Source organism: Ursus maritimus, unplaced genomic scaffold, assembly GCF_017311325.1.
Source record: "Ursus maritimus isolate PB19 unplaced genomic scaffold, ASM1731132v1 scaffold_17, whole genome shotgun sequence".
Lineage (NCBI taxonomy): Eukaryota > Metazoa > Chordata > Mammalia > Carnivora > Ursidae > Ursus > Ursus maritimus.
In genome coordinates this window covers 24,950,107-25,088,230 of record NW_024424119.1, presented here as the reverse complement: position 1 = coordinate 25,088,230, position 138,124 = coordinate 24,950,107, and the positions used below count along the sequence as shown (strand labels likewise).

At 46.6% G+C, this 138,124-nt stretch overlaps 9 protein-coding genes and 1 long non-coding RNA gene across 25 annotated transcripts in view; 5 read left to right on the top strand and 5 right to left on the bottom strand.

Annotated features, from left to right (window-relative positions):
• The window catches only part of TPM2 (tropomyosin 2), a 9,451-nt gene extending 2,986 nt beyond the window's left edge, over positions 1-6,465 (top strand). For 3 of the 7 annotated variants that reach the window (XM_040631577.1, XM_040631579.1, XM_008695185.2), the window contains 7 exons: positions 2,766-2,899; positions 2,997-3,114; positions 3,209-3,279; positions 3,744-3,819; positions 3,996-4,058; positions 4,221-4,290; positions 6,316-6,465. In XM_040631577.1, coding sequence (XP_040487511.1) covers positions 2,766-2,899; positions 2,997-3,114; positions 3,209-3,279; positions 3,744-3,819; positions 3,996-4,058; positions 4,221-4,290; positions 6,316-6,398 — 615 coding nt within the window. In that variant the 3' untranslated portion in view covers positions 6,399-6,465. Of the gene's footprint in view, positions 1-2,765; positions 2,900-2,996; positions 3,115-3,208; positions 3,280-3,418; positions 3,495-3,743; positions 3,820-3,995; positions 4,059-4,220; positions 4,291-5,276; positions 5,595-6,315 lie in introns of those variants that run through there. The other 4 variants (XM_040631578.1, XM_008695183.2, XM_008695186.2 and 1 more) reach the window with 3 other exon arrangements.
• Positions 727-2,759, bottom strand: LOC103667082. The gene is made up of 2 exons (XR_569673.2): positions 2,432-2,759; positions 727-1,181 (listed from the first exon to the last, which is right to left on the bottom strand). It is a non-coding gene; the product is annotated as an uncharacterized LOC103667082 (long non-coding RNA).
• Positions 6,466-7,432: 967 nt separating the features above from the next.
• Positions 7,433-15,087, bottom strand: CA9 (carbonic anhydrase 9). The gene is made up of 11 exons (XM_040631575.1): positions 12,784-15,087; positions 11,942-11,971; positions 11,498-11,668; positions 11,177-11,319; positions 11,006-11,098; positions 9,876-9,942; positions 8,820-8,977; positions 8,480-8,624; positions 8,293-8,319; positions 7,788-7,869; positions 7,433-7,645 (listed from the first exon to the last, which is right to left on the bottom strand). Exons 1-11 carry the CDS (start codon positions 13,166-13,168, stop codon positions 7,573-7,575), a joined length of 1,374 nt encoding a protein of 457 aa, XP_040487509.1. The 5' UTR covers positions 13,169-15,087; the 3' UTR covers positions 7,433-7,572.
• Positions 15,088-16,705: 1,618 nt separating this feature from the next.
• Positions 16,706-21,559, top strand: ARHGEF39 (Rho guanine nucleotide exchange factor 39). The gene is made up of 9 exons (XM_008695181.2): positions 16,706-18,283; positions 18,481-18,575; positions 18,847-18,967; positions 19,205-19,323; positions 19,942-20,012; positions 20,253-20,461; positions 20,550-20,708; positions 20,959-21,047; positions 21,223-21,559. The coding sequence occupies exons 1-9, from the start codon at positions 18,146-18,148 to the stop codon at positions 21,236-21,238; spliced, it is 1,017 nt and encodes a 338-aa protein (XP_008693403.1). The 5' UTR covers positions 16,706-18,145; the 3' UTR covers positions 21,239-21,559.
• A 314-nt stretch (positions 21,560-21,873) lies between these two features.
• On the bottom strand, positions 21,874-24,623 carry CCDC107 (coiled-coil domain containing 107). 2 transcript variants are annotated; one of them, XM_008695179.2, is made up of 6 exons: positions 24,442-24,623; positions 24,208-24,359; positions 22,587-22,647; positions 22,404-22,494; positions 22,197-22,309; positions 21,874-22,117 (listed from the first exon to the last, which is right to left on the bottom strand). In XM_008695179.2, exons 1-6 carry the CDS (start codon positions 24,545-24,547, stop codon positions 21,900-21,902), a joined length of 741 nt encoding a protein of 246 aa, XP_008693401.2. In that variant the 5' UTR covers positions 24,548-24,623; the 3' UTR covers positions 21,874-21,899. The 2 variants fall into 2 exon arrangements, with proteins under 2 accessions (XP_008693401.2, XP_040487510.1); XM_040631576.1 differs by having other exon boundaries at positions 22,587-22,650; positions 24,442-24,621.
• A 3,199-nt stretch (positions 24,624-27,822) lies between these two features.
• Positions 27,823-29,527, top strand: SIT1 (signaling threshold regulating transmembrane adaptor 1). The gene is made up of 5 exons (XM_008695178.2): positions 27,823-28,028; positions 28,143-28,278; positions 28,362-28,420; positions 28,538-28,599; positions 28,691-29,527. Exons 1-5 carry the CDS (start codon positions 27,989-27,991, stop codon positions 28,922-28,924), a joined length of 531 nt encoding a protein of 176 aa, XP_008693400.1. The 5' UTR covers positions 27,823-27,988; the 3' UTR covers positions 28,925-29,527.
• A 10,102-nt stretch (positions 29,528-39,629) lies between these two features.
• Positions 39,630-46,977, top strand: CD72 (CD72 molecule). 2 transcript variants are annotated; one of them, XM_040631574.1, is made up of 9 exons: positions 39,630-39,854; positions 39,944-40,042; positions 40,677-40,748; positions 41,343-41,432; positions 41,768-42,103; positions 44,610-44,758; positions 45,385-45,503; positions 46,210-46,356; positions 46,686-46,977. In XM_040631574.1, exons 1-8 carry the CDS (start codon positions 39,773-39,775, stop codon positions 46,349-46,351), a joined length of 1,089 nt encoding a protein of 362 aa, XP_040487508.1. In that variant the 5' UTR covers positions 39,630-39,772; the 3' UTR covers positions 46,352-46,356; positions 46,686-46,977. The 2 variants fall into 2 exon arrangements, with proteins under 2 accessions (XP_040487508.1, XP_040487507.1); XM_040631573.1 differs by having other exon boundaries at positions 39,631-39,854; positions 46,641-46,977.
• TESK1 (testis associated actin remodelling kinase 1) lies at positions 46,931-51,230 on the bottom strand. The gene is made up of 10 exons (XM_008695222.2): positions 50,997-51,230; positions 50,756-50,877; positions 50,578-50,626; positions 49,939-50,085; positions 49,523-49,605; positions 49,259-49,349; positions 48,935-49,018; positions 48,695-48,784; positions 48,444-48,558; positions 46,931-48,109 (listed from the first exon to the last, which is right to left on the bottom strand). The coding sequence occupies exons 1-10, from the start codon at positions 51,213-51,215 to the stop codon at positions 47,223-47,225; spliced, it is 1,887 nt and encodes a 628-aa protein (XP_008693444.2). The 5' UTR covers positions 51,216-51,230; the 3' UTR covers positions 46,931-47,222.
• Positions 51,231-52,794: 1,564 nt separating this feature from the next.
• Positions 52,795-72,188, top strand: FAM166B (family with sequence similarity 166 member B). 5 transcript variants are annotated; one of them, XM_008695174.2, is made up of 8 exons: positions 52,795-52,943; positions 54,786-54,863; positions 70,108-70,232; positions 70,620-70,843; positions 70,933-71,150; positions 71,351-71,402; positions 71,480-71,677; positions 71,937-72,188. In XM_008695174.2, the coding sequence occupies exons 2-8, from the start codon at positions 54,843-54,845 to the stop codon at positions 72,023-72,025; spliced, it is 927 nt and encodes a 308-aa protein (XP_008693396.2). In that variant the 5' UTR covers positions 52,795-52,943; positions 54,786-54,842; the 3' UTR covers positions 72,026-72,188. The 5 variants fall into 5 exon arrangements, with proteins under 5 accessions (XP_008693396.2, XP_040487504.1, XP_040487502.1 ...); XM_040631570.1 differs by lacking the exon at positions 52,795-52,943 and adding an exon at positions 59,439-59,457; XM_040631568.1 differs by lacking the exon at positions 52,795-52,943 and adding an exon at positions 67,936-68,084 and having other exon boundaries at positions 54,796-54,863; positions 69,904-70,232.
• On the bottom strand, positions 72,132-94,277 carry RUSC2 (RUN and SH3 domain containing 2). Of its 4 annotated transcripts, none has more exons than XM_040631567.1 (11): positions 94,169-94,277; positions 77,649-78,278; positions 77,215-77,400; positions 76,898-77,038; positions 75,727-75,803; positions 75,333-75,507; positions 75,137-75,242; positions 74,387-74,433; positions 73,126-73,933; positions 72,894-73,031; positions 72,132-72,814 (listed from the first exon to the last, which is right to left on the bottom strand). In XM_040631567.1, the coding sequence occupies exons 2-11, from the start codon at positions 77,668-77,670 to the stop codon at positions 72,613-72,615; spliced, it is 1,902 nt and encodes a 633-aa protein (XP_040487501.1). In that variant the 5' UTR covers positions 77,671-78,278; positions 94,169-94,277; the 3' UTR covers positions 72,132-72,612. The 4 variants fall into 4 exon arrangements, with proteins under 4 accessions (XP_040487501.1, XP_008693397.2, XP_008693398.2 ...); XM_008695175.2 differs by lacking the exon at positions 94,169-94,277 and adding an exon at positions 83,595-85,688; XM_008695176.2 differs by lacking the exons at positions 77,215-77,400; positions 94,169-94,277 and adding an exon at positions 83,595-85,688.
• Between the last annotated feature and the right edge of the window lie 43,847 nt (positions 94,278-138,124).

Below are 138,124 nucleotides of genomic sequence, written 5' to 3'. Positions count from 1 at the left end.
TCCTCTCAGAAACCCAGGCTAGGGCAAGGTTGCACAATTAACCTAAGCCAGTGGGTAAATCAAAACCACCCACCACTTCCTCCAGAAGACGCAGCCTTGTAACTCTATTTGGTTCCAAGCTCTTAGAATGTACAGTGATCAAGCAGTGAGTCATCGTGGGTGGGGGTCAAGAATTTACCATCTACCTCAGCTAATCCTCTAGCGGGAAGTGGAGAAGAGGCTGCAGCTCCATTCGTGGGGTGTGGGTGTAGGTACTATTGGGCAGGAGGAGGGAGAGGAATCCAGAGATGGGGCCTGACTTGAGTTACACCCCTGGGGGGCCATTAGAAATTCCCTGGCCTTGACCTCTGGCTCCAGCAGCCCTACTGTGCACCGGGGCCCAGCTCAGGTTCTAATGGCCCCTCATTTACCCTCATTAAGGTGTCAGCCTTGAGACCATGCCAGGCCACAGGGTGGAGGGACAGGGCCACAAATGCCAAGGCAGCCACCTCAGCAGGTCCTGTTCACTCTGAGATTTCTGCCCACCCCACATCCCCTAACCAGACTTCTCTGTCTTCTGCCATTCCCAGCCCCCACCTTGAGGTTGGAGAATAGCCATATGACTTTGGATGCGATACTTGTATCATTCTCTGCCTCAGTTTCCCCACTTGCCTTCCATCCAGAATTAAAATGAGCCTATGATTGGAGGTATGGGAGGATTGGCAAAAGTGCGTCTGAACATCGAGCTCCAAGATGACATTACTGTTTATTTTGACCATTATCCATGTTCCCCAACACCTCCCCCCCCAAGGTTGGTTTCTCTGACCTCCAGGCTTGGGTTTGGTTCTCCAGCAGCCCGGGCACTTGGGAGGGAACTGACCTGCAGCTGCTAGCAAAGACAGCCCTGGGCATCTGACGCTCTATAAATAACTAAGGCCCAGTGCAGCTGGAGGCAAGACTGGAAACCCAAGGAGCTGGGTGGGGGCTGGAGGGGAGGAGGGGTGGACAGGGACAGAGCTGGGGACGCAGGGCAGCAGTGCCAGGAGTCAATAGCAAACACTGCCTGGACTTACTGTATGACCTTGAACACAGCAGTTCACTTATACCATGCCTCGGTTTCTCCCTTCTCTCTTCACATTTATCCAGTGGGGACAGTAGTACCTGTCCTGTGGTTGGAGAGCAGCATCCGTAACTGGGAAGAGCTTGAGAAGCAGAAAATGGCAAATATCAGTCCTGTGATGAGGACCCCAGGACTTCCCAGACTCTTCAGAGTCATTTGTCACCCCACTATCACAAAGAGAGTTTTCCTTTTATAAAGTCTCATCTTTCTCTAGAACAGACCTCGAAGGTTCCACAGGGTCATTCTTCCTAACCCCAAGTGCTGTCCCCAGAATCCTTCCACACTGAGTCATCTGGCCCTCTGCCCATGATGGCCTTTGTCACTCTAGGTGGCCTCAAGCACCTGGAGGACAATCTTCGACTTTCTATATATGGTGCTGTTTCCCGCGCTGTGTGGTACTCCTCAGGACCCGCTATCTACCCCCTCTGCCCCCAGGGCTGCCACCCATCCCTTCCCTCTTTCACTTCTTCCCCTACGCTGGCCCTTCTCCTTTCCAGTCTCAAATCTCGAGGTCTTTGTCTCTGAGGGAGAGACAGGGGTAACCTAACATTTATGGAGTGCAGACGCTGCAAGCAATGGGCTCAAATGCTTTCTGCATTTTAGTTTACTGTTTCCCAAACTGGGCTTATCAGCAGAATCCCTTGGAAGCTAAAAAAAAAAAAAAAAATTAAAAGATTTCCAAGCTCCCGCCCTGGAGATCTCGTTTCAGTGGACCTGGCACAGAGCTAGAGAGCCTGTTTGGTTTTACAGGCCTCCCCCGTGGCCCTGTTGATTATTAGAAGCACTGCATTGCCTTAGAACAGCCTCCAGAGGAACTGCTTGTGTCAACTCAGATTTAAAATTTTAGGAGGAATCGGAGGCCTAGAGAGACTAGATAAGTTGCCCACGGTCACACAAGTGTTGAGTGGGTGAGCTGGAGCTCACAGACCACTGTCTGACTCAGAGCCGATGCTCTTAACACCAAACTGCACTGCTCTGATTTTCCTTTATTGGAGGCCCTTCTTGCCGTGCCCTCTCTTTTTGGTAAGGTATCATCATTTTCCACGGACTGTCCCCAAAACCTCCATGGTTTTGCCTCTACCGCAGATCAGGGGCTGAATATGTGTCACTCACACTGCCCTGCCACCACCTCGCCGCCTCCAGTGGCCCTCCTGGCCGAGGCCAGAAGCCCCTTGCTACAGCCACGGATATCTCCCATGGGCCTGGCTAGCCTCCTGAGCCCCTGGCTGGGAGTCTGACTGGCAGCCAGTGACATCACCGAGCTTGGCTCTGTGATTGGCTATTTTTAGCGGTGGTGCGGTCAGGTTGGCCTGGGTTTCCCCACCCCCTTACCTGGGCCAAGCTTTGCTGTGGAGGAGTCAGGGCTCCTCGGACCTGGTCTGAGCGTGGAGCGCTTGCGGTGGGTACAGAAAGACCTGCAGATAACCATCGGAAACTGTGCACGGTGCTAGAAGAGTCCCTGAGGCAGAGGAGTGGAGCTTGTTAAGGAATGCATGTTTGGGGCTGGAGTACAGAGTGTGGATAGAAGATGGTTGATTGAAGGAGGAAAAGTCTGGAAGCCAGAAAACAGATTCTTTCTGACAAGAATCTTACCATCCTCTGGAATCTCTCTGATCCTCATCCAAGGCAGACCACCCCCCTCTGACCTCTGGCCTTTGACCCACAGGCCGAGGCAGATGTGGCCTCCCTGAACCGCCGCATTCAGCTGGTAGAGGAGGAGCTGGACCGGGCGCAGGAGCGCCTGGCTACAGCCCTACAAAAGCTGGAGGAGGCTGAGAAGGCAGCGGACGAGAGTGAGAGGTGGGCAGGGGGCCTGCCAGGGGGCGGGCCGGGGAGGGGCTGGGAGCCTGTCTCTGCTGGGCCTGACCCCACTTCCACCGCGCTCCCTGCCCCCCAGAGGGATGAAGGTCATCGAAAACCGAGCCATGAAGGATGAGGAGAAGATGGAGCTGCAGGAGATGCAGCTGAAGGAGGCCAAGCACATCGCCGAGGATTCAGACCGCAAATATGAGGAGGTGACAGCCCTGCCCCGCTTCCTGCTCCCTCCTAAACCCCAGATGCCCCCAGCCACTCACCAGGGCTCTGCTTGTTCTGTCCCTTTCCCCCCAGGTGGCCAGGAAGCTGGTGATCCTGGAAGGAGAGCTGGAGCGCTCAGAAGAGAGAGCAGAGGTGGCTGAGAGGTAAGGGGACCCTGGGGCGGCAAGTGAAACTCGGCCTGTTCCAATGGCTCTGGGGCACTCTGGACCGAGGGAGGCTGTTTCCCGGGCTTGGGGCCATAGGGACAGGTCCTGTTCTCTGACCCCTAACTGCTGCCCCCAGCCGAGCCAGGCAGCTGGAGGAGGAACTCCGAACCATGGACCAGGCCCTCAAGTCCCTGATGGCCTCAGAGGAGGAGGTAGTGACCTCTCTGGACCTTTCTGGGCAATGGTGCCTTCTCTCAGCTCACCTTCCCCCCAGTCTCAGGCTGTTTTCTCACCTGCTGGGGGTCGGGAAGGGCCTGGGGCTTCCAAACTCTGCCTGCTGTCACTCTCACAACTTTGCTCTTCTCTTCTCTCCTCCACCCCTTCCTCACTGTGCCATCTCCACTGTCTCCCACACTGTGCCCTCACACCCCACCCCAACCCCTGCTACACACCCCCTGCAGTAAATGTGGGGACCTAGAGGAGGAGCTGAAAATTGTTACCAACAACTTGAAATCCCTGGAAGCCCAAGCGGACAAGGTAGAGGGGGGTAGAGGGGCAGTGAGGATGGGGTCCTGCAGGGGAGGGAGGCAATGGGCCCAGGCAGGGAGGGGCTGGGTGTTCCCTGGAGACAAGACCAGGAGTAGCCTGTGGGCTCAGTGGAGTGAAGGATTGGTGGAGGCGATCTCCTGATGGCATGTGTATGTCCCTAAAAGTATTCCACCAAAGAAGATAAATATGAAGAGGAGATCAAACTGCTGGAGGAGAAGCTAAAAGAGGTGAGAGTCCCTGTCCCCACTCTCCCCTGAGCCCCCCATCCCCGACAGAGATTGCCTGTGGCAGGGACTTTGGGATTAGGGATGGAAGAGGAGGTTGACTTAAGTGAGAGTATCTGGGAAGGCCTAATTTTTGTCATTCCCCCATCTTACCTTTACTCCCAGGCTGAGACCCGAGCAGAATTTGCCGAGAGGTCTGTGGCAAAGTTGGAGAAGACCATTGATGACCTGGAAGGTAAAGGGATACTCCCCTAACCCCCAGACCTTTTTAAGTGGGTCCCCGCTCCCCGTGACTGTTGGTCTGTCCCTTATTTTCCCGTCACATCTGTCCCAGATAAATTACTGTCGGACCATCTAGGATTCCACCAGCTCCCGGGTCTGTGCCCACCATTCAAGTAGTTGCGCCTGGTGCAGTGTGCCCACTCCAGCGCTTCTCACACTTGAGTGTGCATGAGAACACCGCCGAGAATTTTTAGATCACAGATTCCTGGGTCCTACTCCAAAGTGATTGCTGACTCAGGGCTGGAGAATCTGTATGTCTAACAAGCTCCCTGGTAGGGGCAACGCTGCTTGTCCTCAGACCACACTTTGAGTAGCACTGACCTAGACAATTCGTCTTCAAGTGCAACACAATAGTGCGTATATCACAAAGATCTTTTTATTAAATATAGAGAGATTGGGTCTAATATCTGTTTTCATGACATTAATGGAAAATACAATTTTAAGCTAGATTTGATGAAAACGAACATCCAGGTATTTGCTAATCTGTGGCTATTTCTCATTAGTAGCAAGAATGTCGTACCTAACCTGTATTTTGTTTTTATTCTACAATAACCCGTTCACTTTCCTAATCCCCACTTCTCGTGCTTCCAGCCTTCTCAGGCAAGCTTCAATTTTATCTCCAACTTTAGGACCTTAGTCCTTTCTGGCCCCAGCACCCTCCCCTTGAAGCAAGCACTCCTGTTCATTCAAAGCACTGTGCCCTGTGTCCCTGGGGGAGGTAGGAGGTCCAAGGGGAAGAACTAACTTGGGCTCCAAAGGAAAAAGAGACGAGTACAGAGAGGGGAGGAGGGAGCCCTCATGGCTGTCCAGCCTGTTCTCTGGCCTATTTCTGTCACTCCATCTTTGTCCACCTCTCTCTGATTCTTGTTCTCTCTTTCCATTACCCTCTCTCCCTCCTTTCCTCTTTCCCCCACCTGGCCCCTCCCCTGGACCCCCCAGACGAAGTCTATGCACAGAAGATGAAGTACAAGGCCATCAGCGAGGAACTGGACAACGCACTCAACGACATCACCTCCCTCTGAGCCCCATGCCAGTGTGGCGCCCTCAGCCCCTTCTCTCCTCTTTCCATTCTCTTCGGGGAGGGGGCAGGCAGGAGGAGCAAAATGGTCAGCATCGCAGAGCCAGGCCGGGCGCAGCCTTGGAGAGCCCCCCCACACCTGCTGCCCACCTTGGCACTTGCTTCATCCTTCTATCCACCCACTCCACCCTCCAGCCTCTACCTCTTTCTGCTGCTTAATAAACTCAACTTGGTCTCCATGCTGTTTTCCTGCCCTCCCGAGAGCACGTCCATCACCCCCACAGAGATCCTGGCTCTTACGGACACACCCAATCTTGTGACCCACTCCCCCGCACTGAGCTCACCCATAGAACACTGTGGCCCGTGCACCCCCTCCACATGGCACTGTCATTCTGTCACTGTCTCACTGCTGCATGTGGGCACGTATCACGCCATCAGTCACCGCGAGCCCTCCGCTGCCTCTGAGAGATGTGCTCTTGTGCCGACCCAGCCCAGTCACTGACCTCAGAGCACTACGCTGCAGTTCCAGGATAAAGGAGACTGGAAGGGAGACGGGTGGGGAGGTGCTGAGGAAGGGCAAGGGGTGAAAGGTCTGGGGTGACATTTGGGAAAACACTGGATGCCAACAACATGGGGCTTTCACTGCAGGTCTGTTTTCTGTCTCCAGTCTGTCTGTCTGGCCCTCCCTTTTCTGGCTCAGTCTTTGTCTCTCCTTCTGTTTCCAACTCTCTTAAGCCCTCTAAAGGAGGAGGTAAAGTAGTTTATGACTTAGGCCTTCCCATCCCACCCCCGTGGCCCCGAAGTCTTGAGTGAGGCCTCCGTGTCTGTCTTGGTCAGTCCGTCCATCTGCCCCTGGCACGGGATCCTCCGATTCCTTCATGATTATGTCTTCCTGTGCCTCCATCCCCCATCACCCCTCGTGTCTCCCCGCCCCTCCTCACGTGCTGCTTCCCCTCACAGAGACCTTGGCCAGTGCCAAGGAGGAGAACGTGGAGATCCACCAGACTCTCGACCAGACCCTGCTGGAACTCAACAACCTGTGAGGCCGGCTCTGGCCCAGCCGGGCCGCCGCCGCCACCCCAACGCAATAAAATGGATGTTACCGCCTCACAGGGCCCTTTAAATCTTTCTTTGGTGTTGGCAATGGTGGTGGTAGCTTTCCAAAGTAGAAAGGCTGAGAGGATGCCCCAGGGGAGTTGGGAGGGCCCCTGAGTGACCAATCTGCACAGTAGGACTTCCTTTTCGAAGGGAGCCAAGGGTTGGGGCACTGGGTTCACTGCAGAGGGTTGTGAACAGGCTGCGTGAAGCAGAGAGGCCCCGCTGGGCCGGGGGAACATCCGGGCCCTTACCACCCGCAGGGCAAAGGAGCTGCTGTCAGCGGCACTGTGCCACTCTAGCAGGCGGCCAGTCTGAAGGCAAAACTGCAAAGCTCCACAGATTTTACGTGAGCAGGGCGAAAGCCCAAAGCTTCACTACGATTTTAAGCCTAGAGGCTAAGCCTGCCCTCCCCCCAGACACATACACTGCTGTGTGTGCGCCCACGGCCATTCTATCTCAGTCACTTCTGCCCCCTTCCTGATAACATCTGTGCCAGGCAGTGATGCCCCCCACCAAAGATGTCCACACCCTAGTCCTGTGAAATGTTACCTTACGTGGGAAAAGGAACTTCGCAATTAAGCTAGGGATTTTGCAATGGGGAGATTATCCTAAGTGATCCAGGTAGGCCCAATGTAATCACAAAGGTTCTTATAAGAGGGAGGCAAGGTCAAAGGCAGTTTTAAGAGATACAACAATGGAAGCAAGAGGCTGGAGTGCTATGAGGAAGGGGCCACAAGCCAAGGAATGCTTGGCTTCTAGAACCTGAAAAAGGAAACCCCCTCCCCTCAAAGTGTCCAGAAGGAACCGTCCTTACTGACACCTTGACTTAAGCCCAGAAAATTCATTTTGGACTTTTGACCTCCAGAACTCAAAGAGGATAGATCTGCATTACCATTAAGTCTGTGGTGATTTGTTCAAGACAGCAATAGGAAATAAATACACCATCCTCCTGATTTGGGGAACAAAGCTGTCTTCCATATGTTTTATCAGAAACATTTATTTAAAAAAATACTTGGACCTTAAAAAGGAAGTGGTATAAAGGGTAGGACAGGACAGTCTCCAGCTCCCCCCAGATTCTTCGGGCTGGCTTCTCTGCACATTCTCCAAGTTCCGAGGCCTCTAGGCAACAGTCTCTGTGACCTCTGCTGGGTGGTAGCTAACATTCCCTTTGGTCCCACTTCCACTTCGGAGTCTACACAACACAAAAGCACATGAGAAAACTCCCCCTCCAGATGAGCCCATTGGCACGCACTGCATGAAACTGTTCTGGACTCCATCCAGGGAGGTGGGGCTGCGTCTGAGGGAGGGGGTGGCGGGAGGCGAGCAGGTATTACCTTTGCTGCCTTCTCATTTGCACAAGGAAGGCGACGCTGGTGACAGCAAAGAGGAGGCCAAAAACCAGCGCCAGGATGTCACCTGGAGGGAGAGGAGAGGCTGCCTCAGAGTGAAGAGGAGTCCGTAGGATTCCCTCAGCCCGCTTCAGTATATCCCACACCCTGCCCCCTGGCTCTCCAGCTGCCCTCTGTCAGAATCCAGAAGAGGCTAGCAAAGGGATGGGGGTGGATACACAAGAAGGAGTAAGATAAGCACCTCTTTTTCTACCTAAAAGCAAAGTAAAAGGTTGTTTGAGAAGGAGGATGTTAGGAGATTTCTGGAGCTCCATTCTAACCAACTTTTGCCCTGGGGACAACAGGGGAACCCCCTCCCCCTCGATCTGACACTCTATCTTATTGGGGTTGAACGTCTGTTCTGCAGAAAAGGAGAGGGGGTAGAGGTGGTCCTAGACCCTGAGGTTGAACGATGCCAAGGGGTCAGGAGCCAGAGAAGGGGCAGACTCACCAGCAGCAAGGCAGGAATGCAGGTGGACTGAAGAGAAAAAGGACACATTAGAACCAGGGGCTGTGACTACCAGTAACAGACACAGGCACAATGAAGACACATGCCAGGGTAAAGGACCTGGCGATGGCGGGGGGGTGGGGGGGGGTGGGGTGTGGACTCGGCAATCTGGGCCATCACAAAGCTGCACCTGGCTCAACAGTCCTGGGACTGCTCTCCACTTCAGCGGGGAAGGAGGCCTCGATCATTCGCCCATTCAAAGGCTGTGTCCCTCGGAAGTTCAGCTGTAGCCGCGAGTCATCAGGTCCCCACAGGGAGCCAAAGAGGGTGTGGAGCTAGGGAGGTCAGGAGACAGTGGGAGTGGGCTCAGGACAAGAAAATGAAAGGGTCACAGGCCTACTCACAGCCAGCACCTCAGGGCTTCACCCACTACGTCCCCCTCTTCCCCCATATGGCCGCTTCATCTCTTTATCCACTTTTACACCCCTTTCCCCCACATCCCCTACGTCACCACCATGCCCCAGCCCCACCTGCTTAGCACTCAGCCTCACTGTCTGGTTGAACACAGTCCAGATGACCCCCTGGGCACAGGGGGGTGTGGTTAGAGACCCCTCATAGCGGAAGTAGCGGCTGAGGTCAGAGGGCAGCAGTGCAGATACATCCAGTCCTGGGACCCAAGTCTCTGAGTCTGTGGAGAGGACCTGTGCTGGAATCCCACCTGGATCGACTCCCTCCAAAGCTCTGGGGTATAGGGATACAGGTTCACCTCCCAAATGCCAAGCTGGAGCAACTTCCTGAGACCACTTCTTCACTAAGCGTGTCCCTTCCCCTAACTCAGCACAAGACTAACTCAGAAGAAGGTAAAGGGCTGTGGGGCCTCACAGAGTGACAGAACTGCTCCCAAGGTCCTCCCTCTGAGTCTTCACCCTTACTTCTCGTACTGTGATACCGTGCTGGACTACAGATTTAAACCCGAAATGAATCAAAAGGGAAAATGAGCTGAATAACTTGTAAATAAATATAAACATTTGAAACCATAAAAAACAGATGCAAAAACTCAAAAAGCACAGTTCCCTCTAGTTGAGTAAAATGTAAGGTCCAGTAGTGAGGTTTAAAATGACTCAGAGTGGCTGAGAAGAGAAAGATTTCCAACAAAAGTACAAATTTAAAATGTTTGATGCTTATGACGGAGAAATAGACAGTTTTCAGAAAAATTTTAGCTCCCGGGACTCAACCTCTGAAGTTCCAAACACTATCATCTATCTATCTATCTATCTATCTGTCATCTATCTATATATTTTATTGGTCTTGTTTTGTGTCTTCTTTTGGTTTTTGTTTGATTTGGGGTTTTGTAGGGTTTGGGGTTTTTGGGGGGGGCTGGGGGGGGTTGTCTGTTTTGGTTTTTAGCCATAAAGCCTGTGGTCCTCTGCTCAGCTTTAAAATTATTGTCAAGATCATAGTCAGTCAGCTCACACGTTGGTTCTCTGCCTGTGGGAGGGAGCCCATCTCCATCCTCACACCTGAGGCTCCCCAAGGACAGTTTTCAACTAGGGTATTGAGGGTAGTGGCCAAACCAACAAACTGACCTTCCTCAGTGATTTCTTCCAAATGCGACAGCAACTGCTCATAGGCACTGTTTTCTTCCGGGCCCTCCTGGGAAATGACAGTACAAGACAGGTTTTTACAGGTGTCTAAGGCCATGGCTGGAGGCCTGAAGGTGAGGTGGGCTTCCCATACTCTTCCCCCATTTCTCAGCTCTGAGAATGCTGGGAGAACACAAAATCTTCTGTGTTACTACTCCATCGATCTACTTTTATTTTGCAAACAAACCTAACCTGCTCGGTGGGCTAGTTTTCAACGGTAAATTGGAGGAGGAGGAGGGTGGGCCACTTTACTAGGATAGGAGGCCCTCAGTGACCTGGGTCCTACTATCTTTTCCAGTCTCACTGATCCTATGTCCACATACGCACTCATGGGCTCCCCACAGAGAACCGTACCACCTTTGTATTCCCGTTTCCTCTACATTCGCCTTAATAATTCATGTGTTTGACTTTCGGAGCAAGGACATGCTGTCTCAGAGGCACCTCCCTGAACTTTGTGCTGTGAGGCTGGCGTTAAGGAGTCAGTTAGGCAGTGACTGAGCCTAGAAGGTATCTCACCATCCCTCCATTTTACTAGCCTCTTCGAATCACTGTGTATGTAGCCCTGATCGTTACAGGTCCAAAGAGGTCACTAAATATTTCTCTAGACTTTACTGCATTTCACAAAATGGAAATTCAAGGTTATAGGAGTATTCAAGAAATTACTCTTCCCGGTGACCCCTCCGTTGCACCTGCCATTCCCTGAGTGGGTCATATTTTTAGTCCACATACATTGTTGGCTCTGCATGGAATATCTTTCCCACTACTGAAGGCTTCGAGTTTGACCTCCTCTGTGAAGTTTTCTCTGACCACCTGTTTTGCTATGTCTGTGTCTTTTGTATGTCTTTCATGTCAGCCCCCCCCCGCCCCGCCCACGTGCTGTGGGCGGAGCCACGGTTTCAGAATTCTTTGTGTGGCTCAATGCCTGACCTACAGGGGGTGTTGAATGAATTAATAAGTGAATGAGGACTGCCAGGTGCCAGGGTGAGTGTGCTAGGATGGGGGTCTCTGGGGACAAGCTACACTGAGCCCCGGGGCGTGGGGAAGCAGGGAATAAGGGCTCCCAGGGCTGGTACCTGCAGAAAGGCGGCCAGCACGGCCAGCCCCCCTGGGCGCCCCAAGGCCTCCTCAACTTTGGCAAATGCAGTGCTGAGGTGAACCACATGGATCTGGAGAGAAACAAAGGGTAGAAGTGGGCAAGACCCCCGGCCCAGCGCCCCCCTTCGCCTCTCTCGCTGCGCGCTCACCTCGGCTGGGAAACGGTGGCCGTCAACCGTGTGCTCTGAGCCCAGGCGACCCGCCGCCCCCCAGTGCAGATGCAACTGCAGGGCGCGGTACTCCCGCCCGGGGCCCAGGGCCATCTCCAGCCCCGGAGGCAGAGTCAGCTGCACTGCGAGGGAAGAGGCAGGTGAACGGGCAGGGCCAACCTACCTGGGAGGGCCAGCCTAACTCCCAGGCACTGACCCTGCCGGCCCTCTTCTCTAGGCCGGGGCCCATCCCCAGATAGCCTCCGCCCCCTCCCCGAGGCTCTGCAGCCAGGCATTCCCCACCCCCCCGCCCCGCCTCACCCGTATGGCCATTGTTGCGCAGGCGCAGTTCTGGGAGTGGCGGGAGCTCAAAGCGCAGGAGTTCCAGGGGTTGCAGGGCGGGGCAAAATACGGCGCGCTCTGGGCGGATATCTACCGGCGATTGGAAGCGGCCTGCGCAGGCTGGGGACACCTGGGGCCAGGGCAGGTCGCCTGGAGTGAGAGAGTGTGGACAGGAAGTCTGGTGACAAGATCAGGAACAGTTAGGAAAGCGGGGTAGAAAAAGTGAGGGGTGGAGTGAGAAGGCATGGGGCGGGAAATAGAAATCAGGGATGTGGACGGAGAGACAGGAAGCGGGCTGTGTTGGGGACTGGCAGACATGGATACAGTGGGTGGGACGCCCAGGACCAGAGTTCGGGATGGCTGAGGGGTCAGATCAGCAGAGCAGGGTGCCCAGGTTGGGTGTGCAGGGGGTGGGTGTCTCACCTCCATAGCGCCAATGACCGTGGTCATCCCCTGCATCAAGGAGAAGGATGAAAAGTCGATCTTTAAGCCCAGTCCCTCCCCAGCGGCCAGAAAGAGGCGGGTCCTCCTCAACTAGTAGGGGTTCTCCAACTCTGATGCCTTACAGGGGCATAGCAGGGAACGGAAATACCTAACGTGGCCAGGTATAGAGCACAACAGATTGCAACCAAACATAACACCATAGCTTGGCAGATGAAAGATCCTGCCGGCCCCAGACATACCAGTCTGCAACCGCTGTCTTAGTCTGTAGAGTGGGTGAGAACCTCAGTCCCCAGGCCCAAATCAAGAGACCTTCCTTTTCTCCCTGTCTCCAACAACCTTCCCAAGGATCCTGGTTTCTGAGTCAAAATACCAGGTTCTCCTACTTGCTATTCCTTCTTCCTAGGTCTCAGTTTCTTCACCTGTAGAGTGAAGATGAGGTGATCTCTACAAGCCCTCTGGCTCTTCCTCTGCTATCCACCCCCCTGCCATCTTTCCTCTTCTCTTCCCTCATATTCTTATTTCTCTCCACCTATGCCTTCTCTCTTTTCACATTCCTCATCTCTTTCTCCTCCCCAACTCCCCCACCCCGCCCCCGCTTTTCTTTCTCATCTCTTCCTGCTCACCTCTCTCCATCTGTGCTTTTTTGTCTCCCCCTGAAAGGGGGAAGGGCCTAGTGGCATGAGATCCCGTGGGGATGGGAAAGGCTACTGTCCCAGGACAGGCTCCTTTCCTTCTCTGAATAATCCCTGCCTGGGCTGGGCTTTAATGCGGGGAGGACAAACCTCCTGGAGTCTAAATTTGGAGGGCTGATGACCACTTACCTTTGTTGTGCCTGTGGGCATTATTCTGGGAGCCCTGGGTGTCCCTGGGTGCCTCAACAGTAGGTAGATCCTCCAACTTCAGAGAGTCCTCTTTTCCTGGTTCAGTCTTCGTTCCAGGTGGGTCCTCCTCTCCGGGTGGGTCCTCCTGTCCGGGTGGGTCCTCCTGTCCGGGTGGGTCCTCTTCACTGGGTAGGTTTTCCTCGTCCAGTTGATCATCTTCCCCAGATGAATCCCCTCCCAACCCGGGCGTCCCCTGCATCCGGGACAGGCTCTGGGGACGGGCAGGCACCAGGAGCAGCAGGACTAGCAGCAGTTGCAGGGCAGGGCCCGGAGAAGGGGCTGGGATCGACAGAGGGAGCCAGGGACTGGGGCACAGGGGAGCCATGCGGCTAGCTGTGGGGTGTCCCAGACACGGTGTGTACGGGCTGTACGTGCATCGGAAACAGGAGCTGGGTGGGGGAGGAGCAAGCCTGGAGGGGAGCAGGCTGACTCACAGAGGGCCCTTTTGTAGAGATGGAGCCAAAGTCCCGTGGGTCTGCCTGGCCCTGTGCCCCTTTCCCGATACCAAAGCCTGGATGGGGGTGGTGTGAGGGGCAGGTATGTGCACAGGCAGGAGGTTATCGGGGTCATAGGCTCGGCCTGGAACCCAAGGCACCACCTGGCACTAGACAGGCTCTCTCTGGCACCGCCCAGCTGCTCACCAGCCAGCCTCAGCTAACACTGGCCTGCTTCCCAGGTCCAGGCAGAGAAGGGGAAAGACAGGGAGTTGGGGCCCCCACAGCCTCTGGCTGAGGGGGGAAGCAGCCCATGTATATATCCCTGGCCTAGCCAGGGAGCAGATAAAGGGGTAGGACAAGCTGCTGGGGAAGCCTGGGAGTGGGTAGACAGACAGGTGGGTGGGAGGCGAATCTCAGTATAAATGGAAAACTGAGTATATATAGGAGAGGGACTGTGATGGCTTTAAGCTAAATTTATTTTTCATCATATTACACCTCTGCTCAAAAACCTTCATTGGCTGCCCATCTTCTTCCTCTAGTTGACTTCTACGCCCTTCAAAATCTTACCCAAGAAACCTTTCCATTCGTTTTATCTCCTACTATTCTCCCTCATACTCCAGCCAAATTAAACTATTCATTTTTTCCCCAGACCTTCGACCACCTTTGTTCATCTAGTTCTCACTGCTGGGAATACCATTCACTCTTATTAACAAATATTTAGTTAGCATCTACTATGTCCAGCACTGGGCTACGGACTAAAGGTACAGAAATGAGTAAGACACAGTCCCTGTCCTAGGGGGCTGCTCACTGTCTAGTGAGTGAGGGCAAACACTATCACAATATTCAGTGGAGAGAGATTAATTCTGCCTCAGAAAGTAACACAGAAGTAAACAAAATCTGATCAGGACTTTGAAGAAGTAGCAATTCAGTTGCTAAAAACAATGGGGAGGATAGTATTTTGTGGAAAGGAAAGGCATCACGTATCTTGTGCAGGAGATTGACAGAATCTGACAGAATATGACAATTCTCATATTAGGTTGTGTTGAGGGCTGGTGTGGAACATGGATTTGAGGGGGGAGCAGGTGCAAGGAGATGAAGAGTGGAAGGACCCAAGAATGGACTTGGGGTTCCCAGTATGCCTATTCATTTGAGAAATATTTATTAAGCCTCCTCCAGTCCTCCAGGTACCATTCTAAGCCCTAGGGATGCAGCATTGAACTAGAGAACTGCGTCTACTGTTCTGTAGCTCACATTCTAGTAAGGTCCCTACGGCTCCGACAAACCAAAAGAGAGTAAGGCCATCTCAGGAAGTTCCTATCCGCGGCTAACATTCAGTAGATATGTACCATTATGGTTGTATGGATTAGAGAAATATATTGAAATATCTCTAATCCTGTCGAGAACTAGTCCCTAGCTTCAGGGCTCTCCTGCTACCTCACTCCTCCCTGGGGACTCTACTGATCTCTTCTCTAAAGAGGTAATGTCTGGCAAAGCAGAGGCCCAAGGACCCCACTTGAATGCCCCAGCCAGCTTCCACTGTCATGAATCAGTACTTGTGCACTCACTACCCTGTTAAATAGTTTTATTCTCTCTCCTGTCTCAATCCCTTCTATGGTTCAAGGCTCAGCTCGAAGGCCACCTCCTCCATTCTCTACCACAGGAAGATATTTTTGGTGCCTCTGAACCATCACAGTTCTTTGCCTGCCCTTGCTAATGACCTTGCCCACCATCCAATTTATATTATGGTGATTTATGACATTTTATCTGCTCTAATAGCCTTGAGTTCCATAAGGGCAGGGTCCAGTATTTGATTAAGTCTTTTATTCACCAACCATTACTGAGCATTTTTCTTTCTGCAGAGCACCTTGCCCAGGACTTGAGAAAAACCAAATCGACTAAGATGCCTTCTCTGCCCTCAAGGAGCTCATTGTCAATGACTTGTGTTTGTCAAACCACAACTGTTCCAAGAGCATGACGTCACATTTTTACAGCACCCCAAATTATCTGCCCTGTCAGATTAACTGTCATACTGTATACCAAAACTTGCACAGACTGAACAACTGCTGTCCTCCAAGGAGCCAGTCAGCCTAACAATCTAGGTTGCTATTTCTGGAGCCAAATTAAGAGCCATCCATGGAAATCTGATCCAATGCACCATGTGGAAGGTCAGCTTATTGTCTGGGTCAGCTGTGACGTCAGCACCTTGGTTAGACACTGACACATGGAGGGGACATGGAAGTTCCTGAATTGGATGGACCTGGACAAGACAGAACGTGGTAATGGCGAATCTAGTTGAGGTGGAAGAGGTCAAGGGAAGCACAGAAGACAGAAGCACCATGCTAACTGGAGCCTGGAGTCTGTGCATGTGGAGATCTTTCTCCAAGACCCATCCCAGCTTTCCTCCATTTTCCCTCTTTCCAAATGTTCTTCATATTTCCATCGTTTTCCTTTTTGGGTCTCTGTCAGGATTCCCTGGTACACTTCTCTGTAGCACTCTGTATGTCCACACGTCTCCCTGCCATCTCAGCTGCTTTTAGTCAGTATTTCAGAGTCTAGATCAATGTCGATGTGCAGGTCTCTCTGTTTCAGCCTTTTAATTTTTCCAACACCATTCTCCATGGTGCTATCTCTTTCTTAAGCACTTTGTTTCTGTGTGTGACTGTGTCTCTGGTCTGGGTCGGGAGTGTAGACTCTGACCCTGGATCATGCCTTTGCAGCTGGGAGACTGCCAAACTCTAAAACAGGTTTGAGCTCCCACAGTCTTATTCCGGGAGCTTTCCCAGGTTGGGACAAAATGTACTCGGGACCAACTGACTGGGGCGCCCCCTGCCTGATGATGCATGACCTCTCTGTGGTGCTTATGGCCAAGTCTTTGGTTGTTCGGGTCTGTGTCTTCAGACACTTAGGGCCATGTTTCTGCTCATCCCAGGGCTGCAGAAGAAACTCACAGTGATACTGATTACGGTGGGATTATCTGTCCCCTTCCACCCATGAACTCGTAGTGTGGACTGCCCCACATTCACTTGAGACAGTGTAACCAGTCCTCCACCTATATGGTATCACCCGTTTTCTTGCAACTCGAGTCCAAGGTACAGTCTGACTCAAACTTTCGCTTCCCGCCATCCAGCCCTTCAAGTTGTTTTTCCCTGATCTAAGTCCAGAATTTCTCCTTAGAATTCTTCGTGTCAGTGAGCTAGAGGGGACCTCAGAACCCTAACAGTACCGTGGTTCTTGTCTTGGGGTCCAAATTCCTAGGAGTCCGTAGTGGTAGGAATGCAGGGTCTGAAGGTTTCTTAACATTTTGGTCTTTAGTAGTTTTTTTTTTTTTTCCTAGTTAAAAAGTAATGCATGTGGGGCACCTGGGTGGCTCAGTCAGTTAAGCATCTGCTTTTGGCTCAGGTCATGATCCTAGGGTCCTGGGATCAAGCCCTGCATCGAGCTCCCCTGCTTCTCCCTCTTTCTCTGTCTGCTGCTCCCCCTACTTGTGCTCTCTCTCTCTGTCAAATAAATAAAATGTTTCAAAAAAATAAATAAAAATAAAAAGTAATGCATGCATGCTCAAGCAGAAAACTTGGGAAAAGGAGAAAAACATAAGGGAATTTAAAAAATCACCCTGTTTGTCCCATTCACCCCTTTAACCTCAGCAATCCAGTGCCTGGCACAGATTAGGTGCTTAAGAAAATATTTGTGGAGTGCATTAACTTCAATCCCATCACCCAGAGATAACAACCACAACTACCTCTTGATTGTTTATCCTTCCAGTCCTATCTGCTATACATAAATGGGATCATATTGTACAAACAGCTTTGTTAGCCTGCCGTTTTTGGTTGGGCAATATACTCTGTGTTTTTCCATATTGATAGGGTTTTTTTTGACATTTTTAATGCTTTCATATTATTCCTTCAAATAGCCGTACCGCAATTCTCCTAGTCAATTCTCTACCACTGTCCAATGGTAGAGGTGGCTTCCAGTTTTCTATTGTTACAAACAACATTGTACCACCCATTCTGATATATACATTTTTGTCCACATATCTGTTTCTTTAGGATGCATTCCTAAAAATGGAATTGCTAGGTCATAAGAGTAAGCACATTTTAAGACTTCTCATACATACTGGCAAAATGGCACTGCCAATTTACCCTCCAGGGCCATTGCCAATTTTTCGAAAGACCTAACAAAGTAAGGAAAATCTGGTCCATTTTATCTTTGACAAGGTAGCACAGACCAATGAACTCCAAGCTTTAGCCTTTGGCCAGAATCACAGCAATTCTGACTACCATGTTAGTTACCGACGGTTGCTGACCAGGAGCTAATGGGCTGTCAGGTTTTGGACCAGTATGAAAGGAGAAAACGAGTTAGTAACTTAAAACCTATAAACTTTTGTCCAAGGGCCCAAATATTTCAAACCTTGTGACCGGGAGGTTTCCTAGTAGTGAAAGCACTGGGGACGCCTGGGCCCCAGAATCTGGCACAGGCCCAGGACAGAATATGAGCCGTAATTCTTGCCCCTTCCTAATTTTACAGAGAGGACACTGAGGCCCCGCTGGTGTCTGCACTCCCAAATCTCCTGACTCAAGGTCCAGACTGCTGCCTCAGCTTAGCGCCACTTCAGAGGAGGGTCATCCACTGGCCCCACTCGACGCTGCCTGAGCGGGCTTCGCGCACTTACAGCGCCGCCCTGGCGGTAGGGCGAGGCCTTACCGGCACAGACTCGATGCGGCTCGGCGGGCCGCCGCGCATGCTCCGTCCTGCGTGCAGCCTCCCAGCGCCAGGGGGCGCACTCCTCTCCCGGCCCCGCCCCCGGAGCGGTTGGGATTTGAATCTCCGGCGGGCTGCGGCCGGAAGCATCGACTTCTCCGCGGGGAATGGAGAGGTCGGGCGCCATCGGAAGGTGCCCAGTGCAAGAACAGCGTGCCCGTTGGGAGCGGAAGCGCGCCCGCACTGCCCGGGAGCTGCTGGAGACTGAGCGGCGCTACCAGGAACAGCTGGGGCTGGTGGCCACGGTGCGGCCGCGCACGCCCTCCCGTATGGGGCGGGGACCCCAGGGTATGGGAGGGTCTCTGCGAGGTCGGTGACCCCGAGTATGGTCTTGGACTGTCCGCCTGCATGTAGGGAGCTCAAGCATTCTACAGTTTCTAGCAGCGGCTTGGCATTAGCCTCCTCTTCCTGCAGACTATATACCGCTAATCTTCTTCCGCAGTATTTCGTGGGGATTCTGAGAGCCAAGGGCACCCTGCGACCAGCAGAGCGCCAGACCCTGTTTGGGCCCTGGGAGCTCATTTACGGCGCCAGCCAGTGAGTAGAAGGGGCGTGGAGAAAGAGAAGAGGAGGGCCCTGGCCTCTGGCAGGCACGAAGCTTGGAGGGGAGGGGGGGGGGAAACCCAAGTTCATGTACGGAGTCAGCCAATTACCTCACCTGTGGTCTTGGCCCAGTGCCTTACCCTACCCCAGTTTCCATCTGTAAAATGGGGTAATACCACTACCTCCAGGGCAAGGTTATGGGAATTCAGTGAGGTGGTGCTTGAGTAGTTGTTGGACTGCTCTTTTACTGTCCTCACCCACGCAGAGAGCTGCTTCCCTACCTGGAAGGAGGGCACTGGGGACAGGGGCTGGAAAGCTTCTGCCCCCACCTGGAGCTCTACACCCAATTTGCTGCCAACGCAGAGAGGTCCCGGACCACCCTGCAGGTAACCTGAAGATAATCCCAAGTCATTCCCCTCTTGCCCCATACATTGCCTCTTCCTCTGGAGCTCCAAACTTCATTCCTACATTTATAGAGCCCTGTGGGGGTCCCCATCCTAAGTTCACTGTAGGGGTTCTCTCAGGAGGACACAGCTTACAGAGGGCTGGGGATGTGTACACAGATGAATACAATATAAGGAGTGGCTTCTCTCCCTGCTGCCAACCCTTTCCCCATCACCCAGGAGCAACTAAAGAAAAACAAACGTTTCCGGAGATTTGTGCGACTTCAGGAAGGCCGCCCTGAGTTTGGGAGCCTTCATCTTCAGGACCTGCTCCCTCTGCCTCTGCAGAGGCTCCAGCAGTGAGTAAACTCACCTGGACTCAGCCAACTTCTCTTTTCTGAGTCTCTACGATTGCTGCTCTCAGCTTTGTGGGGTTTATGGCTTCTGTCCCATTGCCTCTCTCCTGGAACAAACTGCTCCTAAAAACCTCTTGCAAAAGTTAAGTGTGAACCCACTGGAGCAGCTGAGGTCTGCAGCCTCAGGCCCTTAGCTAGGAATGTGGAACTCTGCGCTGAAGTGTGGGGGCCTCTAATAGAGCTAGTGACGAGCAAGATATCTGGAAGAGTTGTTGAGATGAGAGGTTTGCCTAGCTTAGATTTCTGTTCCTGGGGAGGTTAAGAGCATATAGTCAGGCTGTCTCTTGCATCCTCCTTGGATGGATTAAGTTTCATCTTGGGATCTAGACTCCCAAATTATGGTCAGTCTGCTCCTGACTTTTCAGGGTGGGATGGAAGAGGGCCATGTGGTGTGGGCCCAGGTTCTGAGTCCCAGATGAAAGAGGGGGATGCAGTCATCAGAAGCAGATCTTTCCTGGCCTTGCAACTGAAGTGTGTGTTGGGGGTGACCTGTATGTCAGGCAGAAGGAATTCTGCCCAGCTCTACTTCCCCCCCATGGACTTTCAGCTGTCTAATTCCAGGTATGAGAATCTTGTCATGGCTTTGGCTGAAAACACAGGTCCCCACAGCCCTGACCACCAGCAGCTCACACGTATGTTCTCGCTCCTCTGAAACACAGGCAGGAGACTGCCTCTCCTGTATCCCTTTCTGGTTCTGACCTCCAACAATGTCTGGTATGTCCCTGTCTTCCGTTGACATGTACACAACGTGCCTGTTGCCCTGCCTACTCTCCAAGAGGTCAGACCCTCACCCTAGTCCCCTCCAGAACAGCCTTTCCCCACCATCGGTCACCCAAAGCTGTACTGGGAGTGGGCGGGGGATGTTGTTGCAGGGGCTGCCCGGCTGATAAGTGAGACTGTCCAGAGAGTCCACAGCATTGGTCAGAAACAGAAGAATGACCAGCACCTCCAGCGAATTCAGGCTTTGCTCAGTGGCCGCCAGGCAAAGGGGCTTACCTCAGGTAGCCTGTACATTCTGCTTCTCCCTCCCCCTCCACCATCCCCAATCCTCAAACTGCCCTTTTTTGACCTTCCTTTTTCTGTATTGCCAGCACATACGCCCTATTTCCTTAGCCTCCCCTTCCTTCTCCTCCCATGGATCATGGTCCTGGAGCTGCACCGAATAACAGCCCCCCTTCTCCGATGTGCTCCTCATGGCCAAACCGCGACCACCACTGCATCTGCTGCAGAGTGGCACCTTTGCCTGCCGTGCCCTCTACCCCATGGCCCAGTGTCAACTCCAGAGGGTCTTTGGCCACTCAGGAGGCCCTTGTGGTGGACTGCTCAGCGTAAGTTATGGGCGGGAGCCCTAGTTAAGTAGGAGAGGCTCAAAATAGACCTCAAGTGCCTATGGACTATTTACCTCCTTGGCCTGGGCCCCTTTCAGAGGAACTAAGCCACCTGCACTGAGATAGTGGGGGCTTGGGGTTCATCCCTAGTTCTCACCTCAGCCCTGAATTACCTCCATGGAAACAGCAAGGCCTTCAGCTTTAGCCTGGACCTTTCTGAGCCATGCACTGAGAGGTGATTTCTCCCCAGCTGTCCTTTCCCCACGAGACGCTACTACTTATGTGCACAGACCAGGAGGAGCTGTTGCGCTGGCACCACAGTTTGACTTTGGCCATCAGGTAAGCTGTGCCTTCCCTCAGGGAGCGTGTGTGATGAGGCCCATGGGCTAGGAATGAGCAGTTCTAATCCTATCTCACGTCTTCTATCTGCTGGGCCACCCCACCCCCAACGCCATGGGTGATTTTGTCTGCATAGAGTGCTCATGCCAGTGCCTGAACTGTCTTCTCTCCATAGCAGCCAGCAGAACTAGAAGAATCTTAAAATTCCAGAACCCAGGATACTTGAGGGATAGGTCAAAGTCAGGAGTACAAAGAAACCTTCAGTACTAACTAAACAGAACAAAACACAGAGCCCTTCATGGTTTGAGGAGGGTTGTTTCGGGTTTGCATGGGACCAAGGCGTGCCCGCTCATCCGACCAGCCCTTAAGAATCAGGAAACCAAGTCTGACCCAACCGAAGCTCTGCTGAACCAGCCCCTCCAGCACAGAGGAGGGGATTCAGGACTGATAAGCTCCGGGCTGGCCATTTATCAGGACTGCAGCTTTGTAAACATGGATGTTTTTATGTTGTACGCAGTTTCTGTAATTTATTTTCCCACTGGATTTTAGTAAAGTGTCCCCACCCCCCCCCTTTTTGGAAAGGCCCTTCTGTCTCAGCTCTGCAATATGAGAAGGAGAGGTTTTTAAGCCCTGAAGGCAGGCAGGATGGTGGCCTCAGGAATATAAGGAAAAGAGCTGGAGCTCCCTCTATCTCTCAGCTCTCACACTGGAAGGTGGCCTCTTTTTATCCTAATAAGGGAAGGTTTTCAAGAAGGCCCAGTTGTTCTTGGGCACCTAGTAAGGGTGTGTGTAGGACCAGCTGGAATGGAAAAAGCACACAGGAGTATCCAGTCACAAGAACAGACTGTTTTACTAAACCTTCAGCTGCCATTTCTCCTTGCCGGTGGGGGCCGTGACTGCGGCCCTTCCCACAGCCTTGCTGCATCTTCTCCTTAGCCCCTGCTCCACTTCCCAGGGAGTGGCTAGGTTTCTTGTCTCTGTGCTCCAGTTTAAGGGCTCCTCCCAGGCCTGACTGTCACCAGCCTCCTCCTCCTCTATACATAAGTCCTCAGGAAAGGGTACGCTGGCCTCTGTGAGGGGAAAGATCAGGCATATTCCTATCTCAGACTGTCTCTACCTCCACCAGACTCTCACCACCCAACCCTTTACCTGGTTCTGGAACGTCCACACCCTTGTTTGGCTTGCTGTCTTGTAACAGCTGGTGGATGGTCTGAAGCTTCATATTCAGAAGCTCCTGCTGGGCTCCAGCCAGGGTAGTCACACTGTAGAAATATCCACTCAGAGGCCAGCCGATCTCTGTCCCCACCTCTTCCACCTATCACAAAGCTCCCCCGGCCACAGGGCCATTGCTCTTACCGCTCAAAAAGGGGGTCCAGTTGGGCCATCAGATTGTTCAGGTGTTGCTCTGTCTGGGCCAGCTGTTGTGTCAACTGGGCCAGCTGTTGCTCTGGGGGTAAGGGAGAAAAGGAGAGCAATGGTTATTTATACCTTCTGCTGTCCCCTAAACCCCTGCCGAACACAGACTTGTGCAAAACCCACCTGACTGCAGTGATTCCTTCTTGCCTGCCTCCTCTTGGAGAACTGTAGCCTCATCTTTCCCCTGCTATAGAAGAAAGACAGGGCTAGCCTGCAGCAACAAGCTTCTCCATACCTCCGTCTTAAAAGCCCGTGAGAGGAGGAGGAGAAGGATAATTTGAAGTCGAGAAAGCTATGGGGTTTTTACTTCAGAGAATCACAATCACATCTTGTCTAGCTCCTCACCCAGGACTGAAGCAACATGTCAGTATGCCCCTACACGTGGTGATTCAGTCTAATGACACACTCCCAGGAATGAACAGCTCTCTCCAGTTTGGTAAAGCTCTGGTTGTTAGTTTATATACAAAACCAAAAATTTTCCTTCATGTATCTTCTTTCCATGTTGCCTTCCAAAATCATGTCTTTTCAACATGATAGCCGCTCAGGAATTTGAAGACAATGGTCCTTGCCCATTTCCCTTCCCCATGTCTTTTTTTTTTTTTTAAAGATTTTATTTATTTATTTGACAGAGATAGAGACAGCCAGCAAGAGAGGGAACACAAGCAAGGGGAGTGGGAGAGGAAGAAGCAGGCTCCTAGCAGAGGAGCCTGATGTGGGGCTCGATCCTGTAATGCCGGGATCACGCCCTGAGCCGAAGGCAGACGCTTAACCGCTGTGCCACCCAGGCACCCCTCCCCATGTCTTTTCTGGTTTAATATTGCCAATTTTATTCATTTGGTGCTCATTCCACATGGTTTTCTCTGGTTGCTCTACTGGGCATGTAGTGTTCTTAAAAGTAGTCCCCTGAAGACAATAAAATCCTCCAGGAGTGTTCTGATTAGAAGATGAGGTGCAATACCTTGTTCCTAGCATTGACTGGGGAAGTGGGTTGTCACATGACACAACTGAACTTTATTGTTCAACTAAAAAACTGCTGCTAAGTACTGTTTCTTCCAGATAGTATTTGGGTCCACAAATAGAATTTATTACTGATTCTCTTTAGATTTCATTATTAAATTCAGTCCCTCATCCTCACCTGTCAAATCTATTTGGAATCATGATTAGCCACCCTTTTAATTTCATATCATCTCCACATTGGTTCAGCCCTCTACTTCCCAATGCAAATAAGTAATCAGGCCAGGTTTGAAGATAGAGCCGTGGGAGATATTACTTTCCATTTCAACCATTTCCATAAAATGTACTGTCAGTTCACATTTCAGGGTCTCCTTTCTAAGAACAGGAGACTGGTACCTTGAATGTTGTGGCTACAGCAATCAACACTTTGTGCCACGACTGGAATTTTACCAGGAGCCACACTTTTGTAGGATGGACACTTACTAGCTCGGTTCAAATCCCAGCCCTACCAGTTACTACCTGCTCTGCGTGGCTTTGACCAAATGACCTCATCTCTTCATTGGACTGCTGGGAGAATTAAATGTGGTGGTCACTATTTATTCACAATTTACCAAGCGCCCTTCACACCTGCTACTTCACCGGCTGCTCAAAATAATCCCCTAGTGTTGGAAAGTCAAGGAACTACAGTCCGGTTTACAGAATGACGGAAAGAAGTGTCTTGTTCATGGTACCATAGCGCCCCCATGGGAGATTCAGGCCCGGGGCATGCCCACCCCTGGTCGTCCCGCACCTGCAAACACTTGTACAGCACAAAAGCCACGACAGCCGCGGTGTACAGCGCCCCCAAAGGCAGAGCTCCCGCCCGGGCCCGCTCGCGCTGGTCCTTGGGCGGCGGCCGTCGCCGGGGTTCCGTGGCCTCAGGGCCGACCTGGGCGGGGTCCCCTGCGGAGGACGGCAGAGGCGGGTCAGTAGAGCTGGGACCCGTAGGCAGTCCTAGCCTCCCTCCAGCAGCCCTCGCTGATACCTGGGTGTACCCGGAGGTCGGGGCTGCGGCGGTCTCCGAGGACCCCGGGCAGTGCAGACACAAGTAGCAACCCCAGCAAACCCGCAAGACAGACCGAGCCCGCCATTTGCAGACCACAGAATGAACCGCCCGGCGGCGCCAGGGTTGGCCGGGAGCCCCAGGGCGCATGCGCATGCGGGGAAGTGCGTCGGTCCTGCTCCCGGACGCGCTAGGAGGTCACGCCCACCTAGTGTGTGGGCGGGACAGGCTTATTAGCATAGGACTTTGGACCAGCTTTCCTAAATGAATTCATATCTCATCTATTTAGGAATTCTATTGGCCAGAATGCTTCTAGAAGCCTACACTCTTATAAGATTATGCTGGAAAATTGATTTTATTTCTTATGCTAACAACCTATTCACCCTAATCAAAAAATGACTGCCCTGGCGAACCATAAAAGAATAGAGTATAGCGTGTTTCTCACGCAGTTCGTGCTGAAGGCCTGTTTCCTAGGCTACAGACGAGGGACTTGTTCCTTATTCGTGCCTAGGGGAAAGTCCCCGGACCTTTGGCAGAAAGTGCCACGTGCGCTTGCACGTTGACTTTCCCTGCTTTGCACAATAATGTCCGCCAAGAAGCCATCCCTTGTGCGCGGGGGAGCTGAGCGGCGTGTTGCAGGGGCGTCGTCCGTCAGCACTTCTAGTTACACAGGCAGTGCGTCTCTGCGCACCAACCACACGGGGCTCATTCTCAGCGCGGCTGCCTTTTACAGATGGGACAGGCCCTCCCCTTAGTCATTCAAGCACGGAACTGCTTTGGACCCTCGTAGAAATAGACTAATTCACCCGAACCATTCCCTTCTATGACCTAACAAACGTTACGAATCACGACGGTTTGTTTTTTGGTTTTCTTCGTGGGTTTTTTTGCAGTTCCTTTTTCCTACAATGGCCTCCTCTTCCCCACCCCCTCCAATCGGCAAATTCTTCTAATAGCCACCATTCATTGTGTAGCATGGCACACAGTAGACTGTGGACTGATTGCCTGGCCTAGAATCCTGCCTCCACTACTCGAAAGCTGACTTTGGGCAAGTTACTTAATTTCTATTTCCTCAGTTTCCACTCTGAGGAATGGAGATAATGATAACACATATATGTAACTCACAGAGTTGTTATAATGATTAAGTGGGATAATCCAAGTAAAGTGCTTAGAACCGTGCCTACCTACTAGTGATTTTAACCGGAGCAGCTGCTACGAGCCAGGCACTTGAAATTATAACTCTCCTTTGCACCTTCCCCTGCTATTTCCCTTCTGTACAGTTAACGTCTGCACACCCTTCAGACCTCAGGTGTGTTTCCTTCAAAAACCCCTAAACTTCTAATTTATTCATTAGTGCTGCTATTGTACTTTCTTTAAACCATCACCATATGTTAGTTGTATCTCAATAAAACTGGAAAAAGTCCATTTTGGTTCTCTAAAATCAGTTATTTAAAAATCAGTTAATCCATTAAAATTAATTATAAAAAGAAAATACTGCTAAACAGTAAATTGCAGGACAGCAGGGGCCATATTTCTTTATCATTTTATTCCTACAGCTTAGCACAGCACCTGGTGCTAGCAGGCAATGAATCCTTGTTGAATGAAATACAACCCAACAGGTAAATATAATTAAGCTTTTTTTTTTTTTAAAGATTTTATTTACTTATTTGAGAGAAAGAGAGAGCACAAGCGGTGGGGAGGGCAGAGAGAAGCAGACTCCCCACTCAGCGAGGAGCCTGACCTGGGGCTGGATCCCAGGACCCAGACGTCATGAGTTGAGCTGAAGGAGGCAGACATTTAACTGAGTGAGCCACGCAGGCACCCCTAATTAAGCTCATTCAAAGAATGAGGAAACAAAGGTTCAGGAAGGTTAACTAAGTTCACGGGAAAGGCAAGTAGAGATTCTAACACGTTTCTGTGTCCCTATCAGTTACCTCATATCAAACCCCACCCCGAGCCCTTCCTTTCACCGCCAGGACCTCAGGCAGACCTGGAGACTTTCCCTGTGTTTCATGCTGCCTTTTAATTGTCTGGGATACATAGGGTCATCTTCCTAATTAGATCAGGAGCACTTTGAGGAAAGAAGCCATTTCCCACTCGCATCTTTATCTCCAGAGCTTGGCACATAAGCGCTCAATTGGCACAGGTGACTCGAATGAGGTATATGTGTGCTACATAAATGAATGAACTACGGTGTATCTTCTTGTTCTTCCAGAAGTGGAGGGGGCAGGGCAGGCAGGAGAGAGCCACACTCACGGGAGTTACCGTAGTCTAGCTGACTATCTAGAGGCAGCCTGATTGCAGAGCAGTGTAGCCCAAACCTTGACCCTAAGCCAATTGGCACAGTGAACGTAAACAAGTGGTTCAGGCCAGGTATAATATGATAAATGGTCCTCAACTGATTGTTGCCTTTAGGGAATTTGGGCCTACTATTGCCAGACATATCACTGACCTCTGGTCTAAGAAACTTGAAATCCTTCTTCCACATCAAGAGCAGCCCCTGTGGTTTGGCTGTGTCTGGGCAGGGCAGGTACTCCACTCCCTGAAGTGAGCAAGTGCAAAGACATGGCTCAGTTTCCCAGGATATACTGGGGTAGAGGTTTCTTTAATTCAACTAACTTTTTTTTTTTAAAGATTTTATTTATTTATTTGACAGAGAGAGAGAGAGCCAGCGAGAGAGGGACCACAAGCAGGGGGAGTAGGAGAGGAAGAAGCAGGCTTCCAGTGGAGGAGCCTGACGTGGGGCTCGAATCCAGAATGCCAGGATCACGCCCTGAGCCAAAGGCAGACGCTTAACAACTGCGCCACCCAGGCGCCCCTAAATTCAACTAACTTTTGAGATTGACAGTCCTTAGGGACAGTTTGGATGAAGTGGGTCGGGGCGGGGGGTAGTGGGGAAACCTAAGTTTCCACTATCCCCTAAACTATTATACCAGGAATAATAAGAATGACAATGGTCATCTTATCCCCTACAGTCAGCCTCAGGGTGTAGTGGGATCGTAGGTACCAAGAAGGCTCCCTGTCTCATTCCTCTTTGTAGCATGCTCAGTGAGGAATACATTCTTTCTCGCGGGTCTCGGAGTTGGAGAGAAAAGGCGACACCCTGTGGCGGAAGGAGATCTCTGTCCTATGGCCTGGCTTCCTTGTCTTGTTGGTCCTGCCTCATGCTACTTTGTCTCTGGGAGTCTTCCCAGGCTCACCTGCGCAGTGGCACAGTAATCTCAGGCCTGCTTCTCTCTTCTCTGGCCAAAGAAGGTATAGGGCCACGAGGGGTGGGGGCGGAAGCTTGGGAGATGCTGGGTGGCGCAGGTGCAGGCACAGGGCGGTGTCTTTGTTCTTTCACTCATCCCTCCCCTCCCCCTTCCTCCCCGGAAACCAGTGACTCTGCCACCAGCAGTATTGGGGATGCTGAGCTGTGGGGGCCAGGCCCAGGGAGGGGTGAGAGTAGAGGGGCCTGCAGCAGCTATCAGGCCATAAACCAGGCTGACCCCTCAGCGCAGGGCTTGCAGACTCAGCTCCCAGGTCAGCAGTCATGAGCAGAGGTGACAACTGCACAGAACCGCTAGCGCCCGGTGAGCTGGGCGGGGCAGGGGCAGGGGGAGGGGTCACATGGCCCTGTGTCCCACCTGCTAGGACCTGGGGGGTTGGGCTGGGTAGTAACACCCTCCATCCCCCGGCATCCACAGGAATCCCCACCGTGACCCAGGCCTGGGGGTTGTGGGCCCTCTTAGGGGCTGCGATGCTGCTGCTTCTCATCTCACTGGCTGCGCACTTGTTCCGATGGACTAGTGGCCGGAGCGGGAGCCATCTGGGACAGGGACGGTGAGTAGGGGACAACGGAGATAAGTGATCAAGAGTTCCCCCTTAGGAAGAAGTCCCCTCATCCCCTAATCTCTGTCTTGCAGCTCTGGAGGATCTGTGGAAGAGGTCCCCCTATATGGGAACCTGCCTTATCTTCAGACTGGTAGGAAGCTGGCAGAGGGGAGGGGCAACGAGGCCACGCACGTCCTGGTTGGGTGGGATGAGGGATTGCAGGAGGAAGAACAAGAAGTGACCAGATTACTACTGTTCCCTATCTCAGGTCGGCTATCTCAAGAACCAGGGCCAGACCAGCAAGACCCAACTCCTAGAGGCCCCGGCACGGTGAGTCAGTTGTGGCTGAGGAAGAGGGGAGGGAAGGAAGTGGGGGTTTTTCCAAGGGTCCAGTGAACTTCTAACAGCCTTGAATCTCCAGGCTGCAGAGAAAGTGATGTGCTATACCAGCCTGCAGTTGCGGCCTTCTCAGGGCCATATCCCCAGCCCCGGAACCCCCATCAAGTACTCAGAGGTGGTGCTGGATTCTGAGCCAAAGCCCCAGGCCTCAGGCCCCGAGCCGGAGCTCTACGCCTCAGTGTGTGCCCAGACCCGCAGAGCGCGGGCTTCCTTCCCAGACCAGGCCTATGCCAACAGCCAGCCTGCACCCAGCTGAGAGGGAGGGGCTGGCAGAGTGGGACATGCATGCCCCAGCCTCCTCTGCTGCAGGGGTGACTGTTACCCTGCCCCGTCATGACTGTTTCCCAACCACCCCCCACAGACAGGTAGCCATTGTCCAGTCACAGGAGGTAATGTTTCCCAGACTTCCCATCTAAACTGTGAGGGAGACACCTCAGGGGAACAAGTAGGTCCCCAGTTTCTTGGGGATGGAGGAAACAGAGGCAGTGGCCCCCTCTCCATCACTCTCTTTCTCTCTTTTTCCTATCTATTTCTCGAAGGCCCCAAGCTCCCAAGTTTCTCACTTCCCCCTCCTTGTGGATTTTAACCAGATCCTCTCTGCTCTGGCTCCCTTAAAGTCTACTACTTCAGTGTCCCCTCAGATACAGGAAGTGGGCAGTGGTGGAGGGGGTAACAGCCTGAGGGGAGAAGGGTGGGTATACTCCTTGGGAGCCCGCAGTCTGGAGGGATCTTGGAACCTAGTGACCTGAGGAACCCAAACCTGACTTCTTATCTGAGAACCTTGGCTGGAGAATATCAGTCCACATCCTGCTGCCTCTGTTGTGTCCCCAAGTTTTCAAATAAAACTTCTCAGAAAGTGTTTAGCTTTTTATCTAGAGGGCTACAGACCTGCAACAGGCCCTACGTGGTAGGGGTGTGAGCTTTGCTCTCTGCACAGAGCACTTCTGGGGGTGTCGTGATGGAGAATAGTGACAAAGAGCATCTGTGGCATCAACACTGCCAGGGTGGGTGCTAGGGGTGGAGGCTGGAGCCCAGCTCAAGCTGTACTTGCTGCTGATAGAACATCGTCAGAATTTGCACTCAGAGCCACCCCACTCCCACCACCCGGAGCCTGCAAGCTTACCAGCCCCTGACCTACTCTTCCCATGGCCTCTACAAGTGCGCTGCCGCCATCCACAACCTCAAGGCTACCCACCTCCCCATAGGGTTTCTGTAGAGGCAAGTCTGGCTTAACAGACCTTTCTGAGGTTTCAGGGCCAGAAGACAGTGGCAGCCAGGCTTTTACTTCCAAATATCTCTCCTTCCCACTCACAGACCCAGAGAAAACCAGAGTAGGGAACCGTGCTCCTGAGCCCTACCTGGTGGTCCCAATAAGGCAGACCCCTCGGCACACACACAGAATAACCTAAATGCTAGATCTGCCTCCGTGGACCCCAACCTGGGCCTCCCCCAGCAGAGGCGCCGGTCGCGGTAAAGAACAGGCAGCTGAGGCTGTGTGGGAGGGAGGGTGGCTTTGGGGGCCGGCACCGGATGCGGGTAACCACTGGCAGCGGGATGTGGGGTTCTGAGGATTGCTAGTCTGAAGACCGCTCGATGTGCTCGCGGCCTGGGGGACGTGAGAGCCGGACTCTGTAAGAGAAGGGGTTTGGGGTCCCGCCAACCCACTGGGACGAGCCGGAAATTGCCGCCAAGACCTCAAACACCACCATCTCAGGCCTTAACACTCTGTCTTCTCAACCGCTCTCCGGATCTCCGGAGGTCTCCGGCTCAGGACCAAACCCGGNCTCCCTTACCTCCGCAATCTTCCCCGCCCCACGACTTTAGCCCTACGCTTCGCGGAGCTTGGACCCTGCGGTTCCCTCAACAGCGCCTCCCGGTTCCCAGAACGTAGCGAGCGACTCGCTCGGTCTGGAGCTGGCTACGATCTGAACGTTATTTTCCCTCTGGTCCCTGACGCCTGGATCTTTTACCTTCTCTCTGCCTTACAGCCTTTTAATTTTTCTGTCTTACTTGTCTGTCTCCGAGGTGGCAACTTCCTAGTTGATCCCTACGTCTTGGAAAAAAAATAAATCGGGGCAGCCAGATCTACCTCAGACACCTCCAGAGGACTCCCTTGCCTCATTTCTCTAGTTGGTCCACTCGTTTCCCAAACACCTTGCAGCTGTCTTCCCTTCTGAAGCTTCAGGGGTGCTTTCCCTAGTGACCTCCCTTCCCTGACTCGTGTAAGATTCCAGCCATAAGGAGTGCCCTGTTCCTGGCAAATTCCCAGGGGGCAGATCAGTGGGGGAAGCCAAGAGAGCCTTCTGGAGCCCCAGCTTTCCCCCTCTTCCTGAGAACTCAGCTGGGAGGATTGGGGATAAGCCCAAGACTGTAAGAGGAAGGGTCTTTGCGACGGTCAAATGTTCAATGATAGAAAGTTCTTAAGGAATTACTTGTAGGTGGGGAGGGGCCTAGTAAGCCATCCAGCCAAGACCCCTCCATCTTTGGCCTTGCTCTGTACTCTGTCAAGATGAGTCTAAACTTCCAAGCTGGTTTTGGCTGTAAGGAGGGAAATAGAGCTGGGACCTGGAGAGAGACCAAGTCTTAATGACTTCAGTTGAAACTTGGATCCAGACATGCCCAGGGCTAGATCTGCCTCCTGAACTTTTCGGTTATGTAAGCTAATGCATTCTCTTTTTTGCTTAAGTCATTCTAAGTTAGATTTTTCTATCTCTTGCAACCACCAGTTCTGACCAATTCTGTGGGGGGAAAGACCAGCACATCAGGTCCAGCAGAAGATGCTGAACCTCTGAGATCTTCCCTTATTGCTCAACTCCACCAGTCACCCTCTTCTGACTTACTTCAATGCACTATAATGCCATTTGACTCTAACATATTTATGCTTAGTGTGCGCCTCTTGCCAGGCTTTTAAAATTCTAGAATTCTACAGCTGGGAGGAGGCAGATCTGGCCCAAACTTATACCCACTGCAGGAGCCACCCTACCAGCCTCTTCTTAAACATTTCCAGGAATAGGGAACGCACTACCTTACCACGTGCTGGTTTCCAATCGTTTTTTTTTTTTGTTTTTGTTTTTGTTTTTTTTTTTGAGAGAACTGTGGGGTTTTTTTGGAGCCAAAATCTGCCTCCCTGTTACTTTTGTCATCAGTTATGCCTCCTGAGCTACAATCATATAATCACCCTTCTCCCTCCTGTACATGACAGCCCTGATGGATGGCCTAAGTCTTTTTTTTCCCCTCCTTCCCGGCAAAAGCTTTTTTGAGTTCCTTTTACAGACCTTATTCGCAGCCTACTCATCATTCTCACTGTTTTGCTTGAGCAGAGTCTCTCTGAAAGTGTGATGCTAAGAAGTGAAGATAGTACTAACAGAAAACTGTGGAGAGCCTGTCTCTTCGTTGGGCACCAAGTCTACGGGGCTTTGTTTGTAAGGAATACACTCGTTTAGCCTTCCTTAAGTGAGGGGGTGTTTATTGTTAGGACACTTGGGGCAGGGAGGAAGCCAAATGGAATGGGGACCGCAGAACAGTGGCTCTGATATGACTGGGCCTCTGCAGACTGTTGCTGGGTTTCGGGTCTCAAGTCACAGCCCTGCTGGGGACCTTGGTGACAGGAGTACGTGGGTCTTCCCACTCCTGCTCCTCCTGTCCCATGACTCTGACAGAGTTTCTGCTTCTTTTGTTTATTCCCATTTTCCCCTACTTTGTTAACTTGCTTCCTCATCCTTTACTGCACATTCTCTACTTCTGGTTTCTGCTTCCTCACAGCTGCTTGATATTTTCTCTGTCTCATGACCTCCAATGTTTAATTTTAGGAATAATGTGTGCACATGTTTAAAAAAATTAAATAGAACTGAAAGGTAGACACCAGTAGTTCTCCACCAGAAATGACTTTGCCCCCAGGAAACATTTGGCAATGTGCAGAGATGTGTGTGGTCGTCACAGCTGGGGAGCGCCCTGAGCGATTGATCTCTCGGGGGCAGAGGCCAGGGAGGCTGCTGACCGTCCTACAACACACAGGTCAGCCACTCACCATACAGAATTTCGGTCCCCAAAAGTTAAAAGTGCTGAGGTTGAGAAATACTAGTATGGTGGGAAAAAAGTAAAAGGCCATTCCCAGACCTCATTCCTACTTTCAGCTGTAGTTCCCGGAGGCACCTGCTATTAATGGCTTCTGTGTTTAAGTCTTCTGGCAAGGGGCGCCTGGGTGGCTCAGTCGTTAAGCGTCTGCCTTCGGCTCAGGGCCTGATCCCGCTATTCTGGGATTGAGCCCCACATCAGGCTCCTCTGCTGGGAGCCTGCTTCTTCCTCTCCCACTCCCCCTGCCTGTGTTCCCTCTCTCGCTGGCTGTCTCTATCTCTGTCAAATAAATAAATAAAATCTTAAAAAAAAAGTCTTCTGGTGAGTATCACTGTATCTGTCAATAATATTTAGACTACTTAGAGCAAGGGGAGTCTGGGTATATGGAAACCCTGGTGAAGCTCTCCCTTCCACAGCCCCTTTGACAACTCCCAGCTATAGAGGACGAAATTTAAATGGGCTCTGCTTAGTTCTGGCAGGGAGAATTTCCTGCAGACAAGTTTCTGGAGAACAGCCTGAGAGCCAAGAAAAAGGACCTTCAGGAAGGCAGCAAGTCCCAGAAAGAGGTGGCTTCCTAGGAACAATCAATGGCTTTGCCGAGTCTCTCCAGCTCTCTAAAAACTAACAGTGGATTGAATTTCTCAGCCTTTAAGGCCAGGAGAATGCGGACAAACCAGAGGGCGGAGAGACCTGGTGGAGGAAACAAATGGTCTCTAACTGAATGAGAGCCTGGGGGAGATACGCGTGAAGGTCAAACACAGAAGATTTCCCTGAACTAGAAAATGTGATATCAGAACTAAAAATTTCCATACATAAAGCAAAGGAGAGGATGGTTACTGCCAAATCCCCAAAAGAGGTCCAGAAAATTAAACAGATGAAATATCTCAAAACATGCAACAAAAATATGGAGATGCAAATTATGTGGTGAAGGATGGGAGACTGAAACAGACCCAGGGGATTTAGCCTGCAAAGTCTTTGAGTTCTGGGAGAAGAGGAACAGCAGAGGAGAGGTCATAATTAAATAATACATGGAATGTCCCTGAGCTGAAGAAAGATTTAGCCCTATACAGCTTAATATTCCTCTAAGGATAAGAACAATGTTACACACATTTCCAAGCAGAAAGAAAGTTCGTTCTTCTTATTTGCAGTTAAGTTAAACGACAGTAAAACTGAACGTGAGGTAATAGAAAAGGCCTGCGACCAGGACCTCGCGAAGGGGGAAAAAAGATGGTTGAAGATTTACAAAAATCATTCAGTATTTTATGTGAGAAATACTTTTAAGAAAAGGCTCTAATGAAGCAACAAATGAATCAGAACAGACTTCAAGATGGGGGAAGGTCAAGGGCGGAGGAAAGAAATCAGTGGGGGGCAACGAACCATGATCTATATATTTATATCTATATTCCTGTATATGTATAACATGTCACACATACGCTAAATACTCTTGAAACAGAAGGAACACGTCGTAAGGGAAATTCTAATAAGGACTAAATTATCTCAATAAAACTCTGGAATCAGGTAGTGAGGATAAGGGGAAGGTGAGTGTTCCAGGATCTGCGGGGGAAGGAGGAGGAGGAAAGGTAGTAAAAGTAATCTAAAGACCATATCTTATTGAGGTGGAGAGGAAGTAGAAGATAAGTAGAGTATGATGGAAATAGCTGTTCTGTTTTCACACACTAGGTCACGTGCATCTATTTTAGGGAACAGAGCAAGGGATGGTAACTATGAATAGAATGACAAACTCCAAATTAACAAGGAGAAAGTGGGATCAATAACCATTCATTCAGTCCAGCAAAGGTAAAGAAAAGGAGAGTTCACAACAGCGTTCGCACATTTAAAAACAAGATGGAAATAAATCAAATGTATCACTCGGTATAGTAAGTATGAGTGGACTGAATTCTTCCATTAAAAGACCCTAAGACTTTGTTAGAAATCAAATCCTGGTCAACGCTACTTAGAAGAAATATACTTAAAGCAAAGCGATCAAGAAAGATTCAAAATAAAGACGTGGGAAAGGGATACCACACAGATAAACAGAAAGCAGTGGTAATGCTGGTATCCAGTAAGGGGAATTAAAGTTACCGACTGGAAGCGGTGTGAGGATTGCCTGTGAGGGGGTAGGAGGGAACTTTTTGGGTGATGGGAATCTTCTGTACCTTGACTATGGTGGAGGTTGTGTGACTGAATACATTTGTCAAAACTCATAGGATTGTATGCTTAAAATTGATAAAACTTTTTGCATACAAATTACAATACAGTAAAACTGGTTTCAAAAAAGAACAAAATTATAGTAGTTACAAAATTTAAACACTGAATGAAAAAATAGTGATACTGGATACCCTCTCAATTACCCTGTATTATATGTCCCCAAAATGCTATGAAGATAGCAAGCTTTAAAAAAGAGAAAAAATAAAGGGGGTACTTATTTCAATAAATTATAAAAAGAGCAAGAAACCAAAATTAATCAGGAAATATCAAAAGCTGACATGAATGAAATGCAGAACAAACAAAAAGCATGAATTTTAAAAAGTTCTTTAAAAGGGCTAACAAAGAAAGCCTCTTATAAGCGCAAAGAAAGAGAAAAAAGCGCAAAAAATAGACAGGATTAGTTCTGAGAAAGAAAACATGACAGACAGAAGAAAAAATTGAAGAATCAATAAAAGGTGGGATGCCTGGGTGGCTCAGTTGGTTAGGCTTCTGCCTTCGGTTCAGGTCCTGATCTGGGATGAGTCCCGCATCCGGCTCCTTGCTTGGTGAGGGGACTGCTTCTCCCTCTACCTGCAGCTCCGCCTGCTTGTGCTCTTGCACTCTCGCTCGGACAAATAAATAAACAAAATCTTAAAAAAAAAAAAAAAGAATTATAAAAAGGTGTAACCTAAAATTCCTCATCGACTAACTTGAAAATTTAGAGGACATGGATACATTTCAGGAAAAATGTGAATGACCAAAACTGGCCCAAGAGAAAGAAGAAAGCTTGACTAGCTCAACCTACCTTAGAAAAAACTAGAAAAAGAAGGTGATTATAGACCTACTTTTGGAAAAGATTGCATTCAAAGGGCACCAGAGCTGAGTTTTATGTAGTCTTTTTTTTTTTTTTAATTCATTGAGAGAGGGGAGAGAAAGGGAGAGGAAGAGGGGGAGAGAGAGAGAGAGAGAGAGGGAAAAAAAGCGGGGGCGGGGCAGAAGGAGAAGGAGAAGCAGATTCCCCACTGAGCGTGGAGCCCAGAATGGGGGTCTGGGGCTCAATCCCAGGACCCTGAGATCATGACCTGAGCCAAAGTCAGATGCTTAATGGACTGGGCCACCCAGGCACCCAAGTTTTATTTATTCTTTTTTTTTTTTTTTAAGATTTTATTTATTCATTTGAAAGAGAGAGCGTGAATTGGGCGAGGGGCAGGGGGAGAAGCAGGCTCTCTGCTGAGGAGGAAGCCCGATGCGGGCCGATCCCAGGACTCCGGGATCATGACCTGAGCCAAAGGCTGATGCTTAACTGCCTGAGCCACCCAGGCACCCCTATGTATTCTTAAATAATGATAATTTCCATGACATTTAGTCTAGTTAAAACTATAGGAAAAGAAGAAAAGCTCCCATATTTAATATTTAGAGCTAGCATAATTTAATACAATTCCTAATAAAAATTCCAAGTAAAAATGAAAAAGAGGAAAATGCTGAACTATAACGAAGACTTTTTACTAAAACCTAACAGCAAATATTGTTCTCAATGGTGAAATACTAAAACTACTTCCAATAAAATAAACATTTAGACGGAGATGCCTGCTATTCCTCTCATTTAACATATCTTGGATGTTTTACCAAATGCAATAAGTCCTTAACCACATTTACATTTTTGTCAAGTAAAGGAACATACGCACAGGTTCTGGGGATTCAGGTGTGAACATTTTGCAGAGGCCCTTAATCTGCCTACCATGCTCTGTCTATATGGATTAGCGCCTCCTGGAGCCGGTGGATTAAAGTAATGAAGATGGTTATAACCTGACTTTCAGGGAGGAGACTTCCTTGACTTCTTGATGTGGCCTGGACTTCACCAAAGTTTACATAGATGAGCCCCTTTCCACACAGCAAACTCTCCCAATGCCCTCGTAGCTGGGCTCCCTCCTCTTGTTCACCTTTACAACCCAGAGCCCTGGAACACACAAAGCAGAGGCCAGGACTGAGCAAGGAGAGGGCTCCACTGTCTGTCCTGCAGGTGCTCCTGTGATATGATACCCGTGGAAAAGCTGAAATGCATAGCGCTGGCCGCTCAGCTCTGGAAAGCCCGCAGCCTCTCCTGACATGAGTTACAGGTGTCCTCCGTGATGTCCAGTCTTGGAAGGTAATGTGAAGGTCAATATTGTAAACATCACGTGGGACACACATGCGGCAGAAGGATCCTGCTCTCACAGCCCAGTCCAAAAAGAAGGCATTGGAAGGGAAAGCAGAGCATCATAAGGGGATGCGGAACCATCACCAAAGGAGCTAAGGAGGACAGAGATGCAGGCCAGGCCTTCGTCACGTACCCGCGCCATTGCGGAAATGCAGTCTAGCTCACTCCAGTTGCCTCTGGGTGCCCTTCTTCTGAAGCCTCTCCAAAGGCCCCTTCAGGCAGCATAGCCATTGATCCTTTTTTTGAGCACATACTAGAAACGTGGTTTGGCATTTTACCGGGCACCTGGGCCATGTTCACTTGTGTACTGGTTCTGAAAACTGGGCGTTATCTACAGTTTACTGAATTCCTGCAAATGTTCCTGCAACTGGTCTACATACGCACTGCCCCCCGACTCGAAGTACCCTGACTGCCCCCACCCACCCCTGCCCCCAGCTGCTCGATATACTCCCACTCAGTCTCACAGGTCCCAGAGGCCCCCAGGGAGTCACCAACTCCCACCATGGTCTGTTATCTGGAGGAAGCCCTGATGGGGGGCTGGGGGAGGGGACCGGGTTGTTGGAAACTTTAATTAAGCAAGGACGGTTAACAGCTGCTGGGTTACCTTAGGAAACAGTGACCCTGAAAAAAGAAATATTTCTATCACCTCTCCCCATGACCTTTTAAGACTTTTCTGCAAATGGCTCCTCCTTCCCTGCCATGGAAAAAAAGAACAGCCATCACAGGCACCCTTCAGCCCACAGAATCCTCTGAGCTCAATCCTTCCAGCAGGCCTTGACATAGAGCTCACCTCACACAGACACCCCAACAGACCACGAAGACCTGAGGATGCATGTTCACACGTGCACACTCACACACATGCATACACCTGCCTCTTCTCCGATGACAAATGTGCTTTCCTACCTCAGTGGGCACTTTCTCTGGGAGGGCTGGGTGGTGCTGTGGGGCCGAGCTCTCAGCAGACCCAAGGGCCCGTTCCAGCGCCCCTCCACACACCATTAGTCATACACTACAGCTGTTAGCATGCGGTGAGGACCTCTTTCCCCTTCCTTTTTCCTCCCCACAGGTGCAGCGTGTGAAGAGGTTCCGCGGGGGCAGATGCCACCCACTGCAAGGGGGTTTTTCCCACCCACATAGCCGGTCTTGTTTCAGCCTCTTTGCACCCGCAGAAGTAAGCCCTTTTGGGGTCATAGGTCGGTAAAAGAATGTTAGGGAGCACATCTGAACCACTGCTCAACAACCCTCCTTCCCCTGCCGGTTTCCCTCCCTTCCATCAGCCAGGCTTTCGCCACCCATGAGGGCCTCCCAGCCCCTGGTCTTCTCCCACAAACACCCCCTTTTTCCTCAGGGCTGGGTATAAAGGGACAATGTTGAGGGTTTTTAAGGTAAGAATTTTAGGAAAGTAAGAAAACAAAACAAAACAAAGCCAAGAAAATATCAAAACCTCAGGTCCAGAGTCTGTGCGCTCAGCACCTAGTCCTGCTCTGTTTCCTTGTCTTCCTTCTAAGAAGCCGCTGCCCTTCTTCATCGCCACCCAACTCCTTGGTTCATCTGCTCTCTGACCCCCCACAAGGGTGCATATAGGGTCATTGCTGCAGGCTTTTCCAAAGGTGCATAAGATTGGGGTTGTCCCTCATCCTCACCCCCAGCCCAGGCCTGTCCCCTAGCCCGTGCCTTCCGGACTCAGCTTGCTGGATCAGCTCAGATGTCGGGACACAGGTCGCCATGAGTCCAGCAGGGGGCGGGATGGGATGAGGAAGGGGCTGATTGGCCAAAGGTGTGATAGGGAGGGAACAAGGGTGGACGAGGCCAGGGCAAGGCTGGGAAGAGGGAATCTAGGGCAGTTCATAGAAGAGAAACAGTGTGGTCCCAGATCCTCTGCATCCTCCAAAGGGCCGCCACATACTCCGGAAGGGCTTTGGAGTGAGAACCTCCCTGCCCGTGAGATCCTCAGCAGCTCCGCAGGACGACAGCAGGAGGGGAGCTGGGTCTATCCTGAAAGCCTCCAAACTGATAGGGAAATGAGCTCCACTCTCTGGGAGCCCATACCTGCTGGGAACCCCAGGATGATGAGGAGCAAAGGCTCCACGCTAGGACCCCCCAGTATGATGGGGAGGATGGAGCCCCACTGTGGAGCAATGACTGGGGAGATCCTGTGGGCTCAGCTGGGCACAAAAGAGCTCTGACAACACATGGATAAGCCCGTGGACAGAGCAGCCAAGAGAAGAGCATAGGGCAAATCAGGGTAGATGAGCAGGGGGACACGCATTTAGAGCCCAGCCCTGCCAAAGTGCATCCGGGACGCATGAAGGGGGGGGGGCACAGGCAGGACGAAGGGACAGGCCTGAGTAGTGATCCGGTGACACCTCCAGGCTCTACCCCCATGTTCTGGACCTCAGTTTCCCATCCGCTGTCCCTCTGGCGGAGGCTCAGGGATGCAATCTGCTTCACTGAACCCATCTGTCTGACACTTGCTGACATCTTCCTCTTTTGTAACTGGAAGTCACAGGGCAAAGCACTAAGCTGTGCAGTCACAGAAGGGACACAGACCCCAAAAGTGTGAAGGGACAGAGGGGAGAGTGTCAAGGGAAGCTTGGGGCTGGTGGAAGAAGGTGGAGACGGGTGGGAGCAGAGGTGCTCAGGGCAATGGCTGAGGCCATCACCTACGCAGACCTGCGGTTCGTGAAGGCTCCCCTGAAGAAGAGCATCTCCAGCCGGTTAGGACAGGGTAAGGGTGCAAGAGGCATCTTCTTGATTTTGCAACCCCATGCTCCCTCATGACCCCACCCCCACTTCCACCTTTTCTCTCCCCTCCAGACCCAGAGACTGATGAGGATGAGGAACTCACCTACGAGAATGTACAAGTGCCCTCAGTCTCAGGTGGCTTGGCTTCTTCTGGAGTAGGGGACAAAGCAGGTACGGAGAGTCCAGAGGATGTATGTTTGACGGGGTGGGGTGTGCATGTGGTGTGTAGTGTGTGTGTGTTGAGCTGGGAGTCCACTGTACTCTTGAGCGTGGTGGGCGGATGGCACAATATCTCTGGGAAAGGAGGGGGTGCTCAGGAAAGAGAAGAATGAGCCCTGGATAAATGGGAGCCAGGCAAGAATAAAGCTCTCAGGGGCAAGGTGGAGGTCCCAATGGGCAGTGAGGAGAGATCAGGGCAGCCCCTGTGGGGAGATGAATTCAAATGGGAAATGGGGAGTCACGGGACAGAGAAAAGGGCAGGGGAGAGGATGAGAGCACTCCCGGGGAGAAGGTTTGGGGCAGGCAGATGTGGGGGGGGCGCGCTGAGTAAAACCTAAGGGGAGACCCAGGAGGGAGAGGAAGGGGTCCCGGGGGAGAGGATGTAGTAAGACCCAGGAGAGACGCAGGGTCCTGGGGGAGATGCGGGACTCCGGAGAGTGCTAACGGTGTCCCAGAGCATCTCAGGGTGTCGCAGAAGGCATCTCGGGCCAGGCTGGAGAGGGAGAGGGAGAGGGGGAGAGGGCGGAAAGAAGGGGAATTTCCCGGGGCTTCCTATCCCCTGACTGGAGTCGCCGCGGGTCCTCAGGGCTCCAGTCAGGGCAGCCAGCCGCGTCCTGGAGCTCCGTGACGTCACCCGCTGCCGGGAGGCTCCTCGCGGGTGAGTACGAGCCCTCCCCGCCGGCGCGCGCCCCCAGCGGCCCGGCAGGCGCTCGGGCTCGCGGGGCGGGGCCTCGGGCCGGGCGGCTTCTCCCACCTCGCGGACCCCGCCAGGCTGCGCGGGGTGGCCCCCCAAGCACGTGCTGTCGGGGTCCCAGCGGGGCTGGTGCTGGGCCCGGCTGTGTGCGGGTCCCGTACCCAGAGTGAGCCCGGCCTGAGCCGGCCGCCCGAGACCCTTCCCTGCCTCTTTGACCCCCATACCCATATGTATCATTCCCACAGGTTGACCCAGATCCTCCCTCCTCCCCGCTTACGGTGGTCCCCATTCACGTACCCCCGTCCTCTGTCTCCGGCTGAGATTTAGTTCCCACCCTACAAGGTAGCGCCCCTCAATCCTTACCAGTAATGATCCCAGCCCTTGTTCTGAAACATCTTCCTTCCACTACCCACGGAAATTCACTACCCGACAAAGCCCACCATGCCCGCACCACATCCTCTGAGGGGTGCTCTTTCCCATGAATATCCCCCACCCACCAGCCCCTCAGTCTGTAAACTTTCCTGGGGCTCTCTGCCTTCATCCCACTGTCTCCCTAAGGCCGTGCAGCCTGTACGCAGTACCTGTTTCTCGGCCTGCTCCTCACCTGCCTGCTGTTAGGGGTGGCCGCCATCTGCCTGGGAGTGCGCTGTGAGTATGGCTGTCCCCCATTTCCCATTTATCCCAAGCAAGTTTCTCCCCTACTCTCCCCAAACAGCTGCCCTTCCTCTGGGCAGGGCCAAAGACACTACCGCCACATCCTTAGCTTTTCGTCCAGTTTCCAGCCAGGTCTGTTTTAGAGTACCGTGTCTTCCTAAATTGTCCTTACCCAATCCAGTACCTCCTTAAGCTTTAGGCAGTCAGAGCTTATATTTCAGCCTGTTTTGCAAAAATTTGCAAGAACAGAAAAAGGACTGACGCTGAAGTCTCAGGGCACCAGGGCATGGCTGAAGATGTCCTCCAAATCTCTCATTATGGCCGAACAGATCTGCAAGTGTCTCAGCAGCTCCAGCAGACGAACAAGGTTCTGGAAGCCACTAACAGCAGCCTGAGACAGCAGCTCCACCTAAAGATAACCCAGCTGGGGAAGAGGGAAGAGGATCTGCAGGGGTCCAGGAGGGAACTAGCCCTGAGTCAGGAAGCACTACAGGAGGAACAGAGGGTTTGCCAGGCTACCCAAGAGCAGTTACAGGCCTGCCAGTCTGAGAGGGAGAAGACAAAGGAAGCCTTGCAAAGTGAGGAGGTGCAGAGGACGACCTTGGAGCAGAGGCTGAGCAGCATGCGGGACGCACTGAAGCCCATATTCACATGCCCCTTGGCAGGTACCTGGTCTGGGAGAGGAGAGATGGGAGGGTCTGCTGTGAGGGATGGATCAAAGTGAGGAGACACTCGTGGCAGCGGTCTGTCAGGGGGCCATTGAGTAGCTGAGGAAAGGGATAGCAAATGAGAGTGGCGGCCAACAGAGAGGAGGATCAGGCTGTATTCTGGATTTAGGGCGACTCACCCAGCTCTAAGGCAGACCCTGTAGGTGGAAGGAGAATGGCAGCCGGCAATGCAGACCACACTGTCCAAAGCACCAAGCTCAGGGCTCTGCCCTTGGTATCAGTGTCAAAGATCTGGGAACCCCGGAATTGGGATGTGGAATTGGTTGTTTGCACATTTTTCTAAAGAGAGGGTCTGTAGCTTTATTTCTCCCTACATCTGAGATTCCCCAAGGGTTAAGAGTTACTGATTGATGAGGCACAGTCTGGGGGTGGGGCAAGGTAGCTGAAGCTCTCAAGCGTGGGTGGCACTCACAATGAGGTGGGTGGGGGTGATGTGGGGTAGGGAGCTGGGGTGGAGAGTTCATCTATTTTGAAGGCAGGAGCTCAGGCAGTATGTGGGCATGAGGGAGGGGGCCACATAAAAGGGGAGAGGCTGTGCCAGAAGTAGGCTGAGGTTTGAGGCAGGGAGCCAAGCCCAAGGCGACTGGAATGTTCATGGACTGGTTACCTATGGTCCAGGTTAGGCTCCGTCTAGCTCAGGGGGCATTGGGATACTCCCCCAAGGCTTAAGTGGAGAGTTGATATGCAGACACCCCCAACCCTCCTGTCTTTAGCCTTCTCATTCTCTGTGACCCTCAGTCCCAGGCAGTGCTGCCACCCATTTCCTCAGCTGCACCCCAGACCTCAGCATCCTGAACTGCTCTTCTGCCGGAAGGCCAGTTTCAGACCTCCACTCTGACCACAGCTGCCTCCTCCAGGCTTTCCCCACGCTTCTTCTTCAACCTCATTGAGGCCTCCAACCCACTGTCTCCCGTTTCCTCCCTTTGCCTCGGCTGTCACTTCTCTCTGCCCATCTTGGCTTCTGGGGCCCATCACTTCAGCTGCTCGTTCCTTTGTTCTGTTGTCCTTCTGGTGCACCAGAGTGGCACTGTCTCGACTCTGGATGAACTGCCCCCTTTGCCCCTGCCTGCACCCAGGTGTGCCATATTGTGCCATCATTCTGCTTGGTGCCACCAAAACTCTAGTCTGAACCTCAGCCCGTTCGTCGGTGCTGCCTGGCAGCTGTGCATTTGGCTTGTTCTCCGTGATAGCTCCGTACCCCACCACCCTCTCTCTTGCTTTTAGCAGGTGCCGTACTCCCTCAGAAGAATTCCTTCCATTTTCCACCACTGAGTCTATATATCCATTCACATTTTTGCCCACCCCCATCTTTTGCATGGATCACTGCAACAGCTTGCTGCATTGTTGGTCCTAAACATCCCTCTCCCCTCCCGCCTCCCCATCCACTTGCCATGTGGCAGCCAGGGTAATCCTTTTAAAAAAAAATCTGATCATTCCAGTTAATTAATTACATCAAACGTTATGGACTACATACTATACGTCCAAGCACTTCGGATGGACAGTGAACAACAATCCTCTATGTAAAACCCTACATTGCTTACTCTTCCCTGTAATATGAAAATAAAAAATCCTTAGCCTGGCTTCCAAGGTCCCTGCCTACCTTTTTCAGCATACCACTTACCCTCTCACCCTCTTCCATTTGGCCACACTGACTTTGTATTCCTTTTAATTGCCACAGGACAGAGGGTAGCTGGGTGAGGACATGAGACAATGTAGACAGAAGAGAGGGAGCTGGGGAAGGAGGAAGGATCTTTGAGTGCCGCAGGTAGGACTCCTGGAACAAAGCAATGAGAGAGGTGGCTTGGGATCAGGAGCACAGACTGGGGTACACGCTGTGAAGGAAAGAGAGATATTTGTTGCTTAGAGGTAGTCAGGGACAGAGGAACAGAGAAGAGACAGATTTTGGGGTGGGAGGGAAATGGAGAGAGTTCACATCAAGTGTCTGACAATTTCAGCAGAACAGGAGCCAAGGGTATTACTTGTGGAAGAGTGGAGAGAGGGAAGAAGGTGGCTAGCAGCTTGGAGGGTGTGCGCAAGTTTTGAATATGCATCGAGGAATGCTTTAGGGAGCAACTGAGACGATTAAGAGGCCAATTGAACACTTATGGGGGGCCCAGGGAGGTCAGCCAAAGTGTAGGGGGGGAGACTGCAATCATTCAGAAATTGGGAATAGTACCACCACCCTATTAAAATAAGCCTCCCAGACTGTTAAGGAGTGATGTTGTGAGTACTAAGACTTTTACTAAATATACATTGGAATGGCATTACCAGGGGAGGCCGAAGACAGATCACAACGATGAAGGGCTAGAAATCAGTGAAGGTGCTGGGACTAGACCGAGGGGAACTGTTAACGACCGGACCCAGGAATCGTCACTTTTGTCCCAAATGGGGAGATCTCCCTCCTGGGTCTGGGCTGTCCTGTCACATTCTTTCTGGTTTATAGATAACTGCTGTCCTGTGGGCTGGATACTGAACGAGAGGAGCTGCTTTTACATCTCATATGTGGAGAGAACTTGGGAGGAGAGCCAAAACCACTGTAAATCTCTGTCCTCTGACCTGGCCACATTCAATGACATTTCTTATTCTTTTTCAGTAAGCATACCTTGTTTGCAGATTGTAGTGGGTACTGTAAGGTAGAGGGATATATGTTATCGAGTCAGGAACGGCAGTGCGTACAGGGCATGCGCTCCTTTTCCGTGCGGCTTCTCAGCACAGCACTCCAGGTGGCCCCTACCAACCGGCCAGAGTTGGCACGAGAGTTGAAGCTCATGAACCATCTTTATTTTTACGTTTCTCATCTCAGCTTTCTGGTCAACTCTCCAGGGCTGCTTAATAGCTTCTTTGACTCTTATGCCCTCTCAGGCAGAGAGGTCCCATATCTGGTGGGCTGGGTTGTTGGGACTGGGTCCATATGAACAGAGCAGCCCATGGAAACAATTCCCCTTCAAAGGCTGGCAGAAATTCTTAGCCAGCTGGGAGATGAACTGAAGGGTGAGCCGCATCTGCAAGGTGGCACTAGGAGGCCGCAGGGACAGGTCACCGATGGGCTGATGTCTTGTGCCAGACAGTCCTCTTGTCAAAGCTCCAAGACCTCCCTGTAGTGCTCATTTTCTTCCATCGGCCCACATCCCCTCCTCCCTACACTGCCCCCCCCCCCTCCATTGGAATATTTCTTATCATTCTCCACATACCTCTCGTCTCTCTGAATCTCCCCTCAGGTTACAAACCCCAACAGCGCGAGGAAGATGTTGACACAAATTAATCCACCTGGTTCATTTTGGGCTGTTTACGGCTTTGCTAAGAGGTGGCAGCAGGCTGATGGTAAAAGAGTCCTTGGGTAAGTCTGTGAGGACTTCTGGGCATATTCAACTTCGTAATTCCTTCATAAAGACATAGTAATGAGATTCCCCTCCAGCTCCCAAAGTTTTGGGAGGTCCTGCTCCCAAAATCCTTTTACAAGTCAGTATTGTAACTGCCTACTCGTCCATTTCCTTTCCTTAACTCTGTAGGATAGTCTTCTTCTCTGGCGCCTTCCCAGTACCTGGCAGTCCCAGGCACTTTTTTAAGTTACTAGGTTGGGACCAATGTCATCTTTCTCTCAGAGGGAGAAGCTGAGGCTTTAGCTAGGACTTTACCAGCTCATGAACCCTGGCATTCTAACTTCCCATCTCTTGACAAGGCTACCCAAACTGAGGTGGCACTTTCTCACTCAGGGCCTCTTGGGGCACTAGTTGCCTCAGGGAAGTAAGGGAGCAGTGGGATAACTTTGAAGATCAACTCCAGGGACCCTGAAACAGGGGAGTCATCTCCTATGTTCCCTATGGAATTTCCATCTTTAATATCTTGGGTGATTTTTCCCTCCCCTGGTCCTAAATCCTCTTTGAGTTAGAGTAGACATCTGTCCCTGAACCATACCTAAACATGGCCTTAGGCAAGCAGGGCAGGTTAGGACTTCATTGTGTTTAATGCAGGGCAAGGGGAGAGAATGAAGGGTGGGAGAGGAGGGGCAGAGCTTATCCCAGTTCTACCTCACCAATCTTTAGGTATTATGGTCAAAGCTCAAGATGTTACAAGGTACAAAGCAACTGGCCAAAAATACAGCAGGAGGACTGTACTAATCGCCTTCCCTGCATCTGTGAGATGGCAGCTTTCAAGAATCCAGATAGGGACCACTTTTTGCCCTGAGTTGGGTAAGCATGACACAGATCAACTGAGGCGTGGGAGTTGGGGAACAGGGAGGGAGAGGAACTCAGAGCAGGGGCTCAGAAGCCAGGGGTAAAACTTATTCCTGAGTGTGACGGTCACCTCTACAGCCTTCAGGGTCTCAGTCTGCTTATGTAAGGGGGGATCGGGCAGGAAAGGTCTGGAACTGAAGGGAGGCTGGTGATGTGGCCGTCCAGGGAGGTGGGATAAGCTGGATGAGGGTTCTTAGTAACAGTCAGCTGCAGAGCTCACTGGTGCTTTACTCTTATAGGTACTCATGCCAACAAGAGCCTGTACCCTTCCCCCCTAACTGCAGTCTGCAGGTCCTAAGATCATCTCCCTCCGGCGTCCCCTTACTCTGCCTGGGCAGTGCCCAGCCAACGGCTGATCCATGCCCAACACTTCTAGCCAGCCTGCTGCCTGCTTGAAATCCTGCCCCAGAAACTGGACTGTTCCAGGGAAACGGGTGAAGAAGTCGCTAGAAGAGATTTTGGCCTCCCCAAGAACTTCCCACAGTGGAATTGCAGGGGGGTGGAGGAGGGCGCATGGGCTGAGTGGATAGGGGCAGCCCGGAGCCAGCCAGGCAGTTTTATTGAAATTTTTTTAAATAATTTGCACGTGTTAGTCTCATGTGTCAGCAATGCTTTGTCTGGTTCAGTGATCGCCCACGGGAGAGCAAGCCCAGGGGCTAGATAGGAAATGTTCTGTCCCTTGAGTCCATGCTGAGGTTCCCCTACATGGGGAGAAGAGCCGGTCAGCCCATCTGGGGCTGGCACTGTCCAACATGTGTGCTCTGTCCTCACGGGGCATCCTGAAGGCCAAAGTTGGAGGCCAGAGACCACAGGCCCCACTGCTAAGAGCGCGCCCCGGGCAGCTGCAGGCCGGGTGTGGGAGGCTTGGCATGGTGCCCTCGGTGGCAGAGCAGACTGCCCGCCTCACAGTTCAGGTTGCGGTAGCGGGCAACAGCTGGTGTGGGGCGGGGGCACATCGATAGGAAGCCAAAGCTAAAAGGGCCAAGACAGCAGCCAGGGCAGGGCAGCCCCTCATCAGACTCCCGGGGAGCTGAAGGGGGTGGCGAGGGTTCTGTCCGCTCCAGGGCTGCTGCCCGGGGCAGGCTATGCTGGGCCCGGTTCCACGGCTCCCCAGCCCAGCCTTGTGGGGAGTTCACCACCACAGCTGGGGGGTTGTTGTTAAGAGCAGGTCCTGATCTAGGGGACCAGGGCTGGGAGGCCGAGGAACAAGTGCTGATGAAGTTGTCTGTGGCCACAGCCAGGGGCAGCTGGGGAGCCGGTCCTGGGGGTTCTGGCTCAGGGCTACTGCCCTCACACTCCATTCTTTCTTCAGCCGAGGGGCCCACACTGGGAGGGCCAGGACCTGGCAGTGCTGTCTCCATACGTCGGGGGAGCTCAGGGGATGATGGGAGCGAGCGGCAGCGACGGGCAGGTGTCCCAGGCTGGACCAGGGTCTCTGGAGTGGTCACCAAGGGCAACTGCATGGAGGGCAGTGGTGATGGTGGAACAAGGGGCAGGGGGGCGACCGGCTTGCTGGGTGTGTCCAACAGCTTGATCTTGCCTCCCCGGAGGTCTTCCCGGAGTGAGAAGGGGTTGACTCGAGTCAGATTGTCCCCCCAAGTCGGGGGGGATTCTGGTGATGGGGGCAGGAAGAGGTCTGACCGGCTTCGGGAAAGCCGGGGGTCTGGCCTAGGAAGTGTGGCAGAGGGACCCCCTCTTGAAACAGACCCTGTAGACAGAGAAGTCTGTGGTTACTGTTCTCAGCATTGATCATGGCTCCTTGAGGCCTCATTATTCACCAGGAGGCTGGTGGGACTAGAGCTCACAAAAGGGAGTCCGCTGGGTAGTTTGGACAGGGGGAGATGTCACCTCTAGCCCTCCTTTACCTCTTCTTTCCTTCTTCCCCTCCCTTGGCTCTAGAATTTGAAAATATCTTATTTGAGATGTCCTTTCACAACCCCCCCCCCCCACCTTACAATTAATAAATACACTTAGTCTTAATCCCCTGAGTTCTGAGGAAGAGGCAAAAGGAATTCAGTTGGGTCAAGGTCATGCTCACTTACTCTGATTGTGTGTCAGTGGAGCTCTGGTGAGGGGGGCTGGCTCAGGCAGCTGCTCCAGGATCCATTCCAGGTGCTGGGTGATTTCAGTGAAGGGAGCACGAGTGCTAGGTTCCATCTGATGGGTAGAGACAGGGACAGCTTCACTCAGTGCTCCAAAAGAGGGTCCCTATATTTTCCTCCCACCACTTGGAGCAGAAGGGCCTTGCCAGCTGATGGATGGGGGTGGTGGGCAGGGAGAGAGAGGCTCTTACATTGCAGCAGTGGATGGCCAGGAGCAGGAAGGGCAGTGGGCAGTCATCCCCTACCAGGGTCCGGAAAGCAGGCACATCCAGGCCAAAGTCCTGTGGGGACAGAGAGGAGGAGGCCTTCAAGTCAGTCTTCCTTGGGTTCTCCTTCTGACCCCCAATCAGACCTCAACCTCCAGGGAACCCTCCTTGGTTAGGAGCTCCAGTCTGGAGCTCCCCCTTTTCAAACCTGGAGGCATCATTCACCTCAGTTCGGGGTAGGTAATCTGGGTCCGCAGGTACTCGCGCAATGAGCTCACAGAGGACAATCCCAAAGGCAAAGACATCGGCCTGGTGGGAAGGAGAGAATGTCAGCGGGAGGAACCCACGGTTTTCACGTCAGAATTTTGTCAGAATTTGGGGGAAGTCTTGATAGTTTCATGCATTGGAGGGGTGCCTATGAGAGGTCAACGGGGAATTTGGGGGTCTCCTAAATATTCAGTATGGCTGTTAAAGAACTTGGAATGGGGCCTTATAAAGTATCTCAAGGGTCTCTGGAAGGCCTTGGAATCTAAAGGATCGATGTCTTACCTTCTCATCATACAGCTCACCCCGCAACACTTCTGGAGCCATCCAGTATGGGGAACCTACCACGGCCAATGGCTCCTTTCTTGCCCCTTCCCTGCAGGGGTAGGGGCAGAGTGATCAGAGACATCCCACTCAGATAACCCCCCTAAACAAAAGGGGATGAGGTCAGCCCCCTCCCCACTCCAAATGAAATGTCTCTGGGGGCTTCACTTAGATAGGACCTCCTAGAAAGTTTGGGGGGGGGGGGCACAGGGGCATTCACCTCACCTATACACAGGAATCTTTTCAGCCAGCCCGAAGTCACCCACAACAGCCGTGAATCCTCGGTCTTCCCGTCGGATGAGACAGTTCTGACATACATATAGCATCCCCACACACCCATCACCTTTTATTCTCTATCTCCCAATATATACCCCAATGCCCTGTCACTTCAGAGTAACCCCAACCCTCTCTGATCTCCCAGTTCTCCAATGCACCCCAATCTTTCAACATCATCTATCACTCCAAACATATCGTGGTACTCGGCCCCTCAGAGCTTCCCCTCCCCCCAGTCCCCATTCTCCAGGGCCTTGCTACTCCAACATCCTAATATGTCTACTATCCACATTCCAACATCTGTGGGCCGGTTACAATGTAATAGCCTCAAATCCCCTTTCATGCCTCCACCCACCTGGCCAGCCTACCTTGGATGTCAGGTCTCGGTGGAATACACCTTTGGCATGCAGGTACCGCAGGCCACGGGCAATGTCCAGAGCCAGGTGGAGCCTGACAGGCCAGGACAGGGGTTCCGGGGAGCTGAGCAGCTGTTCCAGGGTCCCCCCATTCATATACTGGGGCATAGGGGGGAGAAGGGGAATGAATGTCAAGGTTTCCGCCTGTACTCTAGGTCTCCCACTTATAAGCCAGGAGACACTCAGGAGGATCACAAAGGTCAGAAGGGTCAGTCTGTGCTCCTGGTTCCCCCACTCATATTCTAGGGCTGTCCTGTTCAAGGCATTGCAACTATTTAAATTACTAAGTTTAAACAAAATTAAACATTTAGTTCCGCAGTCACACTGGTCATATTTCTACTGCTCCCTAGCCACATGTAGCTATAGAACATTTTCATCACTGCAGAAAGTTCTATTGGACAGCATTGTGCAAAGAGAGAATGTGGCCAACTGAGGCATTTTATTTGTGGTTAGCCCAAAGGGAAGTTCAGGGAAGCGTCTCATGGGAGGAGGTCCTGCTGCCTCTCATTATTCCTCTGTAGATGCACTGGGCGCTGACTCCCTCTCCCCTTGGTGGTGGTGGGGGTCCCCTCCTTCCTGGCCCATCCTCACCTCTGTAAGAGCGTGCAGCTGCCCCTGGTGCACACACACCCCCATGAACCTGGAAGAGGATGGGGAAGATAGGAGGGTAGGCTGTAAGAGTCCAGGCCCCTCTATAGTTCCCACTTTTCCCGCGGGATCTTTCCTCTTCTCCCAGCAAGCTTCTCAGCAAGCGGCTGGGGCCGCTCACCTTAGGATGTTGGGGTGTCGGAGCCGGTTCATCAGCTGCACTTCCCGTAGCGTGTTTCCCCGGTTACTGGGGAGTCTGTTCATTTTCAGCACCATGACTTGCCCTGACTGTCGGTGCCTAACCTGGGGGCGGCATAGGTTCGCGAGTCCCGGTCAGATCCGCCAGGTCGCACGGGTCCCCCTAGTTCCAGCCTCGCGTCTAAGGCTCGGACCCGCCCCTCTGCCCTCTCTGCTGATCCTACCTTGTAGACCTCAGAGAAGAAGCCGGCCCCGATCTTCTCGGCGCAGTGGAAATCGTCCACGCGCGCCAGGCTGGACACGGCGCTGCGGAGAGCCCGGTAGGAGGAGGGGCGGCCCCGGCCCGGGCCTCCACCCGTGCCCCCCGGTCCCGGGGGCCCCTCCCCCGGCGCCTCTCCCGGCCCTGGCCCAGGGCCCCGCAGTGGGGGCCGTTCCCCGGCCATGGCCGGGCCCCCAGCCCGGGCCTGCCTCACATGGCAGGGTCGCCAGGGCCCGGGCAGGCCGCGCTTGCCATGGGCGTGCGCCCAGCCAGATCCGGGACGCCGGGGCTCCCGCTCCCGCCCTGGAGAATGGAAGATCCGCGGAAGATCTTGGGCCCGCCCCCGCCGCGCCGGCTTGCAGGGCCTGGGTAGACGCCGCTCCGCTTTGCTCTGCGCAAGGCCTGGGCCTGGGCCTGGGCCGGGCGGTGGCGGTGGCTCTCCTGGGCGCCGGCGGGCAGGCGGGCGGGCTCCCCGCAGGCGGAGGCGGGCTGGCTGGCGGGCGGGCGGCCGCTGCTCCGCTTAGCCGCTGGGGCTCGGGCTCCGCGGCCTGCCGGGGGCGGGGCTGAGCCGGGCCTCCGCTTAACTCCTTCCAGCCCGGCCCACGGGCAGCGGCCACGCCCCCTCAGGTACGCAACCCCCAACCGGTGGCCGCGACACTCTAGGCGAGTGGGTCTGGGACGTCGGGGCCAAATAAGTTCGGGCCCGAGCTGAGTAACTGAAGGGACTTATGGGCTGACTGTGCGTACGCGCAGCTCAAATGTCTTTTAGCTGCCCTGTGAGTCCTTTCTCTCCTCCCACCCTCAGGCCACTGTCTGAGGAGAGCCGGGCTCAGGAAGCCGCCGGATTCCTGGGCTCCGTGGGCCAGCAGGGCAGAAAAGTAGACCCTTCAGGGTCAGACACAATCGGAGGTAGCCCAGCAACCTGCCTACCTTCCCGGCCTCCGCTCTGGCTCAGCCTACCCATTTCCCAGGTCTCGACCCCTACACCTCTGGATTCCCTGACACCTTCTCCCCTCTCGGGAGGTTGTGATGCCTCAGGCCTGTATAGTGAGCCCGTGGCCAGCCCGTCCCAGGTGTGGCCCCACACCTCCTTACTCCATCCCGCCTCCCTCGAATAAAGTTCAAAGGAAAAGAGGAGTATCCGCCCGGTGACCACCCAGCCTGAACCTTCCTCTTACTCTTTCCTCCAAACTGCCCTATCTCTCTGCAGAAAAGCCTCCACCTGCCCGGAAGCCCCTCCTTCCGTGGGATCCCACCCCTCGGCAAAACCCCGCCCCTCCAGGAGCCCTTCCCTTCGGAGACCCCCCCCCACCCCTTCAGAGGAACCGTTCCTCAGTACGGTACTGCCGCCGTCGGTGTGTACCAGAACCCCTCAGTGCAACACCCCTCTGTCTGTTCCTCCCACACAATGAGACCCCCCCCCCAGAGTGACTCCGCCGGTCACTGTGACCCCTCCTCTCAACGTGACTCCTCCCCTCAGTGTGGCCCAGCCCTTATCAGTGTGACCCCTCTCAGAAGGTTCCGCCCTCCACCTCGTAGGAATCCAGAGTGCCCCCTCAGGCTGGAGGAGGAGCTGCAGCTGGCCTCTTTTAAGTCGGCGCTGGGCCCTGAATGCGCACGCACTGCGCACCCGCCTTACCCAACGCTTCCGGTTCTCCGCTGGCTCCTCCCCCCGGGCGTCGGTGAAATAGCCAATTATCGCCAGGGATGAGTGACGTCGCTCGATTCGACGGACGCCTCCGGGGCAAGCGTTTGCGGGCGGCAGTGAGCATCTCGCCACCTAGCGGCGGAATGGAGGGCGGCGGGAGTGGAAGCTGCAGGTCTCCGGAGGGAAACGCGTTGCGACAGTGCTTCAGGGAGGAAGGCTGAATTCTTTTCAAAAATTCTCGAGTACTGCATTTCTATTTTTGTGGTAAGATGGAAAGGAAATTTATACAAGCACAGTCTGCATCCATATGGGTGCTCGCCTTCTGACAAGTCCTGGCCTGTGTTTATGAGAGTTGGAGCTGAGTTCTATTTAGTTGTCCAGGGCTAATGAGTAGAGAAAAAGCGGTCTTAGATTTACAAACGGTGCCTTAGGGTGGAGAGAAGGCCGGAGAGAAGGCACGGGCACCGTGCAACAGAAGGTTTCGCACAGGTTTGGAGAGAGAATGGGAGAAATTCGCAGTCGTCCTAGAGCCAGGGGAGGCAGGCAAGTCTTGAGAACAACATATGCCTGGGCCTTATGCATCATATTCATTCTTCCAGAGTCAGTTTGGTCTCAGCAAAACAAACTCATTCATCACCTTAATGTTAGCATCCACTAATTAATTTGTAAGTTTGCTTTCCATAGTTGTATGAGATAAGCACTAGGAATTTATGCTTCATTTTGTTAAAATAATAGTACAATAGATAATTTAATCAAATATATCTGACCCTTTGAGAGTTACTATTGTTGGTGGTAGTAATTCCAAGCATAGGAACCAGGATCCTGTTGTAGAAAGATCACTGTGGTTGTCGTATGGAGGCAAGGAGATTGCCAATCCGTCAGTCAGGAGAGGGTGAGAGACTGAACTAGGATAGGGATAGTAGGGAAGGAGAGGAGGAAACATTCGACTAATATTGGAAAACTTGCTGATTGATTTAGTATCTAGAGTCAGTTCAATGGAGGGAAGGAGCATCAGCCAGGATAATTTTTTAATTTTTTTAAATTATTATTTTAATTATTTTTTTTTTTAAAAGATTTTCTTTGAGAGAGAGCACAAGTGGGGTAAGGAGCAGAGGGAGAAGCCGACTTAAGCAGGGGGAGGAGCCAAGAGAGGGAGAGGCAGACCTCCACTGAGCAGGGAGCCTGTGGTGGGGCTCCATCCTGAGGCTTGGGGATTATGACCTGAGTTGAAGGCAGATGCTTAACTGACTGAGCCACCCAGGCTCCCCAGGATTTTTTTTTTTTTTTTTAAGGATTTGAATTATTTGTTTGAGAGAGCAAGAGAGCACGAGTTGGGGGGCGTGCAGAGGGAGAAGGAGAAGCAGACTCTCTGCTGAGCAGGGAGCCTGATGTGGGGGCTCGATCCCAGGACCGGGAGATCATGACCTGAGCCTAAGGCAGATGCTTAACCGACTGAGCCACTCAGGTGCCCAGGCCAGGATCATTTTTAAATTTGAGCTTAGATGACTGGATGGTATCAGCTGAGATAAAGAAGCCAGGAGGAGGAAAGTTTGGGGGAAGACAGATGATTGCCATAAGAAAAGGGGTGATGATAAAGGAAACTATGAAGGTAGATGTCGCCATTCAAGTAGGGTGTATAGAGGGAGAAATGGGCTGACAAGAATCGGAACATCAACATTAAAAGGGTGGGGGGGCATCTGGGGGGCTCAGTCGGTTAAGTGTCTGTCTTCATCTCAGGTCATGATCCCGGGGTCCTGGGATGGAACCCCGTGTCAGGCTCCCTGCTCAGCGGGGAGTTTGTTTCTCCCTCTGCCCCTCTGCCTACTTGTGTGTTCACTCTTTCTCAAATAAATAAAATATAAAAGTAAATAAATAAATAAATGGGTGGGTGGATGAAGAGAATTCCATGAAGAAGACTGAGAAGAAACAAGGTGAAAAGATAGGAAGAGAATCTAGAGAGACTGGTGCCATGGAATCCAAGGAATGGGGAATTTAGGGAAAGTGGAATAATGAACAGCATTAAATAGTAGAGTGGGTCTGCTAAGATAAGTTTTCAGTATTCCTTAAGTTAGGCTATTAGAAGATCTTTTTGTTGTTGTTTTTCAGACTTTTATGATGGAAAAATGTCAAACATGAAAAGAAGAACAAGTAGAGAATAGAACAATGAACCCTTATTTATGTCGGGTAAGACCATTTGTGGAGACCCTTGTGCAAAATCACTTACCTGTGCCTCAGTTGTATTGTTGCCGTAAATGAGCTGGCTGAGGTGAAGGTACCTGCTTTCATGCACCTTCTATGCCAGTGATTCTCCAATGATCAATTCATGGTCAGTCTTGTTTCATATATACTCTATGCCCCTGCTGTCTCCCCCCACCTAATTATTTGGTGTATATTGCTAATACTATATCATTTCATCAACAAATATTTCAGTATGTCAACCTCTAAAAGATAAGGATTCTTCTTTATTTTTTTAAAAGGGGCGCCTGCGTGGCTCAGCTGTTAAGCGTCTGCCTTTGGCTCAGATCATGATACCAGGACCCTGAGATCGAGCCCTGCATCGAGCTCCCTGCTCAGCGGGAAGCCTGCTTCTCTCTCTCACACTCGCCTTGCTTGTGTTCCCTCTCTCGCTGTCTCTTTCTGTCAAATAAAATCTTTAAAAAAAAAAAGATTTTATTTATTTGCCAGAGAGAGAGACAGAGAGTGGAAGAGTATAGCAGGGGGAACAGCCGGCAGAGGGAGAAGCAGACTCCCTGCTGAGCAAGGAGCCCGATGCTGGACTTGATCCTAGAACCCTGAGATCATGATCTGAGCCAAAGGCAGACGCTTAACTGACTGAGCCACCCAGGCACCCCAGGAGTCTTCTTCTTCTTCTTTTTTTAAAGATTTTATTTATTTGACAGAAATGGAACACAAGCAGAGGGGAGGTGGAGAGGAAGAAGCAGGTCCTCGCCGAGCAGGGAGCCTGATGTGGGGCTCCCAGGACCTGGGATCCCAGGACCCTGTGATCATGACCTGAGCCAAAGGCAGACGCTTAACAGGCTGAGCCACCCCAGCTCCCCGCAGCCAGAAAATTCTTTATTGTTAGGGGGCTGTCCCTCGCCTCTACCCACTGCATGCCAGTAGCAGCTCTCCTAGTTGTGATACCAAAAATGTCTCTAGATATTGCCAGTTGTCCCCTGGGGGACAAAATTGTCCCTGAGAATCACTGCTCTGGTTTCATCAATGTAGGAGTTAGAAAATGATACTCATTCTTCTTTTTTTTTTTTTTAAGATTTTATTTATTTATTCGACAGAGAGAGAGACAGCCAGCGGGAGAGGGAACACAAGCAGGGGGAGTGGGAGAGGAAGAAGCAGGCCCACAGCGGAGGAGCCTGATGTGGGACTCGATCCCATAATGCCGGGATCACGCCCTGAGCCGAAGGCAGACGCTCAACCGCTGTGCCACCCAGGCGCCCCGGAGAGAGAGAATCTTAAGCAGGCTCCATGCTCAGTGCGGGGCCTCACACAGGGTTCAATCTCACAACCCTGAGATCATGACCTGAGCTGAAATCAAGAGTTGGATGCTTAACTGACTGAACCACCCAGGCACTCTGAGGATTTTTTAAAATAGTACCATTATGAACTCATAATTTAACACATGTATGATGTGTCTCAATTGTTAGCTGTTTTTATCATTTTTAAATTGTCCTGTTTTGGCCAGTGGGAATGAGTCCTTTTGACACAACCCTTAAGGTTTTTTGCTATTTGATTTGGTAAAATGTTCCAGGCTCATTTTGTGCACTCCTAGACTAGAGCTCGTATCAGCTATTTTTTCCAATGATTCATAGTTCCTTTTAGTTAGAAATGGTATTTAGAGACCACAGCCTGGCTACTAGGGATGTAAGATTACTTGGCCTTAGGAAGGGCAGTTTCATGAATATAGTTGATTACCTATTCTTCTCAAAACAGTCCTCTCTACCATCTCTTTATTATGAAAAATTTCAAACATGCAGAAAAGTTGAAGGAATGCATGGTGAATACCTGTATACCTTCATCTAGTCTCAACAATTGTTAACGTTTTGCTCTTTGTTCTGTGTCTCTCTCTCTAATGTGGTATACGATATATGAGCTGATAGAATATAATACATTTTTATTGTACCATTTGAAAGTAACTTGTAGGCATCATGGCACTTCATTAGCATTGTCTCCTAAGGCCATTTTCTGTGTAACCAAAATACCATCTCAAATTCCTTTCTTCATTTAATTTCTTGATTCTCCTCACATTTTATGGGCTCTTTCTTCTAGGTCTCTTTTGCTGATCTTCTACATCTTCCCGATCTCTAAACACTGACATACCCAGGGCTCCATCATTGGACCTCTGCTCTTCTTTCTACACACTTATGCGGCAGGTCATTTCATTAACTCCAAGGCTTTAAATACTGTTCATAGCTAATAACTCCCATTTTCTCTTCCACCTTTCCTCTGAACTCGGCTCCTATTTTCAGTTGCTTACTCATCAGCTCCAGTTGGATATCTTTTTTTTTTTTTTAAGATTTTATTTATTTGAGACAGAGAGAGAGTGTGCACAAGCTGGGGGAGGGGCAGAGGAAGAGGGATAAGCAGACTTCCCATGGAGTGGGGAGCCTGATGTGGAGCTCAATCCCAGGACCCTGAGATCATGACCTGAGCCAAAGTTAGACGCTCAACCAACTGAGCCACCCAGGTGCCCCATATCATCTTTTTTTTTTTTTTTTTAAGATTATTTATTTTAGAGAGAGAGTGCTCATGTGCTTGTGTTTGGGAGGGAAGGGGCAGAGAGAGAAAATCTCCAGCAGACTCTTCGCCGAGCATGGGAGCGGGACATGGGGCTCAATCCTATGACCCATGAGATGATGGCCTGGGCTGAAACCAAGAGTCGGACACTTAACAGACTGAGCCACCCAGGCGCCCCCTCTAGTTGGATATCTAACTGGCTTTTCAAAATCAGTGGGTACAAAGCAGAACTCTTGAATCTTGTACCTCTTTCCCAGCTTTTCTCTAAGGCTTTCCCATCTCAGTAAATCTAATCCATTAGGTGCTCAGGCAGGACAATTCAGAGTTATCCTTGACTTTTCTCTTTTTCTCTACCCTATATTCAGCATATCAACAAATTGCGTATGCTAAATGTTTGAAATCTATCCATATCTTGATCACTTCTGACATTTCCACTGCCTCTGACCCCATCTAAGCCACCTCTGCCTCTTGCCTGGATTTTTGCAGTAGTCTTCTTTTTGGTCTCTGTTTACGCCTCTGTCTCCCTACAGCCTCTTCTCTACCCAGCATCTAGAATACTCCTGCTTAAGGTGTAAGTCAGTTCATTTTCTCTCTCTGCTCAAAACCTCCATTATCTCATTCAGAATCAAATTCAAAATCTTTACTATCAGGATGCTTGGGTGACTCAGTTCGTTAAGCGTCTGCCTTTGGCTCAGGTCATGATCCCAGGGTCCTGGGATTGAGTCCTGCATCAGGCTCCTTGCTCAGTGGGGAACCTGCTTCTCCCTCTGTGTGCTGCTCCCCGTTTGTGCTCTCTCTCCCTCTCCCTCCCTCACTCTCTGACAAATAAATAAATTAAAAAAAACCCATAAAACAAAAAATACAAAATCTTTACTATGGTTTTTTTCTAATATTTATATCTTTGATTTCTGTTATTTTGCTTGAGACCTTCAGTATAGTATTGAGTGAAGTAATGGCAGTAGACGCTTGTATCTTGTTCCTGATCTTTAAAAGAATGTTTTTGATTTTTCACTATTAAGTTTCATGTTTACCGTGGGGTTTTTTGTAGCTATGTATACCAGTTAGCTCTTACCACAAAAGCGGCATGTAACTAATCATATCAAAACCCAGTGGCATAGGGATACCTGGGTGGCACAGTCAATTAAGCATCCAAATCTTGATTTTGGCTCCGGTCATGATCTCCGGGTCCTGGGATTGAGTCCTGTGACGGGCTTCCCACTCAGCAGGGAGTCTCCTTGTCTCCCTCTCCCTCTACTCTTCCCCCTGCTTGCACTCTCTCTCTCTCTAAAATAAGTAAATAAATCTTTAAAAAATTTTTTTGAGAGAGAGAAAGTACAAGCAGGGGGAAGGGCAGAGGGGGAGAGAGAGAGAATCTCAAGCAGGCTCCACGCTTAGTGCAGAGCCCAATGAGGGGCTCGATCTCAGGACCCTGAGATCATGTCCTGAGCCAAAATCAAGAGTTGGATGCTCAACCAACTGAGCCACCCAGGGGCCCCAGTAAATAAATCTTAAAAAAAAAAAAAAACAACCAAAAACCCGGTGGCACAAAACAATTACTAATTCTCCTAAATCCATGGGTTGACTGGGGTCAGCATTCTAAACTAGGATTGGCTAGCATGTTTTGCTGTGTGCCATTTGTCTCTCTTCCTGGGACCAGCTGGATAGCCTGGGCATTTTCTTCTCATGGCGATGGAAGAAATGTAAGACGACAAGTACGGTTTTGCAACTGCTTTCATGTCTGTAGGTCATAACATGTCTGTCAAAATTCCCGTGGCCAAAGCAAGTCATATGGCAAAGCCCAAAGTATACTCTGTCTATAGTGGGGATGGTAGGCAGGGAGAAAAGATTTCTAAACAATGATATAGTATATTAATTAATTTTCTAAAATTAAACTAACTTTGCATTTATAGAATAAACCTAACTTGATCTTGATTTTTTTTTTTTCTTCTTTTCCTTCCCCTCTTCCCCCTCCTCCTCTCTCTCCTTCTTCTCCTCTTGCATTATTAGATTTGGGTTGCTTTTTTGGGTATTCTACAATTTTATCTTTTATCAGTTTTATATTGAAATATAATTGAAATACCATATAACTCACCCATTTAAAGTATAAAATTCGGGGGTGCCTGGATGGCTCAGTTGTTAAGCATCTACCTTTGGCCCAGGGCGTGATCCCAGAGTTCTGGGATCAAGCCCCACATTAGGCTCCTCCGCTGGGAGCCTGCTTCTTCCTCTCCCACTCCCCCTGCTTGTGTTCCCTCTCTCGCTGGCTATCTCTCTGCCAAATAAATAAATAAAGTCTTAAAAAAAAAAGTATAAAATTCAGTGGTTTTTGTCGTATTCACTGAATTTTGCAACTATCATCACAATCCATTCTAGAATATTTTCATCATCCCAAGAAGGAACCTCATGTCCATTGGCAGTCACTCCCTATATCCCCCCCCCGCCCACCCCAACTCCTTTACCCATAGTCCTAGGCAACCATTAGTTAACTTTCTCATTGTATAAATTTGCCTCTTCTGGACATTTCATATATGGAATCATGCAACAGATGGGCTCTTGTATCTTGCTTTCACTCAGCATAGTGTTTTCAAGGTTCGTCCATGTGATAGCATGTATCAGTACTTCATTCTTCTCTTTTCTTGGCAAATAATATTCCATTGTGTGAATGTACTGTGTTTATCTGTTCATCCGCTGATTGTCATTTGGGTTGTTTCCACTGTTTGGCTCTTATGAATGATGCTCCTATGAACACTCACGTGCGGGTTTTTGTGTGGACACACATTTTCATTGCCTCATGTTCCTTTTTATTATTTTTTTATTTTTTTATTTTTATTTATTTTTTTTTAAAGATTTTATTTATTTATTTGACAGAGATAGAGACAGCCAGCGAGAGAGGGAACACAAGCAGGGGGAGTGGGAGAGGAAGAAGCAGGCTCACAGCAGAGGAGCCTGATGTGGGGCTCGATCCCACAACGCCGGATCACGCCCTGAGCCGAAGGCAGACGCTTAACCGCTGTGCCACCCAGGTGCCCCATGATTTTTTTTTTTAAAGACTTTATTTAACAGAGAGAGACAGCCATCGAGAGAGGGAACACAAGCACGGGGAGTGGGAGAGGAAGAAGCAGGCTCCCAGCAGAGGAACCTGATGTGGGGCTCGATCCCATAACGCCGGGATCACGCCCTGAGCCGAAGGCAGACGCTTAACGACTGAGCCACCCAGGTGCCCCTCCTTTTGATGTGTTTTGTTCCTCTGTTACTCCTTTACTACCTTTGTTGGTTTAAACCAGTATTTTTTAGCATGTAATTCTAGTTTTCATATTTTTTAAAACATATTTTAGTTACTTTCTTAGGGGTTGCTCTAGGGATTACAATCTAGTCAAATTGTTGGAAGGCAAACACACAGTTGCCTCAGCCTTATGTAGTTGATTTGCTTTGGGTAATCCTCGGAAGAACACTTGGATATTCTGGAGTCCCCCAGCATGACATCTAACTGGTCGTGCTGGCTAAAGCTATTCGTATTTGAATTTATTTTCCGTGTAATAAGCCATCTTACACTACTCTTATTCTCATTGTTTTTCAGTGGCTTCTTAGGGTTTTGTAGCTAAGCAGATAAATATTTTCTTCTTTTCCAACACTGATGGTTCTTATTACTTATTTTTCTTTCACGTACTGTCTAGACTATCTAGAGTGATGTTGAGTAGTAAAGGTAATAGAGATTGGCCTTGTCTTGGTTCTGACTTTTGTAAGATTGCCTGAAGTGAAGGACTATCAACTCCATATGCTGGCATCCATCTTATGCCCACGGCCAACATAGCTAATCCTTAGGACTTTTTTCTGCTAAGCCACAACCCTTTTTCAGAAACCTCACAGTAACATTCCCCTAAGTGACTAGTTAACTGGATTTGGTACAATGAATGAGATCTGTTTGCCGATTCTGGCCCTGGCTTTTCTCTTTGATGTAGTTTGATATTGGCTGTTCATTGCAAATATTCTTTTTCATGTTTCTATTCCTGGTTTACTAAAAAGCCTTTTAAAAATCACAAATGGATATTTAATTTCCTAAAAGAGTTCCCCAGGGTCTGTGAGTGATGAAATGGCTATTCCTTTGGTTTATTCGTTTTAACTACATTGATAGATTTTCTAGTTCAATCACTGCTGTAGTCCCAGAAACCTACTAATCTTAACGTGTAGTATTCCTTTACAATATTGCTAGATTTTGTTTAGTTCCTATTATGTGCCAGATAGCTGTGCTGCATGCTAGAGAGACACTGTGAACAAGATAGACAGATACATATCTGCCCGTATTTGGCTCTCAATTCAGGGGTAACAAAGAGAGAACACGTGCCAGCTCTCCCTCATGCTGAGCCTTTGGCAGAAACCACTCAAGATACGCTGTCTTGCGGAGCCTTGAGAAGCCCCGGAAAGAGGGCTGTGATCATTTAGTGGTATCTTCCACCAGACTGGAGGAGAGCAGACAAGCATCATGCTATTTGCTATCCCTGGTTTGATGTTTTATTTAGAATTTTTCATCTGTATAACTTGTGTGAGGTTGTTAGGTCTTGAGTATGTCAGGTCTTGAATTAAGTTAATACTGATTTGGTAAATTAAGTGTGTTGTGGGTCTTTGGGTAGGGGGCATCTATTTGGCCACTTTTTCATGTTCTTCTGTGGCTATTATTTTATTCGGATGTTCTGTATCATTTTGGGTTGATTTTGATTTATATTTTCTCAGACAATTTTAATTGCACTGAAACTTTTTGGTTTAGTTACATGGAATTTCACATATTATTCTTTTATAATTAAAAAAAAAATTCCTGTGTACCTGTGTTTTTAGCCACTTCCTCATGCCACTGGTGGGGAGGGGCATTGTATAGTCTTTGCTCTAGGCTAGCTGTGCCAGTAGTTTGCTGACTATGTTGTCTTTTTTTTTTTTTTAAACAGTTCTTAAAAAATAATTTCTATTGTTTTTCTGGTTTCTGGTTTATTGGTGTCTATTGTTAGCTTCACAAAATTTTCCTCCTCTTTTCCTTAGCTTATGATGTGCCTCTTTTTCTAGCTTCTTGAGTTGACTGCTTATTTATTAGCTAATTTAGTTAGTTTTTTTTAGACTTGTTTACCTGGCCAGGCTGTCTGCAGTCTGTTCTGCAGAGGTCCTCACAGCCTGCGGCACGTGACCTCCTGGCCTCCCTCGGCATGGCTGACCGGTCAGGGCAGCCACCTCATCTGCTGTGAGGCCAGGCTTTGGAGAGACAGGTATCAGTGTTCATCTGTATCTGCCTCTCCTTTCTTCCTGGGCACATGGAATCTTATACTTCTGAGCTGTAAAATGTTAACAACTGGTAAATCTTGGTAAAGGTTATATTTTTATTGCGATTTTTCTGTAGGTTTTTTTTTTCCAAATTAAAAAGTTAAAAAAATTATATACCAGGAACCTAATTCTCAGAATAACCTGGATGGGGCCAGCCATGAATATTTTTAAAAAAACACTCTACGTAATTCTGAAGCACGTCCCTGCTTAAGAAATCACTGTTACGGAGATGGTGGGGGAAGAGGAGCTCATTTCCCAATGAGCCACATGCACACTGAAGTTATGAGGGAATAGAAACTAATAGTGGCAGGTAAATCCATCTGGGAAGGGGAGAGACAGAGAGCTTGTGGAGCAAGAGAGAGAATGAGGGGAGGAGAGAGAGAGAAGTGAGCAGATTCACAGAGAGAAGCATGTGGTCCCAGGGAGAAGAGTGAAAAAAAGGCCTTCGCTCCTCTCAGCTTTCAAGGTCCTCAATTCCAGTTTCCACGAGGCCAGGCTACAAAGCAGGCTGTATAATTCTTGCCTTGCGTACCCACGCAATCGAATTCATCTCTAAGATAATCCCTCTTCCTCTCATTCTTGACCCTGTTCCTGTACTTGGGCCAGGAAAGTAGGCAGTTGTTTCTGGTCACAAACCCCGCTCCCACTGGAATGTTTGTTGTGATGTTACTGACAGTGTATTAGGTGCCAGCAACTACTCTGCTTTATATTAGCATTTAAGTTAATGCTTACAGTATTACTATTCCCATTTTATAGAAGAGGGGAAAAAGAGATCCAGAGAGGTTTACCAGTTTACCCAAGGTCGTACAGCTAGTGAGAGATCCAGAATCAAGCCTATGTCCTTAGTCATGATGTCAGTATGCACTCAAGGCTAAAAATTGCCTCTGAAGGGGCATCTGGGTGGCTCTGTTGGTTAAGTGTCGGATTCTGGGTTTCCGCTCAGGTCATGATCTCAGGGTCCTGGGATGGAGCCCTGAATTTGACTCCTCTCTCAGCAGGGAGTCTGCTTAAGATTCTCTCCCTCTCTCTCCGCCCCTCACCCTGCTTGCTCACTCTCTCTCAAGTAATCTTTAAAAAAAAAATTTGCCTCTGAATTCAGCTTTGATGAATTCTCATGTTATTTATCTCTGAATGATGGTGCATAATCATACTTTTTTTCTTTGCTCCAAGAATTATTTAAGACTTTTCAAAAAAGATTTTATTTATTTATCTGAGAGAGAGAGAGAGATTGCAGGAGAGAGCACTGAGCTGGGAGGAGAGGGAGAAGCAGGGAGCCTGATGGCAGGACTTGATCCCAGGAGCCTGGGATCATGACCTGAGCCCAAGGCAGATGCTTAACTGAGCCACCCAGGCACCCCAAGAAGGCATTTTAAAAATGTGTTAGGGGTGCCTGGCTGGCTCAGTTGGTGGAGCATGACTCTTGATCTCAGGGTCGTGAGTTCAAGCCCCACACCAGGGTGGAACCTACTTAAAATAAATTTTAAAAAATGTCTTAGTGTTTCTTTTCTTTGTTTAACTTAATTTTTATTTTTCATTTACAGATTTATTGTGTTTGTGTGAGTAAATGTGGCTTGATTATTTTGTGCTTGTTGGAATTTTTGAGGTTTTTCTTTGTGGCCAGTTATAAGGTAGGTTTTGTTGTTGTTGTTGTTGTTGTTTTTAATGTAGGCTCCATGCCCAGCGTGGAGCCCAATGTGGGGCTTGAACTCACGACCCTGAGATCAAGACCTGAGATGAAATCAAAGGTCAGATGCTTTAACTGACTGAGCCACCCAGGTGCCCCATAAGGTAATTTGTTTTTGTTTAAATCTCCATTGTGGCATTTATTGTGTTTTGACTTTCTCTGTACCTGTGTCTCTTCTTTAAAGATGTAACATCACTGAGATCAGGAGTTATATCTAATTCATCTATTCATCTCTGTATTGACCAGAAGGTAACTGCCTGGCAGAGAAGTTCAATTAAAGTTAGTGAACTGAATAAATTAATGTTGATCCTTGTGGATTTGAAGAATATTATACATGTAAAAAGGCCAGGAGACTGTGACATTTCCTTTGCTTTGATCCATCCTCTGTGCTCAGAGCAGTGATATCCAGATAGTGGCCTATTTTCAGGAAAACTTACAGTTGAGTAAGATTCAATTGGAGCTGCATCCTAGGAGGAAAATGCACATTTTAAAGATCACTGAAACTGTATGGAACTTTTACAGATGTAGTTGCATTTTAGAAATGACTCTGAAAGCATGTCGAAGTTTCTGTTATTTTTTTGAAAAAAAAATTTTTTAAAGCCTATTAAACATTTGCACCGACAAATAGAGAAGGGAGTTAGAACTGGAAAGGGTCTTTTTTCCTTCCTTCCTTTTCTTTTTTAAGATTTTAAGTAATCTCCACACTTAACATGGGGCTCAAACTCACAACCCTCAGATCCAGAATTCCATGTTCCACCAAATGAGCCAACCAGGTGCCCCAGGACTAGGAGTCTTAATACCCATCCAGTGCGTCTCTTTCATTTTATACATGTGGCTCAAAGACTTGAAGTGATTCACCCAAGCCTGTACTATTAGTGCCATGCTCTAGTCAGGACTAGACTATATGACCAGTTTTTAAAGTCCCCTGGGTGTATAGCTAATAAATCATCCTTATTCAGATTCTGGTATTCCTTCTTAGTATTTTGACTTCTTGAGTTACTTAAAACAAAAGAGTATTAAAATCTACCTGTCAATACCACTGTTTCTGGTCATTTCTACTTGGATTCCTCCCATCCCCACCCTACCACTTGGATGTCAAATGCCCAGATTTGGATTATCATAATCCTTGGTTTATGATATAGTCTCATCATTGGTCCAGCTTTATTTACTAATGTATAATAACAAGCATTTATGAAGCCACTATCCCAAAAACTGAGACCTTGACAATAACGTACATCTAACTGTGTGGTCTCTCCTCCCATTTGTCTCACTCTCTGTAGGCAGGCATCTGAAACTCATGCTCATCGTTACCTCGCTTTCCTTTTCATGTCGTTTTATTGCAGCTCTCCCTGCGTGCTTCTTTTTGCCCATTTCACCCCTCCCCCCTGGCAACCACCACTTTGTTCTCTATATTTATGAGCCTGTTTCTGTTTGTTCATTCGTTTTGTTTTTTAGATTCTACATATAAGGGAAATCATGTGGCATTTGTCATTCTCGGTCTGACTTACTTCACTTAGCATAATCCCTCTGGGTCCATCCAGATTTTTGCAAATGACAAGATTTCATTCTTCTTTTATGGCTGAGTAATATTCCATTGTGTATGGACCACATCTTCTTTATCCAGTCATCTGTTGAGGGACACTTAGGTTGCTTCCATATCTTGGCTATTGTAAATAATGCTGCAATGAACATAGATGGGGTGCAGGTATCTTCTGAATTAATATTTTCATTTTCTTCAGGTAAATACCCAGAAGTGGAATTGTTGAATCATTGTATCTATTTTAATTTAAAAAGGTTTTGTGTTGTATGTAATCATTTGGAGTTTATTCTTTTCACATCTTGTTTCACTTTTGGTGGTCTCTTATCTGAGAAATTTTTTTCAAGGGCCCCATGATTTTTTAATTCATCTTCATTAAGGAGATTTATGCTTGCCCAGTAATGTCTTACAATCAAATGACTGATCTGGGATCCATCTGAAACCTTTTTTGGGTAAATATTCTGATGGATTTTTAAAAATTGAGGTATAGTTGACATATAACATTAATTTCAGGTGTACAACATAATGATTTGATATTTGTACTTATATGAAATTTTACAGCAATTCCTGGTCAGGATCAAAAGCAGAATGACAGTTATAGACTGCTGTTTTGGAGACCTAACACACTGTGTGGAACGGTCAAGGCACTGATGTGGCTTTCCAAACTGGACCCTCATTTTGTGAGCAGGTGTAATCCCAGTGAAACCTCTCCACCAGCACTGGCTGTGCAGCTCCCATGAGGAGCGAGCTGGGGTTGCGTTGCCATGATGACCGTCCCCTGGAATCGGGGGCACAGAGGCAGTGAACCATCCTGTGGACCCCTCAGCTAGTTCTTTCACTTCCTTCCCAGGTTAGAACACTTTTCTGATCTTCAGGAACTTAGAAATACTGTTTACACAGATGGAAAGAACAATAGTAACAGCCCATTTCACCAAGAGGAGTGGACAGTTTCTTCACAAACACAAATCTAAGACTCACTGTAACCTGTTTCCTAACTTGTATTAATCCACACACTGATCCTAACTGCCACGGTTGGTTCTGCAGAATTTGTTCCAGCCTCTACGTTCTAATCTGTATCTCACCTTCACATTTTAACCTTTCAACTTCTCAGCTTCACACGCTTTCCCCTAACCCCCCAACCTCTGTTATTGTCCTCAGCTCTTTTCCTTTCTCCCATTCCCACCAAATTCCAACCAAACACTGTGAATTGCTATTTATTTAGCACTTAACATCAGCTAGACACTGGGGCCAATTGCTCTTTATGTATCATCTTGTGCTACTGTTTTGTCCTGCTGTTTTGTCCTACTCAATGAAGTAGTAACGTTAGTGTCTTCATTTTATGGATGAGACTGAGGCTTGAGGAGATGAATTTGGCCAAGGTCTGTATCTCCAGGGAAGCTAGGATTTGAACTAGTTTTTGTTGTTTTTATTTTTATGTTATGCTACCTTGAGCTCCAAATAAAAGAAAACTTAAATTGGCTTTAACAATAATGAAATTATTTCATATAAAAAGGTTGGTTAGTTCAGTAGCTCATCAAGGACCCGTGCCTTTCTACTCTACTATCCATCCTTGCTGTATTCAGGCTTTGTCCCCAGGTTAGCCTAGCTTTCCACAAGGTTTCATGATGCCTACCGAAGTTCTGTCGTCATGTCCATAGAACTTCTAGAGGCAGGAAAGGGCACCATTCCTTCTTGTCCACCTCTCTGTCTCTAATTTGTCATGCATTAAAAAAAAAAAAGATTTATCTTTTTTTTATCGGAGGGGCAGGAGGAGAGGGACAGAGAATCTTAAGCAAACTCTGTGCTGAGCCTGGAGCCTGATGCAGGGCCCCATCTCACGACCCTGAGATCATGACCTAAGCCGAAATGAAGAGTCAGACATTTAACCGACTGAGCCACACAGGTGTCCCTGTCATGCATCTTTTTAAAGAGCATTCTAAGTTGCTTACTTTTCTTAGGGCCCTCTCTTATCCTGGCAGACTTCCCTTTATTGTCCAGAATGCCGTAAGCCTGTGCCTCACTAATCATCGGCAAGAGGAGTAGGACACTATGATTCATCAGGACTCGTTCCCAGGGCTGGCTCCAAGCTTCCCCGAAGCTCCTGGCTGCTCCACAGAACAAAATCAAGGTTCTGTTAAAATGGGAGATGAGGGTAGGGGAATGGGTATTCAGTGTGCAACCAGTAGTGTCTGTTACAGAATCCAAAAGTCCAGTTTGTTAACCTTTCCACACTGCTGCTTTTCTGGGTTCTCCCCTCACTTCCCATCCCCATCTAGCGTATTTCCTTAACAGTGAGCCAAGTCTACAACCCTAGCTCTACATGACACATACCAAGGCCGTCCTTGGCAGAACAGTGAGGACCATGAAATGTATTCCTTGGGGCCCAGTGCTCCTGTGCAATCCACAGGTTAGGGACGCGTGCTTTGTCAGCCTGGGCATGTCAGACTCAGGTGGGGAGAAGAGCAGAGGCTCTGCCTCCTGAAAGGGGGACTGGCTTGACCCCGACTCAGCCCCAGAGCTGAGTTCCATTCATGCTCCCCCTTCTCTGAGAGCTCTTCTTTCTGGCCTACTTCTCTGCTCTGAGTTTTTTTCCTTTTCTTTCTTTTCTTTCCTTTTTCCTTTTCTTTTTCTTTCTCTTCTTTCTCCTTTCTTTCTTTTTCTTCTTTTTCTTTCCTTCCTTTCCTCCCTCCCTTTTTTCCTTCCTTCCTTTCCTCCCTCCCTTTTTTCCTTCCTCCCTCCCTTCCTTCTTCTTCCCTTTCTTTTTAAAGTAGCTAGTGTGGGGCTTGAACTCACAACCCTGAGATCAAGAGTTGCATGCTCTACCAATTGAGTCAGCCAGGAACTTCCTGAATTGTTTTCTTAACGAATTCTTATTTGTCCCCTAGTCTTTTTTTAAATTTTAATTTATTTATTTGACAGAGAGAATAAGCACAAGTAGGGGGAGTAACAGGCATAGTGAGAGGGAGAGGGAGAGGGAGAGGGAGAGGGAGAAGCAGGCTCCCCGCCAAGCAGGGAGCCTGATGCAGGGCTCGATCCCAGGACTCTGGGGTCATGACTGAGCCAAAGGCAGATGCTTAACGTCTGTTAAGGCACCCCTGTCCCCTGGAACATTACCATCATTATCTCTTTTGCTTGAACTCCCACGGTAGAAAACCCATACCCACTGAATTTGGTTATAGTCACAGGTTTCCCATGTGTGTTAGAAGCTTAGAGAAAATATTAGACAATAGGGAAGAGAATTAAGTTTTAGTAGCTGAATGCCAGGTGCTGGGGTAAATTCTTTTCCACACTGACTTTATCCTTACCAGCACCCTGGTAGGTTAGGTTACTTTAACCTTCATGTTTGGGTTTAGGGAATTCACGTTCAGATGTTAAGTCGCCTGCTCAGACAAGGTACAGTTGGCTCGAGGCCACAAGCTAGTAGGGGACCATGACAGTGTGGCCTCAGGCCCATGATCTTTCCCCTCTACCCCCCCCCCCCCCGCTTCTGAATTCATGGTCTTTGCTGGTACAAAACACATTTGTATATATTCATTCGAGCCTCACAACAGTAGCAGGGTGAGTCCTGGTATCTTCATTTTGTAAAAGGCTCAGAGACACTAAATGACTTGCCCGAAGTCATGCGGAGCGGAGCTTAGCTTTTCTGACTACAGAATATTCCTAGCAGAGCATGGCATTATTTGTTGAATGATAATCCAGATTATGGTGGGTATTCAGTAAATAATTCTTGACAAATTAAAATGATTAAAAAGAAACTTAATGCCACTGCTTAGAGGTCTCTAGGTTCCTTTTTCTCCGTGTCACCTCCCCTCTGGGATCCCCTTAAAGACCCTTTTTTCCCAGGAATTCCATCACTTTCAATCAACACTCACAAAGAAGGAAGGGTCCTCTTTTAAGATAGAGCTGAATGGACCTAACAGTTTTTGATCTCTCCCCTCCCACCTTAGGGCTTCCTTCGCTCCCTGGAACGGGGAGGCCACACTCAGACTTCTCCCTACCCCCATGCGGTCGACTGCATTTGTTCTGGAGTAGGCCAACCAGTGAGCCCCTGTTCTGTTCTGAGGGACTTGGCCCTGGCAGTTACCTCACTCATGCCTCCTCCCCTCTCCCCTCCCTTGGCACCGCCTCCTGCCTCTGGCTCCGCCCCACAGCCCTGGACACAGTACACACAGCCTAGAGCTTCGGCTCCAAGGGAAACAAAAGGAACTGCCTGGATTCTCATGGCCAGCACCTTCCTACCAGGGCTGAACCCTCAGAACCCTCATTATATCCCAGGGTAAGACTCTACCCAGAGCACACCTCTGCTTGCTTCTGGGGATGGGGTATAAGGACATGGGAGTTGTGCCACCTAGGGCTTGGGGGTCAATAGACAAACTGGTATGTAGGCCTAGGGTTGAGATATTCACAGTGTTGTGTGGAAAAGGAAGAGCAAGGGGATAGTGGTAGCTGGGCTTGCCACGACACTTTGTGTTGTCTTCTCCATGGTAACGGGGTAACAGCAGAGAGGAAGGGTTGAAAACCCAGAGAGAACTAAGAAATGCCTGCTCCACATATACACCCAGCCGAATCCAGAAGAAAAAGATCAGGGCTTCAGAGGTCTGTGTTTCTATCTGGGGGTGGTGGAGGTGCAAGGAGAGGTGAGTGGGTGAGTGCTCTGCTACAGGTACACTGGACACTGCCCACTACTTCGGTTCAGCATGGGCCAGACCTACGGGCAGATGACTGGTCAGCTACTTCGAGGATTTCCTGGCCTAGCCTGGCCCCCTGCCCATCGCACACTTCTGCCTCCCATCCGGCCTCCAGCATCTCCTGAGGTTCCCAGGGGAAGCCTGCCTGTCAGGCGTGGGCATGAAAGGCTCAGCTCCAGCATGATTCCTGGGTACACAGGTACGTACGGACAGTCTGAACAGGTGTCCCCAACCCAGAACGTGTGCCCCAAACACTAACTGAAATCTTCCTTGCCCCCTCCCACCCAGGTTTTGTACCCCAGGCCCAGTTCATCTTTGCTAAGAACTGCAGCCGGGTCTGGGCTGAGGCTCTAAATGATTTCACTCAGGGGTCTGTGGGACAAGGGAGTCAAGAGCTGCCGAAGGAGGACAAGGGTAAAAAAGATGTGGAGAAAGACCAAGAACCAAAGCCAGAGCCAGAGCTGGAGGCAGAGAAGGAGCCAGAGCTGGGGCAAGAGGCGGACCAAGTGAGACCAAGAAGGCTGGAGGGAGTGCAGGGGGGTTGGGAGTGGGAAGCCTTATCTCTGTGTGGCCGGGCCTAGGGGTGGCCATGAGCAGCATGGCTATGGGTACAGGGGATGTGGGCTTGACGGCCAGCTCTATCTCCCGTTGGAGCACAGGGGCTGAATTTGATAGCCTTATTTTTTCTCTGCCAACTTCTCCCAAGGCTTCCCCCTATTCCATGGATGACAAAGATCCTCGCAAGTTCTTCATGCCAGGTGAGAGGAAGTGGGTCAGGACCAAAGGCATGGGGAGGCCCCCAGGAGGTCCTGACTCAGTATCCCCATCCCCCCAGGCTTCACTGGTTACGTGCCCCGTGCCCGCTTCCTCTTCGGCTCCAGCTTTCCTGTGCTCACCAACCGGGCACTGCAGGAATTCGGACAGATGTACTCAGGGGGCAGACCCCAGAAGGATCCCAAACATCTCCCTCCACTTTCTAGGACCTACCCTCAGAACCTAGGCCTTTTACCTAATTATGGGGGCTATGTGCCAGGTGAGAATAGCTCCAGAGGGGACTGCAGTATTTTTGTCTGTGTGTGGAATGGGTGGAAGTGGTTTGTGGGGGTTGGAACTAATAGATACGGGGGGGGGGTTGGATCATATGGTTCACCTTTCTCACTGGGCAGAAAAGGAAATGAGGTAGCTCACAGTGGGAAGCTGGGACCAGATTTTGGAAGGCTTAGGCAATGACTGAGAAATAAATGGCTCTCCATGCCACTGGCTACAAGTGACAGACCTCTGTGTCCATACAGGGTATAAGTTCCAGTTCGGGCACACGTATGGGCATCTCACCCATGATGCACTGGGCCTCACCACCCTCCAGAAGCAGCTCCTGGTGTAGGTACCTGGACTTCAAGTTCTTTCTTCTCTGTCTTCCTATCCCAGCCATCCTTTTGGAAGAAAGAGAGATGGGCCCAAGGGTGGGGGGGAGGCACAAAAAGAAATGGTTTGGAGGCCGAGCACCTTTTTTATTAATAGGTGTAATAAATAAATAAATAAATACATAAACAGAAGCCTGGGCTTCTCCTCCCTCTTCTGACCACCAGGCACTGGCCACAGCCTATTTACATTTGGGGGCTTAAGGAGCTGGCCCCAATACTGTCACCTCTCCTCCTCACCACCTGGCCTAGGGAACCCTGCAAATGGGCCTCTGGTCACCCCCCTCCATAGGGACGTGCTTATCCGTACCAGATGGGCCGGGGAAATCCTGGCAGCCCAGTGCTGCATCCCTTCCCTCCTCTCCTGGGTGGAGGTCTGGATGAGGTCACTGGGACAGTTAATGGGGAGTAATTAATACTGAGCACAGGGATGTATGGCCCCCAGCTCTCAGTCTACTCTCTGTGGCCAAGCCAGAGGGCTTGGGAAGGGCTCTCAGGCTCTGAGTCAGGGGTTATGAGGGTCCCTGAGGCCACCAGCATGCACAGGGCCTCAGTTTTGGCTGCTTCCAGGGGTTGGACTTGGAGTTGGGGTCAAGGTCACATAGGCCAGAGGCACCAGGCCGGTGTCCGGGCCACGGCTGCAGCGCAGCCAGTCTCCTCCGGCTGGCCCCAGCACCCGTAGGATATCTCCCTTGTGGAAGCTCAGCTGTCCAGGGCCTGTGGCCAGATGATGGCACAATGCCTTCACCTCGCTGGGGAAACAACAAATGGAGGTCAGAGAAACCCCACCCAACCAAACCTAGCCCCCCAATCCCATTTTCCAGGGCTTACCATGGAGGCTTGGAGGGCAAGACTGGAGAGTGTGGCTCCTGCAGGCTCTCCTTGGGCTCTGGCTCTCGGCGGGCACCCACTGTCTGTGCCACTAGCTGGAACATGGACTTGTCCAGGCTCAGCCAGTCGGAGGGTAGCCTACGGGAGAGCAGCCGGGGCTCTGGCTCTGTCTGCACTCTGGCTTAGATAGGCTCCCCAAATCCCTCTGTCTACACCATGAGCTGCCTCTCACCTGTTTGTGGGCCGGGTCTCCCGCTGAGCCTTTCGGGAGCCAAAGAGGTGTCCCCACTTAATGCCCCCGGGTGAAGGCTCTGAGGCTCCTTCCTCATTTTCTGCTGGGGGGGCAGTGGACCCCTCCCTCTCCCGGCTGCGCCTCAGCTCGGCCAGCACAGAATCAGGGGGGCTCCCCATCCAGAAGGGCCAGCCCCTGTCCCGGCCAAGGGTCTCCTCAGGGGCAGGGCAGGCCTCTGCCCCCTCGACTACTCCCTCTCGGGGGGGTGGTCCCCCACCTCCTGCCCCTTTCTTTTTCTCACTGCTGCTATTGTTGCCACCACGGGGGAACCTAGAGCCTTCAGTTGAGCCATCAATGTAGACCTGGGAGCTCTGCATGAGCTGGTACCACCAGCCAGCCTGCCCACCTCGGGCCCACCTGCCACGCCCTGAGCCCCCAGCTGCCTCTGCCACCTCTTCTGTCTCCTCTTCCTCCTCGTCTTCTCCACCTTCAGGGGCGCCCACACCCTTCACCCGCTCCCCATGGACCACCCTGTCCATGTCTCCGGGCCCCTCCTGGCCCCTGGCTCGGGCCAGCTGCAGCGTTGAATGGGCGGACAGCAGCAGGTCCTGGGACACCCGCAGCAGCTCCTTGTGCTGCCGCTGCTGCTGCCCACTTTGCAGGAGCCGGTGCTGAAACAGCAAGTCGAGGCTGAAGGGCAGCAGGGCCAGGGGTTGCAGCAGCAGCAGCAGCTCCTCGAAGAGGCCGGGGCACACGGTATGCGCTGCACTCAGGAAGCCCCATGGCTGGTAGTGGGTCTGGATGATATCTAGGGGAGCAAGAGAGAGGGCTGAGCCCCACAGAGAAGCAGAGCCTGGCCCGGGGAGGGGCTCCGAGAAGCAGCGCTGGCAGAGCCACTGGGTACTGCCGTACAGGCTGGACGCTGTGTCCCTGGGTGCACTCCAGGGCAAAAGAGGCTGCCTGGAGTTTGCGCAGGTCGTGACCTCCACAACCCTAAGTGGTGGCCCCAAGTTCAGAGGAGAGTGGGGGTTCCTGGCCACCCTGACTTCCAGATTGCCTGAGTATCCTGCTGACTCCAAGGCTCTAATACAAGTAGAAGCTGGGGAGACACTGGGCTGGAAGCCCAGGCTCTGAAGACGAAAGCTTGGGTGGTCCCCCTCCCCACCTCTACCATCTGTAAAGAGCCATGCTTCCCTCGTCTGAGCCTCTGAGGTCTGGCCTATATTGAGTTTGCAAGAGAGAGCAGTGTTCTGGGCATTACCTTCATGGTTATAGAGGTGATTAAACCAGAACTCCAGGGACCGGACGCTGTAAGGAACAGGTAGAGAGAGTTGAATCTTGTGTGGAGATAGTCAGATGATAAGGTACAAAGGAGACAGACAGGGGTCAGACATAGGGCAGAGGTATAGGTGAATATCTCCCTTCTATGGCAGGGATGCTACCTCGTTCATTTCTTATAAAATAGTTCTGGAAGGTCAGTGGGGGATGTTGGGAGGGGGTGAACATGTGTTTCACAAGCCAATTACTTCCCTCTAGAATGGAGTTGGCTTACATGGGACCCAAGAAGTCAGGGCAGCTACTGAGTGAGAATACAGGGTACATATCCCAAAGGGGATGACCTGGGCCCATACTTGGAAAGAAGGATGTGGATCTCAAGGTGGCCTTGTGGTCAGGTAGGATTTGGAAGTAGTGCTGGAATTGAGTGGATCAAGGTTTACAATATCCAGAGAGCCAGATCAGTTTCCAAAGAAGGCAGATTATGGATTTATAAAAGCAAAAGACCGTGTTGGTGATCAGTGCCAGAGGGTTATGGGTGTGGTGGGAACACAGGGACCTACGGAGAGAGGCTGTAGCTAGATGGGGAGAAAGTGAGCCTGGGCCCTGGCCACAGATCCTGCAGACCCCACAGATCCCCCCTTGCCTGTCTCAGTCTAGGGAGTCAGCTCCACAAAGTAGCGGAGCCCAGGGGAGAGGGCTGTGGTTTGCCCCTCTTGCTGCCCCACATACTCACTTGAGCAGGCCGAGAATGAAGGCGTTGAATCGCATGGTGTGACTGGTGAGTTCCGGGAATTGGCTGACCTTGTTGTAGAGGCCGTGCAGGACCTTGGTGGACGGGCCTGAGAGGAAGCCAGAGTTAGCAGTCACATGCCCAGTCTCCTGAATCTGAATCTCCGCCTGGGGTCCTCATCTTGCCACTTAGCACTTACCTAGCTGTGTGGAAGCCTCAACCACACTCCACGGCATGTTCTTACGTTGCCCAATGATGACATCTAGCACAAAGGCTTTGAGCCCATCCTCCAGCACAGCCTGGACTGCAGGGCACAAGTACTTCAGAACCAGGTGGCCCACATTGGGGCTCACAGAACTATTCCCCAGCTTTGCCTGTGGATGGAGTAGAGAAGAACAGGGAATCATTTGAAGCCCAACGTGGTCTTCTCTGACTCTCGTAGGCCTCAATTCTTGTGCTTCTCTTGTGATCCCCATCCCGAAGTACCCAATTCTGGGTTCTAGGTGCAAGAGAGTAGGAGAAGGTGGCAGCACTGAATGGAATGGGTGAGGGTCAGCAGGGTAGAGCTCAGCTTGTCACAGTTTTTTGCCTACCTTCACCCCAGGATCCCGGCTTGTGCCAAAATGGGCCACAATGAGGTCCACAGCAGTGTTAACTGCTTTCACCAGCCCTGCAAGTAGGAATTCCATGTGACAGGTTCCTAAGCAAGTCCCTGGGCAACTCAGCTAAAACAGCCCTCAGTGGACAGAGGGAGAGGCGTCCACTCTCTCTCTCTGTCCCTGCACATGGGTCTCAGTCTTCCTGAGGACCAGGCCCTGGCCCTTTCCTGTTTTTGCCCAGTTCTCAAGCCCTGTACTGTTGCCACTGCCAGTGGACCCATCTCAGCGACTGCATCTTCAAGACCCTCTTACTCCAGTCCTGGATCAAGCTAACTCTCCATCTTGTCCGCTCTGAGAAACCCAGCTAGTGGCTGCTGGAGAAAGTCCAGGGGCACTCACAACAGTGACTGACAGGGGCACCTCTTTGACGTGTGCCTTGCGGTACCCTCTGCTATGTTCTCACGTTGCCAAATCTTTACCCCTCTTCTCAAGCCCTTGGTTCTACTTCACCCAGAGAACAGAGGCCGCTGGTCATCAATTCAACTTCCCAGTCCATCCAAAGGACATAACTACATTCTGTCTACCCTCCTTCCTGACCCCTCGCTCTCTTTCCATCCTGCTCAAGGTTCTTCCCTTTTCCCATCTTTGAACCCCCCACTCTGCTTCTATAAGGGACTTTAGCGTCATCTTCCTCCCTTCCCACAGGCTCCATCCCTTCAGGCCACAATTATGCTCAATTCTTTCCCCATCATCTCACTGAAACAGCTCTCTCTTGGTCCAGTGGTCCTTATTTGCTAGATATCTTAGTAGATGTTACCAGCATGCTTACCCAAGCTGTCAGGCCCTATAGTACCTGGACTCTCCCATTAGAGCATGAGGCCATTTTTTTATGACATGGCAGTCTCCCTCACTCTACTTAGCTCCCTGAGGTAAGAGACTGAAGCCTGATTCTTAAGCATCTGATAAATGATCCTTGTGCACTCAATGCATACCCATCATACACAATGCACGGACATCTACCTCGCCCCCATTCCTGTGCTGATTCCTTCCTAGCACTTGGGAGTTCTAAGATAGGGAAATATTCTGGAGGGCTAGACAGTAGGGCAATAGGCACAAATAGGTACTGACAACAGAATTCCTGGCCTGAGCTGGGGGTAATATTCACCTTTTTTCTGAAGCAGGTCAATGGAAATGGCCTCTGAGTTGCCATCTGGGGACAGACAAAACTCAGCTGGAGGCTTCTCAGTCAAGGAAAAGGGGTCTTGGAAGTCAGGGCAGGTCAGTGGTAATGGCTTCACTATTTGACCTGGAAAGAAAAAGAAGAGAAAAATCAATCTCAAGCAACTCTCCTTCTAAGAGTTGCTGCTCAGTTCTGTGCCTCCTACCCTCGGAGACCCGTTCCTTTGGGACTGCCCTCTTCTCTAGCCCTGCCCGGCTGCAGGAGAGCCTGCCCTGGGCATGCAGGGGACCTGGCCCACACACCATTCAGCCGGCAGCTCAGATGGCCAGCAGCACTGAAGGAGCCAGGGAACTCAAAGATGGGGTTCCTTCGGGCCAGCCGAGCTTCCTGTGGCCTTCGGTCTAGGCTCCCTGACAATCCGGGTGGCCCTAGTGGGTTCTTCCTCCTGTATTCCCGCCACTTGAGTGCTTGAGGGGATAGGTGGTTGGCTGAAAGCAGAACAGATGAGCAGAAGAGACGGGCAAGAGTTAGCAGGAGACAGCATTTCACATCCACCCAGTGCGCCCATATAAGTTATGAGGGCTGGGATTGCTTGGGTACTATCCACAGATGCTGGGGAAGGAGATGAAAACATTTTAACCCGACTCCAGGCTGGAGTATAAGAAAGCATTCAAAGGCAGTGGGGGGGGGCAGGGTGGTGGGTAGAAATGCTTGCGGTGGAGGGTAAAGCTCATACCGTTATTGGGCCTGGAGGCCATGCTGCCCTCACCACCTCCCCGGGCTAGACTTTCTGCTCGACTGAGGCTAGATCTCCAGGAGCCCAGAGGAGGCAAGCTTCCTGTTCCATGGAGACGGTACTCAGCCAAGGTCAGTATCCTCTGATCCTCCTTCTGTGGCTGCTGGGAGGTGGCAGGCCGGGCAACAGGAGGACAGGAGTGACTCCATGGGGGTGGATTTTCTGTGGCCGCGGCCTGCTCTGGAGGAGGGGAGCACGAGGTGGAAGCAGAAGAGTCGGTGCTGGGCCCAAAGGGGCCAGCACTGCGGATGGGGGAGTAGCTCCCCAGGGGTGACGGCCGTGAGCTTTCTGGCTCAGGCCCAGATTTCCTGGCACCTCTGTTGGTGGGTGCCTGTGACTCCCCCGAGGGAGCTAAGGCTGGGACTTGAGTAGTGGGGGCAGCCAGCGGGGCAGGCTGCTGCGCACGGCTGCAACCAGAGAGGCTGTAGAGCTGGGAAAGGCTGTGGAGGGCCCGGGCCTTGGCCAACTGCTTTGGGAAGTGGTGCTGGAACACGAAGGGCTGGATGGGCAGCGTGGTCGGCCTCTGTTCCTTGCTGTAGCGAAGGACTGGTCGGCTCTCCGCACCACCCCCTGTGGCAACAGTGAGGGAGGAGGAATCAGACAGACAGACCCTGGGACCTCCAGGAGAGGAAGCAAAGAAGCAGACGGATGATGCTCACTGGGGAGAGGGGAAGAGACAGGCAGGACCTGGGTCGTAGGCATTGAATGGGGTAAGGGCAATCCAAGTTTGGGAATGTGACAGTGCTCCTCCCATCTTTTGTAAAACTTCCTCATTTTTTAAAAAAGATTTTATTTATTTATTTGACAGAGAGCGAGAGATAGCAAGAGAGCACAAGTAGGGGAACAGCAGGTAGAGGGAGAGGGAGAAGCAAACTCCCTGCTGAACGAGGAGCCCAATATGGGGCTTGATCCCAGGATGCTGGGATCATGACCTGAGCTGAAGGGAGACACTCAACCGACTGAGCCACCCAAGGTGCCCCTTTTCCACTGTTTTTATGATGCTGAACTCTCTTGTGCTCTTGACTTTTCACCCCTTCTTCATTTTCTTGACTTCAAGGGTGGGTGTATCTTAAGGTTCCATTCTTAGATCTCCCTTTATGCTTTCTCCCCAGCATTGTTCAAGTTCAGACATTCATACAGATGACTCCTGAACCCATAGCTTTAGCCCCCTTCTTCCCCTTAATCTCTGGATCATTCTGCTTGAGGATTCTACTTTCACTTAAAATTTGCTATTTTAAGGGCGCCTGGGTAGCTCAGTTGGTTAAGCATCCAACTCTTGACTTCGGCTCAGGTCATAATCTCAGGCTCTGTGTTGGGCACGGAGCCTACTTAAGAGTCTCTCTCTCTCTCCCTCTGGGGTGCCTGGGTGGCTCAGTCAGTTAAGCCTCTGACTCTTGGTTTTGACTCAGGTCACGATCTCATGAGTCATGATCTTATGGGTAGTGAGATCAAGCCCCATGCTGGGCTCTGCGCTCGTGGGGAGTCTGCTGGAGATTCTCTCTCTTTCTCCTTCTCCCCCTGCCCCTCCCCCACTTCGTCACTCTCTATAAAATAAATAAAATCTTAAAAAAAAAAGAAGATTCTCCCTCCCCATCTGCCCCTCCCATCAAAAAATTTGTTATTTTAAAGCAGTTCATCTATCGAATTTCCCGATGACTTCCACTTCTGTCAATGGCAGAACCACCATTTCCTTTGTTTCTAAGGCCTAAAGAGTTGGAGTAAGGGTCACATATTTTCAGGGTAAGATGTTACTTACTTCAAGCTTTTGCTCATCGTTGCCTACCTCCACTCAAGCTGACTCATTTCATTCTTAAGCAAATCTAACCATAATATTTCTTCATTTGCAGCTGGAATCAGCCTCCTGTCTCCCCTATCAACCCCATTCCCATTCTTTCATGATCCTGGCATTGGAGCCTCAGGGCCCACATTTGCTCCCTCTCCACAGAGTTGTGGGCCCCAAGACTGGTCCTTTTCTGTTCTTTCAGCCAATCTTCAGGCTGGTGTCTCTGAAGACACGGGGATCAGAACTAAATACAAAACTCCAGGACACTGCACAGCCAGATTGTCTCTGTGTGAGTTGTACTTCTAACACTGTGCACGCTGTAGACATCTGAATGACACAAGGTGGCGCTATAAGCTTCTACGAAGCCAGAAACCCAGGGTGTGGCTCACTAGCACAATTCCGGCTCAACAAATCCTTGAGACAGGAATTAATATCCTTACCTGACAGCTCAGGGTATTGGAAATTTAGAGAGATTAAATCATTTGCCCAAGGTCACACAACTAGGAAGTGGCAGAGCTAGAATTCTCCCTAAGCCAGAGTCTGACTTAGGGGCTAATGTTCTCTTTGTCACATTGCACTACACAGGAAATGGTATCCCTCATCTTTTCCCATTTATTTACTTCATTGAGTCTTAAGGGGATAGTGATCACAACCCCATCGGGGAGGGGTGTCAGAATCACTCCCAGGGGACATGTTCAAAATATACCCTCCTGTCACCCCCAATTTGTGCTTAGAGAGCAACCTCTGTCATTCTCCCTTGCTTACTATGCTCCAGCCACACTTCCTTCTGTCCCTGAACATGCCAAGTTCATTAACATCTCAGGGTCTTTTGCATGTGCTGTTCTGCCGGAAATCATCTCATCATTCGGGCATCAGCTCAAGCATCACCACCTCAGTGGCGACCACCCCAGTCCCCCTGGCAAGTCATACTCTGTCTTATTATCCTGTTTTCTTTTCTTTTTAGCATTTTATCACTATTAGAAATTATCTTATTTATTGTCTATTACTCCTCATAAGAGCTCCAAAGAAGCAGGGTTTTTTAGTTGTTCATTGATGTATCCCCAGTGCCTAGAATAGATCTGGGCATATAAAAGGTACTGAATAAGTATTTGTTAAATGAATGAATCCCACTGTCACCCTTGGTTCAGGCTAGTCTAGCTGCATCCAGATCTTCTTACATAAATCAGATTGCTTCCTAAAATACCAGTTTTATCCCCTGTGGCCCTACTGCCCACAGAATAAAGTCTAATCTTCTCAAATAGGTATCCACACCTGCCACCAATTATGCTGCTCTCCCCTCAAACTCCCACACCTGCCATTCTCATTGACACCACTCTTCCCACCCCATTCCCATCTTTAAGTACACAGCCTTTCCCGCTAACCCTCCTTCTTTTTTATTTATTTAAATATCAAATATCAAGGCTGAACTGACTCTGGCTTTCAGATTAGGCCTTCCCAACCATAGCTTTATTATACCTGCAATATAAAGTATGTTTGAATTAGACTGTTTATTTCTACTCTTTAAAAAATCCTCCCTAAGTCCCCAGGATAGGGTTTGAGGCAGAGGAATGAGATCAGGGAAGAAGGAGGGGCCTGACCTGGGGAGTGGGTCTCAGTTTTGTCCCCAGGGAATACAAAGACTAAGGTTTCTCACTTTTCTGTGTGACAGCCCTTGAGAAAATCAGAGACCACATTCACCTGAGTCTGCTGTTCGGTAGGTGACACAGCCCCAGTCCCTTAGTTCCTTTAAAATGAAGTACCCAGAACTTGAGGTGAGCACTACCTCGTTTAGAGGAGTAGAGGACTATCAGCTTCTCCCTTCTGAAGTCTATCAATGAAGACAGTCATTTTAAGTATTTGGAAGACCTTCCAAAGTGCTGACTCATTCTGAGTGTTCTATCAATTAAATATTCCAAATCAACTCAAGTACAGCTTACCTATCAAACTTCACATTGGTCCCTGCTTTTTTGTTTTATTCTTTCCAGATTTGGTAAGATCTTTTTGAATCTTGACTCTGATGCTCAGGATCTCAAAGAGATCTCAGCTTCTTTTGTCATTCATGAATTCATTGAATTGTCATTCATTCTTTAATTTAAAAAAACGTATAGAATCAACAGAAGAGCCCTGTGAGAGATCACTGGAGACTTATGGACAGAAAGAATAGCATCTCTATATGAAGTCTTATCCAATCAACAACAACAAGAACAACAACAAAAAAAACACACCACAACACTTTTAATGCCTCTCCCACCTCTGACCAGAATTGTTCTTACCCTCAGAATGCCAGCCACAGCGTCCCCTGTGTCTAGAAACACCCACCAGACAGTGAAGTAGTAAAGGGAGGGGGTTCCAAAGGGCTCTGGCCAATCTGCTGTTTCTGACCCCCTCCTCCCTGCTGGAGACCTCCCCTTTCATCCTCCACCCCAAGGGCAGCTCCTCTGTGTCTGTTTAGGAGTGTGAAGTCTTCTGAGGCTATGATCTCCCCAACATCGGAGATTATACCATTTATGGTTTTTTAACCCACTTCCTTTGAGAAGCCAATGGACTTCTCCATGAGGCTACAGCATAGCACATTCGCCTTTATCTCCCTTTCCCTTGCTTTCTCTCTCCTTCCAAACCCTCTGAGATCTGGCTTTCCCCCTCACTACTCCCAAATGTTGCTTTTGGGATTCTTCAGCCTTCATGTTAGTGATTTCTCTTCCAAACTTTGTTGAACCTAACTCTTCTTTGAAAACTTTTCCTCCTTTAGTGACTGTGCCTTTACTCCCCCCTGGTTTTCCTTCTATTTTCCTAATTCTTCTCAGAAGCTTTGAGTGTTGCTCTGCTCACCCTTAAATAACTGTATCCTCAGTGCTCTCTGTCCTGTTCCATTTACAACTTCACCCATTCTCCCTGGGTGCTCTCATCCACTGAGAGCTTCAACTACCTCTGTTATTCTGAAGACTCTGATCTTGGTTGTCTCCTGACCCCGGGGCATCCTTTCCAATTCACCTTTCACCCAAACAACCAGTGATTTTCTAAAATGCAAATGGGAACATGATGTTAAGCTGTTAAAAACAAACAAAATGCTACTTCCCTGATAAAAATCCTTCAACAGTTCCATCCACACCCCATCATGGCTATGCCAAATTATTTGCAGTTTCTGGAAAGCATCAAGTTATTCTGCACCTTGCAGTTTTACACAGACTACTGTATGAACCTAGAATGTTCTCACAAGTCTCCACAAAGCCTTCCTCATCATCTTTCTAGACTGGTTTTAAATATAAATTCTGTTAGCAGTCCTTCTCTGACATTGCAGTCTGTTTAGAGATCCCTCTCATAGACCAGTACTGTCCACCGACATCTCTGGTGTTTGTTTTTGTTAAGTAGGCTCCAACGCGGGGGGCCAGGATCCTGAGACTGAGACCTGAGCTGAGATGGAAAGTCAGCCACTTAACCAACTGGAGCCACCCAAGCGCCCCACTCCCCATCTGTTTTAATTATGTTTCCTTTTCTGTTTTCATCCTTAGTCAGAATTCCTTGAGGGTAGACTGTCCCTCACATCTCTCTATCACTAGCATTTAACATAGAGCATTTGTAAAATAATTATTTAAATGTAATAAAATAAATAGGGAAAGACCAGGCCCAGGAAGCTTAAAGTCAAGTGTCTGGTTCAGGCTCTTTGAAGAGCAGCACCAATCTCTGATCAAAGAATGAACTTCACTGACACCCAGTGTGCTTTGCCTATGGGACATACCCCTTAAGCGCTGCAAATTCCTAAATGTCCCAAACTGAACTTAGGCTTTATCCCTTTTCCAGGAAATCTACTTTACATCAGTGTCTGTGGTCCCTATCCACATACCATCATCTTTCCAGTCATCCAGGCTTATAATCACAATCTTTCACATACTTTCTTTCCCGATATATCAATCTCTAAGTCCTGATAATTTCAGTGTATTTTTTATCCTTCCCCCCATTACAACTGTAGGACATGACCTGGATTGGAAAGATGACAGGATCTAGGCTGAGGAACCTTGAGTGGTTATGGATGGGGTGGTTGCCAGGGCCCTATCACTGAGGAGGCCATGCATATCCTGGTATTTTCCAGCCTCTAGGCTCCTTACCGTCAGCTCTAGCTCTTGCATCCTTCTGGGTATGGCTGTTGGCTGGGCTTCCTGGGAGAGCAGGCCCTGGATCCATCAGCTGGGCCAGGGGGCCTTGCCCAGCAGCTCTGAGGCTAGCAGGTGGCATCTCACTGGACTGCAGGCCCTGACAGACCTGGGTGGACCAGGGCTCTGGGCCAACTAGGTCCATGCCTGGCCCCGAGGGCATGGGTGGTAGGCTGTGGCTACAGCGAGTGCCCTCGTCCGGTGGGCCCACCCTATCTTGTTGGGCTTCTTGGATGGGTGAGAACTCCTGGGAGGAGTCCCCAATGCTCAGACGAAGTGGTGGGGAGCCAGAGCCTGCAGCTTTCTTCCGGCCCTTGGCAAGCTCAGCAAAGGAGGTGACCCGCCGAGGTGGGGAGCCAGGCCCAGCAAGGGCTGCAGGACCCTCACTCAGGCGCACTGGGCAACTCAACATGCGTTCCAGCGAGCCCAGGCGGACAGGAGGGCTGCGCGCGAGACTGCGATCACAGCTTCGAGAGCGCTGGCGTCCAGTGTTAAGGTTGGGGGGTGAAGTGTTAGTGTACACTTGCCCCTCGATCACAGCGGGGCCCACAGGAGCTGCTGCTTCCACTGAGGAACCCACTGCTTCTTGTTCCTCTGGCTGGACTTCCGGCCTCCGGAATAGGTAATACTCAGAAGGCTGGCTGGGGCCAGGGTCTGGGCCGGGGCCTGGTGCAGGGCTTATCTTGGTGTGTTCCTCAGAGCAGCTGGTGATGGAAGAGCCAGCTGGGCTTGGGGATGACTGGGAGGACAGGTCACAGGTGACAAGTTTATAGTAATTTTGTGTGGCCACAACAAGACGGGCCTGGCTCTGGAAGCAGGCTGTGAGGTCAGCCACACCTGGGCAGGGCTCACAGTGTGGGCGGTAGGAGTTGCAGTTGGCATCGAGCTCAGGAGATGAGGCATGAGGACAGCCATAGCTCCCTTCCCTTCCTCCACTGTCAGGGTGGTGGGACTCACAAGACATCTTAGACTCGGCTGGGGAGGGCTGCAGGTCCAGGTAGAAGGCGCCAGGGTCTGAGTGGCTGCAGAACGAAGAGTTGCTGCAAGACTGTGGGGCGGAGTTGAGATTGGCACGGGAGTTGCCATGCATCTTGTTGTAGAGGGTGCTGAAGGTGACCAGCACACCATCCGAGCTGTTGCAGGAGGAGTCACTCACATAGCCCATGGACTGGTCGGCCGCCTCGGACTGACTGGATGTGCTACTGCAGCGGCAGTGCTGAGGTCCCGAGCCTGCGCATCCTGGGTTCCTCGGGGATTCATCCGAACTGAGCTTCCATTCGTGATCAAAGGAAAAGCCAGAGGTATCGCTGGCTCCACCCCCACTGCCACTCCCACCAGGTCCCCCACACTCGTCCAGCTCCATGGTCTCTGCATCCAGGTCTGGCCGGCAGCAGTGGCTAGTGCTGCAGTGCTGGGTATCCAAGGTGGCCACTGGCTCCTGTTCCTGCCCCTCTACTACTCCAGCCCGACTACGTGTTGCCCCCCATGGCCTGCCCGCTCTAGGGCCAGGTGGTGGCAGCTGGAAAGGGGATAGATGGAAGGTGGGCTGACCAGCCCCATGAAGGTGGAAGGACTGCTGGGTACTATCACCAATGCTGTCATCATACAGGTCACCAAGTCCTGGCTCAGCCACACCCTCCTGCAGCAGAAATGGATTGTGTCGTTTAGGGGCCCCGGGGCCTCTTCCATCCCGAACCCTACTCTTCGTGCTGTCTGCAGGCCGTGTGGATCCCCCTGCGGCAGAGTGCAGACTGTTGTATAGGAGCGAGTCAGCTTGTCCTAGGTCTTGATCAGGCTGGCTGATGCCCAGGTCAGGGGGGCAGAAAGGATTGGATCTTGTGCTCCCACTACCTCCACTTGTCCCTCCACAGCACTGCCTGTCTGGGACTTGACAGTGCACCAGGGGGATGTGGTGGACGATGAGGGTCTCTCCAGTCAGCTTTGGGGGACTATCCATTCTGGAAATTTCGAACAAGGGCATCAACAGCACCAGACACTGCCCCCGGAGCCCAGTGGGGCAGAACACATTTCATCAGGAGAGCTTGGCACCTGGAGAGAGAGGGAAAGAAAGGGAACCTAATGTCACCTCCCTGGAAGTCAGGGACATGTTCTTCCCCATAGCATTTTCAGATGGAGAAGAGCCCAAGAGGAGAAAAGACTCAGATTCAAGATGGATCTTGATAACACAGCCCAACAGGGCAGGGCTACCCCACCATACTTTCTGTACTGCACAGGTCCAGCTCGAGTGCCCGCTTCATTTTATGTGGGCCATGCATCCACTTGTGACAAAAGGCAAACCCCCTTTCATGCCTACAAAGGTCTGGGGATCTTCAAGGATAGCACTTTCTCCTCTTCTTTCAAGGACAAGTTCTTAGCAATAAATGATGACTAGTCCCAAGTACAAAAAAAGTATGAATAGTACCTAACTTAGAAAAATCATCTAGGTTGACTGAAAGGGTGCTTGGCACTGAGGGGGACAGAGAGGTGCCTCAGACCCAGCCACAGCTTGCAAGCTCTCAGATAAGGGAAAAATCATGAATACGAACTATATCATATACTCATAGCAATAAGCTATTAATTTTGCAAGAAAACTTTTTAAATATTCTGTATTGTTTGCCCCTGTGTCACCTCATTTTCTCCTCCTCTGAGCCCCAGAATGCTTGTCCCTCTCTGCTGGTTGGGGGCCTAACGATCCTCACTCTCCCTACGACTTCTATTTTTTTTCCCCAAGATTTTATTTTTAAGTAATCTCTGCACCCAATGTGGGGCTGGACCTCACAACCCCAAGATCAAGAGTCACATGCTCCACTGACTGAGCCAGCCAGGTACCCCTGTCCTGGAGCTTCTTGAATACAGAGACCAAGTTGGGCATTAGAGTGACTACAAGTATGGGTGAAGCCAACCTCTTCCTTCTCAATGAGAGAGTGGGTGTCTATTTCCATCTATCTCTTTTGTATCACTCAAGCACACAGAAGGGCTCGCAAACATGACAGGCATAATACATTCTTGTCTGGCTCAGAATATAATCTATTTTTTTTAAGATTTTATTTATTTATTTGACAGAGATAGAGACAGCCAGCGAGAGAGGGAACACAAGCAGGGGGAGTGGGAGAGGAAGAAGCAGGCTCCCAGCAGAGGAGCCTGATGTAGGGCTCCATCCCATTACACCGGGATCACGCCCTGAGCCGAAGGCAGACGCTTAACCGCTGTGCCACCCAGGCGCCCCCAGAATATAATCTTCTGAAGCGCCTAAATTCTGTCCAGTTTCAGTCCAGAGCTTTCACAATGGGGGACCCCTACAAAGTCTTCTCTTCCCAGTTTTTCCTCTAATAGGCTAAGGTAAAGTCCTCTCCCGTTCAAGATGCCTTGGCCCAAAGCATGCAGAACCCATTCTGAGCTTCTCTGGTCTGCTGGCTGGACTGTGGCAGAATGGCTTCCTCAAATTCTAGCCTCCTGTGCTACCAAGTTCAAGCCCCAACAGTCCTCGCTTGCTCAGACTCCTCCTATTTAATTTCTGCTAATTCATTCATTTCTCTTCCTTCCCCTTTTATTCCTGTCATTTTCCTGCCACCCACTGTGAATCTAAATTCCTCAATGCCTAAGTTTTCCGTCATTTAGCTGAATGCTTAATACCACCAATTTTTAAAAATTTAACTCATTTAGATTACAGGATCACAGCTCTTCGTGTGGAGTACAGAAAAGATCTAGGCAAGTCACACATGCTCAAGGATATGAACAGGCAATACATAAATGAAAAAATTCAAGTGGCTGATAAATACGTGTGTGAGGAATACAGTTTTAAAAAATTTTTATAAATTAAATTACATCAAAATTAAAAAGCAAATGTTTATCCTCCCTGCCCCGACCCTTTCATTTCTGAGAGGAAGACTTCTTTGTTGGACTTCCAACCCTTTGGGAGTTGATTGGGGGTAATGAGTCGATATGGGGAAAGGTGGAGAACAGAGAGGTTAACTGAGCTATGAGGTTTGAGTTCTAGAAGAAAACACGGGAATAAATATTTGTCATCTTGGATTGGGTGATGATTTCTTAGATACAACACCAAAAGCACAAATGACAAGTGAGAAAATTAGGTAAGGTGGACTTCATAAAAATTAAAAACCTTTGCACCTCAAAGGATACCATCAAGAAAAGACAACCCACAAAATGGGAGAAAATATTTGTAAAGAGATTTCTGATCAAAATACATGAAGAACTCTTACAACTCAACGATAAAAAAGATATATAACCCAATTAAAAACTGGGCAAAGAACCTGAATAGACATTTCTTCAGAGAAAACTTACAAATGGCCAATAACACATGAAAAGATGCTCTACATCATTAGTCATTATAGAAAGGAAAACCACTTTGAGATACCACTTCATCCCCACCACAATGCCTAAGAGAGAAACAAATGTTGGTGAGGATGTGGAGATACTGAAACCCTCAAACCTTGCTGGAGGCATTGTAAAATGGTGCAGCCAGTTTAGAAAAACCAGTCTGACAGTTCCTTAAAATGTTAAACATAGAGTTACCATATGACCCAGCAATTCCCCTGGGTATATACCCAAGAGAAATGAAAACACATGTTCACACAAAAACTTGTATATTAATATTCATAGCAGAATTGTTCACAGTAGCCAAAAAAGTTGGAACAAGATATTGTCCGTTAACAGATGAATGGATAAACATTATGTGATACAGGGGCACCTGGCTGGCTTAGTTGGTAGAGCATGATCTCAGGGTCTTGAGTTCAAGCCCCACACTGGGTGTATAGCTTACTTACTTTATTTTTTAAATTTGGTTTCTCTTTTTTCTTTTCTTTTCTTTTCTTTAAGATTCTGTTTTTAAGTAATCTCTTCGCCCAATGTGGGGCTTGAACCAACAACCCTGAGATCAAGAGTTGCATGTTCCACCAACTAAGCCAGCCAGGCGCCCCAGTGTAGGTAGGTAGGTAGATGGATAAATCTGCAACAACTAAAAAAACTGATGTTAAAAAATGTTATATATACATGCAATGGAATATTATTTAGCAATAAAATTAATCAAGTAGTAACCCATGCTACAATATGAATGAACCTCAAAAAGGTAAGTGAAAGAAGCCAGTCATAAAAGGATTCTTTGTATGATGTCATATGATGCCATTTATATGAAATGTCCAGAATAGGCAAATCCACAGAAACAGAAAATAGATTAGTGGTTGCCAGGGACTGGGGGACTGGGTAATGGAGTGACTTCTAACGGGTATGGAGGTTCTTTCTGGGATGATGAAAATGTTTTGAAATCAGACAGTGGTGATAATTATGAAAGTCTGTGAGTAAAATTAAAACTCTACAGATTTTAATGGTATGTGAATTATATCTTAACAAAGCTGTTATTTAAAACCTTTTTTAAAACAGAAAAAAAAAGATTAGGATTTATGAGAAGAGGAAAGGAGTGTTGAGGAATGGAATGGGTGTTAAGCAGTGGAGGAGAATGGGCATTTGCAGAGTCAAGCTGAGAAAGAGAAAAGAGAGAAAGCTGCCTTGAAGTATGGGATTTTGTTGAGAGAAATAAAGAGGATTTTTAGGAAGTTTAGCTATGAAGTACATAAGATAATTTCCCCTTCACTCCTCCCCATCTCTTCTCTTCCTTCACCAAGAAAACTTGGGTTCAAATATATAGGCTACAAGGATAACGGGAAGTTGGAAACAACCTAAAATTCCAATAATAACAATCAATAAAAAAGTATAGAGGAGAGCATCATTAAAATAGTGTGTTAATATGATTATTGACTTGGGAAAATATTCACAAAATATTAAGTAAAATTGCAGACTACAAACAGCATATAGAGTATGACACCATTTTTGTAAATAAATACATGTCTATATGTGTCTTAGTCTATTCAGGTTGCTATGACAAAACATCTCAGACTACGTGGCTTGTAAACAGCAGAAATTTATTTCTCATAGCTCTAGAGGCTGGGAAGTCCAAGATCAAGGGGCCAGAATGGCTGAATTCTGCTGTCTTCCTTGTTCATAGCCGGCACCTTCTGGCTGTGTCCTCACAGTGTGTAAGGGACAAGGGATCAGTCTGGAGCCTATTTGGTAAGAGCACTAAGCCCATTCATGAGGGCTTTGTCCTCATGAGCTAATCACCTCCCAAAGCCCTACCTCTTACTACCACTACCTTTGGGGGTTAGGATTCAACAGATGAATTCTGGGGGATACAAATATTCAGACCATAGCAATATGCATGAAAGAAAATTTGAAGTCATATACAACAAAATATTAATAGTGCTTACCTCTGTTGAGTGATTTTGGATTATTTTTAATTTTACCCTTTCTGTTTCATCTCTTTTTTCTTTTTTAAATTATATTTAAATTCAATTAATTAACATATACTGTATTATTAGTTTCAGAGGTAGAGTTCAGTGATTCATCAGTTGCATATAACACGTAGTGCTCATTACATCACATGCCTTCCTTAATGCCCACCATCCAATTACCCCATCACCCCACCCCCCCGCTACCCTTCTCATCTGTATTTTCTAATGTGTATATAATAAATATCTGTTATGTGCATAATTTAAACAGTTTTGTTTTCTCTCTGTCTTTCTTTTAGAGATGGGGGGAAAGGCAGAGGGAGAGGGAGAGAGAATCTTAAGTGTGGAACCTGACATGGGGCTTGATCTCACAACCCTGAGATCATGCCCTGAGCTGAAATCAATTGTCAGATGCTTAACCGACCAAGCCACCCAGGTGCCCCATTTTGTTTTCTTTAAACAACAAGATACTGTGGGTTCAGGGCTTGGAGACGGTGGCTTCCCCTTACATATAGTATTAGGTTTCCCCAAAGTCTAGGCTATCATCTGAGGCCTGGACTAAAAGCACAGAAAACTGTCTTGTACATATAGCAGTAATTATAGGAGTACCTATGGGTTACAGCCATCACTTGATCTTCAGTGAATACCACCCCACCCCTTAAAGCACCTTGTTTTCACATAGCATTCACAAATAAAATATACACACATAAGAACTTATGATTCGATCCACAAAACTATTATTGAGTCATATATGCTCTGAAATGGAAAAACAAAGTGACACAGAGTCTAGAAGGCTGATCCTCTAAACCAGGGATAGAGAATAAATGGATACAGAAGATGATGAAGAACGTTTGGCTGGAGGGTACAGACAGTTATATTGTAATGTTGTTTATGTATCTATCCCTCAAACTAGAGTTCATTCCCTGAGCTCAGAAACTTGCATACAGTCAACTCAGTGTCCCTAGAACCTAGACACAGTGCTTGGAACATGGTACGTGCTCGGTTATTTGTGGACTCCTACTTTACCCATTTAAAAACTTGACTTATCTTTTTATTATTGAGTTGTGGGAGTTTTTAAATTTCCTTTGTAAGACATGTCTTGAGAATATTTGCTCTCAGCCTGTGGCTTGCCCATTTGTTTTCTTAATGGTGCTTAGTTTTTAATTATATAAAATCACATTTACCTGTTTTTTTTTCTTTTATGGTTAAAGCTTTCTATGTCGTATCTAAAATATCTTTGCCTATCCCAAGATCATAAAGAAAATTTCCCTTTTTTTCTCCCTGAAAGCTGTATAATTTTAACTTTTACATTTAGGTTGTGTTGAATCCAATTTTAACTGTAACATTCTTTCACTGGTGGATTCATTTTATACTTTATCATCTTAGAGAAGGTCTTATTCCTCCCCAATCTCCACACAACCAAGGGAAATGCCTGCCCACAGTTCCTTCGCAGACAACTCTAGCTCAGCGAACTAAGGTGAAGTTCTGCAGACATCCTATGAGATTTTGTACTCATGCCTCCACCCCGCCCCCCCACAAACTTGCACATTTTTTGCAAAGCACTTTTTAAATATATGTCATCTCACTGATCCTCACAACAACTCACCAAAGTAGGCAGAACCACTTTCATTTTAAAAAACAAGGAAATCAACAACCATAAAAACAAAATGACTTGCCCAAGATCACTCAGTGAATAAACGACAGATTAAGACACGACTCAGGAATCCTAAATTTGATCAGTTAAGAATGTAATGAGAGTATACAGTACATGTGGCTTTATTTCAAACACCGCATACCTCTTAGACTTCTTTCTTGGGAGTGACTTGTTCCATAACAATACGAGTTTAATACTGTGGCCCATGAGCTCTAATAAAGTAGAAGAGAAAACGATAGGGTAGAAGAGCTCATTCCAGACTCACTCTGTACCCTGATTAAATGGAGAGACATGGGAGATGAAGATGGGGAAGGAACAGAAAATCCAGAATAGGAAGAAAGTGGAAGAAAACTCTCAAAAGATGGGCCCTCTAGCTATGACTACCAGGTAGACAGTGGTGGGTTCAGCCAGCATAAAGTTAGGAAGTCTAGCTCTCTAGAACCAGGAGTAAGCTTTCCATGAGAGCCCTTTTCCTGGTCCCCATCCCAAATGGGTGTCTCCTGGCCTATCATAATAATACTATTTATTAGTGATCATTCATTGAGCTCTTACATGCCGGGTGATTTACATATATCACCTCTAGTTCCACTATAACTTCTTATTTTTATTTTTTTATTTTTATTTTTTTTTAAAGATTTTATTTATTTATTTGACAGAGAGAGAGAGAGAGACAGCCAGTGAGAGAGGGAACACAAGCAGGGGGAGTGGGAGAGGAAGAAGCAGGCTCCCAGCAGAAGAGCCCGATGTGGGGCTCGATCCCAGAACTCCGGGATCACGCCCTGAGCCAAAGGCAGACGCTTAACGACTGAGCCACCCAGGCGCCACCCCACTATAACTTTTTAAAGATTTATTTATCTATTTGAGAGAGAGAGAGAGAGCGCGTGCGCAATGGGGGAGGGGCAGAGGGAGAGGGAGAGAGAGAATCTAAAGCAGACTCCCTGCTGAGCGCAGAACCCGATGTGGGGCTCAATGACCCTGAGATCATAACCTGAGCCGAAATCAAGAGTCAGATGCTTAGCTGACTGAGCCACCCAGGCACCCCACCACTATAATCTTTTAAAGTAGGCATAAGCATTTCCACTTTACACATGAGAAAACTGAAGCATAGCAAGAGTAAGTAGTTTCCCCACAATTACACAGCTGAGATGGGACACAAACTCAGGTCTGCCCAATTCTGCCCAGTTCTTAATTCTTTCCACGACAACTGCCTCCCAAAGAAAATAATTAGGGCCACACCCTCTTCCTAAAGTCCCGGCATTTACCCTGCTACTACGGCAGCTGCTTCCTACCTTTCCTGTATAGGCCCACACTCTAGCCTCCACTTACATAATTTGTATTTACCCACTTCTCTATTCTCTGTACCTAGCATCCCTTTCATATTACCGTCCCAGTAATGTCAATCCACCTCCTGTGGTAGCTCCTGGCCCTCATCTCCCTGCCCCATTCATAGTCCCCAAGGCCCCTTTTCCCTGTTCTGTAGTTCACATTCTTAGATGCTTCCTGGGAACTAACAACCTCCCACAACTTCCCAGTGTATTCCCCAACCACATATTCGCACAGTGTGGAACTACTGACTCCTATTAGCATGTTTTTGAATCATCCACAAAGGTGGTCAATGGAAACGGGAATTTAAGGAACTCTATATGCTCAGAAAAAGGGTAACTCTGGGTAGGAAAATGTTCTACACTCCAGAAGAAAGGTTTCCCCTGTTTTTGGTCATCAGCATCTCTCTGCCAGTCATTGAATGCCTCCCCTCTTTTTTTGGCCTTCTGAAGGAGGACTGGGAAGACAGTGGTACTCAGTTGCTAATCTCTAACAATCTGACCTTGACCTGAGGTCCAATGGATAAGCTTTTTCCTGTCTGAGTCCTCTCTGGGGCAGGACTGAAGGGAGGAGAGGAAGAGGGTGCATTTGGGAGTATCAGCTTATGCTCAGGTCCCTCCCTGTTAGGAATCTAGGTCTGTATATAAGGAGACTGATTATAACAAGTCAGGTGCCCTCAGCATTACAGTGACCACCTCCCCATGCTCCCCCAATAGACTGTGGAGCCTCTTGGTCAACATTCTTTCTTATTCCATCCTTACTGAGAGCCTGGTGGCTCCCATGGCACCAGAAGATATGGTATGTGTGTCTATGGGTATGTATGTTTGTGCATGGGGGAAAAAGAACGGGCTGGAAGCTTTCCAGCCCCTCCTCTTGAAAGCTGCTTGAATCCCTGCATTTTCTCCATCATAAACTTATAATAGCTTTAGGGGTGTCTCCTCCCATTAAGCCTTTGTTCCTAGATTTGACCCCCTCCACCCTAGCCCACACTATAGCAGCTTCATTAGAAACGCCCAGAAAGGAAGAAGGGGATCTTCTGCTTCTTGACAAAACAGCATTAGCCCAAGCCTCTGCACCACAGCCCAAATATATGCAAGGACGAGCTCCACTACTGTTTGCTCTCATGCTTGCTCTCTCTCTGTCTCCCCTTCGGAAAGACAAAGCCAACCCTCAGAAGCCAGGGCCTAAAGTGCTGATCGGTTATCCTAGCGTCTCTGCCCTGCCCCTCCCCCAGCTCCGCTGAGCCATACCTCTGTAAGGAGCCTTGAGCTGCACCCGGAGGCTTCTGTTCCTTTTGCACTCCAACCAAGCTCTACCTTGACAGTTCCAGCTGAGGCATTGTTCCACGGGACCACACAGGGGGAACTGAACCGATTTCCTAAGATCTGATTTCTGCTAATACAATGGCATCGTTGCTAATGCAGGGAGGCTGCGCAATCCCAGCCCCAGTATCCTCGCTGCCGCCGCCGCTGCCACTGGTGCTGCGGTGACGTTGCTGCTAAGGGAAGGGGGAAGGGAGAGGAGCAGGCATGCCCACAGTACAGCCACTCAGCCTCCCTCCCTGTCAGTCCCTGTGGGCCCTTTAGCCTAGGGAAGGGGGAGGGGAGAGAAAGGAGTCAGCCACAGAGGGCAGTCAGTGCTGGAAGACTGAGAACTCTTAAGGTGGCAAAGAAAATTAGGGAGAAACCTGGGCCTAGCTTCTCTCTTGTCCTTAGGAGTCTCAGGGAAAAAGTCTGGGCAGAAGCTTAGAGCTTCCTTCCTTCCTTTAGGCCCCTCCTTTTAGATCTTAGCCAGAAACCTCTCCCTCCTCTCTGCAACCCACTCTGAATGACTCCTTGTTTTCCAGCTTTTTCCTTTCACTAAGATTCCAGACTAGCCTCAGGGTGGGGCAGCCAGTCCGGGAGGGGGTTCCTGAAACCATGAAGGGAGGTTGCAAGGACCAATGACCTTTCTACCAGCAAGCAGAGTCCTTGTGCATCCCAGCTAGACTTAGCACTAGGCTTTTAGGGTGTGCCTCTTCAGAGAAATGAGGTCTGTCTCAAAAGGGAGACTGGGCCATAGGCGGGCTTCTATATACAAGGTGGTAGTGAGCCTTAGGACCAAGCTGGCTACAGGCCCCTTCCTAACACAGGGTCCAATTCAGTTCCCTGGATTTTCAGAGGACTTGTTAGTGTGGCTGGAATAGAACCTTCTCCTTTCACCTACATTAGCTTTTAGACAAGTGCTGAGCGGGGTCCAGCTGGGCCTGTGATGAGGCAGAATCCATTTGGCCAGGCTGAGGGGCCAGGAAGCTTATTTTTCTAGGGACAGGAAGGCTAAGGAAAGAGAGTGGTTTCCCCTCAGCCAGAGAAAAAATTCTCAGCTACCTGTAGACCTACAGAGCCCTTCACCTCTTCCAAGCTCCACCTTCCTCAGGTTCTGGGCCAGTTCCATGGGGATCAGTAAATAGTGGAGAAGCCACAGCCAGACCCAGTTGCACAGCGAGCAGCAACACTGTGTGTCCACGTCATGCCACTGCTCCCTGCTGCCACCCTTTAACACAATGACAGCCGCAAGTTGGGGCTGGCCCCCAAGTACTAGCCCTGTCCAGGTTTCCTCCCAGTGTGGACCAGTATCTGCATTCCATAGCCAAGCCCTTGTATTTCAGGTCCCTAGAAAGAAGCCTGGGGTCCACTGGCCAGGACCACAGCAGCCACCACTCAGGATCCAGAAAAGATGTAGTTTCGTTCCTTTATTGCTTCTTCTATTCCCTATGAGACCCATGAGGTCATTGATGATACACTGGGATGTACAGAGCTGTAGAGAGAAAAGAAGCGGGTAAAGACCCCAAAACCTACCTCCAACCTTGATCTGTTTGAGGGGCCATGGCACCTTGATCCTATAAAGCAGGAAACAGTGAGGAAGAGAAGGAGAGGGAGTCTGCCTCCTAAAACTGACCATTAGTGATCCTCGTGGGGAGGCTGAAAGCAGCAGATATGGTGTCACTGTACAAGCATACCTCCTTCTATTGAACTTTCTACTATGTTTTTGATACTACTTTTTTTTTTTTTTTAAACAAATTGAAGGTTTGTGGCAACACTGTGTGGAGCAAGTCTCTCGGTGCCATTTTTCAAACAGCATTTACTCATTTTGTGTCTCTGTGTCATATTTTAGCAATTCTCACAATATTTCAAACTTTTTCATTATTATTATATTTGTTATGGTGACTTGTGATCAGTGATCCTTGATGTAACTATTGTTAATTGTTTTGGGGTGCCATGAATCATACCCATATAAGATAGCGAACTTCATAAATGTTGTATGTGTTCTGACTGCTCTACTCACCGGCCGCTCACCTGCCTCTCTCCTTCCCTGTGGGCCTTCCTCTTCCTTGAGACACATTATTGAAATTAGGCCAATTAATAACCCTAAAATGGCCTCACAGTGTTCAAATGAAAGGAAGAGTTGTACATCTCTCACTTTAAATTAAAAACTAGAAATGATTAAGCTAATGAGGAAGGCATTTTTGAAAGCTGAGATAGGCCAAAAGCTAAGCCTCTGTGCCAAAACGCTTATCTAAGTTGTAAATGCAAAAGAAAGTTCTTGAAGGGAATTAAAAGTGCTACTCTGCTAAACACATGAATCATAAGAAAGCAAAACAGCCTTATTGCTGAAATGAGAACGTTTTAGTGGTGGATGGAAGATCAAACCAGCCACAAGATTCCCTTAAGCCAAAGCCTCATCCAGAGCAAGGCCCTAACCCTCTGCAGTTCCGTGAGGGCCGGGAGAGCTGAGGAAGCTACAGAAGAAAGTCAGAAGCTAGCAGTGCCAGGTGAAGCAGCAGGTTCTCCAGAAGATCCAGCTAAGATGATTCATGAAGGTGGCCGCACTAAACAACAGATTTTCAGAGGAGACGAAACAGCCTTCTATGGGAAGAAGATGCCTTCTAGGACTTGCAGAGCTAGAGAGGAGAAGTCAATGCCTGGCCTCAAACTTCAGAGGACAGGGTGACTCTCTTGCTCGGGGCTAATGCAGCTGCTGGCTTTAAGCTGAAACAGTGTTCATAGACTATTCTGAAAATCCTAGGCCCTTAAGAACGATGCTAAGTCTACCCTGCCTGTGCTCTGTAAATGGAACAAAGCCTGGATGACAGCACATCTGTTTACGACATGGTTTGCTGAACATTTTAAGCCCTCTGTTGAGACCTCCTGCTCAGAAAAGAAGATTCCTTTTGAAGTATTACCGCTCACTGACAAGGCACCTGGTCACCCAAGAGCTCTGATGGAGATGTACAATGACATGAATATTGTTTTCAAGCCTGCTAACAAAACATCCACCCTGCAGCCCATGGATCGAGGAGTTATTTCAACTTTCAAGTCTTATTGTTTAAGAAATACATTTGGCCAGGGGCGCCTGGGTGGCACAGCGGTTGGGCGTCTGCCTTCGGCTCAGGGCGTGATCCTGGCGTTATGGGATCGAGCCCCACATCAGGCTCCTTTGCTATGAGCCTGCTTCTTCCTCTCCCACTCCCCCTGCTTGTGTTCCCTCTCTCGCTGGCTGTCTGTCTCTATCTCTGTCGAATAAATAAAATCTTTAAAAAAAAAAAAAAAAAGAAATACATTTGGCCAGGCTGTAACGGCCATGGTTGGTTATTCCTTTGATGGATCTGGGCAAAGTTAATTGAAAACCTTCTGGAAGGATTCACCATTCCTGACGCCATTAAGAACATTTGTAATTTATGGGAAGAGGTCAAAATATCAACATTAACAGGAGTTTGGAAGGAGCTGATTCCAACCCTAATGGATGACTCTGAGGGGCTCAAGACTTCAGTGAAGGAAGTAAGTGCAGATGTGATGGAAATAGCAGGGGAACCAGAATTAGAAGTGGAGCCTAAAGAGGTCTGAATTGCTATGATCTCAGGATAAAACTTTAATGGATGAGGAATTGTTCCTTATGGATGAGCAAAAAAAGTGGTTTCTTGAGATGGAAACTGCTCCTGGTAAAGATGCCATAAAGACTGCTGAAATGACAACAAAGAATTTAGAAATTACATAAACTTAGTTAATAAGGCAGTGGCAAAGTTTGAATTGACTCCAATTTCTAAAGAATTTTTACTGTGGGTAAAATGCTATCAGACAGCATCAAATGCTACCGAGAAATTGCTTGTGAAAGGAAGAGTCAATCAGAGCAGTAAACTTCACTGTTGTCTTATTTTTATTTTTTTTTTAAAGATTCTACTTATTTATTTGAAAGAGAGAGAGAGGAGCACACGCATGAGCACAAGTTGGGGGGGTGGAGGGACAGACAGATTCCATGCCTGTGAATTGGGGAACCTGATGCCAGGTTTAATCCCAGGACCCTGGGATCACGACCTGAGCTGAAGTCAGATGCTTAAGCGACTGAGCCACCCAGATGCCCCTTTTGTTGTCTTATTTTAAGAACTTGCCACAGCCACCCCAACCTTCAGCAACCACCACCCTGATCAGTCAGCAGCCATCAACATCGAGGGCAAGACCCTCCACCAGCAGAAGATTACAACTCATTGAAAGCTCAGATGATGGCTACCATTTTTAGCAATAAAGTATTTTTTAATTAAGGTATGTACATTTTGAAAGACATAATGCTATTGCACACTTAACAGACTATAGTATAATATAAACAATTTTATATGCGCTGGGAAACCAAAATATTCATCTGACTTGCTTTTTTGCATTATTAATTTTATTGTGGTGATCTGGAACAGACCCTGCAATATCTCTGAGGTACAGCTGTACTTCCCTCTCCTCTGATAGAGACCTCAAAGTGGGTTGGATAAGCAGCTCTAGGTTAGGGCAAAGTCATTCTCCATGACCAAGTGCTTGGAGTTGTAGCTTCTTACTGTAAGATTTCTAGGCCCAGGGTCTTATTCCCTGAAATTTCTGTGAGGCTAAGCCATGCATCACACTGGAGAGCCACTACTTAGAAAATGTTTCTAGTTGCCTGTAGAAGGAGGCAGTTTTCAAATTTTCAGTGCTTGGCTTACTTCACCACATCATCACCTACTTTCTACCCACCACTGCCAAAGATCTATAGTGCTTTTGATGAAAGAACAAATTATTTTCTGGCCAGCAACAAAATACAAATATTGTCACATTATAAACCTCAACTGGCTCCTAATATTCTCACCTGCAATTTACCTTCCACTACTGCCAGATTCATCTCTTTAAAGTACCATCTTTCTTCAATATGTCACTCCTCTTGCCCCTTTTAACGGTTTTCCATTACCCAGAGAATCAAGTTCAAACTCATTTTGGCTTTCAATGTCCTCCATCTTGGCTATCTATCTACTCTCTCTCTACACAACCTTACTTCCCACACCCCATCATGTAGTCCTTCAAAACTGCTCCATAATCTCATTTCCACCCTGTTGCCCTTGTTCACATTCTCCTACCTGTTACACTTGGCTTTACTCAGAATTAGCCAAAATCTACAAGGCTCAGATCAACTCCTCCATCAAGTCTTCACTGATCACTCCTGAGCCAGAAATGATCGGTCTTTTGAACCTGTGGCTGCAGGTTGTTGGTTTTACAGACAAGAAAAGAATCCTACAAAAACTAGTAGATCAATAAGGGATTGCCAACTTCTTATACTGCCAAACAGCATCATTAAAAAAAAATAATAAAACTTTACATCAACTATAATCATTGCATAAGAGAAAGCATATCATCATTATTTTTCTCGTTTCATTGTTTACTGATGCAAACTTCATCAACAAATAGCATCAGTCCATGAACAATTTTGATTAAGTAAATCATCTGTCCTTTGATATGTTTAATGTTCTTTTTTTCATGTCTACCTTAATGTCTCTTTTAACTGCAAAGTTCAAGTTAAATTGATCTTTGCCCAATACCCAGTGTGGAAGACAAAATAATTTTTATTTTGTTTCCCACAAAACCTAGCATAGTGGTTGGCAGATACAAGGTGGTTAGTCAAAGTCTTGTTGAACAAGAGTAGTATAAAAACAAATGTGCCTTGAGTGTAAATTAGAGCGAGTGGTAAGACAGATCTGACTCAAAAGGCTTAGAAGGAAGAACCCTGCTGTTCATGCGGGGGGTGGGGGAGGTCTATTAAAACAAATCGTTAAAAAAACCCAACTCTTCATAACCTTGAGTCAGGCAATATATTCTTAGACACAATACCAAAAGTACAAATGACAAAAGAAAACACAGATAAAGTGGACTTTGTAAGAATTTAGAGATTTTGTGCTTCAAAGGACACAATCAAGATAGTGAAAAGACAACCCACAGGACGAGAGAAAATACTTGCAAATCATTATTTCTAATAAAGGATTTCTTTCTTTCTTTTATTTTTTTAAAAAGATTTTATTTATTTATTTGACAGAGAAAGAGATAGCCAGTGAGAGAGGGAACACAAGCAGGGGGAGTGGGAGAGGAAGAAGCAGGTTCCCAGAAGAGCTGGGAGCCCAATGTGGGGCTCGATCCCAGGATCCTGGGCTCACGCCCTGATCTGAAGGCAGATGCTTAACAACTGAGCCACCCAGGCGCCCCTGATAAAGGATTTCTATCCAGAATATATAAAGAACTCTTACAACTCAACAATAAAAAGACATATAACTCAATTAAAAAATGGACAAAGGATTTGAATAGATATTTCTCCATAGAAAACATAAAAATGGTCAATAAAGAATCCCAACATCATTTGTTATTAGGGAAGTGCAAGCCAAAACTAAAATGAGACCTACCCTACTCACCCTACTAGAATGGTTAAAATCTAAAAGACAGACAGTAATAAGTGTTGATGATATAGAGAAATCAGAACCCTCATACATCGCTGGGAGGATTGTAAAATGGTGTAATCACTTTGGAAAACAGTCTGGACATTCCCTAAAATGTTAAATATAGAGTTACCATATGACCCAGAAATTCTACTCCTAGATATATACCCAAAAGAAATGAAAACATATGTTCATACAAAAGCTTGTATATGAATGTTCACAGCATTACTCATGATAGCCAAAAAGTGGGAACAACCCAAGTGTCTTTCAATAGATTAATGGACAAATAAAATGTGGTATGTTCATAAAATGCAATATTATTCAACAACAACAACAAAAAGGAATGAAGTACCAAAACACATTACAACACAGATGAACCTTGAAAACATTATGCTAAGTGAAAGAAGCCAAATACAAAAGGTTACATATGGTTTGACTGCATTTATATGAAATGTCCAGATTAGGTAAATCTATGGAGACAAAGAGTAGGTTAGTGGTTGCCAGGGACTGGGGTAAAGGGAAAATAGAGAGTGACTGTTAATAGGTATGGGGTTTCTTTGTGGGATGATGAAAATGTTCTAAAATTAGACTGTTGTGATGGTTGCTCAACTTTGTGAATATGCTAAAAACAACTGAATTGTATACTTTAACTGATTAAACATGGTACACCCATTATATCTTGATAAAACTGTTAAATAGAAAAAGCAGCAGCCCGGTGAGCTGGGATTAAGCCCCCCATCAGACAAGCCTGCTTCTCCCTCTCCCTCTGCCTGCTGCTCCCCCTGCTTGTGCTCTCTCTCTCTCTGTCAAATAAATTTAAAAAATCTTTTAAAAAAGAAGTTCTTAAAAGAATAGACTATGTTAACTTTACTTTCTCCTAACCACCTAAAGTCTGTCTTCTTATATAATACTTGAACTGTCTGAACTAGTTTAATTTTGAACTTACGTTACTTAAAGTTTGATACTTAGCTATCTTCTCCTATTGATACCCTCCTTCTCCGATTGGCTTCTGTAACACCAATCTTCTAGTACCTCTTCTTACATCATTCTTTCTTCATTGTTTAATAAAAAAACACATCGATAATAATACAATAATAGTAGGGGACTTTAATACCCCCCTCACTGCAATGGACAGATAATCTAAGCAGAAGATCAACAAGGAAACAAGGGCTTTGAATGACACACTGGACCAGATGGACTTAACAGATACATTCAGAGTAAGAATACACATTCTTCTTGAGTGCACATGGAATAGTCTCCAGAATAAATCACATACATATAGCAATATAAGTCTTTCTCAAGAAACAAGAAAGGTCTCAGTACACAACCTAATCTTATACCTAAAGAAGCTGGAGAAAGAGCAGCAAATAAAGCCTAAAACCAGCAGGAGAAGAGAAATAATAAAGATTAGAGCAGAAATCAATGAAACAGAAACCAAAAGAACAGCAGAATAGATCAATGAAACTAAGAGCTGGTTCTTTTTTTTTTTTTTTTAAGATTTTATTTATTTATTTGACAGAGAGAGACAGCCAGCGAGAGAGGGAACACAAGCAGGGGGAGTGGGAGAGGAAGAAGCAGGCTCCTAGCGGAGAAGCCTGTTGTGGGGCTCAATTCCAGAACGCTGGGATCACGCCCTGAGCCGAGGCAGATGCTTAATGACTGCGCCACCCAGGCGCCCCTAAGAGCTGGTTCTTTGAAAGAATAAATAAGATTGATAAACCCTTGGCCAGACTTATGAAAAAGAAAAGAGAAAGCATCCAAATAAATAAAAAATCATGAATGAAAGAGGAGAGATCACAACCAACACTGAAGAAATACAAACAATTATAAAAATAGATTATGAGCAACTATATGCTAACAAATTAGACAATCTGGAAGAAATGGATGCATTCCTAGAGATATATAAACTACCAAAACTGAAACAGGAAGAAATAGAAAACCTGAACAGACCCATAACCAGCAAGGAAATTGAATCAGTAATCAAAAATCTCCCAACAAACAAGAGTCCAGGGCCAGATGGCTTCCCAGAGGAATTCTACCAAACATCTGGAGAAGAATTAATACCTATTCTTCTGGAATTTCCAAACTCACTCTATGAGGCCAGCATTATCTTGATCTCAAAACCAGACAAAGACCCCACTAGAAAGGAGAATTACAGACCAATATCCCTGATAAACATGGATGCAAAAACTCTTACCAAGATACTAGCTAACAGGATCCAACAGTACATTAAAAGGATTATTCACCATGACCAAGCAGGATTTATTCCTGGGCTACCAGGATGGTTCAACACTTGCAAATCAATCAATGTGATATATGCATAAATAAAAGAAAGGACAAGAACCATATATATAATCTCAATAGATGCAGAAAAGGCACTTGACAAATTACAGCGTCCTTTCTTGATAAAAACTCTCCACTGTGCAGGAATAGCGGGAACATACCTCAATATCATAAAAGCCATATACAAAAGACCCACACCAAATACCATCCTCAATGGGGAAAAACTCAGAGCTTTCCCCCTAAGGTCAGGAACGTGACAGGGATGTCCACTCTCCCCACTGTTGTTCAACAAGTACTGGAAGTCATAGCCTCAGAAATCAGACAAGAAAAATAAATAAAAGGCACCCGAATCAGCAAAGAAGAGGTCAAATTTTCACGCTTCACAGATGACATTTCTCTATGTAGAAAACCCAAAAGACACCACCAAAAAATTGCTAGAACTGATACAGGAATTTGGCAAAGTCACAGGATATAAAATCAATGCACAGAGGTCGGTTGCATTTCTATACGCTAACAATGAGACAGAAGAAAGCGAAATCAAGGAATCGATCCCATTTACAATTGCACCAAAAAACATAAGATAACCTAGGAATACACCTAACCAAAGAGGTAAAGGATCTGTACTCTGAAAACTATAGAACACTTATGAAAGAAATTGAGGAAGACACAAAGAAATGGAAAAACTCATGAACAGGAAGAACAAATATCATTAAAATGTCTATGCTACCCAAAGCAATCTACACATTAGTGTGATGCCTATCAAAATACCATCAGCATTTTTCACAGAGCTGGAACAAACAATCCTAAAATTTGTTTGGAACCAGAAAAGACCCGAATAGCCAAAGGAAATGTTGAAAAAAGAAAACCAAAGCTGGAGGCATCACAATTCCAGATTTCAAGGTCTATTACAAAGCTGTAATCATCAAGACAGTATGGTACTGGCACAAAAACATGCACATAGATCAATGGAACAGAATAGAGAACTCAGAAATGGACCCTCAACTCTATGGTCAACTAATCTTCGACAAAGCAAAAAAGAACATCCAATGGAAAAAAGATAGTCTCGGGGCGCCTGGGTGGCTCAGTAGTTAAGCGTCTGCCTTTGGCTCAGGGCGTGATCTGGGTGTTCTGGGATCAAGCCCCACATTAGGCTCCTCTGCTGGAAGCCTGCTTCTTCCTCTCCCACTCCCCCTGCTTGTGTTCCCTCTCTCACTGGCTGTCTCTATCTCTGTCAAATAAATAAAAAATCTTAAAAAGATAGTCTCTTCAACAAATGGTGTGGGGAAAATTGGACAGCCACACGCAGAAGAATGAATTTCCTTACACCATACACAAAAACAGACTCAAACTGGATGAAAGACCTAAATGTGAGATAGGAATCCATCAAAATCTTAGAGGAGAACACAGGCAGCAACCTCTGTGACCTCGACTGTGCCAACTTCTTGCTAGACATGTCTCCAAAGGCAAAGGAAACAAAGGCAAAAATGAACTACTGGGATTTCATCAAGATAAAAAGCTTTTGCACAGCAAAGGAAACAGTCGACAAAACCAAAAAACATGCGACAGAATGGGAGAAGATACTGGCAAATAACATATCAGATAAAGGGCTAGTATCCAAGATCTATAAAGAACTTATCAAACTCAACATCCAAAGAACAAATAATCCAATCAAGAAATGGGCAGAAGACATGACCAGACATTTCTCCAAAGAAGACATACAAATGGCCAACAGACACATGAAAAAATGCTCAACATCATTTGGCATAAGGGAAACACAAATCGAAACCACAATGAGATACCACCTCACAGCAGTCAGAATGGCTAAAATTAACGAGTCGGGAAATGACAGATGTTGGCAAGGATGCAGAGGAAGGGGAACCACCTTCTTACACTATTGGTGGGAATGCAAGCTGGTGTAGCCACTCTGGGAAAAAGTATGGAGGTTCCTCAAAAAGTTGAAAATAGAGCTACCCCATGATCCAGCAATTGTACTACTGGGTATTTACCCCAAAGATACAAATGCAGTGATCCAAAGGGGTGCCTGCACTCCAATGTTTATAGCAGCACTGTCCATAATAGCCAAAACATGGAAAGAGCCCAGATGTCTATCGACAGATGAACAGATAAAGAAGATGTGGTCTATACATATCTACACAATGGACTACAACCCAGCCATCAAAAAAAAAAAAAAAGAAGGAAAGAAAGAAATCTTGCCATTTGCAATGATCTGGATGGAACCAGAGGGTATAATGCTAAACAAAATAAGTCAATCAGAGAAAGACAACTATTAGAAGATCTCACTCATATGTGGATTTTAAGAAAAAAAAAACACAAGAGGATCATAGGGGAAGAGAGGAAAAAATAAAACAAGATGAAATCAGAGAGGGAGACAAACTGTAAGAGACTCTTAATCATAGGAAACAAACTGAGGGTTGCTGGAAGAGAGGGGGTAGGGGGATAGGGTAACTGGATGATGGACATTAAGGAGGGCACATGATGTAATGAACACTGGGTATTATGTAAGACTGATGAATCAATGACCTCTACCTCTGAAACCAATAATACATTATATTTTAATTAATTGAATTTAAATTAAAAAAATAAAAAGAACAATACGTGTCACACATTTAAATGTAGATTTATAGTCAAATATACTCACGTTTTAAGATTTTAAAAATAACAATGAAAAAAAATGTAGATTTACAGCAAGGCTCAGAGATGAAGTCTTTCCAACTTGAGAAGTTTTTGGCCCTTCCCATTATGCTGCTGATTTCTAAATCTCACATTCTTCTAGAACTTCCAGAATCAAATCTCTAATAGTCTAGTATACACTTCTTCCCATTACCTCAAATTCAACATATCTAAAGTCAAACTGATTGTTCTATTTTAAATCTGCTTTCAATTTGGACTATCAGTAACACAAGCTTGAAAACGCCAAGAGTCATCTGGACTCACTTTACATTCAGACAATCACCACGTCATGCTGATCCAGTGTTTTAGGCATGAGGATCTAATAATTTATTATACTTTTACCATATTCCAATTATTATGTTAAGCACTTACTTACATCATCTCATTTAATCTATATAACCACCTCTACACTAAGTATTATTATCTCTATTTTATGGATGAGAAATGAGGTTCAGGGATGTTAAATCATCTTCCTAAGGTAACACAGTCAGTAAATACCTGATCTGGGATGCAGATACAGATCTGTCTGATTCCAAATTCAGTGTTCTTAACCACTCATTAAATTGCCTCTCAAGTTCCCACCCCTACTCCTATTCTAATTCAGATCTACACTAACCTCTTCTCTGAATTATTATATAGTCTTTCTACTAGTTTTACAGCTTTCAGTCTGGCTCTTTTCTCCCAGCTATCCTGTAGGATGACACAAGACTAATCTCCTCAAAGCACTGGCTTCAATATGTCACCTTATTACTAAAAAGTCTTCAATGGCTCCCTACTGCATATAGGATAATCCAAATTCACTAATGTGACATTCAAAGTTCCTTCCTACTTAATCCAACCATGTTCTATCATGTGCCAAATTTATTCAGAATTCTGAGTTTTGGCTCACTCCACTGGGAAAATATCTGGAATGCTCTCGTCCTATTTCCCCTGACTTTTTTTTTTTTTTTTTTTTTTTAAGGACCTAGCTCAAATTCTACCATGTCTGGAAGCTTTTCTTAATCATGGAAATTTTCTTCTGAACTTCTTCAATACTAATTGTCTGCACACTCATTTGGTACCAAATGCTGGCCAATTTGTTATTTATCTCTTGATGACAGCACACTTTTGCAGTGTGGGGCCATGTCTTATATGTTGATAAATAATTGTTAGCACAAGGCCTTCCTTATACCTTAGTAGGGCACCACTCATGTTTATTTGATAAAGCTACTGGATGGCAAGCCCAGCAGGCTAGCTGGACCCAAGCTCTTAGCTTCACCTGAGAACAGCACATCTGATGAGAAGGAGGAGAGGAAGAAAGGAAGGAAGGAAGGAAGGAAGGAAGGAAGGAAGGAAGGAAGGAAGGGAGGGAGGAAGGGAGGAAGGAAGGAAGACTGAAAATCAAAAGGCTGAGCCTTGGGGGGAAAAAATCCTCAATGCCAAGGTCTTAAACTCTTAACCCCTCATTTCTCTCCATTTTCATACTGAGGATGGAAAGATGACTTAGCAGCTGTGTCTTCAGTCAGCACTTTCCTACTGTTTATTCCCAGTCATGATCCTAGAACAGACATTGCAAAGTGACAGCCAGATAGTCACATCTTGTGTGTCAACAGGTTTTATGTGGCTCACACTGTAAAAATGCCACCATAAACATTTTGGAGATTTCTAAAAAAATAATAATCTGGATTTCCAGTTTGTCTTGCTTGAAGAATCAGAACTGACCATACCAGGCTCTCATTTCTAGGTGGTAACAACCGGCTGGAGCTGAGAAGTGGCTGCCTTCATCAGATAGGCATGTGCCCTTCAGGTTAACATGTTCCCACCACTCCTTAAGGTCTTTTGCAGTGTCACTGGTTCACTTTATTCATTTGTATTATTTTCCAGGATCCTATAAAGCATTTGAGTTTGTAACCCTTGCCCAGAATATACAGTTGTAACCCTTGCCCAGAATATAGTTATACTTTTTGTCAATATCCTCAACTCCCGATTTACTTTACATTTCTACAGTGATGTTCACTGCAGTATTACTTGCAACAGCAAAAAATTAAAAATATCCTAAATATCCAATAGGATTGGATATTTATGAGGGTGGGTATAGCAAAAGGCTTAAACGCTAATTTAAAAAACTAGGATATCAAAATACACAGAGACTTCTTTTTCCTGAATGTAGTGAACTAGATATTAAGGGAGTCCTTTCTACTGCAAAAAAACTAGATCCTGTAGAACATACCTTTTAAAGCATTTCAGGGCTCACAATAAACAGGAGAAATCTCCAAAGCTACTCCCCCATCCTCAAAAGGGGGAAACATCATGAGCTGTGGAGTAAGCAAGGAGGAGGGCCAGGATTCCTTGTGGGCCAATTCCCAAAACATTCTAATTGTGGTCAGAATGACAAGCGTTGGACCACTAAAAGGTGAGGGGTTAAACCTGAGACTCCCACATTAAGCTGAGACCTTGAAGTATGTTCAAGTGATCCAGAGCTGGTGGTTCCCTCTCCCGACTTTTGGGGAGAAGCAGATACAAATTTTCACTGGAGGAAACTACCCCAGCTTAAGTAGATAGGATTCTCAAAATTAAAGAGCAAACAAAAATTAATTTCTATCAAAGATCACAAATACACATAGAAGCAAGACACCATGAATGAGTAACAGAGAAAACAACAAATAACAGATTTAAACTGCAAGCACTTCAGGTATGAAAAATGTCAGATACAGAATACACTATGTGTGTATGTGTGAAATGTTTTCAATAAAGGATAAAATCTCAAAGATAATCAAATAGCAAGAGATTATTAGAGAGATCTAGGGGTGGTAAAAATAAAACGTAAATGAATATAACCACTGGCTACTAAGCATTCCTATTCTTGGACCAAGCTGTTTTATAGGGGTCGGGAGGTGAAAAAAAAGAATGTGAAGGCTAAAGGGAGATACATTATACCCCCAGCTACAGATGTGAACAGTGGCCTACTCAAAACAGTATGTGAAAGTGCTCTATAAACTCTAAACATTTTATAGAAATGTAAAGCATTGCTATTGCTCTTTAAAAAGGATAACATCTGGGGTACCTGGGTGGCTCAGTTAAGTGTCTGCCTTCAGCTCAGGTCATGATCTCAGGGTCCTGGGATGGAACCCCATGTCTGGCTAAGTAGGGAGCCTGCTTCTCCCTCTCCCTCTGTCTCCCCGCCCTCTCCGCTCCCACTTCTTCTCTCTCTTTCTCTCTCTCAATAAGTAAAATCTTAAAAAAAATAAAAAATTAAAAAAAAAGGCTAACATCCATTGATGATTTTTGTCTGAATCAGCTATTATTCTTTCTATATTTATTAGCTGGCATCTAATACAAGAAAAATATATTTTCTTTCCTTCTTTCCTTCTTCACTCCCTCTCTCCCTTCTTTTGGTATCAGTATAGAATCTTGGGCTTCTTTTTTTTTTTAATTGAATGGGTCGGAACCTATTGTTGGTATTGATTTTGATGCTCAGATTGTCTCATACCTGGCATTATTTGGCTTTTTTTCATTGTGAAGACTATTGTAGTGTATAAACTTTTTAGAATTATTTATTTTGGAATAATTTTTAATTTTAGAAAATTAACTATTTGTTTATTTTTAGTTTTTTAAGTAGGCTCCAGGCCTGGCATGGAGCCCAATGCGGGGCTTGAACTCACAACCCTGAGTTCAAGACCTGAGCCGAAATCAAGAGGTGGACGCTTAACTGACTAAGCCACCCAGGTGCCCCCAAAATTAACTATTTACTTTGAAATAATTTTTGAACTATCAAAATTGTTCAGAGTTCCTGTATGTCCTTCAACCAGTTTCCTGTTACTATTTTACATAATCCTCATACATTTATTAAAACAAAGAAATTAACATTGAACACATTACTGTTAACTAAACTTGCAAACTATTTGGATTTTGCCAGTCTTCCCACTAATGTCCTTTTTCTATTATTTGTTTTTTTCAAAAAAATTAAATGTATATGTAACTCATAAAACATGTTAATTAAAAACAAAATAAAGCAAAAAAAAAAAAAAAAAAACCAACCAACCAACCAAACAAACCCAAAACAAAAACACAAACCAATAAGATATTCATATATATATATACCAGAGGCTGCAGATAAACAGCTTGGATGTTGTTATAAGTGTAGGTCTGTGAAGAAAAAGATCTGCATTTTCCACAGTCAAGACACTGAATAGTTTTGCAAACTATCTAGGCAGGTAATTTTTAGTGAAAGCAAGCAGTATTTAAAAATAGGTAGGACTATGTGATCATAGTAGACCTCTGCCCCCAGTCTTTCCCAATAATTACTCTGCCTACCTCAGGACACTCGTCTTTGGAAATCAACAGGAAGTACTTTTGCTTGTGACCTAGTCAGATATCCTCTACACCAACAACAACCCTATGTTAGGTAACACCTTTGGCCATGTTTTCACCACAAACTGCATGACTGATTCCAGTAGGAAAGGTCAGAAGTGGTGAAATCATAACAAATCAAATAAACTAATGACATACTATACAGTAGTCCCCCTTTACCTGCAGGGGATATGTTCTAAGACCCCTAGTGAATGCCTGAAACCACAGAGAGCACCGAACCCTATATATACCATGCTTTTTTTCTGTACATACATACCTATGGTAGTTTAATTTATAAATCAGGCATAGTAAGAGATTAACAATAACTGATAATAAAATTTTAATAATATACTATAATAAAAGTTATGTGAATATGGTCTCTCTCATATCTTACTGCACTGCACTTACCCTTCTTGTATTGATGTAAGATGGTAAAATGCCTCTGTGATAAGATGGAGGGAGATGAAAGACATAGGCCCTGTGATGGAGCATTGGGCTACTGACCCTTTGATAACTGTCAGGAGGAGGATCACGTGCTTCCAGAAGGACCATGGTTGAACGTGCATGGGTTAACTGAAACTGCGGACAGTAAAACTGTGGATGACTACTGTATACTTCTCCCTGATCTAGAAGCATCCCGAGACCATTAATTAATCTCATCTCAGGAATTAGTCAAGCAAGCAAGCAAACCACAAGCATCCTACTGTGTATAAAGCACTGTGCTGGATGTTCAGGGGTTAAGAGCCCAACTTGAGGGGCTCATAATTTTGTTAAAATCATCGCCAACATGGCTCTGCAGAGGGCTAAGGCAGCAAGAAAGACATTTCAGGATGTGCGACAAGAGTTGGCGCAGTGGTTTCAAACTTCTTCAGCCATCATACATAAAACAGAGCTACTCTGGTTGAAGCAGGGGAGGCCTAAAGCCCTATACACTCCAAATCTCTCTCTCCACTGTGGGGGTCCCCAAAGGCCCTTCCAGGGGACCCTAGAGCTTAGAGGGAGAACTTCTAAAAACCTCTAGGCAAAGGCAAATACAAGACTGACCAACATGCTTTGCTGAGTCGGGGAAATGGAATGTGAAACAAATGATTAACTGATAGAAATCATCTCCTCACTTTCTTCATGGCTCCCAAATCAAATAGGCCTGGAAAATAATGTCGATTAGCTGCATTAATAGCAGACTTACTTCTGAGTACAGAAATGAACTTCTACGTTAATTCAGGAAAATCAGTTTTGTATAACTAGCCTCCATGCCTGCTAAGGTTCTAGGTCTTTATAGGCCATGAGATTTGATGCAGATTCTGAATTTCCTGCAAGATTTAAGTACTTCTCTTTGAAATGTGTGAGAGACGCTAAAAGAATTCAGAGATTTAGGAATTGGTGGTGATAGTGATTCCTGTGGGTGTCTGCACTGGGTTACAAGGAAAGAATAAACAGGCTGTTGTAGGCCTGAGAGCACCTGGCGATGGCATCACCAGTCTGATTCCACAAATGAAATAGCAGCCAATGCTCAGAGCTCATCTATCTTTCTTCCTGGTTACATGTAGCTGCTCCTAGCTGAGGAGGCCACTGTTCTGAACTGATACTATGTTATTTTGGACTCCAAATGAGGCCAGGCAGCAGGCTGGGAGTGTGCTGGAAGAGGCCTGCAGGGTTGTCCCAGACACACCCAGCTGCTTCCTTATCAGGACTCCCTAATATAGAATCCTCTTTCCAAGCACAGGGCTAGTTTTGCTTTCAGCTTCTCAAATTATGTTACAGAAAGGTTCAGCTTCAAGTCCACTCCCTAAAGTTGAATACAAACACTATAGAAAAGGCCTGGCTCTGAAGTAGAATGGGCTCTTTCCTAGGACCACCTGGTATGCGTATATCTTCATTTCCCCAAGTCTATCTCTTCCCTTATGGACTGGAAATATGCAGGCATCTTTAATATAATCAAAATCACTGGCAGAACATCTAGGGGTGGAACCTCTAGTAGGCCCCAAGCCTTTTACGTCTCAGGTTCAGCTATGTCTGAAGCTCCCAAGGCCCGAGTTCAATGAATGGAGACTGCAGCACTGGAAAATTATAGGCAGGAAAAGAATAAACTAGAAGCCACTGACCCCCAAAGGGTTGCTTTCCTTTATTTCACCAAAATCTGGTAATAATAAACCTAGCTTTGTCCCAGGGTCTCTTTGCTCAAGAGGTTATACCTAGAAAAAAAAAATTATTCTCTTCTACTCATCCAGCCAGCAAGTGTCTAACTTTCTCCAGTAGGTCAACTATTTGATTCTTTCCTTAGTTCAACTCATAGCACCTGTCTAGAGGCAGAAGCCTGAATCACATGACCTCTTAAAGTACCTTTCAGATCTAATTACAAATTAAGCCAAATTAAAACCTCAGGCCCAAGGAAAGGGTCCTCCTATGCAGGGTACTAATTAATGTCCTTCTGCTCACCCTCTTGCCTTTCAATGAAAATACACAGACACACACACACCTATACCTCCAGGTGCCTGGTTTCTCACTGCTACAGTTAGAAGTCTTTAGAGGTAGAGAATTTGCTGCAAATCCTATCTTTCCCTTTTAAAGATGAAGGTTAGGGAGAGAGAAGAAGACTACGGAGAATTAGGAAAGATTTAGTTCCTACCTTGACAGACGGCGTTCTTCAACTGAGGGGATGAGGATGAGGATGGAGAGATTAAGCCTTCCAATGCTAGGTGTAGGTGAGCCACAAGGGAAGAGCAAACCACCAAAACCAGGCACAGCGTGTCAGAGATGGATAGTCAAAGGCCCAGCTCAGGGTGCTCGGGTAGGAGGACAGCTCTCAAGTGTGTATTTGCAGGAGCAAGTTAGCTGGGACAAAAAGGCCTAATGTGGTCAACCCCTTGTTTTTTCTTTGGCTGTTCCGTTTGGCTCCTAGGCTCTGGGAAGAAAGGTCAGAGTGTTGTCTGCTTCCCCTCCCCCAAGGCAGCGGACTGAGGCACGCAGGCTGGTAAGCTGCTGTTCTATCAGTCTTTCAAAAGCTGTAAATAAAAGGCCACAAGTGCACGGTGGACTATGAGAAGAATCTAGATTGAATTACACAAGCCAGTTGTGGAGACAGGGTGCGGAGATAAGAGAAAGAAGAAAAAGAAGTCTAGCTGCCCTTCAAGGAAATATTACCATCCAAGCACACTCCTCCCTCACTATGACTGCTAGAAGCCATCAAAGCCTTGCTCCCTCAGGGAACCAGGTTCTAGTCTGGCCTTCTTAGCAGAGGGGTCCTAGTCCCTGAGAATTCTCTGCCAGAGTCAAAGCCTTTTCCCAGAGGTGACTTGTCTTCTGACAGACTTTAGAAAATAGTCTCTGAGTCTAGGTCACCATGCTTGGTGCGAGCACTGGGACTGCCTCACTAGCAGGTGGCCGCAAAGACCACTTCTGTGGATCAGATACTCTATTTGCTTTAGTTTTAAGACCAAAAGGAGAGTAACTGATGTATACTTAAAATTTAAAAGCAGGTGGCTAGGGTCTGGCCTGAGTCCTGAGTATTCAGGAACTTAGGTTCTGTAATGATTCAGAGCATGGATTTTGGTGTTGACAGGTCTGGGTTCAAGTGTGACACATTACTTGCTAGCTATGGACTTCCGGAAGTTACTCAACTTCACCAAACATCAGCTTCCTCATTTGTAAAACTGTCACATCTTTGTTCAAAGGCTTGAGGTAGAATTAAATAAGATATTGCACGTAGACTACCTCACACAAGATTAAGTGCTCAGTCATGGTCACTACCATTATTATATTTTTGGCAGGTGATCATTGGAATTCTTTCCCAATTTCCCAGAAAACCTAAAGGCTCCAGGTCCAGGGAACTGGTAGGCAAAACCTCTTAAAAAGATCCAAAAGAAATGGAAAGAGTCATGTTTCGTGTTTCCCTCCCCTGCACTAGCACTGAATCAATCAGCCTGTGCCGATTATACTCTGGACTGGCAGGCTGGCCCTGGGAGCCTAAGACTCTCCTAAACCAACGATACTAATCCATCTCTAGGATTACCTGTTGTGGGGCATGCTCCCAGACTGACGGTGCTTCTCCGGGGGCCCCAGAGCAGATCCCAGTAGATGAGGAAAGAAACAGTCTGAGCCCAAGCTGGCAGGATAGGTCCGTCCAGGCTGTTGTCTGCCCATCACAGCTGCTATGAGGCCTATGGGTTAATAATAGCAACTCTGATGCCAATGGATTAAGACCGCACTGTAGGAGGTGTTTATTTTTACACTCCGGCGTCAGTATCAAGTTCTACTGGTTACTGCCCAAATCTAGGACAGCTTCCTGCTGTAAGAGTGGCCTCAGGCTTCTCCGGGATGCTAAGCTGGATTCTGAGGGAAGCGAGCCTTGTTGAAAACAGTTCAAAATTCACAGAGACAGGGAAGGGAAAAGGAAACAAACAGAGCTGTCCCATGTCCAGCTGTCTGGTCCTAAATCTCTGGGACCAGGAGGACTTCAGCTGAGAACTGTTCTTTGTAGCATTCTCCGGAGCCAGGCAGGCCCCACACAAGAGACTTAAGACACTGTTTTGGAAGGGTGTACACATATACACACGATACAAACTAGCTGCACTGAAACGATCTGAATAAAATCAAGAAAAGACTGTGACTCAACTAACCAGAAGCTCAGCCTTATCCGTCACAAGTCCCGGATTAGTCCTGACATTATAAGAAAAAGATACCTGAAACAAACAATGGTTAGGTTATTCCTTAACGGATTTGCACAGAGTTTTAGCAGGTAGATCAAATTCCTTGAAAATTTATTTGGCCAGAACTCTTCCTAGACACGACACAACAGGACAGAAACACCAAGAGTCCAGCCCTCATCCTTCTGGCCTGGAGCAGTACCCGGAACATCTTTCCTGAAGGTTTCTTTATCCCTCAAGGCCTATAGATTGGGGTCCCAGGGACCTTGCACTTTGACTACAGTCTCTGGAACTCTGGCTGTCCCACTCGTCTCCCTGAAAGGCAGCTTCTAAAACAGATTTCATCTTGTCCTATTACGCAGACAGGGATGCAAGAAGGTTGACAGCTGGACAGCTGATGTAAATAACCTACTAAGAGGCCATGTGCACAGCCGACTGCTGTGGAATGATAAAAATGTACCACACATCAGGTAGCAATGCTGAAGTGCAAAGAAAGCAGCCAAGCAGCCAAGTGCACAGTAACAGCGACTCCATCATCTTCTTGCCTGTGGCTGACTCATACTCATCATCAGTGACACAATATATCATTATCTTCAGGAGTCAGGGTGCTGGCAAGAAGGTAGGCTGCTGAGCCACTCATTCAATACATTTTTCCCCCTGTTATTCAAGGCTTATCTACCTGGTCATCAGAACAACAATGCAGCCTCAGAAACAACCAGATTAGATCACAAGAGATATGAGGTTTGATCTCAGTTCCATCTGGAAGCTACCCATGCCTAGGATAGTGGCAGGATGCCCATGGACAGGAACACTGCTTTCATTCTTGGCTTTTTCTGACTTGCTGGGTCATCTGGGGGCAGGATACCTGTCCTCTCATAGGTAAAGGAGTTAACTGTATCCATCTTCTGGTGTTGTAGCAAGCAAAAATATTTGAAAAATTAAAATAATAAGCAGCAACAAATGTAAATGCTGTAAATTTTTTGGACAAAGTATTTTTTTTTAAAGATTTTATTTACTTATTTGACAGAGAGAGTGAGAGAGCACAAGCAGGGGGAGCAGCAGAGGGAGAGGGAGAAGCAGGCTCACCGCTAAGCAGGGAGCTCGACTCGGGGCTCGATCCCAGGACCCTGGGATCATGACCTGAGCTGAAGCCACACGCCTAACTGACTAAGCCACCCAGGTGCCTCAAGGACCAAAGTATTTTAGAAATATAATTGTCATTCATGCATCATATAGGTGTGGAGCCCTGGCCTTTCAGGTTTTCCTTCTTCTAGGACATGGCGGCCATGTTGCGAAGTGCAGTTCCTTTCCTCAGGCCTTCTGGTTTGAGGAACAGTTGAAATAGTTAGGAAATCTGCTTGCCTAGACATAAGGTATTAACTTCCACTAATGTATAACAGAGAAAGTAAAAACATGCACTCAGAAAGAAACACCTCCACTCACCCACTTGCTCTACCTACAAATCTAATTCTCTCCAACGCCTGAGCCCAGGCCACTGATCTGAGGCTTGTGTCCTATTGATACAGCATTTAGCAGCAGGACTTACCAACCGGACTTAGCCTAAAGGCCTGAGAAAGCAACATTAATGAAAGGATGTATTCCACTGCTCAGTTAGAACAAAGGCAACACTGTGTTCTACACCCAACACAAAACTTCACTCTTTCCAGCCCAGCAATCCCTCACTATGCGGTTAGTTTGCCAGGTCTCCAGAGTTCATGGAGAGGAGAAACAGAAATCTATTCTTCATTGATGCTGACACCTCTTTTTCTGCAAGTGTCTACACTGGGGATTCAAAACAGCTGTTCTAATGCCTTGCAGGCTCTGGTGAGACCCACCCTCCTTGTAGCAAACGCTCTTTGTAAATAAAGGGCCAAATAGGAAATATTTAGGCTTCATGGGCCACGCGTGTGTGTGTGTGTGTGTGTGTGTGTGTGTGTGTGTGCGCGTGTGTGTGTGTGTGTGCATGTGTGTGTGTTTTAACAACTCTTTAAAAACGTAAAAACCATTTTCAGTTTGTGGGCCATTATAAAATCACCCTGGCGTGGGTCTGGATCTCAGAATTCTGACTCTGCTGGGCCTGCCTAGAGATCTTCTTTCCTCTTCCTGCGGGCCTCGTGTGTGTATTTTGGAACCAGCTCCCCTCTGAGCCACTGAGGAATGTGAAGGAAGAATTCTAAGGTTATTTGTATTGAAGCTAACAGACAGGCGAATTCCCCTCATATAAAGCACTTAAAAAACATCTGTGGAATTTAGCATATTGCAGTATCATTCTGGAGTGCAGACTGAGCCATAAACAGTCTTATATTTCTATTTCTGCTTAATAATACTATACCATGCCTCTGCAAGTCCTGTTTTTTGTTTGTTTGGGTTTTTCCCCCTTGCTCCCAGGTTCCAAACCCACACTTGAATTGGCTCAGGTCCCAAGTCCCTCTCTCCTCCCCAACCCTTCCACTTCTATATGTGGTATGGTTGTGGATAGCAAGGAAACTATCAACAGTCTGAAGGATTTGGACATGGTAAATATGGATGAGAGGCATGGAGCAGGGGCAAGGATGAGCTCATTTTGAGCAAAGACTTAAGGCCGACTGAATCTAGGCTCTATCACAAACAGAGGCTTTATAAAACTGGATCAAACTGCTATATAAGCAACCTAAGAATAGTGTGCGCGGGGTCAGGAATTTTGGAGCTATACCTCCCCACACACCACGGATTAGAAAGAAGTAAATGGGGGCGCCTGGGTGGCACAGCGGTTAAGCGTCTGCCTTCGGCTCAGGGCGTGATCCTGGCGTTATGGGATCGAGCCCCACATCAGGCTCCTCCGGTATGAGCCTGCTTCTTCCTCTCCCACTCCCCCTGCTTGTGTTCCCTCTCTCGCTGGCTGTCTCTATCTCTGTCAAATAAATAAATAAAATCTTAAAAAAAAAAAGAAAGAAGTAAATGACTTACAACTAAAGACTAATACTTTCACGTATATCTAATCTTCACAATGAGCCTGCAAAGTAGCTATTATTTTTTATTTTTTTTCTAAAGATCTGTTTTACTTATTTGAGAGACAGAGATAGCGAGCAAGAGAGAGAACACGAGCAGGGAGGAGAGGGAGAAAGAGGCTCCCTTTGAGCTGGGAGCTCGATGTGGTGCTTGATCCCAGGACCCTTAGATCATGACCTGAGCCAAAGGCAGATGCTTAACTGACTGAGCCACACAGGCGCCCCAACAAAGTGGCTATATTATCCCTATTCTGCAGTTGAGGAAACCAAGGTTCTTGCAGAGATAACTTAATCCAAGATCACAGAGCTAAAAAGAAGGGGAGCTGGGCTTGGAATTCTTGTCAGACTCACTCCAAAGCCCTTGCTTTTTCCACCGTAATACACTACTAATATCCTTGGTGGAGAAGAAGAATAAGCAAATGTCTCCATTTGGGTCCTATTTTGTTCTAAAGAGCAGCAATCTGTTGGTCTGTTCTTTTTCTTAAAATAATTACTTATTTAAGTAATCTCTATACCCAATGCAGGGCTTAAATCTTCAATCCCGAGACCAAGAGTCTCATGCTTTTCCGCATGAGGCAGCCAGGGGTCCTAGCCAGTTCTTTTCTATAGTCTGAATATTAATGAATGACAAGGTGTTTAAAATCACAAGCATGACAATTTTGCGTGATAGTGATTCAGGTCAAATCAATACAGCTATATTCACATTTAAACTGGGGCCTTATCTGAGCTAACACTTGTTTATTACAGGATTTTACTGTGTTAAATCTTTGCCTAGTTACCAAATAAATCTCTTTTCAATAGTGGTATATGTACATCTTTGTGTAATAATCAATGTTACCTTGTAATTAATTTGGCTGAACTGAATAGTTCCCACCTTCCCAGGCCCCAGACTGTCAGTTGCCAATCAAACATCTATTCCCTCTTTCTCTTTCAAATTAACAGAAGCCTGATAATTCAGCTGATAATGTTTTCCAACTAAAATTCTATGTTCCTTGGAGGTAGGAGTGACCATTTAACTAAGTTACGGTAAAAGTGCTGTGAGAATTCTGGGTAATCTCTTTATGATGAACAGAGTGCCTCCTTCTTCCTCCCTTCCTGCATCCTGATGCGAGGTGATGGCTAGAACTACAGTAGCCATCTTGAACCCCACAAAGATGGCCCAGGTATATCAGAGCAAAAAACCAGAAGGAGCCTAAGTCTCTCATTTAGACTATTTAGCTGCCACACCAGCCCAGGACTGTCTACCTCTGCATTTTATTGTTGTTGTCGAAAAATAAACTTGGATATTATTTAAGTACTTAGTTTTGGGTTTCTATTACTCCTATCTATTTCCACTTTATACATCCCTCACATCCCAATAACCACCAAGTCTTAATTCTATCCGCCCATCTCCACCCCCAATGCTACTACACAAGACCAACCCATAATTATCACTTATCTGAACTCCTACATCAACCTCTAACCTCATTTTCCTTCCCAGCACCATCCTTTGAAAATGAGGACTTTTTATATCACCCTTTTCCTTAAAAACCTTCAAAGATTTTCCATAAAATCCAAAGTCTATACTCTGCCCTTTATAACTTACCTCTCTGGTGTCATCTTTTGCCATTTCTACCCTGCTCTGTATTTATACCTTTACCTCTTTGCTGATTGGAATATGGCCCCTCCATTTGTCTGGCCAACTCTTTTTTTTTTTTTTTAAGATTTTATTTATTTATTTGACAGAGATAGAGACAGCCAGCAAGAGAGGGAACACAAGCAGGGGGAGTGGGAGAGAAAGAAGCTGGCTCACAGCAGAAGAGCCTGATGTGGGGCTCGATCCCATAACGCCGGGATCACGCCCTGAGCCGAAGGCAGACGCTCTAACCGCTGTGCCACCCAGGCGCCCCATGTCTGGCCAACTCTTAATCATCCTTCACGTTTTCAGCTGAAATATCACAAGTTCAACGGCTCTTCCTAGACCACATTACATGCCCTGGTTATATGCTCCTGAAGCTCCCTGAACTTCTCTGTACTGTGTTTTATAATTGTTTATTTAGTTTGTAACACCAGACAGGCAAGCTCCATGGGACAGGAACCTTGTCTGACATTATTATTATATCCCCAGAAACTAGGACAGAATCTGGTATACATAAATCTTTTTGAATGAAATGAATGAAATTTTCAAGAGGGCAGCTAAGCAACATGTATCAGAATTTGAAATTAAGTATTCTTTTTAGTCTACTTCTAGGAAATAAATTTAAAAGAAATAACATGATAAAAGTATAAGAAGATATATACCTAAGGATGTTTGTTGAAGCACCATTTATAGAAGCAAAAATTTTAAAAAAATATTCTAAATGCTCTTTCATTAGTATATCAATTAAATTATGAGGTAGCCCATAATGAAACAGTCTATAAAACATTAAAAAATATTGGTTTAGAATAGTTGTTGAGATGAAACTATGTCCATGATATAGTTTTTTCTCAGGATTTAAAATTTAAAGTCAATTAACACAGAGTGTATTATTAGTTTCAGAGGTAGAGTTCAGTGATTCATCAGTCTTATATATAACACTCAGTGCTCATCACATCACGTGCCCTCCTTAATGCCCATCACCTGGTTACCCCATCACCCCACCCACGTCCCCTCCTGCAATCCTCAGTTTGTTTCCTATAGTTAAGAGTTTCTTATGGCTTGTCTCCCTCTCTGATTTCGTCTTATTTTATTTTTCCTTCCCTTCCGTTATGTTCCATAATAGAGCTTTTTATTAATTATATCATGACATAGTTTTTTAATAAAATAATTTATAAGGTACGATTCATGGTGTGATCCCATTTTATTAAAAAAACAAACACACATTTAGTTCTTTTTCTTTACTTGTATTTTGAGTTTTCAAGCAGTAAATGGGCTGATGATTCTTTTTAGGCCAATTAGGATCCTTAGGCTAAAAGGCTGGAAAGTGTGGGCCTTGTGGACCATATCATCATAGAAGACATGAGGGACCACCCATTTACAGCCCAAAAGAGGATCGACACCTCTATCAACAGGTACTTACGAAGTGCCTAACGCCTATTTCAGGGAAGAAGCAAAAACTGCAGGCATGTTCTAGGGCAAATTATAATTCACTGAGAAAGCTATTTGTTATTTTGAAAGATCTAAGTTATATTCAAAGTTCTAAAATGCCTAACATTAGCTTGAGAAAATTATGGAAATAAAAACAACTAATTAGGGTGAGACTATTCTTAAGACTTGTGCCTGCCCCTTTGATGAATAATTTGGCAAAATAACTGGTCACATGTGAAGAGGGGAAATTTTCTTGTATTTTTATCTTGAATTACCTAGGACATTAGTTCACAGGTAGACATAAACTTGGCAGTTACCTTTATAATAGAGTTAAGAATACAAGAACTACATGAAGTTCAAGAACTATAAAGCAAAAAAGTGTATATAATTAGTATATACATTTCCTCTTTCCTCCCTGGTTGCATGTTAAGGATAGAGACCGTCTTGCTCATCTCAGTAGTCACTTAACTTAGTAGAGAGCCTGGCATGTGGCTTAAAATGTTCACTGAATTGAACTAAGGAGGACCTGAATCTTCACCAAACTAAACTGGAAATTTCTTTTTTTCCTAGAGCAGAATTTGGTTCTACAGCGGTAGACATATTTACAGACTAGTTCTAGTTCCTGTTGGGATGGGGGGTGCTGAGAGGATCAAGTGAGTACAGTGGCTGGCTTCTGGAATGTGCAGGGTGAGTATGCCCAGGTATAATTCCTCTCCGGCAGGTCCCCTCACACCCAGCTCTGCACTCCCTCTACTGCTAGTGGGAGCTGAAGCAAGAAAACCAGAACAGCATGTTCCAGCCAGAATGACAGATCACACCCTCCCCCCCTTTCTTCATCTCTCCCCACTTAACCTCACCGGTCTTCAACTCTGTCCTATGATCTGCCTCCAGTGGGGCTGCTGAGCATCTAGGAAAGAATGCAGGATGTGTCTCTAAGAGTCCAACACTAGCTGAGAACAGCTTGTTTTTTCCTAAAAATGGGCAGTCTGTAAAGTTACGTAAGACCCAGCTCTCTTTGCTGGGAGCTTTTCCAACTCCAGCTGGAGAGATTCCTCAAGCTATTTAGAGTTTCAGGAAAAGGGTTTGGAATTTCCTGACTGGCCAACCTATACTGGAGACATCTCTGGACAGAGATGGGGAGGTTCCAGCAAGGAAAGCAGTAACTGAACTCCCACTGCCCCTCAATTGTGGACCCACTGAGTTCTCCTGGAAATAGCCTGATCCATTTATAGTTAAAATCTCAGCATGAGGACAAGCCCCACTGCCAAAACCAGAACCCAAATAGAATCAAGTCTTTGGGGCTCACGCAAGAGAGGCCGGGTCTGGGAAATCTAATAGCCTGACCTAGAAGCATACCAATAGGGCTTTGGAAGGGCTTCCTTCGCTACTTTAGGCAGATGTATGGAAGAATTTGTTACTGGCCTGAAGAACCTCAGATGCCAAAGTCTTGCACAAGAACTGGATCAATCAGTCAATAAACACTGACTGAATACCTATGAAGTGCAAGATACTGTATTACGTGAACAGAACAGACCTGGTGCTTTTCTTCATGGAGCTTATAGTTCACCTGTGCAGACTAAACAAGTAATTGAATAACTATGACCATATAAACCATGAAGTATGCCTTTGGAATATGCTACGTTCAAAGGAAAGATAGCTAATCCACAAAAGCCAGCTCTGTCCAGGGAGGCCATTTAACGTATTTGTTAATCAGGGATCAGTTTACACTGAATTGGCAACTGAAATGATCTGTATTTGAACTGAAAATTCTGGTCCTTGAAGGAGTCATTAGAATCTATCAATAACCTGCTCCCAGTTGAGCTCTACTTATATTGACATTCATTTTGCTGGAGTTCAGTCCCTGTTTACTTCACACACTTTTACTTAAGCATAGGAACTCACTTCAGCTAACAAATTACTGTCCATTACAGTGAAGAAATAGAACCCTGACTTCCAGCTATAGGCCATTCACTTTTATTTCTTTCTGGTCAACAGAGAGAGTTATTAAAAGGTCAGCATGTAATTCTGTTCTTAAGGACTAATTCTGTAGCATGGGGCAAGTTATTTGATCCTCCTCAGCCTGAGTTTCTTTACCTGTAAAATGGGGATAATAATACCCCTCTTAGAGGGGGGTTGTGGGAGTTAGAAAGAAGATACAGAAAACATCTAGTACAGTGGATGGTATTTAGTGAGGGCTTGGTAAATGGCAACTATAATAAATGTTAATTATGAATCTCTTCTCTTTTCTTGAACCCAGTACCTCCTATTGCCTTTTCGAGACTGTTCTACTGTTCAATCTGCTAATTTACAACAGGGAGACTTGCCACCATCCTACCCATGTTTTTCTTTTCAATAGGCACAGCATCCCAAATTCTTTAACCTTTCTTCATGGCTCTGTTCTTTATCCCCTAAGTCGTAAAGTGGCTCTGTCCCAAGAAACATCCCAAAGGAATACAAAGAAAGAAGGTTACAGTGAGTTTACAACTTATCTGTGAGTCAAGAATTCCCCAACCAGTGAACACAGTGAATTCAGGCCCTTGACTACCTGAATTGCTCAGTGTCAGCAGAACACGGTGAAAGTGAGTCCTTTGCATAAACTCATGGGCTGGCAAGAGTCTCCTTAAAAGATCTAATTATTTCTAGACACATACACCATGTGACTCTCAATCCTATAGCTTCTGTGTTACAAAAGTCTTTCTTGTCTATCTTCTCTTCTAATTCCTACAATTATTACTCGAATTCTAGGCCCTCCTTCAACACCATTTTCAAGGGCTATATTCAATCTTTGGGCAAAGATTTCTATGGGCCAGGAATTGAGACTATTACTAGGAATAAAATAGTGAACAAGAGATATTATCCCTGCCTTCACTGAGCTTACAAGCTACTGAAGGAAGACAGACAATTACACAAATAAAAATATAATTACGAAGTGTGATAAATGTCATGAAAAGAAATACAGGGTATTAAGAGGACTTGATTAAGACTAATTAAGGCACTGGTTAAGAGGTCAGGGAAGGCCTCTCTGGCAAAATGATGTTTAAGTTGATCCTTGAAAGGTGAGTTGAAAGGAAGTTAAACAGGTAAAGAGTGGGGGACAAACGTTCCAGGCAAAGGGAATGACATGTGTGAAAGGCCCCAAGGAAGAAAATGGATGGTATCTTAGAAAAACTGAAAGGAAGTCATGTGGTTGAAAGTGTCAATTTTATTTGACAATCTGGAGTTCACTGGTGATCTTGACATAAATCATCTCAGGGGAGTGGCAGGAAATGAGGTTAGAAGAGGGTTCAAAAGTGAATGGAGGGGTACTTGGGTGGCTCAGTTGGTTAAGCGTCTGACTCTTGATTTTGACTCATAATCTCAGGGTTGTGAGATATAGCCCCGCATTGGGCTCTGCATTGGGCATGGAGCCTGCCTGAGATTCTCTCTCTCCCTTTCCCTCTGCACCCCAACCTGCGTGCATGCTCTCTCTTAAAAAAAAAAAAAAAAGAAAAAAGAAAAATTGAGTAGTGGAGATAGCACAGATGGCCAATGAAGGTTGGCTGTTAAAGAGGGTAGAGAAATAGAGAGTAAAGAAATGGGACAGTACCAAGGGGGTGATATGTGGTCAAAGGACTTTTAAAAAATTAATATTTATTTTATCAAATTGATAAATGCACATGGTTACGAAGTTAAATAGTATTAGCAGATTTATAATGAAAAATAGCAATCCTCAGCTCCACCTTTCCCACCTCTGTGTCATTCTAGAGACCGCTACTTTCAAATCTTTTAGCTATCTCAGCTGGCTACGTTTATAAATAATACACTTATTTAGTTTCTTGGTTTTAAACATTCTCTTTTTATTTCTTTGTATAAAAGACAAAAACTCAGCAATTTCACATCCACCTTCCTCACAATTTCTGGTTAAATTAATATCCAGTGTTTACTGTGACTTGGTAGTCTGTGGACCCTCACTATTACTATATAATTTATAATACTTGCATCTCTTTTGGTTTAGTTCGCTATACATTTGCCCCTAATTCTTCCCAAATTGTCTAGCAGAACAGTAAAAATCCCTCTCAATATAACTTTCCAACAAATACAGTTTATTTCCCCCGGAAGATCCTCCTGAACTTTCTGTTCTCCTGATGCTTTCTGAACAGACTCCTTTCTGTGCTTATGACACCACTATCATGCTGGGCCTCCCTTTATCATCATTCTAGGAACTTCCTTTGCCTTTCTTTTATGTTAGTTGCCCTAGGTTCTAGATCCCATTTTTTTTCTTTGTTTACGCTTTCATTTTGCTGGAGCATATCCTTTATAGCATCCTAAAAAATGATACACAGAAGGAACATCTTTGAAATGAATGTCTGAAAATATATAGTTTAAACTTTCACGCACACAAAAAAACTTCCACAGATGATAATTTGATTGTGTATAAAATCCTAGGCTAGAAATCAATTCTTCTGGGGCACCTGGATGTCTCAGTTGGTTAAGTGTCCGACTCTTGATTTCAGTTCAGGACTTGATCTCAGGGTTGTGAGTTCAAACTCCATGTTGGGCTCTATGCTGGGCATGGAGTCTACTTAAAAAAAAAAATCAATTCTTCTCGGAAATTTGAAAGCATTGCTCCATTGCTTGCTAATTAGATTTCATTATTGTTCAGCCCAATGCCATTCTGATTCCTGATATCTGTATATAATTTTTTTTTTAAAGAAGAGTTTTGGAATTTCTCCATATCTCCAGTGTTCCAAATTTTGATGATGAGGTACCCTTGGGTAGGTTATTTCTATTTTTGTACTGGGCACACAGTACCCTTTTATTTTTTTTAATAATATTTTTTTTATTATATTATGTTAGTCACCATACAGTACATCCCTAGTTTTTGATGTAAAGTTCCATGACTCATTACTTGTGTATAACACCCAGTGCACCATGCAGGATAGCTGGTGATAGGTATTAAGGAGGGCACAGTACCCTTTTAATTTGGAGACTCAATGTTCTTCGTTCAGAGAAATAACTCGCTTGCCTGCCTTCCTTCCCTCCTTTCCTTTCTTCCCCCTAATTTCCTCCCCACTCATACTGAAGATTTAGAAAAGAGATGGGTTAAATGATAACATCCTGAGAAGTAGTAGTAGCTCCAGAAATTCTATACAGGTTGAACTTGGGATCAGCAAACAGATCAGAAGGGATGGGTAGGAGGGGGTGGCATTAGGGAATTGTCTTGAAGTTCCATTTGTATAGGAATCACACTGTTTTTACTCAGGATACAGATTCATTTGGGGTAGCTTAAAAAGTGTATCATTTAGGTATGATACTCTGTGCTGAATGGACATAAAAAACAATCTCAAAACAGCTTAAGCAATAGAGGAAATTTATTAGTCAGACCTATCAAGAAGACTAGAGGTAGAGTTACTGTGGGGATAGTTAATTCAGAGCCTCAGCATGTCATTCAGATATTCTATTAGGTGACGGGATGGTTATCACCATCTCAACCATTACACCCAGCTATGTTAACATTCAGAGGCCAGTGGGGAGGAAGGTGGATAAACTCTCCTAAATAAATTGTGTTCGGTTTCAGTGGGAAAACAGTTGTTGGGCAGCCAACCAGTTGCAAATATTTCAGGATACTACAATGGCTGAAAAAATAATGTAGGAGGATACGCTATCCAGTGCACCAGGGAGGAATTGGCCTTTGTTGACGGCTGGAATATTTCCTCCATTCCAACTAGTGAAGAGAGGATGGCTGTAGACACATTTGCAGACTGGTAGTAGAAAGTGAGAAAGTTCATGTTTTAAGGCTTCTTTTTTCTTTCTGAAGTGCCTGAGTCAAAGTCATCAACAGAGTGCATGGAGGGAAAAAAAGGAGGGTCAGGAGCTGCAGAAGGTAGTGAAAGTATAAAATATTTGTTATAAAGAGTAGAAGAAAAACTCTGTAAGAAAAATATAGCAAGATTGCTGGCCAACGTAAGTTTGGTGATGATGAATTTAAAGTGATACTAAATCTGCTGGGCTGTACAATTTTCTCCAGCAATGCAAGGTGTTTCAGTACAGACAGAGGGAAGGTGAGGGGTTATGTTCTTTCAGGGTTAGGGTTTTACTAGATGAATATATTTTTAAGAGAATGATTATAATGTGAATGAAGTTAAAGGCCTACCATTGAGGGTACTCCAACAAGTGAATGGAATACACTAAGCCATAAACTGTAAAGCCTCATAGCAACATGGAAAAATGCTTAGGAAATAATGTTAGTTAAAACAGAATACAAAATAATTTTAATGGTGTAATTACATTCCTACAAACTTTATATATGCATGTAAACAGAAAGGATAGGTAAGATGGGATTACAGGTGATTTAAATTTATTTTATTATTGTTTTATTTTTAAATTGTTTTTATATATTTACCTTATTTTTAAAAAATTTCTACTTATGCTTCACTTTATGTCAGCTTGATTTATAGATCTTCTTTTTGTAAGGTCTTTATCTAGTCTACCAGTATTAACTGACCGTTCTATTTTCTTTAAAACTTGTTTTATAGGGCTAAAACCAAACTCATCCTGGGGCCAGGCCAGAATTTCTGTCCATGTTAATAAATTCATGGATCTTTGGTGAAAGCAAAAAAACCTTAGGAATGTAGATTTGCTGACCTAGGCTTTAAGTCAGTTCAGTTACCATAATTCATTCATTACACAATGTTTATTGAGCTTTTACTATTTGTCAGACATTATGTTAGGCACATGAATATATGCCAGAAATCAGCCTAGGGAAGAGAAAGACCTTTGGCTCAAGCCAGACATTCACACAGGGCCTCAAACTTAGCCTTTTATCCTTATGCACAAATGAATTTTTATATGTAAATTAGATATGTATAATAGCTTTACTGACATATAATTAACATACCATAAACTCACCTTTTTAAAATGTACAATTCAGTGGTTTTTAGTGTATTCATAGGGTTGTGCAACCATCACCACAATTTAATTTTGGAATATTTTCACCACCTCTAAAAGAAACCCTATACCCACTGATCTTACATCCTACAATCTTACTAAATTCATTTATTAGTTATAATAGTTTCTTGTGGATTCTTTAGGACTTTCTATATGCAAGATCATGTCACTTGCCAACAGAAATAGTTCTACTTTTTCCTTTTCAATCTGGATACCTTTTATTTATTTTTCTTGCCTAATTGCTCTGGGTAAAATTTCCAGTACAATGTTGAAATGGCAAGAACAGATATCCTTCTGTTCCTGATCTCATAAGGAAAGCTTTTAGTTGTCTTTTTCCACTAAGTACAATGTTAGCTGTGGGGGTTTTTTGTAGATGCCCTTTATCAGCTTGAGGAAGTTCTACTTGTTGAGTGTTTTTATCATGGCCTCGTCAAATGATTTTTCTGCATCTATTGAAATGATCATGTGATTCTTATACTACACAGAGTTTATTTATGTAAATATTTAAAATATGCCAAAATTATTATAATCCTCCTTTGGTTTTCAGTCATTTTTTAAAAAAAATTTTTGAGTGGGCTCCATGCTTGTAGCCCAACATGGGGCTTGAAATCATGACCCTGAGATCAAGATCTGAGCTGAGACCAAGACTTGGACACTTAACTGACTGAGCCACCCAGGTGCCCCAGTCGTTTTTAATATATAAGGAACTTCAAAAACTGGGGCACCTGGTTGGCTCACTTGGTAGAGCATGTGACTCTTGATCTCAGAGTTTAAGCCCCATGCTGCGTGTACACACTACTTAAAAAAAATTAAAAAAAAAAACCCAAAACTGGATGAGACCAGGATCTCTTAAGATTTCTGAGAGATCCTGGATTCAAAGACTATTCCCGCACTCACAGAGTTTACAGTTAGGTGTTAACTGTTATAATGGAGTCCAGACAAGGCCAAAGGAAGTACAGTGGAAATCATACCTACATTTGTAAGGGGTGGTTAGGAAAGGTTTCAGAAATGATGTCATATGAGTAAATACTTAAAGGAGGAATAGAAATATTTGTGCGGGTCAAGGGAAGGACTTCAGTCAGAACAAATGTAGAGTTCCTTTTATTATTCAGCCATGAGAAAGAAGGAAATCTTGCCATTTGTGACAACATGGATGGACTTATGCTTAGTGAAATAAGTCAGACAAAGAAAGACAAACACCATATGATCTCATTTACATGCAAAATCTAAACAAAACAAAAAAACCAAGCTCTTAGATACAGAGAACAGATTGGTGGTTGTCAAAGGGAGGGTAGGGTTGGGGGGTGGGAGAAATGGGTGAAAGGAGTCAAAAGGTACAAATTTCCAGTTCTAAAAGAAATAAGTCAGGGGGATGTGATGTATAGCATGGCGACTATAGTTAAACTATACTGCATATTTAAAAGTTGCTTAGAGAGTAAATCTTAAAAGTTCTCATCACAAGAAAAAAAATTATGTATGGTGATGGTTGTTACCTAGACTTATTGTGGTGGTCATTTGCAATTTATGCAAATATTGCATCATTATGTTGTACACCTGAAACTAATATAAATGTATATCAATTATATCTCAATTTAAAAAATGTGGCTTTCAAGAACTGTTCAGTGGTATACTTTCATTTTACACTTGTCTTTATTTTTTAGATTCTCTGTAGTGAGCATATTCATCTATCTTAAGAAAAAAAATACAAAATATTTTTCAGATAATATTTTTAAACAAAAATAGACAAGATTTTGCTTTAAGTTTCAAAGGGAAAATGTCATAATACCTTTCATTTCATCTTTCTCCATAAAAAAATTTAAGTTTAAATATTTTCTAGGTTAAAGTGTGGGCAGCTAATAGCATTTCCTTAGAACGATTCTCCACAATCCCTTCATCTTGAATGAGTGAGAGATTTATAATCCTAATCTCTAAGGAAGAAAATCCAGTGTGGAAATGATATGCCCCAAATAACACTCTTGGACAGTGGCACTATTTGCCTTCAATTTTTGGGGCCTGTACGTGGGGCTCTCCCCTGCACCCCTTACCCTCTAACAAAAGTTAGGTCAACTCTGAGAACCACTGATTAAAAGGCTGAGATTAGAGTGTATATCTAATAGTAGTTCTGCTCAAAGTGTGGTCGATGGACCAGCAGAATCAGGCTCATCTGAAAATTTATTAGAAAGGTACACCTGGGTGGCTCAGTTGGTTAAGCATCTGCCTTCGGCTCAGGTAATGATCCCAGGATCCTCGGATTGAGTCCCTCATCAGGCTCCCTGCTAGGAGCCTATCTTCCTCTGCATGCCACTCCCCCTGCTTGTGCTCTCTGACAAATAAATAAATGAATAAATGAATGAATGAAAGAAAGAAAGAAAGAAAGAAAGAAAGAAAGAAAGAAAGAAAGAAAGAAAGAAAGAGGAAGGGAGGAAGGAAGAAAGAAGGAAAAAAATAAATACTTGCACTCCAAGCTAGACTTACTGAATCAGAATTTCAGGGATAATCTAGGGGATTTTTATGCACCCTCAAGTTTGAAAAGCACATGTCTAGAGGAAACTGGGCAAAGCGGCTAAGGGTACTCAAAAGGAAGGAGGTGCAGAGCTCCCCAATGTTCAAGGTATACATTTTTAAAGCATATACATTATTATAAAATAGTGTAAAGACAAAATTTTTTAAATACTATAAACAAGAAAGTATGGCTAGAAAAAAGGTCAACAAATTAGCACAGGTCTCAGATGAAAGGGAAAAAGGTACCTATAATTCATTCCTAGTTCCAAGAAGTTTGTTAAATTAAGGCTATCAGTTGTTGTTTTTATTTTATTTTATTTATTTATTTGCCAGAGAGAGAAGGAGAGTGAGAGCGAGAGAGCCAGCACACACAAGCAGGGGGAGAGGCAGGCAGAGGGAGAAGCAAACTCTCTGCTGAGCAGGGAGCCTGATGTGGGACTCAATCCCCCTGAGCCCAAGGCAGACACTTAACTGACTGAGCCACCCACGTGTCCCAAGGCTATCAGTTTTATATAGGAATTTGGGAACCATATGTACGCAGAACACATATTGGTTATATTTCTTTCAAACCACGATTGGCTTCTGGTGGGTGGTCAATTGAAGATGATGGGATCGCAAATTCAACCATTTACTTGAACCTGTTTCTACTTAGGAATCATGACTCAGCAGGAGAAACATCTTTATCAGAGGCTTTCAAACTGTGCTTTACAGAGCTCCCTCAGGAACTGTGAGAAAGGGGGATGAAGGGGATGGAGAGAAAAGGAGGGAGAGATGACTAGGTTAGACTCTATTTCCCCAACTCCCTGCTTTCAACCACAACAGCTCAGATTTTATCTTTTTGTGTCCACTTTCTTGTGGAATATACTTGAACAAAAAACTCCTCTCTAAAAAAAGTTTGAGATTCTCTACTACAGATCTTCCCAACACAAAGCCACAGCTGTCTTTTGTTCTCATGAGACCAATGACTCTTGTTAACTATTACTACCATTTGGTTGTTAGAAAGGACTCACAAATGCATAATGAGGCAGGTGATTCTGCTTCCAGGCCTCCCTTCTCCAATCATTATCATTAGGGATGAAAAAACTAATGATGTTGTAGGTTGCTGTGTTGATGTCAAGCAAAGCACATTACATAAATCAGCCTATAAACTCAAACACTACATTACCTAAGAAGTTAACTACAGCTTTAAGTATAAAGAAAAGAGAATAATATTTTAGAAGAAGTAGACTAGCTCTTGTATAACCAAGGAAGAGATATGCCTCAAAGTAATCACCTTGAAAGACTTAATTCAGTACAGTAGTGCTCCTATTCAAAATACTTCTAGAACTCCTGGGACGCCTGGGTGGCTCAGTTGGTTAAGCATCCAACTCTTGATCTCGGCTGGGGTCTTGATCTCAGGGTCATGAGTTCAAGCCCTGTGTTGGGCTCCATGCTGGAAGTGGAGCCTACATTAAAAAAAAAAACAATTCTAGAACTTCTATAAAAAATTTAAAAAGGTATGTATGTTTTAAAAAAAAGTTGGGGGCACCTGGCTGGCTCAGTCAGTGGAGCATGTGACTCTTGATCTCAGGGTCTTGAGTTCATGCCCCATGTTGGGTGTGGAGCCCATTTAAAATAAAAATTAAAAAAAAAATATATATATATCAAAGTATTTCTAGAACTCCTCTTTTGGAACTGCAAAAAACCCATTAGCCAACTCACAAAATTGTGAGACATAATCAATCATTGTTTTAAGCCACTAAGTTTTGGGGTGGTTTGTTATATAGTAATATATAAGTGATACAGAAAAGTTTAAATCATTATGCTTTGGGGGATATTGAAAGGAAATTATTAGCGTTACAGAAAAACTAGCTATGCTGAACTCTGAGAGAATAGGTTGGTCTGGATTAAAAAAGCTCAGCTGTATCCTTTTTTTCTTTTTTTTTAAGATTATTTACTTATTTGAGAGAGAGAGAGTGCACACAAGAAGTGGGGAGAGGCAGAGGGAGAGGGAGAAGCAGGCTCCCTATGGAGCAGGGAGCCTGAAGCGGGGCTTGATCCCAGGACCCTGAAATCATGACCTCAGCCAAAGGCAGACGCTTAACCAACCGAGCCACCCAGGCGCCCCTAAAACTTGACTGTATTCGTAAATAAATACAACACTTTAAAAAACAAGGAAATAATATATTTTTTAAAAGATTTTATTTATTTATTTTGGCAGAGAGAGAGACAGCCAGTGAAGAGGGAACACAAGCAGGGGGAGTGGGAGAGGAAGAAGCAGACTCCCAGCTGAGGAGCCTGATGTGGGGCTCGATCCCAGAACTCCGGGATCACGCCCTGAGCCGAAGGCAGACGCTTAACGGCTGAGCCACCCAGGCGCCCCAGGAAATAATATTTTTTAAGAGAACTCCATGATGAATGGGATCAGCAGTAGGTCCCTGACTTTCTTCTCTTGAGTTTTTGCTTTTTTCCTTAGGGTCACCTGAACCCTATCTATTTTGACTTCAGGAATACTCTGCTCTCCTTTTTTCTTTACCTGAGCATGGATAAAAATAACTTTCCATTTCTCCCTGAGTACACTAAATATAAGGCTACATTTTCTTTTTTAAAAAGAGTTGTACAAGAAAAGAAAGTACAAAAGTATAAAAACAGATAAACAAGTTAAATATAGATTTTAGAATACTAAGATAAGCAAGTTAAGTATAGACTTTGGATCCTAAGATAACTAAAGTCTAGCCAGAAGTTGGCTGGCCCTGTTTTTCTCTCTACCCAGTTATCAATCCACTGTCTTTGACTATTGGACCTCACACAAACCAAAAACACAGCAGATATTTCAAGGCTCAAAGTCTTATCTTCCTGGAGGAGATAAAAGACTGTCCTATTAAATCAAGAAATTCTAGAGGACAGAGGATTTCTTCTTGAAGTATCAAATTAATTTTTAAAAAATTTTAGGTATTTTGGTAAAATTCCTTTAAAAGTACACTTTTACTGGGGCATCTGAGTAGGTCAGTTGGTTAAGTGCCTGACTCTTGATTTTGGTTCAAGTCATCATCACAGGGTCATGGATGGAGCCCTATGTCGGGCTCTGTGCTCAGCAGAGTCTGCTTATCCCTCTCCCTCTGCTCCTTCCCCAGCTCCTGCTCTCTTGTTCTCTCAAATAAATAAATAAATAAATAAAATCCTTAAAAAAAAAAGTACACTTTTACTTATATACTTTGTTTTACATATAGTATATAGGTTATAATTTAACTTTTTCTTTTTTTAAACTTTTTCTTAATGATTCACTACAAACACTAATTAATATACTAGGCTAAAATACAGTTTTGTTCTCAGTGTTTGTTAAGGACTTGCATACCAAATTATCAAACCCTTTTCTAGTCAATAGGCAAGAAAAAGAAATAAAAGACATCTGAGTCTCTGTTTGCAGATGACCTGTTCTTACTAGTAAAAAACCCTGAAGATTCCCCACAAAACTGTTAGAACTAATAAATTAATCTGGCAGAGCTGCAGACACAAAACCAACACATAAAAATCTGTTGTTTCTATACACCAGCAAAGAAAAATATGAAAAGGAAATTAAGAAAACAATTTCATTTACAGTAACATCAAATAGAATAAAATACTTAGGAATAAGCTTAACCAAAGAGGTGAAAGACTTGGACACTGCAGGAAGAAATGAAAGAAATGGAAGAAAACACAAATAAATGGAAAGATACCCTGTGTTCATGGATTGTAAGACTTAATACAGTTAAGATGTCAAAACCTGCAATATGTGACAGCATAAATAGACATTATGCTAAGTGAAATAAGCTAAGCATAGAAAGAAAAACATTATCTGATGTCACTTATATGAGGTATCTACATAGTCAAATTAATGAGTCGAAGAGTGAATTGGTGGTTGCCAGGGGTTGGAGGAGAGGGAAATGGGGAGTTGTTGTTCAACGGGTATAAAGTTTCAGTTAAGCAAGATGAATAAGCTCTAGAGATCTGTTGTACAACAATGTACCTATAGTCAACAATATATTGTTAAGTGTTCTTTCCACATTAATTAAAAAAATGTCAATACTACCCAAAGCAATTTGAAGATTCAATGCAATCATTTAAAAAATCCTAACAATATTTTTTTGCAGAAATAGAAAAATCCATCCTAAAATTCATATGTAATCTCAAGGAATCCTGAATAGCAAAAAAATCTTGAAACAGAAGAATAAAGTTGGAAGGCTCCCATTTCCTAATTTCAAAACTTACTACAAAGCTACAGTAATCAAAAGAGTGTGGTATTGGCATAAATACAGTCATACAGACCCATGGAATAGAACAGAGAGCCCAGAAATAAACTCTGGCATATCTGGTCAAATGATACTTGACAAGAGTGCTAAACCTATTCAATGGGGGAAAGGACAGTCTTTTCAATAAACAGTGTTGGGAAAATTGATATCCACATACAAAAGAATAAAGTCGGGCTTTTGTCTTATACTATATACAAAAGTTAACTCAAAATGGATCAAAGACTTAACCATAGACATAAAACTAGAAAAAAACATAGGGGGAAAACTTTGTGCCACTGAATTTGGCAATGATTTCTTGTATATTGCACCAAAACCACAGGCAACAAAAGAAAAAACAGACAAACAGGATTTCACCAAAATTTAAAACTTTTGTGCATCAAAGGACAAACAACAGAGTGAAAAGGCAACCCACAGAATGGGAGAATATATTTGTATATCATATATCTGATCAGGGACTTCTATCCAGAATATATAAAGAACTCATATAACTCAGTAATAAAAAGACATATAACCCAATCAAAAAATGGGCAAAGATGGGGGCACTTGGGTGGCTCAGACGGTTAAGTGTCTGCCCTCAGCTCATGTCATGATCCTCCAGGTCCTGGGATCAAACCCCAAGCCAGGCTCCCAGCTCAGCAGGAAGTCTGCTTCTCCCTCTCTCTCTGCCTCTCCCCCTGCTTGTGCTCTCTCTCTCTCTCAAATGAATAAATAAAATCCTAAAAAAAATTTTTTTTGAAGAGTGAGTTTAAAAAAAATATGGGCAAAAGATTTAGACATTTCTCTAAATATAAAAATAGCCAATAAGCCCATGAAAAGATGCTCAGCATCACTAGCCATTAAAGAAATGCAAATCAAAACCACAACGAGATACCACTTCACATCCGTTCATCTGACTGTTATTAAAAGCAAAACAAAAAAACAGAAAATAACAAGTGTTGGCAAGGATGTGGAAGAACTGAAACACTATATTGCTGGTGGGAAGGTAAAATGGTACAGCCTGTGGAAAACAGTCTGCTGGTTCCTTAAAAAAGTAAACATAAAGTTACCATATAATCCAGCAATTCCATTTCTGGGTATATACCAGAAAGAATTACAAGCAGGAACTCAAACAGATATTTGTACACTCATGTTCACAGCAGAATTATTCACAATAGCAAAAAGTGGAAGCAACCCAAGTGTCGATTAACAAATGAATGAATAAAACAGAATGTGGTACATCTATTAATGACTACTATTCAGACTTAAAAAGGAAATTCAGATACAAGTTGCAAAGTGGATGAACCCTGAAGACATTATGTTAGATGAAATAAACCAGTCACAGATAATATGATTTAACTTAAGAGTAGTCAAATTCATAGAGTAATCCAGAGTAGTCAAGTTCATAGAAAAAGCAAGCAAAATGGTAGTTCCCAGGGGCTCTGGGGAAGAGGGAATGAGAGTTATTGCTTAGTGGGTATGGAGTTTCACTCTGAGAAGATGAAAAAGTTTTGTAGATGGATGGTGGTGATAGTTGGATAATAATGTGAATATACTTAATGTCACTGAACTGTACACTTCAGAATGGTTACAATCTCTCCGAAGAAGATATACAGATGCCCAAAAGACACGTGAAAATATGCTGAATATCACTCATCATCAGGGAAATGCAAACCAAAACCACAATGACATATCGCCTTGCACCTGTCAGGATGGCTAAAATCAAAACACAAGAAACAACAAGTGTTGACGAGGAGAAAAAGGAACACTCTTGCACTGCTGGTGGGAATGCAAACTGGTGCAGCCACTATGGAAAACAGTATGGAGCTTCCTCAAAAAATTAAAAATAGAACTACTCTATGATCCAGTAATTGTACAACTGGATATTTACCCAAAAAATACAAAAACACTAATTTGGTGGGATACATGCATTCTTATGTTTATCGTGGCATTATTTACAGGAGCCAAACTATGCAAGCAGCCTAAGCGTCCATACATAGATGAATGGACAAAGAAGACGTGGTATGTGTATATATTTATACACACATTACAGAATATATATAACAGGATATTATTCAGTCATAAAAAAGAATGAAACCTTGTCAGTTGAAACAACATGGATAGAGCTAGAGAGTATAATGCTAAGCAAAGTCAGTCAGAGAAAGACAAATACAATATGATCTCAATCATATGTGGAAGTTAAGAAATGAAACAAATGAGCAAAGGGAAAAAAGAAAGAAAAACCAAGAAAGAGACTTTTTTTTTAGAAGGGGAGAGGGGGAGGGGGAGAGAGAGAGAGAATCTTAAGCAGACTCCACGCTCAGCATGGGGCCTGACATAGGGCTCAATCTCATAACCCTGAGATCATGACCTGAGCTCAAATCATGAGTTGGACGCTTAATGACTGAGCCACCCAGGAGCCCCCAGACTCTTAACTACAGAGAACAAACTGATGGTTACCACAGGGGAGGTGGGTGAGGAGATGGGGGGAATAGGGGATGGGAATTCAAAAGTATAGTTATTATGATGGAAAAATGATTAAAGAAAGAATGGTTAAGGGGCGCCTGGGTGGCACAGCGGTTAAGCGTCTGCCTTCGGCTCAGGGCGTGATCCCAGCGTTATGGGATCGAGCCCCACATCAGGCTCCTCCGCTATGAGCCTGCTTCTTCCTCTCCCACTCCTCCTGCTTGTGTTCCCTCTCTTGCTGGCTGTCTCTATCTCTGTCAAATAAATAAATTTAAAAAAATCTTTAAAAAAAAAAAAAAAAGAAAGAATGGTTAAGGGGCGCCTAGGTGGCTCAGTTGGTTGGGCGTCTGCCTTCGGCTCAGGTAATGATTCCATGGTCCTGGGATCCGGTCCTGGGATCCAGTCCCGCATTGGCTCTTTGTTCAGTGGGGAGCCTGCTTCTCCCTCTGCCTACCACTCCCCCTGCTTGTGCTGACAAAAAAAAAAAAAAAAAAAAAAAAAAAAAAAAGGAATGGTTAAAATGGTAGATTTTATGTTATATACATGTTAACACAATTAAAAAAAAAAGTTAATGTGGTATGGGAAGCTCTGCTATGAATTAGACTTTTTTGTTAGAAGTGTACCCCATCCCACTCTCATCCCCACTCCTGACCATCTCTCTCAGAGCCATGCTGATCTCTGGCCACTCAAAATAATATGCTCTTTTGCATGACAGACTCATTTGACAGGTACTATACTATTATATGCCAGTGTCTGAGTGGGTGTTTTCTGGGTAACCCAAACACTGATCAATCAGACAATCTCTACAGAGCTTGCCCTTACCCTAATGTGTCATGAGCCATCCCAGTCAACTGACTTTTAATAGGGTGCTCAGTCATTGTGTATGAGTAACAGAAGAGAAGGGTGAGTTATTGTCCTAAGTTTGCAGAGAGAAAATTAGAACGCATAAGCCTTCCCATGAACTAGGGTTGCCAGATTTAGCAAACAAAAATACAGACACCTTGCTGTTTATCTGAAATTCAAATTTAACTTGGCATTTTGTATTTTATCTGGCAACACTCTGAAGTTCTGGAAGTTGAAGAGAAAATAAATCAAATAATCCAGAGTGTTCTGGGCTTACTGAGGTCTTACTTGATAGGGAGTCTAGACAGGAAAAAGTAAAAAAGCTCCTTAAAAACTGGTTCCACTTCCCCCACCAAAAAAAAAGTATTGGTCTCCACATGCAGTGCCCGTGTGGACTCCACTCAGGAGCCCCTCCGTGCTTTGGGTTTCTATTATCCAAGATTTACTCTATAAAGACAGATCAGAGGGCGGGGGGGGGGGGGGGGGGGGGGG

Excerpts from the sequence above, each read along its gene's own strand:
- ARHGEF39 (XM_008695181.2), top strand. The coding sequence starts at position 18,146 with ATGGAGAGGTCGGGCGCCATCGGAAGGTGCCCAGTGCAAGAACAGCGT. Across the intron at positions 18,284-18,480 it reads AGCTGGGGCTGGTGGCCACG|TATTTCGTGGGGATTCTGAG; the intron begins GTGCGGCCGCGC and ends CTTCTTCCGCAG. Across the intron at positions 20,462-20,549 it reads TTTTTGACCTTCCTTTTTCT|CCCCCCTTCTCCGATGTGCT; the intron begins GTATTGCCAGCA and ends ACCGAATAACAG.
- FAM166B (XM_040631568.1), top strand. The coding sequence starts at position 70,048 with ATGCCTCCTCCCCTCTCCCCTCCCTTGGCACCGCCTCCTGCCTCTGGC. Across the intron at positions 70,844-70,932 it reads CATGATTCCTGGGTACACAG|GTTTTGTACCCCAGGCCCAG; the intron begins GTACGTACGGAC and ends CCTCCCACCCAG. Across the intron at positions 71,678-71,936 it reads TTATGGGGGCTATGTGCCAG|GGTATAAGTTCCAGTTCGGG; the intron begins GTGAGAATAGCT and ends GTGTCCATACAG.
- SIT1 (XM_008695178.2), top strand. The coding sequence starts at position 27,989 with ATGAGCAGAGGTGACAACTGCACAGAACCGCTAGCGCCCG. Across the intron at positions 28,029-28,142 it reads CACAGAACCGCTAGCGCCCG|GAATCCCCACCGTGACCCAG; the intron begins GTGAGCTGGGCG and ends CGGCATCCACAG. Across the intron at positions 28,600-28,690 it reads CTCCTAGAGGCCCCGGCACG|GCTGCAGAGAAAGTGATGTG; the intron begins GTGAGTCAGTTG and ends TTGAATCTCCAG.
- CA9 (XM_040631575.1), bottom strand. The coding sequence starts at position 13,168 with ATGGCTCCCCTGTGCCCCAGTCCCTGGCTCCCTCTGTCGATCCCAGCC. Across the intron at positions 11,099-11,176 it reads GCCACCGTTTCCCAGCCGAG|ATCCATGTGGTTCACCTCAG; the intron begins GTGAGCGCGCAG and ends GTTTCTCTCCAG. Across the intron at positions 7,646-7,787 it reads CAAATGAGAAGGCAGCAAAG|ACTCCGAAGTGGAAGTGGGA; the intron begins GTAATACCTGCT and ends TGTGTTGTGTAG.
- RUSC2 (XM_008695175.2), bottom strand. The coding sequence starts at position 85,620 with ATGCCCTTGTTCGAAATTTCCAGAATGGATAGTCCCCCAAAGCTGACT. Across the intron at positions 73,032-73,125 it reads GAGACCCGGCCCACAAACAG|GCTACCCTCCGACTGGCTGA; the intron begins GTGAGAGGCAGC and ends GCTCTCCCGTAG. Across the intron at positions 72,815-72,893 it reads TTGCCCTCCAAGCCTCCATG|CGAGGTGAAGGCATTGTGCC; the intron begins GTAAGCCCTGGA and ends TTGTTTCCCCAG.
- CCDC107 (XM_040631576.1), bottom strand. The coding sequence starts at position 24,547 with ATGGCGGGCTCGGTCTGTCTTGCGGGTTTGCTGGGGTTGCTACTTGTG. Across the intron at positions 24,360-24,441 it reads CGACCTCCGGGTACACCCAG|GGGACCCCGCCCAGGTCGGC; the intron begins GTATCAGCGAGG and ends CGTCCTCCGCAG. Across the intron at positions 22,118-22,196 it reads TGTGGACGTTCCAGAACCAG|AGGCCAGCGTACCCTTTCCT; the intron begins GTAAAGGGTTGG and ends TTCCCCTCACAG.
- CD72 (XM_040631574.1), top strand. The coding sequence starts at position 39,773 with ATGGCTGAGGCCATCACCTACGCAGACCTGCGGTTCGTGAAGGCTCCC. Across the intron at positions 42,104-44,609 it reads ATTCACATGCCCCTTGGCAG|ATAACTGCTGTCCTGTGGGC; the intron begins GTACCTGGTCTG and ends TCTGGTTTATAG. Across the intron at positions 44,759-45,384 it reads ACATTTCTTATTCTTTTTCA|GTTACAAACCCCAACAGCGC; the intron begins GTAAGCATACCT and ends ATCTCCCCTCAG.
- TESK1 (XM_008695222.2), bottom strand. The coding sequence starts at position 51,215 with ATGGCCGGGGAACGGCCCCCACTGCGGGGCCCTGGGCCAGGGCCGGGA. Across the intron at positions 50,086-50,577 it reads AGCTGCACGCTCTTACAGAG|TATATGAATGGGGGGACCCT; the intron begins GTGAGGATGGGC and ends CCTATGCCCCAG. Across the intron at positions 49,019-49,258 it reads GTGAGCTGTATGATGAGAAG|GCCGATGTCTTTGCCTTTGG; the intron begins GTAAGACATCGA and ends CCTTCCCACCAG.